Consider the following 144,179-nt stretch of genomic DNA (forward strand, 5'->3'; position numbering starts at 1 on the left):
TGTCGATGTAGAACATTATAATGCACCGATTATAACAAAATGTTCAATTATCACCATGATCAAGGACTTAAAGGACAAGACCACCCCAACGAAAAGTTCAAATGAGTAAAAAGAAAAAAAGTCAAACGAGCAGTACACTGAAAATTCCATCAAAATCGGACGTAAAATAAGAAAGTAATGACATTTCAAAGTTTCGCTTAATTTCACAAAACAGTTAGTTGCACATCCTGGTTGGTATGCAATTGAGCAGACTGATGACGTCATCCACTCCCTATTTCTTTTGTATTTTATTATATGAAATATGATATATTCTAATTTTATCCTCATCGTCAAGTGAAACAAAGAATAATTCCTCTTTGAACATGTGAAATTAGCATTATTTTAATACTATATTGTTTAGTCAGGTAGGCCCTTATTGTCAAATCTGTAAAAATGAAAATATTGGATAATTCAAACAATAAAAAACAAAAGAAAAAGTGAGTGATGGACATCATGTCTAATTTAATGTACCTGAATTGTGCATATAACTGCTTTGTGAAAAATAAGCGAAATTCTAACATGTCTTAATTTTCTTATTTTACATCCGATTATAATGAAATTTTCAGCATTATGCTAAATTTATATTTCTCTATTTTATATTGAAATCAACATTTTTTCTGGGGTGGGCTTGACCTTAAACAATTTTAAGAAGATTATGTATAGGACTTAATACTTTTTAATACGATTAAAATGTCTTTCAGTGTAGTAAAAATGGAATCCTTTAAATTAATGTTGTCACTTTCCGAGTCCCATCGGCCTATTTCATGCATGTTAGTTTCATTTTAGGCCTACGGGGAGATTTGGCAATATACTTTGACAATATCAGTCAGTCTGCAGGTCCCTATGCTATGACCAATATTAAGGAGCAAGATTTATCCAAGGCCTCTCGTAGCTGGATTCACATTCCTGCCAGGGGCGTCGATCCATTTTTCAGATTGGGGGGGGGGGGGGGCAAAATCGTGAATCAACGTTCCAAAGGCGCTCGATCACACAAAACAAACAAACTCACCCACACACACACGCACGCACATAGGCTTATGTATATATATATATATATATATATATTTATATATATATAAATGTACTTTTTTCCTGGTACAGTATATAACGGGTACATTTTTCCTGTTTTCAGGTCAGTATACTAAACAAATTTCAGCTCGCGCTTCGCGCTCGCATTAATTTGTTGGTGAGATATGTGTCCCTTTCTCATGAGTCACATATATATATATATATGCATGTGACTCATGAGAAAGGGACACATATCTCACCAACAAATTAATGCGAGCGCGAAGCGCGAGCTGAAATTTTTTAGTATACTGACCTGAAAACAGGAAAAATGTAACTGTTTAGGACTGTTTGTAGTAACTCATTTAATAATGAAAAGTATGGGTTATTGCTTAAGAAATGATGCGAGCGGGAAGCGCGAGCTGAAAATTTTTATAATCCATTCTGAAAAGCCGAAATTTTGAGCACGATTTTAAATAAAGAACGGGTTGTGTATCTCAATCTCGCTTGCCAATTTCTGTGTAACATTACAATTTTATTTCATTTTTGCACATCCGGCAATATTGGGGGGGGGGGGGCAAAACGATATGTTGCCCCCCCCCCAATATTTTCATTGATGGGGTGATCGCCCCCCCCCCCCCTGCCCTCAGGATCGACGCCTCTGAATTCCCTGCAAAAACTGATCGTGAATTGTGAGACTGTCACTCTTTTATATCAATAATTTCTTTTGAATAAAATAAATTGATTGGCTGAATAATGTTTTCAAAACAACAGACGCTGGGAATTTAAAGAGATTACAACATGGTTAATGCGACCTTGCAGTGGGGCGGCCCAGTGTGGGAACGCTGGAATTTGCGTGGGTGTGTCGTCTCTATGACCAATCAAAGCGCAATATTCTTGTGTTTAAGCTGCTAAATGCACTCTTAAAATAGTTGGGGGAAAATGGCCAACTTTTAACCAACCCAGGGCAACATACTCTCCACACAACTATTGGTTAAAATCTGCCCAACTTTGGTTATAAAAACTAATTATTGGGTAATACATTTGCTCAATTGGATAATAATTACCCAGATTTTTTTGATATTTTTTAACCAACATACATTACTCAAAACAGTGGACAGTATATTGCCGAAGATTTTTAAGTGTGTGTACTTGGCCTATGAAAAGCTGGCTGCTGACCCATCTAAAAGACCTCTTCTCATGAAACCAGGCGCGGATCCAGGGGGAGGGGCTGAAGATGTGCTAGCCCCCCCCCCCCCGTAGGATTTTAAAAAAAAAGACGAGTTGACGTGAAATATAGGTGAAAACCTTTTTTTGGCTTGTTATCTTCAGCTTTATCATAATCTAAAAATAATTTGGGGCTCAAACAGAAATTAAGTGTAAAAACAACAACTTTTGTTGCATAAAAATAATAATTTTTATATTAAGTGTAAAAACAACAACTTTTGTTGCATGAAAATAATAATTTTTATATCATATATAAATCAAAAGTTTTACCAACATTACAAAATCTTTTTAAAAATCCAGACACAAGACTTGAAAGAATGATTTTTCTTCATTATAAAAATACCAAAAACATTTTAGAGCAGCAATGGCCGATTATAAAGAGGTGTTTTCGTCCGCACCGAGTTCATTATATGCAAAAAAAAACTCTCATGTCATTAAAGGTCAAGTCCACCTCAGAAAAATGTTGATTTTAATAAATACAGAAAAATCAGACAAGCATAACGCTGAAAATTTCATCAAAATCGGATGTAAAATAAAAAAGTAATGACATTTTAAAGTTTCGCTTATTTTTCACAAAATAGTTATATGCACAATTAAGTCACATGCAAATGAGAGAATCGATGATGTCACTCACCAACTATTTATTTTGTTTTCTATTGTTTGAATTATACATGATTTCAATTATTTCAGATTTGACAATGAGGACAAACTTGACTGACCCATTTGTTTCACAGGACAATGGAGGAAAATTAGAATAGTTCATATTTCATGTAATAAAATACAAAAGATATAGTGAGTGAGTGATGTCATTAGTTCCCTCATTTGCATACCGACCGGGATGTGCATATCATTGTTTTGTGAAATTAAGCAAAACTTAAAAATGTCATAACTTTCTTATTTTTCATCCGATTTTTATGAAATTTGCAGTGTTATGCTTGTTGGAATTTTCTCTTTTTATTCACATCAATTTTTGTTGGGTGGACTTGTCCTTTAATATCATGATCACTTGGATAAAAGAAGCTACTTTTTGAGGACTTGGCAACTTTAATACTGATAGTACCAAAAGCAAATATAGCCTTTCACCCACAAACATTGATAACTGTTTATCCGTGACCCTATCCTAAATTATGTTTTGTTTGTGATAGGTCCATGGTCATAGGCAGTATTCTAACGTTGAAAATGACTCACACACAGAGCATCAAGTGTAACAAAAGATCATGCATTTGTGAAACTTCAGTGCTCTCTGCAAAATTCTATAAATAACAGAACAAAATGTCGGTGTGGACCAGCGCAGCATTGGTTGCGGTGACTGCTGTAATGGTGACTTGGTTACCCGGCTTCTTTCGACAGCAACCTCCTGTGATCGTCGACGGATTCGTTGCAAAAGGCTTTGAAGAGGTTGAGAAGGCTTTCAGGTGAGGTCATAATTTTCATCCAGATATAGTTAGTCTCATGTGTAATTATATACGATTTTGAAAACAAATACCCATACCAGTCGGCCAACATTGGCTAACAATTCGTATGCATGGTTATTTTGCGGGGGGGGGGGGATCCGTCCACCATATAGTGCCTATCCACATGATCCAGGAGGAACTTTTCCCACAGTGTATGTAAATTGCAAAATTTGGATGGTAGATTTTAAGAGGGCAGCCCTAGCTGATCTGATTTACAATCGTCTATCTGTGTACACTATCGAGTGTCCAGTTCAACAAGTTTATTATATATGTACAACATTGTGAAACGGAAATCAATAAATGAAATAAAATGAGTTATTATTAGTATTATCAGTATTATGATTATTATTATTATTATTATCAATATTATCCTTATTATTATTATTAATGATAATGATAATCTATATCGTGTTTTAATACTACAAGTATAAAAATGTATCATCATAGTAGTCTGCTAACGAATCAAATCACCGCTAATCACCTCTTCCCCTCCCTTTCCCTGTATATAGGAGAAACTATGTGACGCATGTAGACCAGCGCGAAGGGGGCTCTGCCTTCTCGGTTTATTACAAAGGAAAGAAGGTTGTGGATATATGGGGAGGGTATGCTGACTATGACAGCAGACAAGAATGGAGACAGGATACCATGTCTGTTTTCTTCTCTTCAACGAAAGGTTAGCATACTGCCGACGCCAATTTTTTTTCTAATTGATATTTTCTAATTGGTATTTTATAATGACTATTTATGTTTGGGGAGGGTGCCAATGTAAGCATTGTAAGTACGTAATTTTCTTCAGCAAGAAAATGATCCAGTGTGCTGCGCTATACCCAGGTGAGGTAAATGGGTACCAGCAGGAAGTAATTCCTCAAAAAGATGTGAGCACCGGAATCGGAAAGCAATGGTTGCATTTATCTTTATAGAAGAGGTTAAATTGCCTAAACTAAACTTCTTACAGTATGAAATATTTCAGCAAAAGTGTTTTTAACCTCGCTCTCTTCTCTAGCTCGTAGTCTCTCGAATCACACACATTATCCCAAACTTCAGCCGTCTGAACCTTTATATTGCATGCTGCTAATAGTAAGCAAAAAAGTAACAACACAATCGTATGTTTGTTTTTTATCACATTTTTATGTTTATTACAATATTTTTTGTCTGAAAGCTTATATCACAGCTCCTTTTGTTTTATTTCCTTTCACTTTATCCAAGGAATAGCATCAATCTGCATCGCCATGTTGGTTGACAGGGGTTTATTAGATTATGATAAACCTGTATCAGAATACTGGCCGGAGTTTGCACAGAAGGGAAAGGGAAAGGTCACAGTTAGACAACTCATGGAACATAAGGTCAGTTGTAGATAAATAATTTAGATTTAAACAATGTATTTCAAAAACATTTCCATGGTGTTAAAGGACGTCGAAAGATTTGTTTCGTTATACAAGCCCAGTGTATATGTATTGGAAAAAGGCTGCTATATTTTCTAACGCGAAAAAATGACTTTAGTTGATTTTGTGTTTGTAATATTAAATAAAGAAGAATTATATTTTCAACAGTCTTTCATTTAATCTATAACGAAATGATAGAAACTGATTTGTGATACATGTCGATAAAATCATTTTACTTAATGAGTAAGTGTTTTCGTGTGGAAATCACCATACTATGTACTGTACATGAACGTTTTTAATCGAAGGATAGGCTCCAATCAGAGACGTTGATCCATGTTCCGGATGTATGGGAGGGGGAAAAGGTGATGTCCCAAATTTCCGGCACGCTCTGCGAGACAAAATATAGGCCTGATACAAAATGTTGCTTGTGAATCGCCCCAAAATGTGTCTTCAATGCTTTTATGCCAAGTTTCATGCTTTTATAGTGCTTTCCAATGATTTTTGAAACAAATATTTACATTGCATGTTATAAATTGTTCAAGTTATCAATATTATCATGATCTTTGGGGGTAAATCTATGTGTTTGCCTCCCATATCTTCATGGGGACGATCGCCCCCCCCCCTGCTCCCAGGATATAAACACCTCTGTGTTCAATTATTAATGAATTGATTTAAGTAATCCAATCTGAGTTTTAAAAAAAACATGAATTCGTAAAAAAAAAGCATGAATTCATAAAAACATACTTTTGCAACATAAATAATCATGTAATACCCTTGTGATTTCTACTCCCTAATACCCTCCCTCGCCCCCCCCCCCTCTCTCTCTCTCTCTCTCTCTAGCTCTCTTTCGTTTTCCACTTTTTCCTCACTGATGACAGGCAGGCCTTCCGTTGGCTGCCCCACCAGGATTGAACTTCGAACTCCTAAGCAACGTCGCCAAGGCAGGCAAATTGATGGCATCGACCGAACCGTTGTGGGATGTCGACGGGAAAACACACGGTTATCACGGCATCACCTTTGGCCCTCTGACTAATGAGCTTCTGCGGAGAGTCGACCCGAAGCACAGAACCATGGGCCAGTTCTTCCGGGAAGAGCTAGCGGAGCCCTTCGGTAATAAATTCAAAAGACGAAACATCAACGAACATGATGTATATTAGATAATCACCTATATATAAACCACATATCTAACCTTGACTTTATCTATGCCAGATATTTATTTTGTACTGTTAATGAGTTGTACTCTCATACCCTGAAGTGGGTTGATAGAGTCGATAAAATGTAATCTAGAAGGCACACATTTTAGCAAAGTGTCGACGCCCTCTAATTTCTTTAACGAAAACTCTAACATTTACCCAAAAGGCACAACCACCACCTTCAGGAAATTGACTGCCGATTGATGCATGTATAAACATGGCACTGTATTAATATCCACGCATAATATTTCGTAAATTTGAGTATTGCTATTTGTATTTTTTATTATGAAAAGGTCCGACAAATTTGGACATTTGAAAGTAAACCGAACAGTCACCCGAGGGGGGCGTTTCATCAACATTTTTGTCTGACAAGTTGTCAGATCCGACAACTTTCCTTGATTTTGATTGGCTGAGAAGCACTGTTACTACTGTCGGATAAAACAGGACTTGTCAGACAAAACGTCTGACAAGTCCTTCACGAAACGCACTCCTGATCACACGCATTGTGTTCAAAACTTTTTTTAATGATGAATGCGAGAAACTTTGTTTGAAGCACCGTCAGTTCATGACGTTTGCGTTTCTTCAAATCTTCAAACAGAGGCAGACACAATGACAGACAATTTTAATCCATACGACTTTCTTGAAGGATGTGGGTAGGCTTATATCTCAGCCCTTTATTGGCATACATACAGTATATCAATGTGGCCTGCCTCCACATCTCGGACCCCCAATATCCAATTCCCAACAAAATGTGGATTATTGGGGGGAGGGCGGTAGTCATGCTCCATCGAGACATGTATCGAATACGTTGAAGTCCTAAAAAACGGTAACTTTGTCGTATTGATCATTACTCTCACTATGTTGATAAGAAAACTGTGAAATTAAACATTTTCATCAGTTCATGAATGATGATGCATTGTAAAACTCCTTTTAAAAACTCTGGCTACCGGCAACCGCTGTATCTTATGTTTGTCATTTACAGGTCTAGATTTTTACATTGGCCTACCCTTGGAGGAGAATTATCGTACTGCAAGAGTTCTGGGAGGTGGTACAAACGTTATAGCGTCTTTACTTCAAGGTTTGAGAAGCCCCACAAACAGACAGATCTTACTTCACATGGTGAAAAACGATCTCTTCTTGCGCATTATTGAAAACTCAGGACTTGGAGATGTAAGCTTCCCATTGCATCACCATTATACTTTCATGAATGGCGCGAAGGGTGTGCGTGTGGGGTTGGGTGTGAGGATGTGTGTTTCAAGGTGCGTGTGGGGTTGTGTGTGAGGGTAGGGTGCGTTGATTCTAGTTTCTCGGATTGTCCAACCAAACTTTTACCAAACTTTAAGATATGTTTTATGACAGGAGCCAATCTCCGAATAATCACCCTATGCGTCATTGATCATGTTGATTTCATTGATTTGTACTGTTTGGTATATTGATTATAAAATAATTGATATTTTGTGAATAATTATTTTGATGAAAGCAATTAAATTATTTGATCAAATAATTAAATAATGATTATCTTATGATGAGGAGGAGGAGGAGTGATGATGATGGTGGTCATGGCGATGGATGTGGTATGTGGTGGAGTTGATATGACGATGATCGTGGTAATAATGATCATGCCGACCATGGTGATGATTATGATAGTGGTGGTGGTGGAGATGATAATGATGGTAGTGGTAGTGATGTTGACGATAATGATGACGATGATGCCGACTGTGGTGATGAAAGCCATAATTATAAAAACGCTGCTAATCAATTTACACAAAATATCCTATCCTCTTCCCAGGTAGCAGTTTTCAACAATCCATACAACAGACGAGTAGAATTACCATCTGCTTTCGGCATAGGTACTGCAGAATCTGTTGCCAAGGTAAATAACTATGATTCGAAATAAGATTCGATCTTCGAGCAAATACAATAGACCGCTATAAAGCCCACTCATGTCAGGTACGAGTCAAGTATATATTGTGCCTTTGTTTGATGGTGGAAGAAAAGATGGGAAGTAACATGCCAAATACGAAAGGATTGCTCATAACATGTATAAAATAGATGACCAGATGGAGGAGAATATATAACACACCCTCCTCAACAATCTTCATAAGCATCACAGATATCGCGTTTATGTTGTTCTAGAGTATGTTGTAGTCGAGGCCAAAACCATACAAGAACAAGGTTAAAGCTTCTACCCCAAGGCCAAGGCTTTTACACCGCCTCCTGTCCAAGGTCAAGTTATCTTTATGAAAATACGGTAGCTGACACCTATCCAGAAGTTGTCAGTGACAACTTTACGAAAAGTACGTAATGACAAAATCGCGATGATTTTGCTACCTGAAATTAAAGAGAAAGATTATTTTACTTTTATTTTCATTGTGTTTGTGTCACCTTTTTAACTTTTTCTTTTAGTTGTTCGGTATTCTTGCCGCGGGCGGTGTGGATAGCCGGACGAACGAAACTCTTATTTCGCCGTCAACGATTGGCAAACTGTTCACTTCTGGCACACCCACCTTCGACGAAACGCTTGGCGTACCGATTGCATTTAATCTGGGTCTAATTGCAGTTGACTTGGTTGTAAGTATTCGTTGGAAAGACTTAGCGGTTGCAGTGCATTGATCGTAACATGAAGCCAATTGTAAACCAAAAGTTTTGTTACGTGATCCTCTCACTGAGCCATACCTGATCTACACCGTTTTTTATATGCAGACCCGATCGACTGCAACTCGTTTGATGATCCACATGGGTTTGGAAATTGTGTTATTACACTGCAAAAACTCCGGTGTTAATTAACACCAGCCCGGAATCTATACAAGTCCACACCAGAGAAGTATTGAAATAACACCAGTTTGGAATCAAAGCGATGCTGTTTTAATACCAATTGGTGTTCATGGTGTTGTATAAACACATATCTGGTGTTAGACCCGGGGTTAGACCAAAACCAAACTGGTGTTGTTTAACACTTCTCTGGTGTGGACATATGAAGAGCTCACTTGCAAAAGGGGTTAGGTCCATTTTTCATCAAATTTGATTTTTCGGTCTCAATGTATAGATTTTTAGTAGCTCTATAAGATGATACCAAAGAAAAGTTGAAATTCCTATTTAAAAGTGATCAAAAATGGCAAAGAAAAATCACTTTTTTTTCAAAAGGGGTTAGGTCCATTTCAGTTTAGTTGCAAAAGGGATTAGGTCCACACCGAATTTTTTTGGAAAAGAATATTTAAAAAAATATGAATAAAGGTAGATTTCTTTTATACCCAATTTTATGTTGTCATGGTAGGGAATCTTGAAAATTTAGTTTCGCATAAGAATATGCAATATAGGAGAATAAAAAAAAATGATTTTCTTGGAGTGGACCTAACCCCTTTTGCAAACAAACTCTTCTGAAGAGCTCATTTGTCAAAAGGGGTTAGGTCCATTGTTCATAAATTTTATTGTTTTCTGTCTCAAAACCTCTAAATTTTGAGTCGCTTTGATGAAAACAAAGAAAATTGGAAATTTACATGAAAACGTGAAAAAGTGGCAAAGAAAAATCACTTTTTTAATCAAAATAGATTGGATTCATTTCAGTTTACTTGCAAAAGGGCTTAGGTCCACAATGATAATTTTTAAAAGAATTTATAGAAAAAAATTGAAGACAGGTAGATTTCTTTTATACCCAATTTTATGTTCACATGATAGGGTAGCAGTACATCATGACAATTTAGTTTCTCATAAGAATATTGCAGTAAGTGAGAATAAAAAACATGGTTTTTCTCAGAATGGTCCAAAGTGGACCTAAGCCCTTTTGCAACTAAACTCTTCATATATAGATTCCGGGCTGGTGTTAAATCAACACCGGAGTTTTTGCAGTGTACCTTGACCATTTTATCAGTTATGCCGATCACGATCTTTAGGCGAATTAATTTTTATTTTCTTGAGACCTTAAATTTGTCCAGTTTTAGAGCAACGCATCACGAGCACCAATTTTGCTCTAAAGTTAATGATTTTTTTGAATATTCGTATTATAACAGCCACCTAGAATAAATAAATAAGCTCTAATTCTGAAATACTAAAGCTGTCAAAGAAATCCTTTCCCAGAATGCAACAGTATGACCATGCACTGGTTGTGTGCATACTCATTTTCTGCTATCCTCTTTACAGCATTGAAACCACGGTGTTAAGGACAACAAAATCTCTATGTACTTCCAAAGATTCCTGATTTTCAGTTGATCATGGTCTAGCTCGTAATTCTTGTAACAAATTTCACACTTCATGTTATGTTGTTCTATTCAAATGTATTACTAAGGTTAACTATCGAAACTGATATCTCCTAAAAAGACGTTATTTTTTAATGTTTAATTGGTGTTGTTCTTCACAGGGTGGAGAGATGCTGTATGGTCATAACGGTGCAGGAGGCCAGTTAGCATTTGCAGATACCAAAAACCAGCTTGGAATTGGATTTGTGAGCAGTGCTTTATCTCCTTATTTCATCCGTGACGACCCAAGAACGGATGCTCTGCTTGCTGCTCTATACAAATGCATACAATCAATAGAGAACACTTAAAGAACATTAGAGTGAAGAAAGGACTTTACTTCTTGAGAGAGTTTTCGAACTGTCACGAGGACAAAACCGGATTTAAAAATTTGGTTTACTACTATTACATAGATGCATCAACGGAAAAAACAGACCTATACATCTATGATCTTCGTCTTCGTGATAGGCTGCAGAGCCCTTTGAAGATTACAGCAGATGATGATGATGATGATGATCATTCTACTAAAATTATATAATGTTTTCTCTTTTAATTCCATATAAATGAACTGCTATTATCTGAATTCTCTTTAGGCAATAATTACATACTCCTTTGATAGAAGTTCCATGGAAATATATTGAAGATGTACGATAAAAGTGTTACGCTCATACACATCGATTGCTTTGTCTAATGTGAATTCATATTTAATCATCCTTATATTCTGAATGACTCCTAAATGATCATTTTATATCAAGTATCGTTATTAAAGAAAAATATCTGACTACAAATTCTCTTTCTGGAATCATCACCTTCTTTTATTTTAGAATTCAATTTTATAGTATACGCAACAAAAATATGATCTGCATTATACCACATTTTAAAAACAAGTTGTTATATTAAACATGTTAAACATAATACTAATAATGACCGTTTATGACCATGAGTGCAATGGAAAGAATACTTCATGAGGTGAAAGATGAATGGATCATTCATTTAATCTTTTACCGAATGAAGTATTTTGTTAATTGCACGAATGATGAGAACATTCATATGACACCTAAAAAAATATATTTTTTTATGAAATTTATGAAATTCGGTGCAAAATAAGTATGTTTATGCAGTGTGAGCTCGGTCTGTTGATTGTCGCGTAAATACAACACCCGTGCTGCAAACACGAATGGTTTTACTTGTGGTACCTGCAGTCAGGGTGCACATCTATGATCATTCTACTGAAATTATTTAATGTTTTCTCTTTTAATTCCATGTAAATGAACTGCTATTATCTGAATTCTCTTTAGGCAATAATTACATACTCATTTGATAAAGGTTCCACGGAAATATATTGAAGACGTACGATAAAAATGTTACGCTCATACACATCGATTGCTTTGTCTAATGTGAATTCATATTTTATCATCCTTATATTCTGAATGACTCATAAATTATCATTTTATATCAAGTATCGTTATTAAAGAAAAAATTCTGACTACAAGTTCTCTTTCTGGAATCATCACCTTCTTTTATTTTAGAATTCAATTTTATAGTATACGCAACAAAAATATGATCTGCATTACACCACATTTTAAAAACAAGTTGTTATATTAAACATGTTAAACATAATACTAATAATGACCGTTTATGACCATGAGTGCAATGGAAAGAATACTTCATGAGGTGAAAGATGAATGGATCATTCATTTAATCTTTTACCGAATGAAGTATTTTGTTAATTGCACGAATGATGAGAACATTCATATGACACCTAAAAAAATATATTTTTTATGAAATTTATGAAATTCGGTGCAAAATAAGTATGTTTATGCAGTGTGAGCTCGGTCTGTTGATTGCCGCGTAAATACAACACCCGTGCTGCAAACACGAATGGTTTTACTTGTGGTACCTGCAGTCAGGGTGCGCGCGTGCAGTGGAAAAATCATATGGATCCAAAATTGCACGATGAATGGATCAAAAATTGCACGGTTGATAACGTCATTGTAAAATGGGCTGAATGACCGATATCAAACAGCCAATCAAATGACAAGGATTTATCTAGTTGTCATATAAAATGAGTTATTGATTGAGGATATTGACGATACATTGAAAAATTATGCTGGATACTAGGTGGACGCAGAGTTCGTTATTACATAGAAGAGAGTTTTCGCAACTGTGACGCAGAACGATTTGGGCACATAGGGAATGTATTGTCAAATGCCCTTCAAGAAAAAGAGCAAACAAGAAAAAAAAAGTTTCGTCTGGATTCTGCATGGTCAAACGACATAATTACAATTTTCCGTTAGCTCTGAAACGGAGGACGGAACTGCTGATCCGATTCGCCAATTTTCGACAAAGACCTCACAACTATTCATTACGATTTGACTAACATTTACAATGCATTTGCTGTGTCCTAGGATTCGTTCTGTGACGCAGTGCGAAAACTTTCTACTGACGAAGTCAGATCACACAGTCAAAGCGTGGCTATTAATTGTCATGGGTATGTGATACATGCATCAAACTGTGCCTATTGTGTTTTCCACATTATTTTCACTTTGTGTTCATACAATTGACTATATTATGTCGACTACACACTGTGTTGACTATGCGTTCTTCCGGCAAGACTGACTGGGCGAAGAAGTCTGCGGATATAATAAATAAATAAATATATATATATATATATATATATATATATATATATATATATATATATATATCATTTATATACCACGTATAATGTCGATAAGTAGTCCTAAATACGATTCTGCTTGGTATTTAAATTTCCGTACACTTTTTGGTTTTTGGGTCACTTTTGGCCAAGGAAGAAGTCTCACCGCAGTGCAAAGTGTCAAACCACATCGGGAGACCGATTATCGAATTCTGCGGACAGTTCAAAGTAGTTATAGTATAGACCTCATACCTATTTGACCTTTGACCCGGTCAGCCGTTACCTTTGACCACATGACCTTTAGCCCGGTCAGCCGTGACCTTTGACCCGGTCAGCCATGCCCTTTGACCACATGAGCTTTGGCCCGGTCAGCCATGACCTTTGACCACATGACCTTTAGTCCGGTCAGCCAAGCCCTCTATAGCTAGCATGACCCGACGGCCATAACCCATACTTCCGGTCAGCCATGACGTCACAATGAAAAGGTGTTAGTTACGCAACCACCGTGATGTCATCCCAGGGAAGCACCCTTATTGCACCATCGGTATTGCACCACCGCGGTGCACCGTTGCGTCATCGCCACGTATTATCGGTCGACCTTATCACACGATGCAGCGACGTTACACGCGTATTTTTAGAATATAATACGATGCACAAAAAAGACATCTATACAGTTATCTTTCTCCGCCTACCAGCAGATATGTCAAGTGCCTCGCGGTTCACGAAGCGATCAACCCATGCTAGGCCAACGTGAGCATGCATCCGTAGATTCCGTAAGAATCCGTAAAAATTTGCAAGAATATCCGTAAGAATCCGTAAAAATTTACAAGAATATCCGCAAGACTCCGTAGATTCCGTAAGAATCCGTAAAATTTGCAAGAATATCCGTAAGACTCCGTAGATTCCGTTGAATCCGTAAAAATATGTGAGTAATCGAAGTACCTTCACGCGCGTTTCATGATTACGTATTATTATAGAAGATTCAACGTTAATTTTCTTCATTTCCGAACAAATAATCATCGAGTCAACATGAATACCTTGGATATGTCCAACCGTTACGCTTGTTCACAATGCGATAAAACCTATAGTAGGAAGTATGATATGCAGAGGCATGAACAAAATGAGCATTATACTGGAGAAGAAACGAGTGAAGATGAAGACTCCGACCCACCCTCTCAAATGCAAAGAGTTGAAGAATCCAACGATGATTCCGAAACGAGCGTATCAGAAAGCGATGGACACGAATCGTCAGAGACACATAACATGGATGAAATTGAAGACAGCCTCGCTTATCGAGGATGGTAAGAACAAGCCATGACAGCCACCAAGGACTTGAGAGACGAAAAATATCAGAAATATGTCTCAGAGGGAATGGAAGAAGAAGACGCTAAAGAAAAGGCTCACGTGAAACTACTGTGGGCCATCAAACGCATCTTTTTCGATCTTTACTCTCAGTTCTTGCGGCAGAACGTGTACCTTGAAGACGCTGACATCAATCATGAAATCGTGTCCGATCTCACGGACAGATTAGAAAATGGCATGGATTTTCGGAAAGCCGTAAAGAGAGTGTTAGCCAGGCATGGTTCACAATTCGAAGGTTTATTCCAGTATCAAGATGAAGATGACAAAGAAGAGACGAATGACGACGAGTAAGAGACGCGTGATACAGGTGGACACCGGCACAACTGAAGATGTCACATCGCCTTGACAACAAAATACTTCCAAGACAGCATTAATAACGGAACCCTAAAATTTTTATCGTGAATATCAATCTAGTTTCTGAATGGCATAACAAGATGATACTAATGTTCCTAATATTGCGCACATATCCACCTTGTTAGGTGCTCAAGGCGCTCCTATATTACTTTAAGGTATATTGCTGCAAAATGACGTTACAGATTTACGAAAAAGGGATCTGATACTTGTTTATGTAGTAGAAATGTTATGTTATTGGTGATTCGTAAAGAAAGATTGGATACCTGTTCCTATAGTATGGCAGTATTGTCTTTAATGATGTATCATTATGGTTGTGTCATGAACGTTTATGGGCAGTATGGAATCGCTACATTTCTTTGATAGAGAAAACAAAAGATTGTTTATAAACTTGATGTTATAACTTTTCGGTAAATCATTTTAACTCTAGCTAAAAACGTCTATATTTATGGTTACTCGTGCTTTGTATCAAAGTGAATAAAGTAAAATTAAGAAAGATTTGAGATTTTCGTATGACTCTTGCCTTATTTCTTGTTTATGTGCTCGTATGACAGACGTGGTTGTGCTCGGTAATAATGGAAATGATGCTGATGATTGAAATAACGGTGATAATGTTGACGATGATGATGTTTCTGATGTGAAAGATAATTCTAATAATACGGATGATGCTGGTGATTGAAATAAAGGTGATAGTGTTGACGAGGCTAACGTTTGATATAATTATACTGATAATGATAATGATGCCGGTGTTTGAAATAATGGTGATAAGGATAATGACGCCGATGTCCAAAATAATAACAGAGAGCGAAGTTGGCTCAGTCGGTTAAGCGTCTGCCTGTCGAACCAAAGGCCGTGGGTTCGAGTCCACCCCAGGCGCATGACTGAAACCTGCGTTGTGTGTAAACGCCTCTCCCCTGATCCATAGATGGGGCTATGTTACAGCGGAAATACACCGTCCCTCGGATAGGACGTTAAACGGAGGTCCCGTGTAGAGGAGAGTCACCGCCTTTACACGTTAAGAACCCACTGCACTATTCGCATAAGAGTAGGGGGAAACCCCGGTGAAGTGGTCCACCTGCACTCCCCAAATCAGTTATATCGGGAAGAGATTCAGTTCGCTTAAAATTCGCCTCCCGTGTACATGTGACGGCAAACAAATAGTAATAACATAGTAATAGCTCTATGGTAATAGTAATCACGGTGATAATGTTGACGATGGTGGTGTTTGGAATACTTGAGAAATGTTGATGATACTGATGTGAAAAATAATTGCGATAATATTGATGATGCTGATGTTCTAAATATCGCATAATGTTCAGAATACGAAGGTTTATAATAATGGCGCTAATACTGACGTTGAGGGTTGCGTTAAATATGGTAATATACTTTAAGGCTAAAGTCCATTTCATTAGAGTTAGCGAAAAGTCCATTAGAGTTAGGGTAAAATCCAGCTTATCTCGATTTTCATCCCCATCATGTCCCTCCATCGCGTCCATATCAGATCTCGCGTCCCCTTCTTCATCCTCGAGGTTCGGGCGCTTTCCAAAACGCATGAACCTTCTATAATAATACGTAATCATGAAACGCGCGTGAAGGTACTTCGATTACTCACATATTTTTACGGATTCAACGGAATCTACGGAGTCTTACGGATATTCTTGCAAATTTTTACGGATTCTTACGGATATTCTTGCAAATTTTTACGGATTCTTATGGAATCTACGGATGCTCGCGTTGGCCGTGCATGCATGGGCGGAAATCCCAGGGGGGACAGGGGGGACGTGTCCCCCCCTACTCAAAATAGTAGGGGGGACACAATATCAAATGTCCCCCCTACTATTTTTTGTCTTTTATGATGGTAAGAAATACATCATTCTAAATCGAAATAAAACATGTATTTTGAGACGAGTTGGGACGAGATGACCGAACTTTTGGGATGATGACCTTTTTTTTTCTTGTCACTTTTATGGTCTGAATAATTTTATCAACATTTGCTGCTTGCTCGCAAATTTTGATTTATCAGGTACCTATTATTTTCGGGTATTCCATAAAGTTTTCAAAAATATCCCTTTTCAGGTCTGATTGTCAAGACGTATCAGCTAGCGCTGCACGCTGGCATTTTGATTGGCGAGTTATGTATGTTTCAATATTGATTATACAACAAACTACTTAAAATCCCCTTTTCACGACAGTTTATCAAAAATTTTAGCTCGCGATTTGCGCTCGCATTAATGGTTAAAAATATATTAACTGATGCATCCTATTAATAATTACAAAGGTGAAATGTCTTGTTTTTATGCCATAATATCATCAGATTTCGCGCCCTCATTAGGCATTAATAAATATGATATTAATTTAATAATTAAATTGTCCCTTTTTTTTATCTCGCGCTTAGCAAGAGGAATTTTCATGACATGTTTCTGTTTCTGTTTCTGTTTATGGTAACTCCCGTAGGAACTCGGCAGGACAGCATTTTTTGCTGGTAAACGCCAAGCTGGTATATAACCAATTACCTTGGAAACATTTTACGTCTAGGTTAATCAGTCATAGTGGCTGACGTAATAGACGACAGATATCACTCTTGGGCCTTTGTATCAAAGTGGAGACAATGGCAGAGTTGGGATTCAAACTCACAACCTTGCGATTATGAGTCCAATGCTCTGCCTCTAACCACTGGACCACACGACCCTTACATGTCGTAAGGATGTCCCGGTCCTATGTCAAAACTCAAAGTAATAATAATGAAAATTTTAGCTCTTTTTTTAAAGTGCGATCCATATCTACCTTACAATTTTCCTCCAAAATGCTTGAAATATAAAGTTGTAATTGACTCTTTTTTTCAGATCGGAATATCAAAGTTTCATGATTAAAGATGTATTTAGAATGCCTAGATTCTAGGTCGAAATATGAAACACGCGCGCGCATGTTTATTCAAATACTCAACTTGTTCTCTATTTAAATCATTATCCAGTTTCAGATCACAATATCAAATTTTTTCTGCTCGCGCTTTGTGCTCGCATTATTAATGTAGGAAGCCCGGGGTAGGAAGACCCCCTATTACTCATCCTTTTCATGATTTACAAAACATTGATTTTGATTGATTTATTTTATTTAAACACGGTAAAATGCCCTCGATCAGCCTATGGCTGTTTACAAAACATGAACAGAGTGGCCCATTTTTAGGTCTAAATCTCGATTTTTTTTTCTGCTCGCGCTTCGCGCTCGCATCAATTGTTGAATTATATAGCTATCCTGTTCACGATTACAAAAATTGATAAAAATTTTCCATTCTTTCTTTAGAAATTTTCACAAATTTTCAGCTCGCGCTTCGCACTCGCATTTTTTTATTGTTGAAATATGTAATACCTTCATGGCTAAGTGCAAGCAGTCCTTAACATGTACCTTTTCAACAGGTACCAGTTCAAAACGTATATAAAAATTTTCTGCTCGCGCTTTGCGCTCGCATTATTAATACTCATCCTTTTCATGATTTACAAAACATGAATAGAGTGTCTCGTTCAGTAAATATTATAGGACTAAATCTCGAAATTTCCGCTCGCGCTTCGCGCTCACATCAATTGTCTACTTATATACCTATTCTGCTTGAGTTACAAAAAGTGCTTAGAATTTCCATTCTTTAGGTGAAAATGTCACCAAAAAAATAAGCTCGCGCTTCGCGCTCGCATTATTTGATTGTTAAATGCTAACTGCACGCAGTCTTTAATAGGTATCTTTTCCATCAGTTCATTTCTGCTCGCGCTTTGCGTTTGTAGTAATTATTAAGTTGCATACACATCTTTTCAGGATAACAAACATTGCCCAGAATGTTCAAATTTTACGAAAAAATACATAACATTTCCAAAAAATTAGCTCGCGTTTCGCACTCGCATCATATTAATGAGGATTATGATATTATATATGAATTTATAAAAATAAAGCTAAGAAGTGACTAATGAGGACTACCCCTTCAAAGAAACAAACACAAATCATCTTCGAGCTGCCGATCGGGGAAAATATGGCTGAAACAAATTTCCGCCCCCCCCCCCTATTGGCGAAGGCTGGATCCGCCCCTGTGTCCCCCCTACCTTTGGGGAGAGATTTCCGCCCCTGCGTGCATGGGTTGATCTCTTCGTGAACCGCGAGGCACTTGACATATCTGCTGGTAGGCAGAGAGAGTCGGCTTTCACCTTTCCAATAGGATTGACCCCGGATATCCCAAGTTCAATGACACGCGTTGGCCGTGCATGGGGTGATCGCCTCGTGAACCGCGAGGCACTTGACATATCTGCTGGTAGGCGGAGAAAGATAACTTTTTAAATAGGAAACTGTACAGATGTCTTTTTTTGTGCATCGTATTATATGCTAAAAATACGCGTGCAACGTCGCTGCATCGTGTGATAAGGTCGACCGAAAGTCATTAATACGTGGCGATGACGCAACGGTGGTACAATACCGATGGTGCAATAAGGGTAATTCTCTGGGATGACATCACGGTGGTTGCGTAACTAACACCATTTCATGGTGACGTCATGGCTGACCGGAAGTCTGGGTTATGGCCGTCGGGTCATGTTAGCTATAGAGGGCGTGGCTGACCGGACTAAAGGTCATGTGGTCAAAGGTCATGGCTGACTGGGCCAAAGGTCATGTGGTCAAAGGGCATGGCTGACCGGGCTACAGGTCATGTGGTCAAAGGGCATGGCTGACCGGGTCAAAGGTCACGGCTGACCGGGCTAAAGTTCATGTGGTCAAAGGTCATGGCTGACCGGGTCAAAGGTCATGTGGTCAAAGGTCATGGCTGACCGGGTCAAAGGTCAAATAGGTATGAGGTCTATACTATAACTACTGTTCAATGCAGACAGAAGGTAAATTCAGTTTTAAATATGTTGCAAACACAATTTAAAATGTTTTTTTAGAAACCAACCGTCTATACTGAAGGACAGAGACATTTAACTCCATCTTCTTTTACCACACACACATGGATTGAGTTCACGATGTATCATGATGGTTTGACAGTAGTCGAAAAAATAATTATGATGATCAAATTCTTGATGATTTGTCTGGATTTTCTCTTTTATTTACGAACTACAGCCCATCTCCGTCGAGCAATCAAGAATGCAAAGGTGAGGATGACGATTAAGCAGTTAATGGCGCCAAGAGTTAGAAATACTGCTGTGTAAGACCCAGTTTTGTCCTTGATCAGACCTGAGGAATGAAATAAGATTGAAAAATAGTGATGCAACATTTACACAACAATAATACACGTGTTAATTTTCAATGCGCCTGTGGAGGTGTGTGCGGGTGAGTGTTTGTGGGTGTAAGTGTATGGTTAGTGTGGATGTATGTGGGTTAGGGTGTGTGTTTCGATGCGGATACACATTCTTACCAGGGTTCTAGGGTTTGTTTCATTTAAAAAAAACAGATGGCCATGGGAATTCGCATCTTGTCATATGGTACATTAATCACTCAAAATTCAGGTTACCAATAAAATGTTTTGTTTTTGTTCTCATTGAATTTGCATTTGTAATATACGTGGGGCCAGGCTCGACTAGCACTTGTGTTATTTTCTGGTCCCATTTACCATTGTATGTTTCTTACATTTATGTGTAACTATTAAGCAATTTGTTTCATAACCTGTGAACATGTGAATATTGTTGGTAAATTAATCAATCAAATCAATGTATTTTACCATAGTAGTTACTTTAATGACCAAATTGCAGGATAAAGATCATTGTACTGCTATATTATACTCAAGCCCAAAGTTGTTTAATGTTATGAACAAACTATGGTTCTTACCCGAAAGTAGACTTCCAACACTTCCTCCGACGCCGTACATAAAACCAAAAATCCCTGATGCAACGGTGAAATTTTCATTGGACACAGACCCCTTGATAAAAGCAGCCGAAGATATTCCAAAGCTGAAGATACACATCCCCTGGATAAATGCTGTGGCACACATAGTGGGAAAGGATGTTATCAACGGATCGAATAAGAAGGTAGTTGATGACACAATGCCCACAATCAGGAAAAAAAATATGAAGTCAAATTGGAAGAAGAGAACTGTAACACATAAAATCCGTCCTAGAATGCCACCTCCACCAGCAATAGACGACAACAATACAGCTCTTGATATCGGAATCCCGTGCCATACCGCTCTTGGAACAAGGAATAGAATCCATGACTGTACTACGACTGATGCGAAAAAGAGACAGGGCAGTGAAATAAGTAAAAGTGGTTCCCGGATGATAATGGAATCCCGAAGCCACCGATATAATCGAACTGTCCAGCCCCGATCTTCGCGATTTTTCGAGGTTGCTCTTGATGATGAAACGTCATCTGACCTATATCGCTCTTCATCCATTGTAGTCATCATCAAGTCTTCTCCATCACCGTCATCATCTGGATCAATTAACGGTTCTTCCCAACTGTTTCCTTGTTTCTGTGTCTTTGTGGATTTCTGATAACCTCGCTTACCTGTTCTGGCAGACCTAAGAGCACAACTGGCTGCAATAGCATGCATGCTGATACCTCCAAGGATGAGCATGGAGCCACTAAATCCATAGGCGTCTAGCGCCCGCTCGATGATGACCGGAACCAGTAATGCACCGGCAGTGCTTCCGAGGTTGCCTATGGCGTTCATAAGTACGAACCTTCCCTGAAAGTAATCGTTGAGTAAGACCTTGGTTGGTAGATATCCCATCGACAGTCCAAATCCTAGAGAAGAGAAGAGAAAGAGGAAAGTGGAAAATGTAAGAGAATTGGCAATTTTGAACCACAGTTATTTTCTGATCGCATATTAAAGAGAAATTCCAGTAGTTGCAGTAAACACTGATTTCATGAGAAAGTCTGTAAAACCAGGCTTAATTGTCAGTATATCATCGAGGATCTAGATCTGGTACAGTTACATAAACTGAACTTTGTGAAATATTGATATCTACGCTGAAAAATGTTCAGACTGAACTTCCCCAACACAGATAAGCGCACGTGGGACTGTGTATAATTATTGCTTTGAGCGTCGGGCCCGACGCTCTACCCGAATCCTGTGCTTATTTGCTGATTTCTCAGCAATTACACAATTTCTTCCAGAATCCTTTGGCACATGCGTTTTATTTATGCAAACAGACACTTTGGTGGTCATTTCATTGGATTCTGTACGAACTCATTTTGGTATCGTTACCAAAACTAGCATTTACATTTAAGCAAACATTTTTTACTGTTGTAAGTTCAAAAAACATGTCATGGATACATTAAACTTAGTCGTCATGGCTAACTTTAATCATCTTGGCAATAAGACAACTATATCCAAAATGTGAATGTCATCAAGGTGATGTAAATCATCTAAGCAAATGAATGTTAAAAAAACAAGTTTTTAATATACGATAAGATATATTATATTCCCCAGTGAATCGGATCAACCCGAAACTGTAAATGGGGGCGACGCGTCGTGGTCTTGTGGTTAGGAATCTCGTCTTTCAGTGAGAGGGACGTGGGTTTGAATCTCAGCCACAGCGTGTTTTCCTTCAGCAAGAAATCTATCCACATTGTGTTGCACTCAACCCAGTATAGGTGAATGGGTACCCGGCAGGATTAATTCCTTGAATGCACCAAGCGCCTTTAGCAGCTGGAGCTACAGCCGGCATGGCCGGGATAATATAATACAGTAGTGTGCCAATGAAGAGAAAACTAGATGCATAGGCGCCTCATAAATGCTAGGCCTATATATTATTGTCGACAGGGTGATATAAAACATCTCACCAAGTTTATGACAAGCCTTCAACAACTACTAGTAGAGTAGGCCTAAATTGCTTTCTACTTTCATTTTTATAAAACCTTTTTGGTCAAATATGACAAATCAACTGGAGACAACAACACCACCACAAGTTGGTTGCCACGGAGGAATTTGTCTTTCCAAGCAGACTTCCCAAAAATGGTAAATCGATATTGCAAGATACATGCTTATCAAATATCAAGTCGATCCAGCAAAAAATGTCTTACTGGTCCTAGTTTCTTGCCAAGCCGACTTCTCCGAAACTTTAAGTCGACATGGCGACACAGATCTTCTAAAAAGTAAATATTTGTAAGCGACAAACTACTTCACATTTTATTTCAAAATATTTAACTGATTTCCATATTTGACCAAAGTAATTCACAATACATTTTGACGCTTTAAAGTCATGTCAGTTGTTTGACATCAATTTCATTTGATTACTATTTGACAAAATATTAGAAGGTAGCGAAGAATCCTTCATTCAAAGTTTATTCTTCATATTTGTCTGTATAAAATTACCTGTTAAAGCAAGACAGAATCCAAGAGCAGTTACCGAAGTCAGATAGCCAGCTATGATGATTCCTGACGATGCCAGGATAGCTCCAATAACCGCCATAACACGAACAGATACGCAACTACTCTTCAGTACATACGCCACGGGTAAAGCTACAAGTGGAAAGAGGATATTGGGAGGAAAACCATACGAGAATTAATTTTAAAATTTTGAGATGAACTTTAAAGGTATGGTCCGGGCTGAAAATATTTATATCTTAATACATAGAGTACTGAGTAGAATTCACTGAGCAAAATGCCGAAAATTTTATCAAAATCGGATAACAAAATGATAAAGTTATTGAAGTTTAAAGTTTAGCAATATTTTGTGAAAACAGTCGTCATGAATATTCATTAGGTGGGCTGATGATGTCACATCTCCACTTTCCGTTTTCTTATGTTATTACACAAAATCACAATTTTTTCATTATTTCATACTTGTGTGAATAATACGTCTCCCTTATGAAATAAGTTGCAGCAATAAATATCTAATGCACTAAATCAGTTATCAATCCAATTTTTCTAGTTCTTGGAGGAAAAAATTTGAATAAACCTAATTTCATATAATAAAATACAAAAGAACAAGTGGGGAAGTGACATCATCAGACCAACTAATGAATATTCATGACGACTGTTTTCACAAAATATTGCTAAACTTTAAAATTCAATAACTTTGTTATTTGTTATCCGATTTTGATGAAATTTTCGGCATTTTGCTCAGTGAATTCTACTCTATTTATTAAGCTATAAATACTGTCAGCCCGGACCATCCCTTTAATAGTGATATATTAGGTTCACTTTATTAAACGAAAGTTAATCGTTCAAATCGGATATGGCCCATAAATTACCTATGCCACAAAAGTAGGGAGGGAATGGAAGTTTACCTGATAAACATTTAAAAGAGGAAAAGCAGAGTAACAAAAAAGTAAACACGAGCAAAGAGAGGGGGAGAGATAGTGCGTGCACTGGCAGTCAGAAAAACGGCCCAGATGGATAGGGGGTAGGAGAGCAATATATATAGAGAGGGAGAGAGGGGGGCAAAGAGAGGGGGAGAGTGAGAGAAAAAAAAGTATCGAGGAAGAGGGGGTAGAAGAAAATATTTAGTACCCCCCCCCCCCACACACACACCGTGTCACCCCCCCCCCCCCAACCCATCACAAGTGCCCATTAATAGTTCGGTGAATGCGAGACAGTGATTATTTCATCCACTATAACCAAACCTTTGATATTTTTTGTTAAAAGTCATTCTCCTATTCTTTTTCTAAATATATCATTTTAATGCAATGACAAAAAAGGGATCAAATGCCAATTTCCACACTTCTATACTTACAACTTCCCTGCGTCAAAACACCATGAACAGGCGCGTATCCAGCTTCAGATGCTCCGTTTTATGGGCTCAATTGTCAGGGGACAAATACTCGATAGTGACTCTATTATGCTTCTGTGCATTAGCCCATACATTTCTTTGTCAAAGCAGATTTACAAGGATGAAAATAAATGGTGGCACAATCCCTTGGGGGGGGGGGGGGGCAAGGAGAAGGGAAAAGAAATCAGCCCTCATGCCGTAATAACCTTAACAGCGTAATATGAAATGCCGGGAAAATTAACAATTTATTATTTCAACAATCAATTAAGTCCAACAATCATATTCGGGAAATTCAGAATGAGAATTTTTGAAGAAGTGTCATGTCAGTGCACAGTGGTTCACTCCTTGCATTATAGATCATATATGATCAAATCAGTGCCAATTTACTCCTTTTGAAAATAACATATTTGTATTTCCTTGAACCGACGCGTCGGTTCAAGGAAATACAAATATGTTGTAGAATTGTCTTAATTTATTGTTTATTGTCTCTAGTATAAACCGCCGTTCTACTCACGACTTCAACACATATCAGTGCGCGACTCATAATTCTTAGATATGATGTCCCTCGCTTCTTTTCGTTTCCTCGCCTTATGAATATTAGGTTCAAAAGGAACATTAACTCAATCATCACAATCTTTGGATCCCCCTACTCATTACATCACTATGAATTTTATTATGAATTGAATTGACTCGTAATAATCCATGTGCATAACTATCTCTTGCTTTATTTTATGTTGCCCTGTATACTGTTCGTCTAGGACAGATAACCTGGGCTTCTTGTAATTGTTTCCTCTTTTATTAATAAAAAATGCTGGATACGCTAATGGTGAATGATTATTACAACCATTGGACGTTACAGCAGGATGCATGGTGGCACACAAACTCTGAAGTTAGTCGTGTACTTTTGAATATTTCTGACAATCTGTCTTGAGCAGTGATCTTGAATCATATAGGGATCCAACATCATGCAAAAATAAGAACATATATTAAGTGCTAATTACAAGGATTTAAGGTTGGATGGAATAGATTTTGATTAACATTCAAGCCACCTTTAGTTTTTCGCTTTGGAGCCCCGCTTTGTACAACAGATGGGCCTACTAAACTGCTTCCAGACACTTAAAATCAGTGATTCACATGGGTTTTTTTTACATTACAACTTTATAAGCTAATCTCGTACTCGAAAATTTGAAATTCAATATCGTTTGAACTCACATCCAAACAACATCACCGCCGTGGGCATGCTACACACTAGGCCCAAAGACGATGCGTCCGTGGAAAACACAATTAGCATCGTTGGAATCAAAACTCCTAGCGACTTCATCGTAGCTACCTCAACGAACTGGACGATGAATTTACTCAAAACGATGACGTATTTCCATTTATCTTCTGATTCTTGAATGCCCTCCATCTTAGAAAACATTCACTGTACTGTCGCTGAAAATGTTGGCATTTAGTTTTAGAATAATTGTAGACCGTATCTGGTCATACATAGGTAATCCGCCATAACTGATAATACACGATACGTTGAATTCTGTTGACACGTCTGTTTTCGCTTGACCATTGACATGGTTGACGAAATATTAACGAGAGATGTGTATATTTATTGAAGTTAGATATAGCACTATGAAACTAACGTTAGCATGAAGGACAGGCGGCCAAGTCAGGCTGCATTCACACCTACGAAATTCACAGTCATTACAATGAAATATCCATTAATATACCAGCAATACAATGGACAAAGGGGGGACCTTAAATGGCAAGACGAGATAACTCAATAGTCCTTATTTGGGTTAAGAACTCATGCATGGTATATAGAAAATGCTATTGTAATGTAAAGCTGCCACGTCCCTCGAAAATGCTATTGTAATGTAAAGCTGCCACGTCCCTTGACTCCGAGGGACGTGGCAGCTTTACATTACCATGCATGGGACGTACAGTTTGGCTATTCACAGATAACCTTGGGGTTGGCTGGTCACATTATGTCAAATAAATCTAAAAGTAAATTGTTGTACTCAAAATGTTAAAAAAATTCGTTCGCTCGCATTATTTTTTTAAAACTTAGTTGTTACATCCACCATAATTTGGCACCCTCAACCCAAAAAGGACTGGGGGCCATGAAGCCCCCCCCCCCGACGCTTCGCGCGATATTTCCGAAACGCAAAAAGATAGCGCCGCAAAATTTTATGACTTTTTTCTTTGAAGTCTCGCGCAATTTTTAAGACTAAATTCGCAAAATATGGGTATACCACCGCGACGAAATGAGAAAAAAAAAATGAAGTGAAATAGGGTGTTAAATATGCAAATAATATTTTTCATTAATAAATTTGCATATTTTATTCAAAATGATTAAAAGATTTTTTTTTCAGATTTTTTTTATACTAGCTTGTAGTTTATGTTTTAAAGAATATGCGTGCCACATTTCGGCAAGATCGCGTGAACGGCGGCCGAGATCAGAAGAGGGCCATCATGCCCCCCCCCCCCCCCCCCCAGTCCTCACATCTCAAATAGCTCAGTCCTTTTAGGGTTAAAACTGTTTTCTCGTTACGCCGGTTCTATGACATATGCTCCAGCGAGAATTGCTCCGCTTATTTCACTACCAACAAATTATCATTATTACACTTAAAATAACAAGATGTCATATTATTAATTACAATCAATAATAAATGAAGCATGACATTAAAATATCGGATTTTCGCTGATGTGCATGTTGCATGTTAGTGTTTTTTCAACCCACGATCGACACTAATTTTTCGAGTTCGGTCGTCAATTTTTCTTGCAGAATTTTGGATTTACAATGAAACCTTAGGAAACTTCTGTCAAATTAAAGGAAGTGGAAATAATAGAGGAATAAACTGAATATATGTGGAGGCAAGCACACAGTACAGCAGGGGAAGACCTGTTTCAATGTCCCTTTGTTATATTAACACTATATATATATATATATATATATATATATATATATATATATATATAGTCAAATGATCTCCTCATTATAAGTAGGTTCAAACAAAGAAAAGTATAAAAACTCCGTGGACAGTAATATTTTAATATACTACTGGGGCGGTATTCTGAAAACCGTGTTAGTGCAAAAAACGGTGTTAGCTAACACGATTGGTATTCTGAAAATCGTGTTAGCACGAAAAACACGTGGCCCAAGTGGTAACACCGCGCAGGTCATGAAAAAAGCAGTGCGCAACGCGCAAACTCCATATGCGGTGTTAAGGAGGAAGATAACACGAAATTTGGTATTCTGAAAATGGTGTTAGCTAAAATTTTGTTCAAAGATAACACGAACATTTAACACAGCGTTAAGGAGAGGTTAAGTTGAGGCTGACGATGGCTGCAATTTTTCTAGCAGACGCAAACGTCAACAAGAACATATACGGGCATATAGCTATCGCCTTTCAGAATTTACTGTAATTTTCTTTCATTTTCCAGCTTTATTTTCCATCTACCTTTCTCTGTACTGACAGTGATTAAAGTTCAACAACAATTTCTTTGGAATTGTGAAATACACTTTAAGTGCATCTTTAACTTAGGTTAATTCAAATTATTACCATATGCTCATGTGTTATTTATTTGGTTCCTTTTTGCCAAAATATAAAAAAAGACCAAATTAGAGGAAGAAAATTAAAAACGTCTTTAAAAAAGTACAAACAGAAATTAAAAAGAAAAAATATTAGCGATCGATTGGGGAACTCTTCTGCAATATTCATAATTTTTTAAACCCTTTCCAATGATTACAATTTTTTAGACTCTCAATGCTCCTAGGTTATCCTAAATTCATCTTTCCCGCCAGTCAATCTATTTGCTTCAGATGTGAGGGGAGGTACGTCGGGCAAAAGTGAAAAAAATAGGCTCCTATATTTTTTTTTGGCTGATCGCTATACATCAAATTTTGATAAAGAAAAAATATACAATTTTGTATGTTTGATATTTCTATGTCAGGTTTATTTTTTCTTAAAGTGCTTTCATACTTGTCAAAATTTGCATTGCATATTTATTTTTTCAAGTTCTCAAAATTATTGGGGGCATGTATAAATTATACTTGCCCCCATATTTTAGGGGCGATCGTCCCCTGCCCGCTCCACACTCGATCGAGGCCTGTGTCTCCTGTCATAATTTCGTATCCATGCTGTCTGAAATAATCCATTCTTAATTGTCACAATCACCCCTCCCAACGTTTCTTTCTAGCTCTAAATTTTATTTAGCTCTATGCGCTTACAAAATAATGTCACAATGCAGGCTTCGTGTAACCGAGCGCGCACTCCCCTTTCCCCTGAAAATTTTGTGCGATTTGTTTCTTTAACAGCGCATTTGATTGGATTAAATAGATGCAGAGTGGGAGGAGCCGAAGATAACACGAAATGAGATAACACGCAGATAACACGACAATACCGATTTGGGGGTATGTTAGGGGCGTGTTAAATCAGAGAGATAACACGATATTTAACACCAAAGTTAACACGATTTTCAGAATACCGCCCCTAGCCTGTCTTCTTTCGTTTCCCCTTTATGACGTATCCTTTTCGTCATCCTTTGTGCGCTTTTGCTCACTGTTTTGGATACGCGCATCTTTATTACCGTGTTTACACTTAATCGGCTTTTGAATCGGCTAGCGGTTCTGAACCGCGAGCCGATGCAGCATCGGCTTTTTCATAGCGTGTAAACGCGAGTAACTTGCATCGGTTCGCGGTTCAGAACCGGCAATTTGCACCACCAAAGTAGTAGGTTTAGAACCGCGAGCCGATGCAGAATCGGCTTTTTTACTACGTGTAAACAGAAAGCCGATTCTGCATCGGCAATTTGTGCGCATTTCATTTACTTTACCATTGTGACGTAATTGTAAGCGCACTGATCCAGCGTTGTCTTTATTATGACGTATATTGTTGGTGTGCGTATCATTTCAGGTTTTTGCATCGGCTCGCGGTTCTGAATAGTTCAGATTCTGAACAATTTTATTTAAGAGCAAAAAACTTTTTTCCTCGCCCGTACAATTCGGGATCACGCCATCTCTCGGCCTGGCAGCGGTTGGGGGATTGCTCTTAAAGGACAAGTCCACCCCAACAAAAAGCTGATTTGAATAGAAAGAGAAAAATCAAACAAGCATAACACTGAAAATTTCATCAAAATCGGATGTAAAATAAGAAAGTTATGACATTTTAAAGTTTCGCTTCATTTCACAAAACAGTTAAATGCACACCCTGTTCGGTATGCAAATGAGGGAACCGATGACATCACCCACTCACTATTTCTTTTGTATTTTATTATATGAAATATGAAATATTTTGATTTTCTCGTCACTGTCATGCACTGGCGTAAATCCGTGTTGAGGGGTGGGGGGGATGACTGAAATATTTTGGCTTTTTTTTTTTTATCATGTTTTTAGATATGCAAGGAATTGTAATTGATATGTCCACAGTGGCATACCGTGGGTCACGGCATTGTGGGGGCACCAGCAAAATTTTCGAATCACTGAGTGAGCGCGCGAAGCGCGCTCGGTTGCTAGTTATTCTGACCTAATAGAGACATTTTAAGGACAATATCATTGAACGGATATGTATCTCACCCGGGGGGGCCACTTCCATTGACGAGTGGATACCATGCGCGACCATGGGGTCTCGAAAAGCACCCTAAACACGTATTTTCCATATTCTGAAACTGATCAAATAATGCGAGCGCGAAGCGCGAGCTGAATTTTTTATATTCACACCTAAGAAGGGACATTATAATCAAATTTGTGTAATCATGATAGGTACCTGTCTCGCTAAACAATGCGAGCGCGAAGCGCGAGCTGAAATTTTCGTATATTTTGACCCCAAACAGCGAGATTTTAAGGAATATATTTTAGGAATCCATTAAGAGTATGCATATCTCACCATAGTCATCTAATGCAAGTGCCAAGCGCTTGCTGATTTTATTAGAATTACATCTGAACACATGAAACACTTTTTGTACTCATTGCAATCATGATTATCATACGCATCTCACTAATCAAATATTGCGAGCGTGAAGCGCGAGCTGAAAATTTAGATAATTTAGATAATTAAGACCTGAAGTGGGGCATTCTAAGGTTTCTTTGTAGGAATTAACTAGGACCATACGTATTTCATTAACCAAATGATGCGAGCGCGAAGCGCGAGCTGAAAATTTTTGATATTCAGATCAGAAGAAGGGACATTTCAAGGACTGATTTTAGAAATTCATGAAGAGCAGACTTATCTCACCAATCCACTAATGCGAACGTAATCACGGACAGGAAATGTTTCATATATAAGAAGACCTTAACATGGGGCAATCAATTTTTGAGTCATGAAAAAGAAGCATATGTCACTACATAAAACAATGATAACTCAAGTGCTAGGAAATATATTTTGTTTATATTGACTTGAAAACGGGATGTTTCAGTACAACAGGATTATATATCTCGTTAGCAGACAATGCGAGCACCAGGAACTATGAAGACGTAGGCCCTGGGCAAATTATGTTTCATGAAGTTATGATAAAAATATTTCTTATGTAATGTAACATAACATAATTATAATACAACATTATAATGAATAATATTTTCTTCTTTCCCACTACGTTTCTCTTCCTTTCTCCCTCTTTTCTATTTTTCCCCATTTCCCCGTTTTTGTTTTGGTCAGCCGATGGGGGGGGGGAGCATGTGCCCCCCATGCCCCCCCCCCCCCGTAGTTACGCCACTGTATGTCCATATGGCAAATACCCCTCCAATATTATTATCTTTTTACCCCATGATGGTTTAATTATTTATTAGAGATTACATTGAAAAAAAAATTGACATTCCATCTTAATCCCCTCCCAAAGACCCCAACATTGATGAATTGGAAGAAACAGGGATTTCTCTTCAATGTTATAATAAGGACATAAGTATTTCGTTTGGAAATGGTGAACTGGCTCTTTATTTGCATTTTATGATTCAATAATATTGTTTTATTTGTTAAGCGGTATTTTAGGAAGAATTTTCACCAATAAAACAATTATCTCTTGTGATTTTTTTTTTATTTCTTTCGTAAAAAGTGGGGGGGATGTTTGTACAGGCCATCCCCCCCTCCTCGAAAAGTGGGGGGGATATATCCCCCCCATCCCCCCCGGGATTTACGCCAGTGCTGTCATGTGAAACAAAGTTTAGTTCCTCCCTGAATACATGGAATTCCATTATTTTAACATTTTGTGGTTCAAGCAAGGGGGTCCTAATTGTCAAATTCATAAAAATTGAAATATTGTATAATTCAAACAATAAAAAACAAAAGAAATAGTGAGTGAGTGACATCATCGACTCTCTCATTTGGATGTAACTGGCTCGTTCATATAACTATTTTGTTAAAAATAAGCGAAACTTTAAAATGTCATAACTTGATTATTTTACATCCGATTTTGATGAAGTTTTCAGCGTTATTCATGTTTGATTTTTCTCTTTTTATTCAAATCAGCTTTTTGTTGGGGTGGACTTGTCCTTTAAATAAAATCGTTCAGAATCTGAACTAGGTTCTGAACCGCGAGCTGTAACAACGTGTAAACGCAAACCAAAAGCCGATGCAGAATCGGCTTTTGGGTCTGAACCAAAAGCCGATCAAGTGTAAACACGGTATATGATGCATTATTTTGACGCAATCCAATAAATTTGTCATAACTTGACAAAGCCCTATGGGCGAAAATTCGTTAAAATATTACTGTCCACGGAGTTTTTATACTTTTCTTTGTTTGAACCTATATATATACATATATATATTTATATTTGATTTTCTTTTTATTTTTAGTGGGGGTGCATATGAAACTCTTGCCGTATTGGGTGGGCCCAAGTTCCAATCACTATACCCTCTCATAAACCTAACATTAAAACCTATTGCAACCCTAACCCTATAGGCCTAACTTAGACGAAATAAAGCAGGGAACAAATTTAGATTCAAATTCAATTCGGTTTTATTAAAATATATTCATCAAAAGGTCCGAAGACTAACAATGTGAGTTCACAAACAAATTTCAAAAGCATAATATATATATATTATGCTTTTTAAATTTAAATATATATAATACATGTTCCATTTAAACAAATAAATATAAAACATGTTCCATAATGCAATAACCTTGTAAAAAAAAGTAAATAAAAAGTGCAGGTGTGTATAATGAAACAGACTGAATTTAAAAAAATAACCGAGGACATAAAAACCCCACTGGCGTATATATTACAAAGTCAAAGTAGAAAATGCATAATCATTTTTAAAAAGCATATTGCACATGTACATATACAGTAGTAGTGTAGTACATAACATTATAGGCTTATAAGAGAGTCATGAGGGAGAGAGAGAGAGAGAGAGAGAGAGAGAGGAGGATTCAGTAGAATAGGCAAGCAGGTGAGGAGCAAGAAAGAGGAGCAAGCAGGGCAAGAAAAAGTATGAGAAAAGAGATGGAGACGGACCAAGGATAAAAGAAAGAAGAAATGAAGGGAAAGGGGAAAAGAAATAGGTCGATATAAAAGTACATGTAGCAGATGTCGTGTCACCCGATAGGCCAATGTCCCTCACACTGTCACACACAATAGTCAATACATGTATCTGGGCTCCGTAACACAAGGTTTGCGATTAATAGTAAAAATAATAATAGTAATAATAATAATAGAGTAATAATAGCAGGGCCCGCTGGGAGAAAATTTTTCAGAACTGAAGTGGCTACCGTGGGTAAATATAGAGTTATCATTGTTATTATTATTATTACTATTATTATTATTATTATTAATATTATTATTATTGTTATTATCATTATTATTATTATTATTATTATTATTGTTATCATTATTAATATTATTATTATTATTATTATGAAAGAACACATCTGGAGGGCGTTTCATGAAAGGACTTGTCGGACGTTTTATCCGACAAGTCCCATTTTATCCGATAGTTACCAAAGTAACAGTACCTCTCAGCCAATCAACATCAGAGAAAGATGTCAGATCTGACAACTTGTCGGATGAAAATGTTGATGAAACACTCCCCTGATTGGACCCTGGTCAAACTTAATGCGCGCGTAACATTGATATTGAGCGATTGATCGCTTATCTTTGTGTTATGGAGCACCAAATGTTTCTTCACGTGATGCGCGCGTTCACTAAACAACTTGAAGACATTATTACAATAAAACATATAGAGTAATCAGTGGCAATAAAAGACAAATCATTCAACTGAACCATTTTATATGGTCTATCCCATGATCACGATGGCTGTTGTTTTAACGGAACTGGTTGTTTGTCTGGACAATAGTAATTTCAGGAACGTTTATATTTTACCAATCGACCTGAAAGAAATATCAGGCAATTTTACGGCAGCAGAAATATTCACTATTTTTATTAGTATTATTATAATCGTTATTACTATTATTATTGTTGTTGTTATTATTATCATGACTCTCATTATTTTTATCATTATCATTATTATCATTGTTATTCATTTATCTATTTTCTCTTTATTTATCTATTTATTATTTTCTTTTCATTTATTTTTTTTATGCACGGATATCGAGAAAATCCAGAGCAAAGGGCGATGTTTTCATCAATTCAATTGTCCGGACATCAACCCTATACTAAGGGTTTATTTCCTATAATTATATAATCAGTCAATATCTGTTGGAAAGCTAAGCCAAGACACCCCTCCCCTTTTGTCCACCCTCCATCGCCCCATCCGGATTGATTTACCGTGTACCTGAGGCGGGGACAGAACATTTTTTAGCTTGTCATTGTACAAACAGCTTAAGTAAATTAAAGTATGACGAATCTGACCCCGTACTGAGTGAAAAAAAAAAAATCGAGCGATGAGTCTGAAGGACCTCTGAGCCGGGCAAAGTTCACATATATCTAACCATGCTAACGGTAATTTCAGAACTGTGCGATTGCTAACTAAAATCTCCTGCTTCACACTCGAACCAAAGTTCGATTCACCGGCATCATGTCTTTGCTTCGTACTGCCATCTTGGTTGCTGTTACAGCATGTCTTATTGCCTACCTACCAGGGTACTTCAAGAAGCCACCACCGATAGTCGTCCACGGCAAGGTAGCAAAGGGGTTCGAACCAGTTCTCCAGCAGTTCAGGTATCAGCATAATCCTTTTGAACAAGTAATGATATAGTCTGATGTGTGGCCAGAAATTTTGATAAAGAATAGGATAGAGGGAGTACATGCCCCGGGTATATTTCCTACTATTACTCTCTTATACCCAACTTTAATTTACGGAACTTACCATCAAGTATGTACATTACCATAGTGCTTATTGCATAAAACATAGATTTTTCTTTTAACCGTTTAATTTCTGCATTGTAACACCTGGTAATTAAGTGACAGATTCGCATATCTTATCCACCTTTTCCATTTGTTTATTACGTTGACCATTCACGTACCGAAAGCATGGCAATGACACACTTTCAATCCTGTATCATGGAGTCAGCTTATACATATGCAGGATAAACCCTGTGCCAAACTTGACTTATAGAAACACGTGTGGGTGGACATTGGAAAATTGTCTAAAAGACATCCAATCAATTATTGTAAATATCTATTTCGTATTGCAAATTTGATGATAATACAATTTTTATGTATTGTATTATTCAATTCGTGGGTATGCTTAGCGTGGGGACAGCTGCCCCTACTCCATCATTTTTTTTTGTTACATTGTTTACAGAAAATTTTCACAAATTTCACCAAAAGTGTGCACGGAATCCTTCAATTTGACTTAAGAAAATATGAAAGCTCCCCGATGAAAAGCCCGATCGATTCGCTCCCTCGCTAACTAGTTCCTTCGGGGGGATGCGTCTTCCCCTCTTTTTTCTGGCACTTATCACGCTCATGACGGAGGAAGTGGTAATACAGGGTATAGAGAGGAAAGAACCATGAGAACGGCAGTGTCGTTTTAGTTGTGTTCTGTGTAAGAGTATGTTGTTATGTAGATCATGTTTGATTAAGGGAAGACCTCAAACTGTGCTACTGAAATGTACTGTACATTTATATCGTGATTAATATGTTGAAAATTATCGTTCCCAGCATTTCATCGTTTAATCAGAGATAAACATGAGGTGAACTAAACTAACAAAATAAATTGGATGTACAGCTTCATAATTCATAACTAAGGGATTCAGTATCCTTTTTTTTAAAACATCATTAGAAAGAACTTTGAAAGTGGCACAGATACCCGTTATGGAGGATCAGCACTGGCCGTTTATCATAAAGGCAAGAAGATCATTGATGTCTGGGGAGGATTCGCCGATGTAGAGAGTAATGTAGAATGGCGGGAAGACACGATGACTGTCGTTTTCTCTGCGACAAAAGGTTAGATACAGAAGGTTGTTTTTGTACATGTAAAACCGAAAGCAATGATCATGTGTGTTTGTTGTCTCAAATCTTTCTGTCATAAGTCCAACATTCCTTCACCCTATAGAAGCCAAAATCAAGGCTGGCATCTTCCATTAAAACTAAACAAGATATTCCAGTTAACTGTCGGTCTTGTTGCGTGGCCCTAGGAACGACTTTTTTTTTTTACTGGGGGTGCTGATGTAAATTTGAAAAGCAAAAAAAAAGGGGGGGGGGTTCACTACAAAATGGAGGTCAAATTGGTCCAGAGATATTTGAAAAGCCAAAATTAAACAAACAAAAAAGTTTCACTAAAAATGAAGGCCATTTATTTACATTTTTGCTTTTTTACACTCCTTCCAAAATACCTAGGGCTGCTTCCCAGGTCCATGTCTTGTTGGTTCTCAAACCAATGCTCTAAGTTAAAAGAACAGAGCCTCATTTTATTACATTTGTATAGCTTGTTTAGGGCCTGGGCAATATGTTGACATCTTTTTTATCCTCAGGAAAACTCTTTGCGTCCCTTTGTGTACATGAAATAAATGTAGTAGTCTTCAGACAGGAATTGGAGTTTGACCTTTGTTCCGTTTGCTCTTTACACGTGTCAATAGATCATGAAGATTGGCACAGTATAGTCCATTCAGTTCATGTGTTGTGATCGATTGAAATTGTTTTCAAAATCTACGGTGCGTGCACGTAAATCTTCTTTTATCCGTCAGCCGCCTTCAGAAATAATAAAGAAATACTATTGACCATTCAACAATGACTGGCATTTTTTCTTTGAAGCCAAACAAAGAACACACACAATAACCTTAAGTGCCTTCAATACAGCCCGTTTGAAGGACCTTTTGAACGCCATTGGTTGATTTGAAAGAAAAAAACTCAATTCGTTATTATGAAATATCTTTCGTGTTAAACATACTCATGCATAATACTATATCATATATTACAATAATATAATTAGAAGATTTGATTGAAATATCACTATGACTATGTATATGCTGCTGATGGTTGATTATAAAGATAAAGACGATGGCGATAAAGATGGTGACGATGATGATAATAATGGAGACTATGGCGATGATGATGATAACGATTAAAAATGATGTTCATGAAAATGTTGTTTATAATTGTAGGTATTGCTTCAATTTGCATCGCCATGTTGGTTGACAGGGGTTTATTAGATTATGATAAACCTGTATCAGAATACTGGCCAGAGTTTGCACAGAAGGGAAAAGGAAAGGTCACCGTCCGACAACTCATGGAACATAGGGTCAGTTCTAGATAAATAATTTTCTTCTTTCCTTTTTACCATTATCACGTATTCGACATTAACATTCAGGATAGCTCTCGGGTTTGTGACCTACTCAATCTTGCCATGCAACAAAGGCTAACAAGAGGAGTGTTTTTTATCATGCCGCAGACATTATAGACAAAAGATAGCAGTGATTCCTGATATTGGGCCACTTTTCCTCAGCGTCTCGCCAAAGACTAATCACTATAATAAGGAGCATATGAAGTTTCCTTCTAGGCAAAGTTTGATACCATGACATTCTTGTCGAGGCAGTCAGGCCCACTGGTCAGACCAAAGAGATATCACCTCTTTCCTTGGTCAGACAGACATAGACCACACAATGAAACGTCTTATAACCGTCTCGGGAACGAGACATTCCTCAAAGCACTGACACCATGAAATGTTTCTTTTTTTAATTTTCCATTTTCAACACGGTAAATAATCATCATCTAGAAGACGTTGAATTTGTTTGCTCTAATACAGTTTTGTGGTTCATTTAATCATCATCCGACCTACACAGGCTGGCCTGACTCTCATGTCGCCGCCCGGTATGAATATTGAAACCCTAAGTGATGTAGCCCGAGCAGGGGAGTTAATGGCGACGGCTGAACCTCAGTGGGAAATTGATGGAGTGAAACACGGTTACCATGCCCTTACTTTCGGTCCTCTAACCAACGAGCTTCTCCGTCGAGTCGATCCTCAACATCGCACAATGGGGCAGTTCTTTGCGGAAGAGATTGCAAAACCTTTAGGTAAATCCTACCCTTACATTACGCTATGTTACCATTGCAACCAGTATTCATTAAGCCATCCATACTGTATGAAAATCCGAATGTTTTCAATTATTGGTAGATCTATTACATGTTCGTTCATCATGCTCATCATCCATATTTAGTTGACATAAACATTTACCTGAATAATTTTTTTTCCATCGTGTTAAAAGTTATGTTCTTTTTGTATTGATTGTATTTATAATTGTATCTTTGTTTCTATAATACGCTATACTAAATTTCTACGTAGGATACATTTTCAATTCACACCTAGCCAGGCAACTATGTATTGTGTTTTTACAAGAATACTTTTTGCGTAAATATATTACGTAATTTTATACATGTCCAAGATCTAGATCTAAGACAGTGTGTCATTCTGATTTTGTTATCCTGTCAATACTTATTTTGATAAATGAAAATAAATGAAATAAATAAGTAAGTAATTCTTTTCCCACATCACACCATCATTGTGATCATTAGAGTGGGCCCCGATGTGCGTGCTTCTCAGCCAATCAAAAAAAGCTTTCAAAGTCAGATCCGACAACTTGTAAGTCGATGAAACGCCCACTCTTTATGACGTGTTCGCCATGACAGGTGGATTGGACTTTCACATCGGACTACCGTTGGATCAGAAGTACAGAGTTGCTCGATTGATTGAAGGAAAGATTGGGAGACTATGGGGTCTAGACGATCCTACTATACGACAGATGACATTGCATTTCTTGCGGACATCATATTTCAGCAACATGAAACAAAATCAAGAAAGTATCCTTTCCACAGTAAGTAATTTTCTTTTACTGCCCACACAAAAGAACCCACAAGCTCTGATATTATTTTTCAAGCATACATTTGTACAACACCAAATCAATCACTGACTAAATTTAAAGGGATATTTTTGCTTTCAAGATGTCCCACGATGATGTTCTGCATGCATCTGTCCCTTCCACCGACGCCTTCCAATGCTTATGAAGTCAATTTGAATTTGTCACTTGAATACAAATTATCAATGGAAATCTTAATGCTGATCGATTATTTGATATTGTGTATCCAGTTGTATTCACATTGTTTCATTCATTTGTGAGTTGTAAGATTAAGTTGGGCTGAATTTCACGTATGGCTTTCTTTTATTTATTTGGTTTTAGCAAAAACTGCATTATAAAGGTAAAACAAATACTTAACATAGCACATAAAGTAACGCACACACTGAGCTTGTGATTCTAGAACTTTCAACAATAATAAACATGATAAAGTTCGAGAAAAAAAATTTGTAAATGACTAAGAGAATCAAATATGATAAAGATCCGGATATAATATAACACTCCTATAACTACTGCTTTTGTTTTCTTTCTAATAGCTGGCATCTTTCAACAATCCCTATTTCCAAGCTGTTGAACTTCCCTCGGCGAATGGTATTGGGACGGCTCGGGCTGTCGCGAAGGTAAATCAGGGGTGGAGGGGTAGTCGAGGGCCGATCGCCACATCCCCTATGATTTTCATGTAGTGAAATAAAGGAAAAAAAGACGAAAAGACGAAAGAATTAAGATTATAAACCTATGATATATTATCATTTAGTAATCTTAGTATTTGACGAATTAATTTAGTCTCCCTGTTGGTGTACTCATAGCTATAGGCTACATGTATGACCAGTGGCATAACTACTGGGGGCGCCCCCCCCCCCCATCGGCTGGTCAAGAAAAACAAACTGGAAAAAGGAGAAAAGGGAAGAGAAACGTAGTGGGAAATAAAAAAATTATTGTGCATTATATTATTATATTGTGACATATATATATATATTGTATGTTATATTACATTAATATTTTTTCATAACTTTATGAAACATAATTTGCTCAGGGCCTATGTGTTCAACGTTCCTAGTGCTCGCGTTGTCTTTTTAACGAGATATATAATCCTTTTGTACTAAACATCCCGTATACACCAAATACACCAAATATATTTCCTCACACTTCGAGTTATTGTTTTATGTAGTGACATATGCTTCTTTTTCATGACTACTTACAGTGATCGCCTCCTTTTAAGGTGGATTGGTTAGATATGTCTCCTCTACATGAATTCCTAAATTCAGTCCTTAAAATATCCCTTTTTCTGATCTGAATATCAAAAATTTTCAGTTTGCGCTTCGCTCTCGCATCATTTGGTTAGTGAAATACGTATGGTTTTCATGAATTTCTACAAACAAGCCTTAGAATGCCTCTCTTTAGGTCTTAATATTTAAAAAACTCAGATCGCGCTTCGCGCTCGCAATATTTGATTAGTGAGATGTGTACATTAATCATGATTACAAGGACTACAAAAAGTACTTCATGTGTTTAGATGTAATGCTAACAAAATCAGCAAGCCTTGGCACTCGCAATAGATGACTATGGTGAGATATGTATACTAAAATGTCCGTTTGGGGTCAACATATACAAAATTTTCAGCTCGCGCTTCGCGCTCGCATTGTTTCGTTTAGCGAGACAGGTACGTATCATGATTACAAAATTATGCTTATTTATAATGTCCCTTTTTAGGTCTGAATATCAAAAATTTCAGTTTGTGCTTCGCGCGCACCCACTTAAGAGACTCAAAATTGTTGCTGTTGCCCCCCCCCCCCCCCTCCAATGCCGTGACCCAAGGTTCGCCACTGTGTATGACCCGCTTTCATGAATTATGTTTCCTATTTTTATTTCTCTTTAAATGTCATCGATATATTTCGTTGTATTATGTTATTCAAGTTGTCCTCCCCCCCCCCCCCCCCGTGTCACGTCTTTTGGATGGTTACGTTAAAGGTCGGTCCCAGACGTAAATAATCATGTCTGATTGATACACGTCTGACAAAACTTAATTGTAAATGCTTACAACCTCCACCCCCCCCCCCCCCCAAAAAAAAAGTAATAAAATAAAAATACCCATGCAGACGCCTAACGGAGGGGGTTACTTTTTATAATTGATGAAGATCGACAGCGGTCAAGCTCATCTGCAAGACAACATAAAAAATCACGGCATTTAACGGTACAGACTCCGTCTCCTATTTCTCTACCCAGATCTACGGGGTTTTAGCAGCCGGTGGTGTTGATCCAGAAACTAAGACAAAGCTGATGTCAAAGGAAAGGATTGATGCATTCATGAATGCCGTTACTGTCACACCAGATGAAGTATTGGGTCTTGACTTAGCCCACACTTTGGGAATGGTGACAACCAAGTATGTAATGGTAAGTGCTATTTAAAGGACAAGTCCACCCCAACAAAAAGTTGATTTGAAAAAGGGAGAAAAATCCAACAAGCAAAACACTGAAAATTTCATCGAAATTCAGATGTATAATAAGAAAGTTATGACATTTTAAAGTTTCGCTTAATTTCACAAAACAGTTATATGCAAATCCTGGTCGGTATGCAAATTGGCAAACTGATGATGTCACCCACTCACTATTTCTTTTGTAGTTTGTTATATGAATTATGAAATATTCTAATTTTCTCCTCCTTGTCAAGTGAAACAAAGTTTTATTTCTCCCTGAACATGTGGAATTACCATTATTTTACCAGTTTATGGTTGAGTTAAGTTGGTCTTTATTGTCAAATCTGTAAAACTTGAAATATTGTATTATTCAAACAATAAAAAACAAAAGAAACAGTGAGTGATGGACATCATCGACTCTCTCATTTGCATATCGCTGAGTTGTGCATTTAACTTTTTTTTTTAAATAAGCGAAACTTAAAAATGTCATAACTTTCTGACTTTACATCCGATTTCGATGAAATTTGCAGCGTTGTTTGTTTGATTTTTCTCTATCGATTTAAATCAACAATTTTCTGGGGTGGACTTGACCTTTAATTATTGGTAAGCCGGATAGTTCTGTAATTAATATTTGAAATTATATTCCATAGATGCACACATGTGTCATTTCTCCCTCTCAGGCATTGGTCATTTGGGGATCGAACTGTGTGTTGTTTTCCCATCTGCTCATTGACTGTGTGTTATGAACTATTATTATTACAGGTGGACTTATTACACGACTACACTGCTCATAATGTTGCACAATTTTTTGATTATTTTTGTATTTTTATTTTTTATTTCTTTTTTTTGCTTTTGTAAGGAACTATAATTATGTTATATATGTTAAATATCGAGTACTACCCCTACAGATAAAGGCGCTAACAAGATAAAACTGAAAATGAATGAGATGAAGAAATTGTGTTTACCACTTATCAAAATCATTTCATTTATCTTTTGGGGGCTGGGTTGGGGGAGACTACCTAGTTGCCATACCAATTTGGATCAAACTAGTCAGATTGATTATGTATACATTCTGTGTTGTGGTAAAAAGAATGCTTTGCCTGTGTCAGTGGATTTTATCACCTCTACCGTGAATTAGACAAACTAATCATTTTGTATTGGTGAATACTCTCTTCAATCATATCTATGTACATCTTTGTTCTCTCTCTCTCCGTCTAGAACGGATCGATAATGGGATTCGGTCATGAAGGTGCAGGCGGTCAGAAGGCGTGGGCTGATCCTAAGAACCAGATCGGATTTTCATTCGTCAGCAACGCGCTGTCTCCTTATACGTATAACGGAGATGTCAGGAGCCAAGATATAACCGAAATTTTGTATGAATGCTTAAGAAAAGAGAAGTTGATTTGAGGATCTTTTGAAATCTTGTGTAGTCTCCCCCACCCCAGCCCCCCAAAAGATAAATGAATAATATGATGACATGAAAATCATTAAACAGCAGTTGACGAAAGTGCACATTACTTCCAACAGCAGATAAATCGAAGACTGGTTCTGGGGGATGTTTCACAAAGATTTAAGCAAGACTTAAAGGACAAGTCCACCACAACAACAACAAAAAATTCTATAAAAAGAAAAAAAACCAAGCGTAACACTGGCAATTTTACCAAAAGCGGATGTAAAATAAGGAAGTTATGACATTTTCATGTTTGCTTAATTAAAAAAAAAAGTTATATGCACATCCTAGTCGGTATGCAAATGAGGGGACTGATGACATCACCAACTCACAGTTCTCTTTTGTATTTAATCAAACGAAATATGAAATATTTTAATTTTCTACTCGTTGTCGTGTGAAATAACGTTTTATTCCTCCCTGAACATGTGGAGGTGATAATGTTTAACACGTTGTGGTTTAGTTAAGTTTGTCATTATTGTCAAATCTATCAAAAATTTAATATTGAATAATTCATATACAATGAAAAAAAAATTGTGAGTGAGGGACACCATCTACTCTCTCATTTGCATATAATTGAGATTTGCATATACGATTTTGTGAAAAAATAAGCGAAACTTTAAAATGTCATAACTTTCTTATTTTACATCCGATTTTGATGAAATTTTCAGTGTTGTTCTAGTTTGATTTTATATTGATTCAAATCAACTTTGTTTCTGGGGTGGACTTGACCTTTAAAGTCGCACTTGAATACCGAGTTGCTAAAGGTATGAATGGCTTGACCGCGTCGATCAGATCGGTCAGACGCACACTACTACGTATCTATCAATAAGATCTCGCGTTGCATATCATGTACCCGTCGGCATTTAAGTGCGACTTTAATAGAGGGATGGTCCGGGCTGAAAATATTTATATCTTAATACATAGAGTAGAATTCACTGAGCAAAATGCCGAAAATTTCATCAAAATCGGATAACAAATAATAAAGTTATTGAAGTTTAAAGTTTAGCAATATTTTGTGAAAACAGTCGTCATGAATATTTATTAGGTGGGCTGATGATGTCACACACCCACTTTCCGGTTTCTTATGTTACATAAAATCATAATTATTTCATACTTGTGTGAAAAATATGTCTCCCTTATATTGAAATAAGTTGCAGCAATAAATATCTAATGCACTAAATCAGTTGTCAATCCAATGTTTCTAGTTCTTGGAGGAAAAAAATTGAATAAACCTAATTTCATATAATAAAATACAAAACAAGTGGTGATGTTACATCATTAGCCTACCTAATGAATATTCATGTCGACTGTTTTCACAAATTATTGCTAAACTTTGAAATTCAATAACTTTGTTATTTGTTATCCGATTTTGATGAAATTTTTGGCAATTTGCTCAGTGAATTCTACTCTATTTATTAAGCTATAAATACTTTCAGCCCGGACCATCCCTTTAAGTCATACTTAAATATTTATGAACCCCCCCCCCCCCTGGAATCGACTTCTCTTTGAAGCTTACGATTTCCTTGTAGTTCATCAGAGACATATTAGTTTTTTTTTATCCACTCTAACGAGAAGGAAATTGAGGAGTAGAGAGAAGGAGACAATATCTCTATGTAATAATTGCAATCCTTTTGTGATATTGACATCATTTTTTATGTGCCATATCTTTTATATTAAAGAATATTTGTTAATGAATGTACATCGATTTAATTCAAAGATAATAAAGAGCGGAAAGTGATTCTAGACGGTTGTTTATTTACATTGTCTGTGTTTTATCATGCGGGATGATTGGAAATAGAGGATAGAAAATCATAGGGCCATCGGAGGTAAGAGGAAAATAATCACATGGCATAATGGCCCGTATTCTGAAGTCGGGTTTAACTTTAACTCAGGTTTAAAGTTGTGGTTTAAGTATGGATAGCCAATTGTTACATAAATCACTAACAGTAGATATATACTATTTCACCTCACTTGGCTCTCAAATCATTCATAATTGTGTAGGAAATATAAATAGATTATTGTCTGCACCATCGATGAATCAGGAAAGAGCACAGTAAACATAAGAAACATACAACTTAATAGAAATTTTGACACTTTTTGGCTCCCCATAATTTTAGCACAGAGTTAGACCGTGGTCTAATTTAACCTGACTTCAGAATACGGGCCATAGTGATTAAAATGAGAGATCCCATTATTCATCGACATATTTTATTTCAGTAGATAATGTAGTAGTGATAAAGGATATTTTACCTGATTGCGCAAAAACACAAATTGGGGAATGGCTTACTGTCTTGTATATATAATTCAATTTTTCATCTCTATTCTACCTTACAATCTGTCAAATATATTATTTTAGAATGATTTATCCATCAACGTTTATTTTACAAAGAAACATTTACTGAAATTATGAACATCTCCCTGGTCTCATTATGATAATATCATGATTTCTTCCTACTCTTCTCGTATATAGTTAACAACGCATGAGTATATTTTTTCTTGCTCTCGACAACTTTTGTTTTAACTGTCTTTTCTTCCTCAATTTTGAATAGAGTTTTACCACTACCCCTATCATGAATTCCTGGATCTGCCAATGAACAAACTGATTTAAGAGTTAATACATCATATCATTTACTAAACTATTGGATCGTAATGGTTAAAGCAAAAACTGCACGAATTTTGTAAATCTATTATCGAGATGGTTGTTAAACTCATGCACACGTAGCTTCAAAGAGAAGAGAAGCGTTTACTTGGTGACGACTAAAAAAATCTTCATGGTAGGCAACAAAAATAGGATGTTACTTTTTTCTAAAAAAAAAAGAAAAAACATTCACAAAAAGTTGGAATCAAATTGTTTTCTTAGTATATTTCTTCATCTTTTCATTTTGATGTTCATTCACTCAAACATCAATTTTATTTACATCTTCCTCTATGTAGTCTTTTCATGGGTAATCTACCTGTCACGTCACTAAATTGTGTTCGTCTTGCACGATGAATCTATTGAAATAAATAATGAAGCACCAAGGAGATACAACAAACGATGGGGGAAAAGAAGATAATGGCGTCACTCCCTCCTGTTGTCATGGTGATTGTGTGGTCGGCCGTCGTACCGTCTATATCATAAAGAGACAGTGAACAACATAAGGGCCAAAAATAAGAATACATGGATATTCATCTCTAAAATGTTTAAACACTGATAACCTCACAAATACATCAATTGAATCAATTACAAAATATGAGAACACCACCCTACATGCACTTTCACACACACACACCCTCACACTAATAACCCATAACCTGCCTATAACCCTCTCATTCGCACGCATACACAACCCTCACACGTTCGCACACACGCTCACAAACACAACGCGCATCCAGGCACTGGCATATTCTTTCCGTATCACGCAAAACCCATTTTCTCTTCCACGCGCACACATTCTCACACTTGGTCCTCCATTGAATTTTAGAAAGAAGCCTCGCAGATTTGAGGGTACCCTTTCGTTTTAAACTTCATCAAACTCATCGGCAATATGTCTTTATGTTACACGTACCTGTTGGATTGGTTTGAAGTATTTCGTCATAAACCTCGTAGAGAGAAATAGTTCCGCTTACTGTGCTCGTAACCATCAACATGGCCACTCCCGTTACACTCTTGGATCCAGGAATGAACCTTTAGTAAAAAATAAAGAACAAGTTAGTAATAGTTCACATGAATGTGCATTTTGAAAGACAGATAATATGATGATTAAAACGAACGGGGTATTATAGGGAATCTCCGTTCCTACTAAATTGAGCATAATTTCATAAAATTACTTTCCAGTCATATAATGGGCGAATGCGATGAAGAAGAACGGTGCGATATTTGATGACATGATATTGATGATGAACAATGATCAATTTATGACAATCTATGCATATAGAACGTGGTGTTGTTACAACTTGACATTTTTCATATATCTCTGGTTTCGAAAAAAATGTAAAGTAGAATATAATTTATTTTAAATCTATTAATTTTAAATCAGTCGTGAAATGCGTTTCATTTACGCTTATATCGCCATCAGTGAAGTGAAAGCGAAATAAAAGTAGCAATCATGATCTTACTTCATATCTTCCGGATCAAGGTCACCTAGGTTGCCATTGTTAAGAAGATTCTGGAAGGTATCGTTTATGCCACCAGCTCGATACACACTTTCGAACGTCGGTACGACCTGGCCGACTTCAAGAGAGTAAATAAGGATCACCGATGTGCGATCGACACCGACGAAGAGGATACGACGTCCATCGAGTTCGCCGATCTCTACCGATTCACATTCAGGACCCTGCGCGTGTGAGTAGGAAGTGGGAAATATTAAAACACACGGACTTTGCTAATCATATTACAAACTATGCATTTGGTATGAATATTAACTCGTATCGTAGACAAATTTGTTTTGCAATTGTATCAACAACTACGCCCATACGCATTCAATTGCCGAATTTTGTAATAAATATTTATGAATTTATTTTGATATGAAAAATGGGGAGGATAAAACAGAGCAACGATTCTACGTTTATTGTAATGGATATCGAATCCAAACATTAATTCCATCCTTCCAATCTTGTAACTTTGCTATTATTATTAACTTTCTTCAAATACTTGATTGTGATTAGCTGTTGAGCCCTGTTACCATGGTAGATACCATATTACAGCAAAGATGCCGTAGTTTCGTAACTCTTTATGAAAAGTGCCCCATAAACCTGTTCGTAAGTTACGCGTGACTTTGCGCACGTCTTGTGATATTTTCATTGTAAACTAACATAGAGCTGACCTTGCACCGATGAACGGGGGTGGGGTGAGGGTCAAAACAAATTGAAGGGGACGTCATCTTTTTCTCAATTGAGGGTATCATAGAAACTTCATGTCCCAAAAATCTCCTTTTCACACTCTTTTTTTCCTTTTCATCCTTTTTTCTATCCTTTTTTCACTACTTGAAAATCATAAACCCCCCCCCCATGGCACCACCTCTGTCTAAGGATATAGTCCAGTCGTTCGTAAAGTCGTGGCTATCTTTACGACCAGCTTTATGAAACTGCATCCCGGTGCCTTAAGTCATGATTAGTATTTACAGTATACATTGCCAATCGATTCATATTAATATGATTATCGTACCTTGTTATCGGAGCGCTTGTCAAAAAAATCAATTGGTTTGTCTTCGTCGGCATCATCAGGTTTCGTGTCCGTGTTGAAGACGTCAGGGTAGAACTTGGCTATCATCTTCTCCACCTCATCGCCACTGTCGTAGACGAGTGTCATGTTGGAGGCCCTGAAGATGGAAAACCCTCGTGCTCCAAAGAAAAAAAGCTTCTCAAATTTGTCCTGGTTATCCTTACCGTCGACTTTGCTGAACATAAGCCGTCCTTTTGGTATATAATATATAATTTGTACAACAAAATAAAATAGGAAAATGAAATCTCAAACTTTAATCCAAAAAAACACGAAAGAATACGCTTGTGTCTCTGCTGTGTGCATGGTGTGTGAGAGGGGGTGTGTGCGAGGGTGTGCGTGTGTGCATGTGTATGGTATGCGTGGATGATTAATTGCCTACGGGAGTGTGTGTGTAATGTGAAGGGCGGGGACTCGTCGCTTTCTTGTTTGTCCAATGGCCCAGATGATATATACACGTAGAAATTCGACCAGAATATGGGAATGCTTGTCTACTGGTCTACTGGTGGGAGTAGAACAGGACATTGCCTTGTTTCCCTAAAAATATATGTAAAGATATAATAATACGTACTTTTTAAATGTAATGAATAGCTGGCCTATTCGATTTTCACAGGCCTAATCTATGAGTGGAGTGATGAATAGATTACAAAGGTTCGGGTCTTTAGCTCGTGTGCTTGGTTCATACGAACATAATGTAATGAAATATCCCGTACTCATTCCTTCTATTTGTTTCATCATTTCATTGATTACGGACATCTTTTTGGGGGGTGCTCTCCTGTCAGAAATTCCATCCACAAGGGATATTTGCGTGAAAGGCATAACGAAGGGAAGGTCTCATTAATCTAAAAAGGTTTTACTATTGCGGAAAATGTTTAATCGAATCTGGCACGGTGTCAACTTACCTAGAATTTCATTGTCACTCACGTTAGTTATCAGATCGCTATTGAATGTTGACGAAAAATCCCCTGCAAGTCATCAAAATAAAGCATTAACAAGTGATTAACGTTATACTCATGTTACAATATTTAACCAAAAGTGCATATTAAGGATGTTTTAAAAGCAATGAACGCATTAATTAAATTGTAGTAATGGACCGAAAATTCCATATAATCAAAATATATAAATTTATTTTAGTGTAAGCTATGCAAGCCTTACGTTCTTGCCTGTGAATATTTGGGTCTAATAATGTTAAGTTTTAATTACATTTTTCTAACACACGCAACAACCTTTGGCATAATTACAAAGCAGTAAATTGTTATTTTAGATTTATTCATTCCTTACTTTCTTTAGACGGAGTAGTCTCTTCAGTACACAAAAACTGTTTTTTCGAGAGAGCCCCGATTACCATAAAAGCATAAGCAAAAAGCTTCCTTATATCTAATATCTAAAGTTGGTTGCAATACTTACAGAGTACATTAAGTGTAATTTGATTTTAAGTCACCTTCTTTGAAATCATTCCCCCTTTGGCTTTCTGTCCACTCATCATTTCCCAGTTCATAATCCAAACTATTGCCCTCATTGGCTGTGATGATATATCCTACTCCATCGACTTCAAAATATTTGATACCATCGGGCTGGAAGAAGCTAAAGATGTCGTTTTGTTGAAAAACGATCCCTGAAAGTATGATTAAAATTAAGAGTGTGAGATGTAGCTGATTTAAATAAAAAGATCTATATTGGCAAGCTGGTAAATTTTATCAACTGGTTCCTCGTAATGAAAGCTGTTGATGAAAACTTTATCCATGTCACCGACTTATTCTTGTCTACCAAATATAGAAAATATAGGTAATTTAGAAATACAATTATAATCATAATTTCTTTTTTAAATTTTTGTCTCTTCGACGATGATTTCGGAGAAGCTTCCCAAATTGACCTAATAATAAAAACCATGCGAGTCAACCGAGTAATAAAAATCACACTTCATTATAATGCGCCGTTAGGTCCAACTTACACTTTTCTATTGATACAGTGGGGAAAAATAAATGAATGAATACTGTTCCCAGTGATCACATGGAACACTTAAATAATAACAATTCTACACATGTCATTTACCATATACCTTGTGAGTAACAAATATTGACACCTCACAAATCCCCAATTTAAGAAAATACATACGTTTCGAACGCATAATCATTGTGTATGACTGGAAAGGGTATCTTCTTCCAAATAATTTGATACCATATTTATGTGGTACGTGTTAACACTTGGATCAGTGGCGTACCTGGCATATTTCGTCAAGGGGGGGCAAGCGACAAGAATGAGAAAGGTGGGGGGAGGGGGGTAGTAGGCATGGACGTGTATAGGCACAATTTTTTTCGAGGGGGGCTGATAATAATTGCCCAAATATCAACTTTACAGTTTTTAATTTTCGAGCGAGCGAAGCGAGCGAACGTTTTTTTCAATTATTATTTAGCCTTTTTACATGATGTGAGACGTGCAGAAATTATACATTCGGTCATAAAATTACCAATACACAAGGATATTTGGGCATTTCGCAATCCTCCTTTCCCTGCATTTTGCAGCCCACCCCCCCCCCCCATACACGTTTGGATGTGTAGGTCTGGCAGTGGCACTGAAGGTGGGAAAGGTTACCCAGGGAGTGCCCAATAAAACAGTTGGGATCTTGCTTCTACTGATATTTGCTATCGGGCGATTGCACTTTATTGTCGAAATTAATTCCGTTTTTTTTTTTATATCATTCCAGAAATGAAATGTATTTGATCGCGATCGATATATTTCTAATCAAGTGGTAATTGCAATGTTTATATTAACATACTTATTTTATTCCTCTTTGAAGGTGTTTACATTATGTTCCCAATTCTGCTGATTTGGAGAGGTTATAAAAAAGGTATTTGACATTGAAATCAGTTAAAAATAATATGAAAATAATAATTGCGAGCGCGAGCTGATTTTTTTCTAAAAATTTAGACTTAAAACGATACATTTTGTGCACTTAATTATTAATACGATGGGTATCTTCCTTAATGAATTATGCGAGCGCGAAGCGCGAGCTAAAAAAATTGATATTCCTAACTGGACACTAGACATTCTAAGCAGTTTTATAGAATTGGTTTCTTAACAGTCGTGCGGTCGCGAAGCGCGAGCTAAAAACTTTTGATATTCCGACTTAGAAACTTGATATTCTAAGCACTTTTAGTAACCATGAACAAATTGGTTTCTAACTGAATAATTAATTGATGCGAGCGCGAAGAGCGAGCTGAATATTTGAGATATTCCCCCCTGAAAAGTGAACATTCTAAGCACCTTTTAAAAAAAAAACTATGAACAAGATGGTAGTTAAAAACAATTAATTGGTGTGAGCGCGAAGCGCGAATTGAAAATTTTTGATATTTCGACCTGAAAACCTTACATTCTGAGCACTAGCGTACCTACGGGGGGGGCAGGGGGGGCACTCTGCCCCCCTGACGAGTCACAACCCATGCAAAAACGTATCTTTGCCCCCCCTGAAGGGCTTGAAAAACCTTTTTTGCCCCCCCTCTGACGAGCTTGAAGACCTTTATTTATTTTTTTTATTTTTTTTTTTTTGCTTGTCAATTTTTTTCTAGTACGAAATCCTCTATTTGTTATCGAAGACCTTTTTTTTTTTTTTTTGCTTGGCAAATTTTTTTCTGGTACGAAATCCGTTATTTGAGATCGAAGACCTTTTTTTTTTTTTTTTTTTTTTTCTTTTTTTCTTTTCAAATTTTTTGGCGGACGGTTTTGCCCCCCCTGTGGAAAATCCTAGGTACGCCACTGATTCTGAGCACTTCATTTAATTCTGAACAGGATGGAATTTTATGCGTTTGCGAAGCACGAGGTAAAATTGTTGATATTCCGACCTAAGAACTTGATATTCTAAGCAAATTTTGTAACCGTGAACAAATTGGTTTCTACTGATGTATTTTTGATTTTTTATATTCCGACCTGAAAACTGGACATTCTAACCACTTCATTTAACTATGAACAGGATGGATATACCTAAACAGTTATACGTGAGCACGAAGCGCGAGCTGAAATTTTTGATATTCCGGCCTAAGAACTGGATATTATAAGCACTTTTTGTAACCGTGAACAAATTGGTTTGTAACTAATAAATTGATGCGAGCGCGAAGTGTGAGCTGAAAATTTTTGATATTTCAATCTGAAAACTAGACATTTATTTTAGGTATCCAACTAAAAAATTGATGCGAGCGCTTAGCGCGAGCGAAATTTTTATTGTTTTAATTACATTACCTAAAAGTTTTCTGTACCTTTTTCCTGTCCCTGGTCAGCCCAGTCCATATTCACTATCGGTACAGAGAGCTCCAAAAGTCGCATTGCGTAAAAATCACAATTTACCGATAAAAGTGTAAGGTTTAATTGACATTTACAGACAATGATGGTGGAACTAAAAAACCGAATCAGTTGGAACAGCCAAGTGTGCCCGAAATATTTCCAACAGTCTGCAGTCCAGTTTTTGTTTCCCTTTTCTCTTAAACTCTTTCTTCTTTTTCCCCTTCCCCTTTTTTCTTTCTTTCCTTTTTCCTCTTTTTCTTTCTCTTTTTTCGCTTCCTTTTTTTTTGCTCGTGACTCGTCAGGGGGGCAGTCTGCCCCCCCTTAGGTACGCTAGTGACTTGGATGATCAGGAGGTATTATTTACAGTGATGTATATTTCGATTTGCGCCAAAGTAATGCATGAATGCAATGAATGAACCCCAGATGCAAATGGTATCATAATCCTACATGAGTTAGTAAACGTATTTGAAAATCCTTTTTTTTTTATTGATGAGTTGAATTCAGAAATAGAGAGTATGAGCAAAATAGTTTACCACCATCTTTGTCGCTTGCATCCAGGTAGAGGCTACTCCAGCTTTTTTCACCAAGTGGATAGATGTCTTCTATCTCATCGGTTGTTAAATCTATGACAGCGATTGCGTTGTTTTTCTGAAATAACAAAAAAAACGTAGTGCTGTAAAAAGCCTATAATGTACTGATACTCAAACAGTTTATTCAAGTAAATCAAGATCACTTCACCTCCCAAATATTTTGGTTTCTAACGCCGTTATGTATATTTCTGTACGACGATGCCTCGGATTGAATGTTGTACATAAATATTTATTCATTCTATGAAAGGTTTATATAACATATGCGTATGATGATATCTTGCTTGGAAACAATTATCATTTTCAACCACTTTGAACTATTACAAATAAAGGGCCACCAGCTTGCAGCCGAGTCTCTACAATTTATTGATTGTGACACTGCCCCCCCGGTGGCGGGAGATAAAATGTAGAAAATTGTCGGGCAGAGGGTTGGTGCGTAATTTCCGGGAAAACGGGAAAAAAATAGATTACTTAAATTATTATTATTATAAACTGTCATAAAAGTATTTTTTAAGTTTTACAGAGAGAAATTGGTAATGAACAAAAATTAAAAAAAATAAAAAAAAGTTGAAGGTGCATGCTGTGGTTGGAGAATAAATGTCAGCTTCCTTTCTAGTAACAAGTGATGTGAAGCAAGGATGTACAATCGGTCCTATCTTTTTTTTTTACTTTTTTCTAGCAGCAGCATCTACAACAGTCATCAAAATCTTCACAACAATAAGGCCTCATTCTCACCATGCAATTCAGCGACGGTCCTATGTAATTAACTGCAATGTGCTCTCCTAACAAGCTTTTCGTTGCATTTGAATGTACAATAATTGTTACTTGCCGAATATTTGATGAGAATTATTGAAAGTTAGCTTCCATTACGTGACCTTGAAAGCGCCCACAATTTTTTTGTATAAGTCCTCAAGATTGTCTCAAACTAATTTCCATATAGCATACACGTACCTGTAATGCAACATATGCTTTAGTGTCATTTTTGTTATATGTAATGTATTCAGGCTCCATATTTTGTGAGAATGTATGTTCGCCATCGTCTAATTGTCCACGGTAAGAATAACGCACGCCTTTTCCCACGTATTCATCAGCTCTAAAAAAATATAAAATAAATAAATAAATAAAAATCAGAACAAAGGTTGTACGTTTGAAAATAAAAAGTTCCCAAGGAGCTCTCGCTGCCCAGACATGCTTAAAAATTAAATTTGGAAATTAAGACTTCATGAAATAAAATGTGAAAATTCTCTGCACAAAGTTGTCATTCATATTCTTATTTCGGAGTTTTAGGAGTTATATCATATTGGCACAATTCATTTAAGACACACAGATGTGTACTAAGATAATCTTGACAATTCTGCAAAGGTGTATTGATAATGATAATATCTCCATTCATATAGCGCTGTTACTATGTGCATATACTCAACTGCGCTTTGATACGTGGTATCATAATTATCATTGCCCTGACCGTAGCTGAGCCGCCATATCGGCGCTAAAGCGTCAAGGAATTAATCCTACCGGGTACCCATTCACTTCACCTGGGTCGAGTGCAGCACAAAATGGGTAAATCCCTTGCTGTAGGAAAACACACCATGGCTTGGATTCGAACCCACGTCCCTCTGCTAGAAAGACGAGAGTCGTAACCACTAGACCATGACGCCCTTACCATCATCATTATCATTATTATTGAATAACGTCAATATTATTCACCTGTCATTGAATTGAGTGAAGTTGAGCAGTGTAGAATTGTAGGTGGAGCCATCATGGGAAAGTCGAATAATGGATATCGTTCCCTCTGGATTGATCAATGCCGTCTTCTCAGCATTTTCTTTCGCTATTCCCTTATTAGCAACGAGGATGGTTAGGCAATCGTGTGAGAAATGAAGCATATCAGGTTTGCTGCCGACTTTAACCAAAGACGAAAGTAAGTAAATTAACGAACGAAAAAATAAAACCAATCAATTTTTATTTGATTTAATTTACTAATTTACTGATTTCCGTTCAGTTGTACATAATATGCTAAGCATAACACAACATGAACATAACAACAATGTTAACATAATTTTTTCAATCAACATCTGATAGTTATTGTTTCCATGAGGACTTATCATTGCGAGCTGACGTTTAATTTAATTTTTATTAGTCCTATACCAATCAAATGGTCAGCTGTACAGTACATCTCACTGGATGAGAGATATATAATCAGAATGCAAATTAGTATACATTGTGCTGTATATCTCTATGCCCACTCAGTATATTGAATACGCAGGTAAAACATGTGACCTCACAACCTGAAACGTTTGAAATGAATTACTCTGTTGTTCTGTGATCGGGGGGGGGGCGTTTTATCAACTTTGTTGGACTAACAAATTATCAGGTCTGACAACTTGCTTCATTTTGATTGGTTGAGATGGACTCTCACTTTGGACCCTGTTGTATAAAACATCCGACTACTTCTTTCATGAAACGCTCCTCACAAAGCTTTCTTAAACATAATTTCCCCATGTGTTTCACTTTTATCCAACTTTTAACCAACTTGACCTCAAGCTAGACTTTCCTTTTCAACACTTACTCGGTATTTCCAGAAGCCTGTTCCACGTCTCTGCAGTTTTGTCGTAAAGGCTGTAAATCTGTAGAGTACCCGGATCTACTTTCGTATTTCCTTCAAGAACGAAGGCAACAAAGTCGCCGCAGGTCTCGATGTCATTGCATGTAAAGTCGATAGTCATTCGATGAATAATGGTGGGCGTGGTCACATTTGACCAATCAGTGATATGGATATAATTGTCACCTGGGAAGAATAAAACGCCATACCGCTATGATATGAATTTCAAAGTGATAGTCACAAATTAAAATGATGATTAGGCATATTGTTCCATGTTGCATAGACACTTGTTTTGTGCCAAGAAATAATCTACGTTACATGCTTATGGACATATTCGAAATACAGAATTACTAATACCACAGTTCATCATACTTTTGTCTAGTCCATCTAGCGTAAATTGATTGGCCAAACTATACTTTTTTTGAGAAAAAAATAATAATCTTTGGAAAATATTGTAAAGGAATGTCCAATGTGGACAAAATAAAACTTAATTTGGAAATGTTAGATCAGGACATTTTTTAGATTTTTCACAACAGTAAATTTTAGAGGTTGACAATGACTTCTGAAAGATTGTCTGTACCATGTTCCGTGTCCATCTTACAATGAACCTCCATTAAATCAAGTTAATTGAATACGATATTTTACTAAAATAACTTGGTGGTAGACTGGATGAATGTGTCACATGGAGGAAAAATCGGTTCGAAAGGTATAGGACAAATAAAACATACAGAGAGAACTAAATAAACTGACCTCCTGTGTAGGCAATTTTGTTGGTAGCATCGTAGCCAGACTGTTCTGAAGCGCCCTCATCGATGCCATAAAGACCAACTTCTTCGTTATATTCGTATGGTATGGAGATGGTAGCAACTGGACGAAGGGTTACCATCGCAGAAGCGATTGGTAAAACAACCAGTAGCGAAGCAATAAGGCCAATCTGCTGTCGCATCTCGTTCATGATGGGTGTACGTTTAAGTTGAGTCTTTCTGGAGAATATAGAAACAAATTTCGAGGATTATCTTTCCTGGAACTATGGACAAGTGTACTGACTGTGTGTGGTTTTTTTAACTTCCCTTTTCTTGGCTGCTGATACAAATGGTATGATACGAGGAGGCACAAGATGATTATGACGAAAATGCTCATGATGATGATGATGGTGGTGGTGGTGGTGATATATCAGACTTATAGATCATTCACGACGAACAGGGCGAATTGGAGATTACTAATACAATCCTACAAACTGTATAGACCTGAATGATGGTAGCTTTGTAAGTACATGTCCAGGGCAAAAGTGTCCAACAAAGTGATGTCCTAGGGAAAATGTATATTTTTTCTGTTTTTTTTAAGGAGTTTTTTCTAATACAAATACATTGATTTAGAGAGTTTAAATGAGTTCTCTTATTTGGTGGTGATTAATAATTCTTCTTTATAATACTTTATTATTCATTTACGTATCCAAAACGATACCGACGTACATATTCGTCATTAGTCATGGTCTATTTATGTCGAATGTAGAGTTAGCCTTTAATTTGACACATAATGTATTTGATTTGTTTCTATACAGTGATATTTCATGTATTCCATGAATGTAGGCCTACAGTTTTAAGACCTGGTGCCACTATCCGACGGACACAAAACGTATTAATAAAGGACACAGCGGACGAGCAACATTTCGGGGGTGGCTCCGTCCGTTTTCATCCGCTCCAGAAAATGGACAAAATGGGCGAACAATGAGATCACAGTGGAAGGATGCTCGATGGATATAGAATGTATGAAACACGTATGTAAGGGGAGTACACAGCGGAAACATTACGTTTTCCAACGGATGGCAAGATTATTTTCCGTTTTACATCCTCTCTGCATCCGTAAGTGCAGTGGGACCAAGCCTTTAAAATTCATGTGTGATAACTGGATAATAATCCTTAGTATTTGCCTTCCATAACCATGATAACTACATATGGCTATGTAGCAGTACATGTAAGATATATGATCGTGACTGTAACTGTGTACTCTATGATATTAAGGTCAAAATACCACATAAAAGTGCACATTTCCATTTATCAAATCTGACAATGATCTTATAAACCTGTACGATAACCCAGCATATGAAAGTGCAAAGAAAACTTACCGAAATTTAACAGGTACTACTTATCTAAGACTTGAGTTGTATAGTCTCGCCGTTCAGAAATCTGGATGTGACTCAGTAGTCACATAGAAAATACATATTTGCCTTTGGAAAATGTCAGAGCTATTTTCAGTTATGAAGGCATTCAGTAAATAGCCGGGTGAATAGGTGTACATATTGACACAAAAGGGCCGGTTAATTCCTTCAAAAATTATGAAAAGCCAACAGTCACAGATATTGAAAACAGACTTTTATACGAATTCAAGACTTTTTTTATTATTATTTAAAATACTTGTGTTCTGAATGTGTATTCAATTAAAATTAGCACAATAGTTGATTTTAATCTGGGTTTATATTATTATTTTGCGGGGGGAGATAAAAGTTATGTTCAAGGGCAGAATATTGCTGTACCAGAATTAACGTGTTTTTCGGGTGTTTTTACAACAATAACCCATTAAATAAATTTTTAAGTACAGTCATATTCAAATCAACACGTTGCGTATTTGAAAACCTGAAGAACTTAAAAGGCTAATGTCGTCAAAAACATTTTTCATAAAACCCAAAACTACAACCTCTATTTACTATGATAACCGTCTTGACTGGGTAATGCCTCGCTCCCGAATCGTACGATCAGTTTCGAACGCCAAGATTGGCCTTTCGGAACTGATCGCGAAAATGTTTGGACCATTGAACTATTTCTACGATCAGTACAATTGCCACGACCGATCTGATATGAACTGATACGGTCACTACGATTACGCCACGATTCAAAGCACAGTTTTGGTCGTAGTGCGAATCGCGAAAGTGGGAACGAGGTATAAATAAAACAAGAAGCTTACGTCTACACGATTGCTAATTAATTATTTTTAAAATATTTTTACGATTAAGAGATGTTAAACATGTTAAAAGAATGTATTATCCCCGTACATCTTGGCCTTCTGGGAAAAGCGCAGTATAAGCAAAAAAGCAAAAAAAATCATTATACTTTAAAAACCATGTCGTTACAAATTTAATTCGTATCCACATTTTACGCCTGTGTGGGTCGGGGTTCGGGTGCGTGTGTTTATATCATTGTTTTAGATTTAACAAACGTGTAGCAAGCAGATATGTTTATTTATACAATCTACCGTAATAGCGCAATTGTAGTGTTTATTTTTGTTAAAAAGATGTTTTTCTTCACCCATGGCTGAATAAATGCCACACAAAATATCACCAACTGATTAAGAGTGAAAATATTTACAGGATGCATAAAAGCCGGTTATAATTTAATGTGATTTTTCGTAAGAAACCTTGTCAAAGCTCAGCGCAACGTCTTTCCCCGCAGGAATCCGGCAAGCAGCTTTTTATTACCAATCAACGCATTTCATTAAGTATGATGATGAATGTGGAAAGCCGCAAATAAAAGACGCGTATTAGCACGTGGTATCTGCTGAAACACATCGCACTGACTTTAGACAAGATAACTAGAAGAGTTCAACTCTAAACACTTTTTAAATCAATTAATAGAGTGGAAATGAACATTTCATATTCAAAATATTTCACCATCCTCTCATTATTCTCTCCCCCTCATGCCCCTAGAAACGATTTTTACACCGGGGTGCTGATGTGAATTTGAAAAGCAAAAAAAAATAAAACTGAGGGGTTTTGAAGCTGATTTTGGTCAAGAAAATTTGTCAAGAAAAAAACAGGCTTCAATTTAATTGGGTCCAGATAATTTTGACAAGCAAAAAAAGGATGTTCTACCACAACAAGTACGTCATTTTGGGTTACAGTTTTCAATTTTCCACATCTACCAGAATTACAGTGGGGTGCCGCCTATGGAGAATAATACACGCAGCACCCCCAAGGAAAATCTTAGGGGTGCAGCACCCTCGCTTCCCAGGGCCATGTCCCCTCCTCCTTCATATCTCTCTCTCTCTATCATTCTATCGTCCAATCTTTCCTTTCCTCGGTATTCCTCTATTTTTGTTTTCTCTTAATGAATGCTATTCCCTGAATATATTGGCTCGAATTTGAAAAACCACCACACCCACAGTCAATTGTTCATGTACATTAGCCGTAATTAACACAAATTAAAGTAATGTGGAAAAGCTGCAAAGAAAAGCCGCGTAGCGCTGGATTCCTGCTAAAGATAAAAAGGCGCAGACAAGTTCCCTAGGAGTTCAAGGGAAAAAATATTTGCCGTTATTAACAAAAATAATGTCAAAATTGTCATTTTCGTTTATTATCAGAATGTTTATATTTTTGGTGGAACTTATCGAAAAAAAAATTTTGTTCTCAAACCCGGGAAAATTTGCCTCTAAATATTTTTCTATCAAAGTCAGCAAAGATAGACCGAGTCACATCATTGGTAAGGCTGAAGTTGATTTTTTTTTTTAAGTCCTGATAAAATTATACAGTGTGGTAAAAACAAATATTGAATTTCCCAATATTTTTTTATCATCATTAAACCCTTTCAATCACATATCCCGTCGAACGGATACATCGAGATTAATTCTTAAATAAATCAAATCCATCATTTAAATGGATTGAGTTCAGTAGAGCTTGATTAGGTTCCACTAGTTTTGCTCTTTCTAACGAGATTAAGAGACTTCCATTACATTCAAAGTTGAAAAGGAAAGAGACAAACAGAGTCACCCTCATACATGAATTAACAACTCATTATTTTATTAAACACGAAAATGTAAATTTTGTACACATTTCTCTAGACAAGTATGTTCTTTTAAATATATATTCTTTATTTCTTTCAAAACGTACAGGGATTAAAATTCATAGAAATTAAGTATAAAGTAATGTTTGTATACTCTTTATAAAAAAAACACTTAAATATAGCAGCTATTGGATTATTTACATATACGCACCGTACTAGTTTATAACCTCATTATGTTTAATTTTGAGAGTTTGAAAGGGAATTGTTATGGCATTCATTATTTTCATGCAGGTTTAAACAAAAGATGTAACAAAAAAATCAATGAACATACATTATATGAACATGTAGCAAAATATCAGAAAATAATATGATCAATTACTCGAGATAAATGCAAAAGTATAAGTATTAAAAAAGACTAAATATGAGAGCACTGGTACCAAGCATTAGGATAGAGATAGTTCAAGGAAAAAAATTTGGTGTAAGCTTAAAAGAGGATGAAAATTGGTGCCTAGAGTAAATTAGTACACTTTTACAATGGGAGGTTATTCATGTAGGAAATTTCGACTACATTAATGGAAAACATTAGTCCCAACATATAAGGCTCTGGCTGCCTCTAAGAGGTGTTCCTAAAATCTTGGAAAGTCATGCAAATCAAGAAAATGTTAAGACTCTTTCATATTGCAAGACGCAAGTAGATTCTAGATCAGCTATATTTGTGTATTTAAAATAAGGATCTGTCACTAATCGAGCGATATTACGAATGACTGGTGATCCTTTCTTGAGGTAATTTATGCGCACAAAATTTCATTGGTGTGGATTTAACGCCTAGGAAAGGGTAACCAGTCGTTAGGAATAGCTTCATGAAACGCCTATCAGGGCCCCGTCTTACAAAGAGTTACGATTGATCCGATCAATCACAAGTATACGGAAATACATCAATGTCATAATTTTTCTTTAGGAAATTTGTTCTATGTCCTTTGAAAACAAAGAGAAGAATACTGAATCGTCAAGAAAACAGTGAATGTATTGAATATACATCATTTCTAGAAAATATTTTGAACAAACATGTAATTTTTCGATGTTGGCGTTGCTTACTTTCCATAGTTGCAATCGGTTGAATCAATTGGATTAGATTGATTGGATCAATCGCAACTCTTTGTAAGACGGGGCCCATGTCTTATTTCTGATGTTGAGAGTTTAAAAAAATCAAAATCATACCGACAACAAACAACACTGTTTTTAAATAAAAAGATATAACGTTACTACTTTTCCAGCCAGGGTATAACACAGCTATTCAATATAAACCTACCATTGGAGAATCAGAAAACCAAAGATTATAGAGAGAAAATACAGAACTTTGGAGGAAATCAGAATGATGCCGTTGCCTGTTGTCATGGTTGGGTTTGGTGGTTCTGAGAAAATATGAAGAATATTTAAAACTTCTGATTATTACAGACGGTAGTGAAAGTTGTTAAGAGTTCGATGCACTATGCAATTCACTTCATTCATATTGCCAAATTTACCTCGAAGGGATTTTTTTTCTTAGTGCTTGCACAAGAGGACAAAACTGGTTAATATATATAATTTCATATTTCAGGTTAAAGTTCGTAAGAAAGCGAGGACAAATGGGTCGAAAACCAAAAGAAGAAGAAGAAAGAAAGAAAAATAAGGAGAAGAAGAAGAAAAGTAGAAGCAGAAAAAAGAAGATGAAGAAGACTTATAAGAAGAAATAGAGATAAAGAAGAAGAAGAAAAAGAAGAGGCAAAAAAGAGGAAGAATAAAGGAGAATAAACAGAAAAAGACGAAGACGAAGAAAAATAAGATAAGAAGGACATTTGAATACAACCTATTGATATGGACAATCGCATTCCAGTGTTCTCACTACGTTCCTAAAACTAGTTTACTGGAAACTAGTTTAGTGGAAACTAGTTTAACGCGTAGTGAGAACGGTCGAAGCGGTCTTTGAAGCGATCTTCCAAACCAGTTTGGAAAACCACCTCGCGATGTAGTTTTCAAGATCGCTTTGCCTCGTTAAACTGGTTTTAGCGTAAGTGAGGACACAACCGTTCTTCGGGAAGCGATCTTCGCACATTTTGAGCGCGCTACTCCACACGACAGGTGTAGAATGCCTATGCTGCGGTTTCGAATTTCGCGCGAAACGTGTCACCCCACTGAGAGCGTTTCCATAGCAACAAGAGCGCTTTATGTGAAGTGATTTTGAAAACCACTTTCGTGTGATCATGTAGGTCCATGGTGTGATCAAGTGGGAACGCTAGCAAAGCGATCTTCCAAAGTGGTTTCCTGAATCGGTTTCCAGTAAACTAGTTTTAGAAAGCGTAATGAGAACGGCCTCATATGTGTGAGTGACCTGGGTCCCGTAACACAAAGGTTTGCGATGAATCGCGAATATGAAAGAACCGCACTGATTGGTTCCCGGTCAGATCTTGATTGGTCATTGGTATTTAGCGATTGATTGCAAACCTTTGTTTACGGAGCCCAGGAGAGCGTTTCGTCTACATGTATATTTCGTCCGACAAGTTGTCAGATCTGACAACTTTACTTGATTTTGATTGGCTGAGAATCACGGTTACTATGGTAACTGTCGGATAAAACAGACTTTGTCATTTCGGAGCCTTTAAAGTGCCATCGACTTGACGACTTGGCGAGATCCTTTATCTTGCCATGTCGACATAATAACCTGATTATGTCGACATGGCGAGATACGTTATCTCGCCAAGTCGACTTGTAAAAAGTTATGTGTCGACATGGCGAGATATTTTATCTTGACAAGTTGACTTATAAAAAGGTATATGTCAACTTGGCGAGATATTTGGACTCTCGCCGGGCCTCGGACATTTCATATCTCGCCATGTTTTATAAGTCGACTTGGCAAGATCTCCCCATGTCGACATAATAAGGTTATTATGTCGACATGGCAAGATAAAGTATCTCGCCAAGTCGTCAAGTCGATGGCAGTTTAAAGGCTTCGTATGTCATATATGTCGTCCGACAAGTCCTTACATGAAACACTCACCAGGTTTGTATTAATTTTTGTTTACAAGCAGATGTCTAAATCTCAAAACGTCTAACACCATCATGGCTAAACCCACTTGATCTACTTTTCGCATTTTGCCAAGTGAAAATTTAGTAAATAAACGGCGTATCTAATAGAATAATAATGATTCTTAGTTACCCAGGATAGCCAATTCAGGTTATATGAACTGTTCTCTCAGCATACAACGCAATAATATTATACCCCTTCTCTATTTTAATATGTCGAGAGCCTACAAGAAGGCAAAATACAAAGGGGATCGAACACACGACCTCCTGTTCATGAGGCGGACGCTCTACCACTGAGTCACTGTGTCCGGTGGTATGTGGTGTGCAGACATAGCGATATGGCACGAAGTGGTTTTGCCTATCTTGAAATTGAACAAAATTGTGAATGGGCCAATGGAAATTAGAACGAATGGTATCTCGGGATAATAATAGTATAGGTAAATTTACCCAGGGTAGCCACTTCAGTTTCGAAAAATGTTCTACCAGCGGGCCCTGCTATTATTAGACCATGATTTGGGATAAGACCAAACGCAAAGTAGAAACTGGGTGTTTAGACCGAATGGCAATTTACCATTAAGACGTGGTGGGGGTGCGGTGGATGGAGAGGGGGGGGGGGAACATACCTGTCGTGGACATGGTGGACGAGTCATTATAAACCTCGTAGAGGGAAATAGTTCCGCTTACTGTACTCGTAACCATCAACATAGGCACTCCTGTTACGCTCTCAGATACAGGAATAAACCTTTAGAAACAGAGATGAATGAAAAATAACTCCTCCTCAATATTTTATTTACCTTTTAAGGAATTGAACAGTCTTGTCTTAATTTATATAATGTTTACTATGAAATATCAACCTCTTTTATTTAAATTGTAGCAAAGTACTAAAAAGGTTCAAGACTCTTTGGCTTCAGCAAAGGCCCACAGGTCCATGTCAGTTTCATTGATGTCGTGCACCCTTTTCCTCAGAAAATTTATTGAAATAATCAGGAAAGTTTCAATACTTCGTATTTCCAATTTGTCAAAGCATTGCATTTCAAAACAACATAATAACAAGGAAACTGCTTTCAGATGGTAATTTCCCAAAATTTTCTTCAGAAATATTGCAGCATTTACTTGAGATCTTCAGGATCGAGGTCGCCCAGGTTGCGATTGTCAAGAAGGTTTTGGAACGTATCATCACGACCACCCGCACGATACACGCTTTCAAATGTCGGTACGACCTCACCGGATTCGAGAGAGTAGATGAGGATCGCTGCTGTACGATCCACGCCGACGAAAAGTATACGACGTCCACCGAGTTCACCGATCTCCACCGATTCACATTCGGGACCCTTTAAGGATAATAATTTTTTTCAGAAAACCAATGAAATTGGGATAGATGACAAAAGATGACAAAAGATGACAAAAACCTATATTATGCAATTGGTTTATAAACAGGGGTGGGGTCGGAGTATACAGTAGTTTTTTTTATTCTTCCGAGTCAAATACAGTTGCTTTTCTGGATTACAATTTTAATAATAGAGCCTACATGTATTTTATATAGTGTAGGTCCACATATAAGAAATGTATGGGTCTTTCCGAATAATAGTACATATTAGGCCTCCGAGTCCGTTATATCAAAGATACTTCCACGGAATCCTTGATTTTGATTGGCTGTTGAGCATTGTTACCATGGTAGTTGCCAATTAATTACAAAGTTACTATAATAACATTTTTTATCAATCATGGCCCAGGCATTTGCAATAATATATGTACAGTACATTCCGACGGCAATTGAAAGTTTGGATGAGTAAAATAAAACTAATGTCAATTAGAATATACCAGATTATCGGAGCGCTTGTCAAAAAAATCAATTGGTTTGTCTTCGTCGGCATCATCTGGTTTCGTGTTCGTGTTGAAGACGTCAGGGTAGAACTTGGCTATCATCTTCTCCACCTCGTCGCCACTGTCGTAGACGAGTGTCATGTTGGAGGCCCTGAAGATGGAAAACCCTCGTGCTCCAAAGAAATAAAGCTTCTCAATTTTTCCCGAACTGTCCAGACCATCGACGGTGCTGAAATGCAGACGTCCTGTCAATATAAAAAGGAATCATCATGCCAATGACATTTTTTTGTTTTCCCCGGGCGTGCTTGGGACTGTTTCATTAGGAAGCAGTTCTTAAAGTTATATATGAATTAAATAAGGACGGAACTAAGAAGCGAGTCAGATATCCAAGCTTTTCCCTGTTTCAACAACGAATTGAGAACGTGTTTGAATTTTCATTCAAACCCTATCGATTGAGACGTCTTGAAAATATACCCTCATGTTAATTCAAATATCTAAATGAATGTATTACACATTAAGCATTGAGGTAAACAAATTTATTTTTTAAAAAAGAAAGAAAAGCTGCCTGATCGGAAATTGAAAAGAGCAGAAGCCGTGATACCACTCTAGAACTGCCTTTTGCACCAAGTTGATATTGTATTTTGGGATTATGTGTTATTGTTTCGCAAAATTTACATGAGGTTCCCTTATGATTAGGAGTACTATTTAGAGAATCTGATCGAAGTAATCAATCCGAAATAATATCATTTGTACATTGCACGGCAATAGACAGGAACAAAAAGACAATTAAACAGAAAATAAATTAATACAATAAACAAAATGAAAGAATACATAATGTTTGCTCACCAAGGATGTTATTGTCATCTAGTTTAGCTATCAGCTCGTCATCAAATGTGTCTGCAAAATCATCTAATAAGAAACACACCAAACGGAAGTGGATATGAAATTCATAATGAACATAATTTTCTTTCGTATTGTCAATCCAACTAAATCATGCAAAATCAATTGATGAATCAAGAACATAAATATCAGAAAATTGTCAGTCTGTTTAATAGGTTATTCATTATTCTACCATAGTAATCAGCTGTACAAAGGTGCGTTCGCAGGCAGGGCACTGGGGACGATTTTTTTCTACTGGGGGTGCTGATGGAAATTTGACAAGAAAAAAAAACTATTTAAAAAAAGGTGCACTGAAAAATGGAGGTCATTTTGCTCCTGAGAAATTTGACAAGCAAAAAAAAAGAAGGGTTTCAATTGAAAAATGAAGATCATTTTTGTTACATTTATCAAATTTTTCACACCTACCTGAATTCCAGGGGTGCTGCCTGTGCAGCCTATGGAGAATAATACACGCAGCACCCCTAGCATGCACCCCTCTTCACAGGGCCATGTCATCCTCGGTGGTTATATATTTCTTTTCAAATGCTGTGTAACCATTATGCTGTAAACACTTGACACCGATTATATATATTTATCAAAGGGGTACTCTGGGCTGAAAATAGTTAAATCTATGTTAACAAAAAGTAATAAATAAAATTTCACTTTGCAAAACGCAGTGTCATAAGAATGGCATAATCTGATAATAACAAAGTTATTGATATTTTAGTTTAGCATTGTGAAAACAGTCATACGTAAGCAGTCATAATACATAGGTGGGCTCATGGGGTCATGTTCCAACCTTCTTTTTATGTTACATGGAATTGAAATTATTTGATGTTTCCATACAATCGCCAATAGGGAGGGGAGGAAAACAAACTTTTTTTCCATTTCATTCCGTAATCATGATAAAGGATAAGTATCTTCCTAGATAAATTATGCGAGCGCGAGCTGAGAAAATTAATATTCCGATCTGAAAACGGGGCAATTTAACAGGAAATAGATCACACCATTTCAATTGATTGATTGATGGCCAATAAATGACATAAACAAGGAAATAAATTAAATATTTTGAATACATGATCTCATCTTATAATCAGAGGGGATGAATGAACAGGTCATCCCCAAGTCCTGAAATAAAAGGGAATTCCTTGCAGATTTACGCCCATGACTGAACGTGAATAAATATAATTTGCACCACTTAACATGAGTAAATAGATAGCAATCTTGTTAGCTGAACCTGACTACATGCTACTTAATACAAAAATTAGGATGGAGAGGTTTCCTGATGTGCTCATTATCTTTGTTATATCAAGAAGATTCTATGACTGGAGTTTCCTGTTTCCTGAAATGCTCATTATCTTTGTTATATCAAGAAGATTCTATGACTGGAGTTCCAACAGGCAACACATTTATTCAAGCAGCTGTTCATTTCTAAAGAAGCACACAAGATAGAATGGCAGTAAAGACCTTTTTGATGTCCGCCTTCGAAGCCGCCAGTTTCAGCGAAGAAATCAGAGGAGTGAAATTTTACGAATATCCATTTGTATAAATTTTCCATCTTTGATATTAATAAACAAACTGAAAGTTAAACGCATGACAAGACATCAGTAGCGAAGCACTATTACCAGGATTACACTGAGATATAGGCCCAGATTATATCAATTAACCTTTAATTAGTGAAAAAAGTAAGAATTTGACCTTTTACTGAAACCAGCTTTTAACACTTTTCCGATCGTTTGCGGCAAATGAAAATTTCAAATGTGGTCGGTAGAATATTGCTATTCATTATTGTATATGCCAGACGAGTGCCCGCACATGCCCAGTTGAGTAAATTTGAGTCATATTTCAGGACATATTGCATAGTTTATTTTCGCATGCCTCCGAATTATGTACTTCACATATAACCAGACCAGATGCGGCGAAAAGTAATTATCATCACAATAGCATATTTCCCTTTTTATATGACCTATAGCTGCGGGAATCATTTGTCTACACAATTGCAAGAGATGTTGAGCAAAGTGCATGCCTGACATATACTTTCTGCTGGCGGTTTTTAACCTTGTTCAAAGGGATTCTTTTTGTTGTTACTCCATCTCAATTGAAACCTCCTTGGTTATATGATTGAATCATATCACATAAAACTTAATCAAGTTGTAGGAAATGCATTGTAGTTTACGGACGTAAAGAATATAAACAATACAATCTTGTAATTCTAGTACCCAACTGGGCGTTGTGGCGTGCGCCTGTAATCCAAGCTATGTGGGGAAGTTACAAATTGATGCAGAGATTCGAGGTTCGATCCCTGGTCACGTCTTTCGGATGGTGACGTTAAAGGTAGGTCCCAGACGTAAATAATCATATCTGATTGATACACGTCTGACAAAACTCAAATACACACACACACACACCATCTAGAGTGCCATTAACATTTTTCGTGGGACACGCTGTAGTATAAAGTTCATGGTGTTAGGTCAACACCACTGGCGTATTATAACTCTTTCCATTTGACATTTTAGCACTATAGGCTTGCCTTATTTAGTGTCACGTTCAAAATCCACGGTGCATACTAAACCGATTGATTCTACAAGCACTATAGAGTGGCCTGTCTACATGGGGGTATAGCAAGGAGATGCTACCCCCCCCCCCCCCACCCCCATCGAAAAATAAAAACATACAAAACGTGAATGTGGAAAGATTGTGAAAGTAGATTAAACCAGTGACAAACACGGAGAAGAAAATGGGCAGACCACATGGGCGTGGCCCTTACCTCACACACCAACCTCGCTCCTTCCTTCCAAATTGATACAAATAAAAATACATCTAAAGAAATAACATTGTCATTACAAAGCCTTTCGCATACAAAAATTTAGCAGTTGAACCTGAAAATGTTTTCCCTTCAAAGAGAAGTCAGACCGCCAATTTAAGAAAAACCATTGGTTTAACAATGATCTAAAGAAGATGTGTAGGAAGAAAAATATCTTGTATCGAAAATATATAAAAAATCCAACTGAATATAGAAAAATAACTTATAATAAATATATAAATAAAGTAACTAGTGCAATACGGCAGTGCAAACAATTGTATTATAAAACTCGTTTTTATAATGTACAGAATAATATCAGAAGAACATGGAACGTAATCAATGATCTGTTGAATAAAAAAGGCAACAGTACAACATATGACTATCAATCATTTTGGCAGAAACGTATCTGATTGCAAGGAAATTGCAAATTTATTTAATAAATATTTTACAACTATCGGACTAGACATAACTAATACCTTGCCACAATCTTGCTGTACTTATGATCATTTCTTGCCACCCCAAAATTTGTTGAATTCATTTTTCCTTAGCCGCATACAACCTAGTGAAATAATTAAAATTGTGTCTGAACTTCAGCCAAACAAAAGTCCTGGTTATGATGGCATTGATTGTAATGTTTTTAAAAAAGCAATTCATCTTTTAGTCACACCTTTGTGTAGTATTTTTAATTTGTCAATAGAAAAGGGAGTTTTCCCTAGTTCCCTAAAATTAGCCAAATGTGTATCCATATATAAAAAAGGGGATAGATCTGTATTATCTAACTATAGACCAATTTCTATCCTATCTGTGATTTCTAAGTTATTGGAGAAACTTATACACAAACGGTTATTGTCATATTTATTTTACAATAATATTATATCTAAGAAACAGTTTGGTTTTAGACCCAATTATTCTACCTATATGGCATTAATTGATTTTTGTGATAAAATAGCGAATGCATTTGAAAATAAGCAATTTTTCATTGGGATCTTCTTAGACTTATCAAAAGCTTTTGATTGTATAAATCATGACATTCTTACAGAGAAAATGAAATATTATGGTATCAGAGGTCTTGCTTTAGATTGGTTTAAAAGTTATCTTTACAATCGCAGACAGTATGTACATTTCAATAATTATTCATCCCCTATACAAAACATTAATATTGGTGTTCCTCAGGGATCTGTTTTAGGTCCTCTACTTTTTATTATGTAAATAAATGACTTACATTTTATTAGTAATATATTAGATTCTGTATTATATGCAGATGATAGTAATTTTTTTATAACTGGAAATGATATACAGAATGTCTGTGCAATACTAAATGGGGAGTTGTGTAAGATAGGCCAGTGGTTTTTAGCTAACAAGCTGAAACTAAATACTGACAAAACATCGTGCGTGGTATTCCACACAATGTATATGCGACAGAACAATAATTTGTATGTACCAAATTACAAATATAATTTTTCTCGATCAACCGTTAAATATTCTGGACCGAGTATATGGAATAGCCTTCCTAGTAGCCTGAAATCTTGCCAAAGTCTTTCGACTTTTAAACGAACATTCAAAAATTTTCTTCTGAACTTATATTGATTTGCCTTATCCGTTCCTCCCCCCCCCCCCTTGGTTTTCGTTTTGGTAAATCTTTTGTGTTATAGGGATTGACCTTTGAAAGGTCTTGAGGCCTATTGTTAATCCCACCACTTTCTGTTAATATTTACTATATTTATAATGTACCCTTTTGTATTCACGTTTGAATGTATTTTTTAATGTTTTTTTTTATGTGTTTTTTTATGCTATTGTACCTGTATTTTTACCAGATTGTGGAAATAAATAAATCTAAATCTAAAATCTAAAATAAGGGAATTTAAATTGAGGACAAGTGGTCCTGTAAAATAAGTTCCCTTATACGCAATACAATGGAGTATTAATTTATAGATAGATAATAAGTTACCAATACTGGAAAACATAAAACATTGAAAAAACAAAGACAAAAATAAAGAAAAACTTGATTAAACCAATTAGAAGCACGGTTAGTGACTTGCGTTTGATTGTTAGTTGTTTTTTAACGCAACTCTTTCTGCAACAGGCCCCTGGACTAACATTATGCCATCGAGAAAATTCTTTGAAAATATTTGATCCAAATAAAGAAATATCTATTTAGTCACTGGTTCTTGAGCTCCGAATCATGAGCTGAAGGTGCCTATGGCAAGGTTGTGCCCTCTCCATGTATAGGATTAGAGATCAGGGGTAAAAATACACATGCAGGGGTTCACAAGAATGGCCCCTGACAGCCTGGAATGCTCCCGAAGTGTAGATCATAGGGGAGCCGAATCGGCAGCTCACCCCCCCCCCCCCCCCCCATATGAAGGTGCAAAAGGGGGGAAAGAAAAAGAAGAAGATATAAATAAAAGGGAATGAAAGGATACATAATAAATTCCGTAGCATACTAGCATATTTCCGTGATCCTCACGGCTGAATGGGTCAAATTCTTTAGTTCGATCACAATAGAGACCTACAAATATATGGTTCGATTGACAGAATACACTAGCCTAAACGTTTACATTGTTTACTCACCTTCTCATCGGAACTCATGTGTTGGATTTCGTTTCCTTCAAAATGTGAAATTTCTCAACTTTGTTTGTTTGTATTTATGTTGTTCGAGATAGTATTTGCTGTTTTAACATTTTTTTTTTATTTGCAAACGCATGAACCTCTAGTTCTCTGAGTATAGGCCATTCGATTTGGATGCTGATTTTTATGGTGATTTCTAACTGGGGACTTCAAATTTACCTAGCAAAAAATGGTTATGCACGGACATAGGGACGCGCCTGGCTCCTTGCATAACCCTTAATTTGAGAGTGCTTTTAATTCTTTCTTTGGAAGCCTCCAGTTATGGCCGCCAAATATTGCTGATCAATACATTGATGATCGCTCTGAACATAGCATGGGGAAATTGTATGAAATGGTGTCATCCCCATGTTTACCTATCGTGTTGTGCACCTTCATGTGGTCTTGCTATCACGTCGGCATAATGAAGGTGATTGGGGTCTATCTTGAAGACATCAGCAATGATCTTGGAACAACAGCCACAGATCTCGGCTTGGCGCTTGGACTCCTCACTTTATTTTGCAATTTTCCAAGTAAGAATACCCTACACGCTCTTAACCTTCCCTATTAACTACACCCCTTTTCATCTCAGATCATTTCGTTTTGTTTATTTCCATTTCCAACGCATACATTTCGTTTCGTGCAATTTGATATAGCAGATTATAAACAATGAAATATATAACAAATTTCTACGTACCCTACACTCCCCCAAACCTTCCCGATTAACTAAATTCTCATTTCATTGATGTATTTGCCTTTATACAGTTTTCAATGACATCCCTTAGTGTTTTATTTTTGTAATAATTAGTCGAAAGCTCGTGAGTATTTCAATTTATTTTACGTATGGACTTATTCGGGTAACATATTTCAATTGACTTCAAACAAATCAAGGTATTTTATTTCACAAATATGATACGAAGCTGGATCAATACACACCCTAATTTCTTTAAGCGAGATAATGTTTAAAGATAACTACATGTATATATATCTATATGCATGATAGACTAACATTGTGGTGTTTAATCCAGTCCCTTGTTCTTTTTTCCTTAATGACAATAGCATATTTAGGTTATATAATTATGTTTTTTCCCAGGCTTATAGAACATTAATGCGTGTGAATATATATTGTTAGAAATCATGAATTCAAAATGATGTTAATCACAATATTAATCTGCTCTTTGAATTACAACCACCATTCACAAAGGGGACAGAAGACACATCCCCCAAACAAAGATGTTAATGAAATAAACAAATAAATAAACAAGGATTAGGAAGAAATAGCATGTCTTCCATACCTTTTGGAAATTTAATGAATTGGCTCGCAAAATAATTTGCAAAAGTAGATAACAATTGTTCTCTACTTCTTTCATGCGCGCTATTCTATCTCATGAAATCTTAGCCCAAAATTGCACCAAATAGCACCAAACAAACGTTTTGGAGAAAATACGATATTTTTCAGTTGGTCGCTCCACAAGCTAGTAAGAGCAAAAATGTTCTGACATCTACGTTACAAAGTGTTTGAAGACAGTGGCAGTGAACAGCGATATTAATTTTTTAAAATCATATCTAAACATGCGTAAATAGTTTCGGAGGCAATTTGCGTCCCCCGCATAACAAAACAAATTCAAAAAGCTGTATATAAAAGCGTATATAAAAATAGGTTTTCAGTTTCTCTATAGGCCTATACTGCGTGAACGTAGACCTTCACAATCTTACTCAGGCGTTACACAGATACACATATTACAATGTCAATCCACCCCTTCGAATTCTCAAAGAAAGACCAATTGAAAAAAGGAGGTCAGATTTTCTTTTTTGTTTACATGTAGGTATGTCATCGCACTTTACTGAAATGAGCAAATCAACGTAGGCCTATATATGAAGGTCACATCTGCTCATGATGGCCAATCCCTCTAGCTTCATCAGAATATATTCAAATAGTTTTTTATACAATTAAATACAAAAGAACAAGTGGGGATATGACATCATCAGCCCACTTAAGGAATATTCATGAAGACATGCCTGAATAATGCAAATATTCAAAATTCAATAGCTTTGTTTTGTTATCCGATTTTGATCAACTTTTCAGCATTTTGCTCGATGAATATCATTATGGTTCGATCCCCAGCTTGCTATTTATGCCCTTTTTATTTATATCAATAAAAAATATGCAATATGCTTTCCTCCATAATAACAACTTTATGAAATTCCGTGGAAAATCGGCGGGGGAAGTGGGGCGTGGCGGATCTAGCCACTATGGACCCAATATCAGGGGTTATATTGATTTTGCACAATAGGCAGTAGACAGCCCCTCAAAACTACTGTCTCATCCAATTGGACCCTTGCGGGGGCAGCTTTTGTTTGTCATCGTCATTCTTGTTTCTGTTAATATGATAACATCTACAACAACATTTTTGTTATCCGATTTCGCTGATTGTGTTGATTTGTGGTTCTTTCCAGCTGTCATAATAGCTGCCCTCTATCGACGTCGTTCTATCCGTCGGAAGCTTCTGATATGTGGGGCGTGCCTTCCTCCACTTGGGATGGCTTTGATTTCCATGGCAACCAGTAATCTTCATATCGCCATCAGTCTATCGATAGCCGGTAAATTATTCATAATACAAATATTGATGGTCCTAATAAACCCAGTGTAGCCACTTTAGCTCTTATGAACCATTTCCCATCGGCCCCTACATAACATACCTTGTTTCAAATTCATACGTAGGATGTCGAACAATCTAACAAGAAAGAAGGTCCCATTTCCTAATCCGTTGGAATGGCTCGACCACGACCTCGTTCAAGAGGCGGGCGCTCTACCACTGAGCCATCACATCCGACTTTCGTGTTGAATTGTAATTCTATAAGAATTTTTTTTATAGAGAGTTGGGACCGAGATTAAAATCAAATCTCAAACTAATCTTGCCTAGTTAGTTTTAAGTTGGGTAAAAGCATCAGGTCCTCTTGAGAGAACGCTTTGCCTCACCTTTAAACTCTTTTTCACGATACTGTCCCAGCCAGATATATAAAATCCTTTCGATGCATTGGAGAGTCTCCCACTAGTCAAAACTACTGCAGAGACCATTTTTGCCCGCGTGATTCTCAACGTGTCCTCTGGGAAACGTTTCATTATTTTAATATGTTTCTTTGTCCGCCAAGATATTAGATCGGACAACTTTCGCTAGTTTTGATTGGCTGAGAAGCATTGAAACTTAGGGAAATATCGGATAAAACGTCCGATAAGTCTTTCCGTTCTATTAAGTTCTATTCGACAAGTTCTATTATTTTTATCCTGCAGTGACCAGAATAAAAGTTCTTCTCAGCCAATCAAAATGAAGGAAAGTTGTCAAATCTGACAACTTGTCGAACAAAAAATATTGATGATTAACCCCCCCCCCCCCCCCCCCCAGGTGTCAATTCAACATTAAGTGAGCTTATAAGTGCCAACCTGTGTATGGTGTTCCAGGATAATCAGCAATAATGCTCATTTGATGCTTTTAGTCGAAGCTAAATAAGTGTGTACATTTCTTCCAACTCATCTTCATTAGGTCTTGGCATCTGCATTCAAATGTTAAATTGCATCATGGCGTTGCATCTGGTGGCCAAAGAGAATTACAACGTGTTGTACGGCCTTGGTGTCACTGGCTACGGGGTAGGAATGGTTTTATTTCCCCTCATAGCTGAATTCCTACGTGGAACTTACGGTTGGAGAGGCGGACTGCTCATTCTAAGTGCCCTGATGGCACACATCATTCCCTGTGCTGCTAAAATTAATTTAGACGTATACAAAACGAACAAACAACTCAATGGATCCGATAGCAATTATCTAGCCCTACCCGATAGCGAGGAAGTGTGCCCGGAAGGATGTGAAAGGAAGACCAATAGAGAGGGGAGGGCCAGGGACCAATCAGGTGAGTTCGTGGAACATAATGTAGGGATATAAATTACTCATTTAAAAATAAAATATTGAGGCCTTTTACGTATATCTAGGAAATAATCGTTACATAATATCTTCAATTCAAAATCGTGTGATCAGATTTCCACCAACTGTCACAAGTAAAACACGAACTTGATTCGGGTTTGCTAGTTTCTACGCATTGACAATTCTATCAGAAAGTTAACAAATGGTATGCCTTACGATTAATCTCTCCACCTCGGAAATAAAATATCAAATCCGTTTTCACACAGTTTAAGTGTTATGGCGAGTAATTCAACTCTGTCCAAATCAAGTAATAACACAATTCTAGATACTAACACTGATTCTCTTCTTTCTCATTGATTCTCCTGTAAAGGAATCAACACTACGCAAGTTGGTGTCTGGCGTAGGATCACCACAATTATCCGCCAATCGGACTTCTTCGTAGATCCTTATTTCAACGCAGCACATGTTGTTAATATTTCGTTCTCTATGGTATATGCCTGCTGGCATTCCTTTATTGTACCTCATGCTTTGGAGAGGGGTCTTTCTATCCGTTACACTATCATCCTGACATTCATAGCATCGATTGGGAATATCATCAGCAGAACTGCTGTCGGGATCTTAACCAAAAACATCTTTCATCCAACTGATGTATATATCTTCGCCACATTGGTGAGCATCGTTTCTCTCCTATGCGATGTGTATTTCGTCAACTGCGTCGCCATGATAATGACGTCATGCTTTTCCGCGATGTCTATTGGAGGGAGGGCGGCGTTGGAAATACTTTACATGAGGGACAGGGCGTCTCCTGAGAAGTTTGACGTCGCGTTGGCAGTGGACAAATTTTGTTTCGGGATTGGGGCGGTACTTGGTGGCTACCTCGGAGGTGAGAAAAGCAGTGGAGCTGGTACGTTCTCATCAGACTAATGAATGGAGGGGCTGATTATTGCCAGTGCACCACTGCTCGCCCCTCCAATCATGAGTCTGATCCGAACGTACAACAACACCTGCTAACTGTAATGATAATGAATAAACTCAAACTGGCTTGCAACGTTTACTCACGTAATCACGTCGCGGCGCGCTATCACGTTTTGCGTACTACATTCGTAAAAAAATGACCCCCCCCCCCCCAATCTACAAAGTGTTGGGTTAATATGACTTAACACTTTGGTGAAATGCTACCAGCAAAATACGAATCATCCTGTAGGCCTAATAACAAAATTGACATGAATACAGGATGGTCTAGGGTGAGAGTTTTGGACTTTGTTGCACACAAACATTGTGGGCTAGTCGATCATGTCGGTTGGATATCATTTGGTGTGTGACGTCATGATTAGTCCTACTAGCAAGCTCTTGCAATTTTAAAAATCTTGATAAACTGTTGGGTAACGAGCGCAAAGCCACATGTCACGTATGTGCAAAACTGTGACTTTTCGTGATATCTCGGCGTGCTAAGTAACGAAGTGTAGACCTATACATGTATACACTTTGTCGATTAGAGGACGCGCTTTTACGAAATTGCTCAAAACGTGATAGCGCGCTGAGACGTGATTACGTGAGCATCTGCGTAGGGATTGCGAAAACACGCTAATAATACATCAGAAACAAAAACTTAAAAAGGTTTAAATTTTGTATTCATCGTTGTTTTCTATATGAACTCTACAGTATAGTTATTTCAAAGGTTAATCAAACGTGTAAACTCTTTAACAGTAAAGTTTATTTTTAATATTGAAAATAAAAAAACTTATAAATAACTACTGTAGAGTTCATAGTAGACATCGTTGCATAATATTTTAAATAGGGACATAGCCAGTCCTTTCTAACTTTGCCTTATCTTCTTTACAGGCATGATTGCAGACCGCTTCTCATCCTTCGAGGCTACATTTAGAATGTTACCCGTGATTGAAACCATCGTTCTCATACCCATGCTAATACTCAGGTGCAATCCGAAAGAAATTCCCCATAGTTCTTGAAGTTCATTGTGTCTGAGAAATGACTTCGAAAGGGAATTTGTCTCAGAGGTACATGACTGTAATCTCTTATGATGATTCAATTCGACTTGCAATCATGATGGCATTGCACGACCCATATGCGACATTGCATGTCTGTCTACCTTCCCCGTTTCTTATTACTATATTGTTAAGGATATGATTATAGTAACACTATGTTTGTTAAAGGTATAAAATACCAGTATACAATTCTCGCTACCCCAAATAGCGATTTCGCCAAGATCCGGGAAAATCCCTGTAACGTGCATTGCATTATGGGATAGCTTTTTCGGTATTACAACTTCCTGTTCGGAAGTCCAACGCACTGTTTTGCCATTTAGATCAACAGTGCCGTCATGCACAACAACACAACGTAGCTTTCGCTCGGAAAGTTCGTGATCACAACCCTCTCTTTCACTAACAGTTTTACAGCCTTTTCTGCTAAAGTCACTAATTCTGCCTGACGCTTTCCATTGCACGGTATTCATCTGTCAGTTAAGATTTTTTTAAGTTCCGAAACTGATTTTTATCCATTTTGTGGTCGACGAAAAATTGAACGAAATGAATGCTGAATATATTTAGTGTCTAGTTGAATACGATCGTGATGTCAGGCCGGTCGCTAAATGCAAAATTTTAAGATATTCATTATTTGTTTGATTTTTTTATAACCAAATAAAAACATGAATAAAAATTATTCTCACGTGAAATGCATTTTTTATTTTTATTTATAATTCAAATGGAATCAAAACTGACCAAATGTAATAAAAAGTATTATACTTTGTACATATTACGCTGATTGGCATCGATTTCAGCGTGGTGGAAAACTCAGTATCGCGAACCTCGCGCAAGCATGACTCTAAACCGGAAGTGGTGATGACGACCCGACGGAGTGAAAATTATCTCGTCTCGCGCATTATGAGATTTTTGTTCCTATTTGGGGTAGCGAGAATTGTGAATAAATCTTGCTATAAGCATGTTTGACATGGTTTAACCCACGGGCCAATTAGGTGCACTCATTTCCACCAACCAAAGAAAAAAAACTTATTCATCAACTGCCTTATAGAGTGAGGAGTTATATTCTTTTTGTTTAAAGGACAAGTCCAACCCAACCATTAGTCATGTTATTTGATTTGAATAAAAACAGAAAAATCCAACAGGCATATAACACTGAAAATTTCATCAAAATCGGATGTAAAATAAGAAAGTTATGGCATTTTAAAGTTTCGCCTAATTTCACAAAACAGTTATATGCACATTATGGTCGGTATGCAAATGAGAAGACCGATGGCGTCACCCACTCACTATTTATTTTGTATTTCATTATATGAAATATTCTAATTTCCTATTCATTGTCAAGTGAAACAAAGATTAATTCAGGGGGGGCAAGCTGCCCCCCCCCTGGCGGAGCTCACCGGGAAAATAAAAAAAAAACGGGAAAAAGAAAAAAAAGGGGGGAAGAAAGGGAAAGGGAAAGGAAAGAAAAAAGGGGAAAGGGAAAGGAAAAGGGAAAAGAAAACTAAGAAAAAACATAAAAAAGGGAAAACGGAAAGATAACGGGAAAAGGAAGGAAAAAGAACAAGTGACAAAGAACAATTCGCCCCGATATACAAATACATTAGCATGATTAGTAAGACAGGGAAATAAATTAAAGATGACAAAAAGGCAAACAAAAGCGGGAAATAAAGGCAGAATGGAATTAGCCAAAATCTAAATTGGAAAATAAAGAATAGGGACAAGATAACGTACACTACCGGGCTGCCGAGGATTGAGATAACGAGCGGGAAGAAAATTGGATGGTATATAGCATAATGTCGTATGAAAGTCTATCATAAACTTGCTAAATCTCCAAAGGCTCTGTCCAAGAGTCAAGACCCCGTGCAGTGGGGGCTCTTCATCTGTAACCTCCAATGGGTTCTATAACGGGCCCCTATATGGACCTTTCCTGCATTAAGCTTTACGTTGAAGCACTGGCGTACCGGGGGGTGGTTCCACAGCCAAGGGGAAATAAAAGAAAATAAAGGAGGCAGCGAAATGAGATGAATGAAAAAAAATATATGACATGATATTTGCTATAATGATGTAAAAATCTATCACATAATTAGAATTTCATTTTAACAGGCCATTTTTTTCTGGCTCGCTTCGCTCGCTGGCGACTTTTTACAAATTTTCCCACATTTGCTATGGTGTGCCCCTCACAATATTTGGATGATTACGATACACAACTGCATTGAATTTATGTGTTGTGTTAAAGCTATATAAATATACACGCAATTTGATTAAAATAAGTGGCCATCTGTAAGGTTTAAAATGGCTTTGATATCAAGAGGTTCCGGGGCTCTGCCCTGGACCCTACCCATAAAGCACTGTTATATGGATGAGTTTGGACCATGGCCCCCAAAAGTTCTACAACCAAACAAACAAAATGAGGAAAGAAAGGAAAGTGTATTATATTTTTCTGAATATCACGTTAAAATCTATCTTCATGTTAGATTCTCATGAAAAGGTAATTTTTTATCTCGCTCGCTTCGCTCGCTCGGGACCTATATCAAGCTACTTCTTGCCAAAAGCGCCATACTCGGCCCCCTCAAGCATATAGAGCTTCGCCCTGATGCTCACAATCATAAGTTCATAACAAAAATCCTGTTCACCGTGGCGTACAAAAAAAGAGAGAAAAAAGGAAAGAGAGGAGGGTGAATATATGATATCATCTTTTTAACATTATGTCAAAATCTATCACAAAATTGGATTTTTTGCAATAAAGATGTCAAATTTTTTTTGCTCGCTCGCTTCGCTCGCTCGCTTATATATATATACATTTTCCCGATACGCCATATCGCCCCCTCAAAATGTTTGCCTTATGACGCCATTGCCTGTTCAATGATATGACCGGGAAATTTTTGGCTCTTGCCCCCCCTGGCCACCGACCCCTGTTACGCCGAATTAGCATTGTTTTAATGCTATATGGTTAGGTCAAGTTGGTCCTTATTGTCAAATCTGTAAAAACTGAAATATTGTATAGTTCAAACAATAAAAAAACGAAAGAAATAGTGAGTGATGGACATCATCGACTGTCTCATTTGCGTGTCACTGAGATGTGTATATCACTGTTTTGTGAAAAATAAGCGAAACTTTAAAATGTCATAACTTTCTTATTTTACATCCGATTTTGATGATTTTTTGCGTTTTGCTAGTTTGATTTTTCTCTATTCATTCAAATCATCATTTTTCTGGGGTGGACTTGACCTTTAAGTTTAGTGATATCAGCTGCATGATATTTGTCATGCGTCCGTTAAAATACCCCCCCCCCCCCTCCCCATCAAAATATACAGGGAGCGTTTCATCATCATTTCCATCCGGCAAGTTGTCAGATCTGACAACTTTCCTTGATTTTGATTGGCTGAGAAGCACCGTTACTATGGTAACTGTCGGATAAATAGTGTTTTTGGTATAAAGCGTCCGACAAGTCATTCCATGAAACTCTCCCCTAATGCCGCCTTTCTTACATTCATATTGCGTCGAGTTGTGTTAACCTACGATCAGTAATCTGTTTGTGAAATATATCCTATACACTTTACCTGCTTTGAAGTCGTTTCCCCTCTGGTCCTCCGTCCATTCATCAGTACCCAGCGTGTACTCAAAAGTATCGCCCTCATTGGCCGTTACGATGTAGCCGACTCCATCCACTTCGAAATACTTGATCCCGTCAGGTTGGTAGAAACTGGATATATTGTTTCTCCTAAACATGATAGCTGATGCAAATAATTGTAAGAGCTCAGTCAATAATTATTCTAATGATAATCATAATAAGAAAAATACGAAGAGGAGGAGGAAGAAGAAGAAGGTGAAGGAGAAGAAGATGGTGAAGGAGAAGAAGATGATGAAGAAGAAGGTGAAGGAGAAGAAGATGATGAAGAAAAGAAGAAGATGATAGAAGAAGGTGAAGGAGAAGAAGAAGAAGAAGATGATGAAGGAGAAGAAGAAGTAGTAGTGGTAGAAGAAGAAGAAAAAAAAATAGGAAGAACATTTCTATAGCGCATTTTCACTATAAAAGATACAAAGCTCAATGTATCAAGAGGAAAAAGGTAGTCACAATGAAACCATATCTAAACAAAATATGAAAATTGGAGAAGGTATTGTTAGGGTTTGCTTGAATTGTCTAAATCACATATTGGACCATTGTCTGGGGGGAAAACCCGCGGGTTATGTTAATAAGTTAACTTTTTCTATAACCCCCCCCCCCCCTCCCAGCCTCTTCAAAGATCACGTAAGGTGTGTTGCTCTAAATGTTCTCATTGTTTTGTTTATAATTATGATGTACCTTAGTATCATCTATCTTTTAAAATGCTGAATAAACATGATAAAATACAAATAATAAAATAAAACATTGACTTTGATTCTTTTTTTCTCCTTACCGTCATCTTTGTCACTTGCATCTAGATCAAAGTCAATCCAGTTCTTTTCACCAAGGGGATAAATGTCCTCTATCTCATCAGCAACCAGATCCACCACGGCAATGGCATTGTTTTCCTACAAGGTGGAATTTAACGTCAAGGGAACATATCGGACATGAGATTTATAGGATCATCTGATCGTTAGTTGTTCTGAATTGTTTTGATATTAATTCATCTAAGAAGAGAATGCTGAAGTTGTCCATGAAAAATGATTATGGAGATAAACCCCATGTGAAGTCTTCATCATAAGGATGTCAATGGCGTCAATAATCATGATAATGAAGACAATGAAATACAAATTATTTCGATTAAGATTAATCATGATTACATTGGTGGTGATTTTTTTACCTGATTGCTAAGAAAGCATGAATGCTTGTAAGCAAGCAACCAGAGGACCGACGGCTTAAGGTCCCCTCCGAAGGACATTACACTTATACATATGTATTGAACATAAGGTGAAATTAATGTGTCATTTGAAACGTCTTTAAACGGAATTTGAAATGTTCTAGCAATTTACAGTTACTTTACTTTGTTTTGCGAGATTGTTCCGCGATTTGGGAGCTGCAGACATGGAAGAAGGAAAATACACGACCGCTCCAAGATTGTCACGTCCCCAATATCCCCAATAAAACCAGTAAATAGAATTGACATTCACATTGCTAATATTTCGAAGCGAAAATAAGGTGGTAAATCTTTATAAGCTATTGTGTATGCCATTGTGTCATTTACTATTTATCTTGTTATATAACACCCAGACTGCTTAACCACACTGGCTTCCTGAATAATTTGGTGGTAAATGCCAATATTCTGCTTTAACTTGGTTCCCAAAAGTTAAGTATCTACATATGACATATAAGATTCACTTCCATTAATCGGATTCCGTTTTTTCATGGTCATTTTATTTCCTGTGGGCTATTTTTCCTCAGGAGAATAAATAGGAGTGATATGATCCCTCTGTAGTTTTCAAAATGACAAAGAAAAGAAAGGTAAGGGGGTAAAGAGGAGAAAGGAAGAAAATAGAAAAGACTCATAGGTGAAAAAGTAGTGGGTGTTTCATAAAGCCGTTCGAATGTTCTGAAAAGCTTTACTATTGACTAGTGAACCTTTCTTGTGGTCAATTATATACACTAGATTTTCATTGGTGTTTATTTTTTTCATACGAAAGGGTCACCAGTCCTTCGTATAGTCGTTAATAAAGCCGCTCGCATAACTAACGAACAGAACAAGTTTATGAAACACAACTGCGTCATGCAACATCAAGAGCGAACAGGGGTGAGCAATGACATACGTACCTGTAAGGCAACGAATGCTTTCGTATCATCATGATTATATGTGATGTATTCAGGCTCCATGTTTTGGGCGAACGTATCACTAGCACCATCTAACTCCCCGCGGTATGGGTAACGCACTCCTCTTGCGACGTATTCATCCGCCCTAATAAAAAAAAATCAGACACCTGAACGCCACATTTTATCGTCAATATTATTCATTGTCATCATACATTCTATAATATCCTCCTACATCATGTCTATTGTGTCCATATTCATCCTAATCCTCATCATCACCATAATCCCAATCTTAATACTCGTCGTTATCATCATCATCATTAGTCATTACATGTACGTTTAATATGATACGCATGCACCCATCATTAACAAGATCAACATGCATCTTCATCATCATTACTACATTATCATTAAAGGAGAATGAAACTCTTGGAGCAAGTTAGCTTTTGTGAAAGCAGAAAAATCAAAGAATAAGATCAACAAAAGTTTGAGTAAAATAGGACTAGCAATAGAAGAGTTATGAGCATTTGAATGTCGAGATCACTAATGCTATGGAGATCCTCCCATTGGCAATGCGACCAAGATCTATGATGTCACAGATGAACAACTCTCCCCTTTTGGACACTGAAAATATACCCCAAAACATCTCTTTTTGCTCATTCTAATCATATGACAAACGATTCATCAATGATATAATGTTGTGAAACCTCTGCACTTGTCCTCTCATAAAGAGAACACCTCACCCTGTGATAGACTCTATAAAAGTGAGAATATAAGTGAAATAAGTACTAAAGTAATGAGGGAGTTGTACGTGTGTGACATCACAGATCTTGGTTGCATTGCCAATGGGAGGATCTACATGGCATTAGTGATCTTGACATTCAAATGCTCATAACTTTCTGATTATTCATTCAATCTTCCTCAAACTTTCAACAATATGTTTCTTTGATTTGTCTCTTTGATATGGATTCAGCTGGTTTCAAGGGTTTCATTCTCCTTTAAAAGCACCCAACCACCATGTCTATCGGCAATTGCCACCACTAAAATCCAACAAGATTTGAATACGGAAATCGCCGAGGAAAATAGTACCATCACATTTTTTCATCATGGACTGCTTATGACCTTATGCTTTATATTCTAGTTTTTTGTATGAATTATAATGAAGCAAAATGTTCAATTTCATAAGTAAAACCAAATCAATATTGTTCTGTTGTCATAATGCGCGCAATTTTAGATGATTGTATTGATATCGCATGAAATACAGATATTCAAAGTATGGGTTTTATTTTTTGGACAAGGCAATTGGAAAGTGCTGCTCATGAACGACACAGAAAACAAATAAGACGATAGTGTCGATTTCATACCTCCACACCTCTCGCGTAGAGTCAATGATCAGCAGCGCAGCGCTGAGGCGTGACGTCATGAGCTAGCAACAACGCGATTGGTATCGATCTTCTGAACCAAGCTCTTAAAAACGAAAACAAAAAAAACTCGGCGGAAGAGCCCAGTTCAGCAGCTTTTATACTCTCTCAACACCAACAACCGAACTTGAAATCACCCATGATCACTTCAGGATATCAAATTTTATTATAATTTCACAAAATGCATGTGATTGCAGTAATGTACCCGGTTTTGCATTCTTGAGATTTATCTATCTTTATTATGATATAGCCTTTCACATTGTCTTACCTGTCATTAAACTGCGTGAAGTTGAGCAAAGATGAACTAAACGTGGAGCCATCGGCGGATAATCGGATGATGGAGATGGACCCTTCACGGTTGATGAATTCTGTCATGTCGGCATTTTGGTCAGCTTCTCCTTCGTTTGCGACGACAATCGTACGACAATCGTGGGAGAAATGGAGCATATCAGGTTTGCTACCGACTGCGTATAGAGAAGATGGCACACTCACAAATAGGGGTGCAGCAAGGATGCAGGTTTTCGGAAAAGGTGCAGAGCTATTCCCTACACGGTTATCGAGCACAGTTGCACCTATCACTCGACCTTCTGGAAAGGTGCAATTTTGCACCTCTCTTGAAGGTACAAATAAGCACTTTTGTGGTTATAACCTAATGGTGTTGATTTGCACTTTTCAGAGAGGTGTAAATGTGCTCTCAATGTGATATTTGGTCATCTTTCTTTCCTCGAATTTTTCACAAGCGATAGTCTTTTAAATGAATTTCATCAATTTAACTCACTTCAAGGGTACCAGGGTGCAGTGGAAGACCCCCCCCCCCCCCCCCATGAAATGATGACAGAATTTAAAAGGGAGATTAGGAGGAATGGACGTAAGAAAAACACTCTTTGCAAAGATAGTACCGGGTATAGGAGAAATAAATAACTTCGGTACATATTTTTTTTCAAGCGGGTCAAAATTATTAATAATACTTAATGAAGATTAGGCGTTTATAAAAGTGAGGCAATGAAATGACCGAACTGAATATCTTGTTATAATTTTTTTGTTTAGATTCTAGATTTACATTATGTTTGGAGTAGGAGAGGTGAAGTCAACTGTAAACCAATGACAGATAAATAATGAAAAAAATAAGATTGAATGATTGATTGATTGATTGATTGTATTCTTTTTTTTTCTTTTTTGCATTTTTCCTTAAACAAAGTCTACAATACATTAAAGGGATGGTCCGGGCTGAAAATATTTGTATCTTAATACATAGAGTAGAATTCACTGAGCAAAATGCCGAAAATTTCATCAAAATCGGATAACAAATAATAAAGTAATTGAAGTTTAAAGTTTAGCAATATTTGGTGAAAACAGTCGTCATGAATATTCATTAGGTGGGCTGATGATGTCACATCTCCACTTTCCGTTTTCTTTAATATGTTATTACATAAAATCATAATTTTTTCATTATTTCTTACTTGTGTGAATAATATGTCTCCCTTATAATGAAATAAGTTGCAGAAATAAATATCTAATGCACTAAATCAGTTGTCATTCCAATTTTTCTACTTCTTGGAGGAAAAAATTTGAATAAACCTCATTTCATATAATAAAATACATAAGAACAAGTGGAGATGTGACATCATCAGCCCACCTAATGAATATTCATGACGACTGTTTTCCCCAAATATTGCTAAACTTTAAAATTCAATAACTTTGTTATTTGTTATCCGATTTTGATGAAATTTGTGGCATTTTGATCAGTGAATTCTACTCTATTTATTAAGATATAAATACTTTCAGCCCGGACCATCCCTTTTATATGGATGTATTGAAATAACAAATCTTACATCAAAATAAATGTAATGTGTTTGGACATTTAAAGAGGGTCCTTTATGTTTCTAATTTGATATACATTACATTTTTAGTAGGCCTACATGTATTCTTACGTGAGATTTCATGAAGTTGCGTCCAGTTTCCATGAGTTTTGTCGTAGAGGGGGTAAATATGCAGAGTTCCGTTGTCTGTCTCCTGGGTTCCCTGGAGAACAAACGCCACATAATCACCACATGTCTCGATATCGTTGCAAGTCGTCTGCACAGCAATACGCTCTAGTATAGTGGGCGTGGTCACATTCGACCAATCAGTGATGTGGATATAGCTATCACCTATCATGTTCGAGTGAAAATTGTATAAACGCAATATTTGAAACAAAATTCGAGGTAAGGACAAACGGTCTGACTCGCAAGATTATTCTAATCATAAATATTATATACATGTTTTGAAATGATTATAATCTATGATATATAAAATCAATCTATATATTAAAATATTTTTCATTTGAAAAGATGTTAAAGGTGTTCTTTTTTATTTAGATATATATGTATGTATATATATATATATATACATGTGTGTGTGTGTGGGGGGGAGTGTGTGTGTGTGTGTTGGTGGGGGTGAGGGTGTGTATATACACCGACACATATATAATATATGTATAATATATGTATGTCCGGATAGTGCACCATATCTTCTAATTAGTCATATTCGAATTCCATAATTCACACTCAATAAAGTCCGAATGAAATACAGGAACACTAAATGATGTCACCAAAGCAAAGTGAAACTTGTTGACCTAAACTACATGTAATGACATCAGGGTTATAAATGAGTAGGGATGGGGAATGCGTGACTGTAAAAACAAATTATTTATTTTGTTAAAACGTCTAATATATATATGGTATATCAGAATAGTATGGATATTCGTGGTATCCCTTAGATCAGATGATTTGCGTATACAGGGGATCGAGTGAGACAGCCGACATTGTGGAAAAAATATCAAAATCGTCCTAGATAATAGAGTTAAGGCAAGTTATGCAGTATTTGCAAAACAGTGACATTAACTTCCCATGTTAAACTAAACTCCGTTGGATTTTTCTGAGCCTGAACATAATTTACTCTTTTTTTATTTATTTGATGTAAACAAGTGGGGGAATTACTTCAAATTAAATATGTTCTTATTCTTTAAATACGAATTTTGATATGAAATTTGGCAAATCAATAGAGTGAATCACGGGCTTTCAGAATATGCAAAAAATAAAAATAAATTTCGAAATTTGACCGAAAATTAGGTTTGGGCTAGGATGGATCTTTCCTTGAACACTGACCTAAATACGCAATAATTACCGTAATTTAAATCGGAAGTCATCTGCCCTTGATCTTGTGGAGTCATTCCCAAACCGGAAGAATGACCATGAACATACATGTGAAGAAAAGTGATTGTTTTGTTTGTTTTGTTTTGACGACTAATGATTAGGGTTTATTTCCCTTTAAAGCTATGTCTAGGAATGACTATAATGCCTGAAAACAGGGTGTGATGTGGGGGCGGGGGTGAATAAAGATGACATATCTGCATTATACACAGTCAATAGTCAAACGCTTAAAACTGCAATAAAATATATTAATCCTCTGTTTACATCATATACATCGGTGAGATTTCCAGTCGTCATTTAGACAACTGTTCTAAAGTTATGGACAGCTAATTGTGACACAAATATTTATCAGTACAGGTTCCGTTGATAAGCTCATCTCTTACTCATTCGTGACTGTCTGAAAATAATATAAAAATCAATTTCCTTCGCCACACAATGACAAAGCACAGTGAACAAGAGAAACATGGAATGTAATCACAATTTTGATATTTTGGAATTCCCATGATTTTAGTACAGATTTAGACCATGGTCTAAATCTAACCCAACTTTGGAATGCGGGCCAATCCTGCCAATGTAAATGACTTAAGAATTGAACTTTAAGTATGACATTAATTATAGAAGGCAATGTCTATAGTTGAAGTATTAAACTGGCGAGGGTGACTTGGTTAAATATACAGACACAATGTCAATGAAACTTAGACGCCCGTAGCTAAACAAGGCCCCATAAATCCCTGCTTATTTCTGTAAAATATTTATGTACATAAATATCTGGAACAGTCATAGGTCAATTGATCTTTCTTTCATTATTTCTGGCTAGCTAAACGCATTGATCAATGATAGTTTATCAATTTTTTCCATATAAAGAAAAAAAACAGTTCGAAAATTATTATGAAAATGGAATCCAAAGAACGATTATTTGTATAAGCGTAATAGCCAGTGGCGTAACTACGGGGGGGCACGTGCCCCCCCCCCCCCCCCCCCAATCGGCTGGCCAAAAAAAAAACGGGGAAAAGGAGAAAAAGAGGGAGAAAGGAAGAGGAACGTAGTGGCAAGAAGAAATTATTATTCATTATAATTGTATATTGTATTATAATCATGTTATGTTATATTACATAGGAAACATTTTTATCATAACTTTATGAAACATAATTTGCTCAGGGTCCATGTCTTCATTGTTCCTGGTGCTCGCATTGTCTGTTTAAAGAGATATAAACCTGTTGTTCGAAAACCTCCCGTTTTCAAGTCAATATATATACACCAAATATATTATTGTTTTATGTAGTGACATTATGCTTCTTTTTCATGACTACTTAAAGTGATTGCCCCATGTTAAGGTCTTAATATAAAACATTTCCTGTCCGTGATTACGATCGCTTCAGTGGATTGGTGAGATATGTCTGCTCTCCATGAATTCCTAAAATCAGTCCTTGAAATGTCCCCTTTTCTGATCTGAATATCCAAAATTTTCAGCTCGCGCTTCGCGCTCGCATCATTTGGTTAGTGAAATACGTATGGTCTTAGTGAATTCCTACAAACAAGCCTTAGACTGCCCCGCTTCAGGTCTGAATTATCTAAATTTTCAGCTCGCGCTTCGCGCTCGCAATATTTTATTAGTGAGATGCGTATGATAATCATGATAACATTGACTACAAAAATTGCTTCATGTGTTCAGATGTAATTCTAACAAAATCAGTAAGCGCTTGGCACTCGCATTACATGACTATGGTGAGATATGTATACTATTAAGAGATTCCTAAAGTATAGTCCTTAAGATCTCCCTATTTGGGATCAATATATACAAAAATTTCGGCTCGCGCTTCGCGCTCGCATTGTTTAGCAAGACAGGTACGTATCATGATTACAAAAATTTGATTATAAAGTCTTTTTTTAGGTCTGAATATCAAAAATTTTCAGCTCGCGCTTCGCGCTCGCAGTATTTGATTGCTGAGATGCGTATGTTATTCATGATTACAATGACTACAAGTGCTTCCTTAAAATGTCTCTAGTAGGTCAGTATACCTGATAACTTAGCGCGCTTCGCGCGATCACTATATAAGTGACTCAAAAATTTTGCTGGTGCCCCCCCCCCCCCCAATGCCGTGACCCACGGTACGCCACTGGTAATAGCAATATCAAATATCAACTCACCGAAAGGTGCAAAAACTCGAACCCTTCAATACTCACGTGTATCTACCGGGATGCGCAAATATAACCGTTTTGTGAATTAGCGAAAATATGAAACGTTTAAATTCTCATAACTTTCTTATTATTCGTCCAAATTAGATGAAATTTTCAGCGTTATTCTAGACCGATTTTCTCTCTCTCTCTCTCTCTCTCTCTCTTCAGTCAAACCAACTTTGTGCTGAGGCGGCCTTTCCGTTAAATTATTAACGGAGCCGGAAGAAACATTCGAATGAAATACTATGGGGAAGAAGAATATAATTGTGAAAATATTTTACCTGCTGAATAAGCAATTTTGTTGTTAGTATCATACCCAGTCTGCTCCACTGCAGCAACATCAATACCAAAGAGGCCTTGATCGCCATTGTAACTGTATGGCAAGTAGATGGTGGAGATTGGTCGAATGGTCACCACAGCAAAGACGACTGGAAGGAAGACTATCAAAGCGGCGACACGTGTACATTCTCTTGGCAACATTTTGGTGATTGTAGTTTCTAAATGTTGTTATTCTAAACGATGAACAATAAAGAAGAACAATTCATTGCTTACTTTTTATTTTATTTTGGCTGAATATAACGATTGATATATTTCAGTAAGAGCATGGACGTACAACTAGGGCCGGCATTTTTAAGTTCAGTGCACATTAATTGCTGACGCCAAGTAAAAAAAAGTTATGTTCCCTCGAAACAATGCTTGATTTCCATAATTTCATTAAATAACAGTGTTTTCACCGGTTTCCCACAGAAGCTATCGCACGGTTAACAAAAGACTGAAAGCATGGCTGATCGTCAACAAAACGGAGTGTCAAGTCTGAACGCTAGCCTATAAAACCTCTTCATTCTATGAAATTATTGAAATTCAAGCTTTATTTCAAATAACCAGAACTTTATTTATTTCTTGACCATTTTCTGTAATTGAGGTATCAAATTAGAGAACAGATACTGAACTTTTTAAAAATGTGGTTTCTATTTGAAACCCATATACAGCCCGCCAAGTGACTTTTTGGTATCCCCTCTTCAAATTGTTTTTCTCACTCATGCGTGAATAAGAAATAATCTAAGTAATTTCATATGAAAGAAAAGTTTCTAAGCTTTAAAATGGTAGGTCATTTGTCTATTGTATTTGTGATTAAGTGATGATAAATCTCGATTTTGTTTTTTTGTGGGACGCACTGTATAACTTGTCAAAAGTGATCAACGATGGCCTACTTTGACAATCTTGATTGAATGGAGAAGAAATTCAGTGAGAGCTGCAAAATAAGGAGAGAACTTGGTTTGAAGTTTGGGTTCACCCAAGCATGAGATGTGCACACTGCACAATCTCAATGAAACCCTCAAGTAGTCCAATTAAAAATATGGTTAAAACAACTCCTGTTTCATGTTTGTTTTATGATTATACAACTTCAAATTTTGACAGTACAGTATGCAGAAAAAGAGTTATACCATTTATTTATATACGCTTTTACTATTTTCTTTTACTATTTTGAGACCGAATTATTGTTTTACCTATTACCGATTAACTTCCCTGGCGACTCATTGTTGGTTTGGCTGGTCACTTAACAAATTATCGTGCAAGGTTTCAGAGGAAGACATGTAATGCAATTCACGGTTGAAGAATTTGGTTGATTCCATTGGCGGTTTGTTTGTCTGGCATGTCTGGTTTATGTGAAAGATATTATTTTTTTTTTGGCAGGATTGAAATATGGGAAGAGTGTTTAGATGCGATATTAGGTCCTTTATATTCACGTTATATACAAGAAGAATTGTAAGAGAAATTACATGTATATTCATCCATTTAGTTATTTTCTTTCTCTAAGTAATAGACTAGACACATTCTGGAAAAAGAGGCCTATATAAATTTTAAGAAGCATTTTGGGGTAAAAGTTGGGAACTGGACTATTTCACACAATTCATATATGCTGAATCTGATAAGATCGGTTCCCAAGCTAATTTCTCATGTTTTGACCACCAAATTTGCATAAACAAAATGGCTGCCAAATTGACAATTCAGAATATTATTTCGACAATGTTCTTTAATCATATTCGCTTTCACAGACATGAATACTGCAAAATCCTGCATACGCACGTGTACCTTTCGGGAAAACTTGTTATTTTTGTTTGCGGCTAATTAATTATGCAAATTTATGCATATTTTGGATCATTATGCTATAATTTGATAATTTCAGCTCAAATGTTTATATTTTTGGTACAAATAGCATTTAAATCATTATAAATAATTGTACGGCCCTTAGAATATGATATCACAGTGAATAATAATGTATTTTATTGTTTTTGAATTTCTTATGTATTTCTTTGTATTTTGTACCTTTTGTTTTGTACATGTTTTGTTATGGGATCTGTCAAATTATTGATTATCAATGGCAGAAAATAATAATCTTCAATGATTTAATTATGTAATCACTTTTTTAAATTTTTTATTCGCATATATCCATGGGCATAAACAGATGCACCCACTCCCACACCCACATCTGCATACAAAGGTAAACTCCTGCACGGAGGGCTTTCCCATTTAAAAGCACACTGGTGGAGATCCAACGAATTTCATGAACCTATCTGTATTCAAGCGAATGTCACTATTAATTGCTAAAATTTTTATTATAACATGGTATCTTGAATTATGATATCAATCAGTTTATTCATATTCACAATTTTAGATGATGAATTATTAAATTTGAATCATAATAGTACTGTAATTCTCAACTCCTAATAGTCAATCAGTTGCATTTAATATCCTTTGGAGTAGTTATGTTCCTGACCAACAGAATCTGATCACTCATACATGTATATATATTTAGTGTTTTTCTTCAGCAAAATGAAGTGAAAACAGTCTGCTGAAAATGAGATGTCCTGTGTTTCTCTCCATTACGCTTGTCAAATTGTCCAAATTTTGAAAAAAAAATCAGAAATGAACCCACATATAATTCATCTAATTTTTTATTTTGCCTACCAATTAGACCGTTTTCCGTGTTTTAAAAGCCAGACTGTGATGCTCTAAAGTTCCACAACGAATAAGTCACTGGATATCCTTTTAATAACAATTTTTGTCTCACCTGCATAGCAGAGTGAGACTATAGGCGCCGCTTTTCCGACGGCGGCGGCGGCGACGGCGGCGGCGGCGTCAACACCAAATCTTAACCTGAGGTTAAGTTTTTGAAATGACAGCATAACTTAGAAAGTATATGGACCTAGTTCATGAAACTTGGCCATAAGGTTAATCAAGTATTACTGAACATCCTGCCTGAGTTTCATGTCACATGACCAAGGTCAAAGGTCATTTAGGGTCAATGAACTTAGACCATGTTGGGGGAATCAACATCAAAATCTTAACCTAAGGTTAAGTTTTTGAAATGTCATCATAACTTAGAAAATATATGGACCTAGTTCATGAAACTTATACATAAGGTTAATCAAGTATCACTGAACATCCTGCATGAGTTTCACGTCACATGACCAAGGTCAAAGGTCATTTAGGGTCAATGAACTTTGGCCAAATTGGGGGTATCTGTTGAATTACCATCATAACTTTGAAAGTTTATGGATCTGATTCATGAAACTTGGACATAATAGTAATCAAGTATTACTGAACATCCTGTGCAAGTTTCAGGTCACATGATTAAGGTCAAAGGTCATTTAGGGTCAATGAACTTTGGCCAAATTGGGGTATTTGTTGAATTACAGCCATAAATTTGAAAGTGTGTTGGTCTAGTTCATAAAACTTGGACATAAGAGTAATCAAGTATCACTGAACATCCTGTGCGAGTTTCAGGTCACATGATCAAGGTCAAAGGTCATGTAAGGTCAAAGAACTTTGGCCACGTTGGGGGTATTTGTTGAATTGCCATCATATCTCTATAAGTGTATTGGTCTAGTTCATAAAACGTGGAAATAAGAGTAACCAAGTATCACTGAACATCTTGTGCGAGTTATAGTAGTTTTCAAAATCAGCACTGCTGCTATATTGAATCGCGTGATGCAGGTGAGACGGCCAGAGGCATTCCACTTGTTTTATCATTGGACTTCATTAACGGATTACATGTGTATCTCCATAATATATTTTTTCCAATGCAGTACTGCACCTAACCTATCTAGGATTGCCGCTTCATCTAACTTAGAGGCATCCAGCTTCCCCCAGCTTGATATACACCTTTACCTTCGGCGGCGGGTGTTGAATGATCAATGTCAGTTATCATCGATTCGGTGTTCCATTGGATGGCTTGATTGATAGGGCAGCATCATATTATAAAAGTCATCTCTAATTGTTGAAATCAAACCAATTTAGTACAAGTATTCTGCGAAGGCAGTTCGTATCGAAGTCATCGTGTTTGTGTTCATGAGATATGTCCGATTCTCATGTCACAAATCCATAAACAAAACCTAAATTTTTGTCTTGAGAGAGAATCTGCTGTCTAACCAGATGTTGTTCCAGGTGTTGAAATGCTCGAAGTGCACCTTTTCAATACCACAATGAATTGCCTAATGTCTTCTAGGCCGTTTATCGAACTTCTAATATTCACACATCTTCATATCTTCATAAGATAGACTATTTCAAATTGATAACGAAGATATATTTCAGAGGATGGTGGGTTCCTGGCATGTTTGGCGTTCCTGCAGGTGATTATTAATCCACTTCTTTTGATCGGTATTAAACCCAACAGCATCCAATAGCTTACCCAGCTCTGATAGGCTGCATGCGAGTCTGAGATATCACCATCAAAGTCTAGGTCGAGAATTTCTTCGATTGTAGAGCCAGGATTTCTCTTTCTATGAGGAAAGCAGTTGCCTAAGTTATGTTTGACTTGTTAACCGGTTTTGATACCTGAACATGTCATTCTTCTTGGGAGACTGACAGTCTGTTTTGGAATTGATGATTCTGCACTCCAATGGCAGGTTTCCTCTTACCTTGCCAATAGAGCTGTATGAAGCTGTATTCATCACTGGCATGCAGTCTCCTGTGACTACCCTTTGATATGGAGTTCCTTGGGAGTCTGTCCTTGTCCCTTGTTCTTCAAACTGTACATCACTCCTCTTGGCTCTATAATGTGGCAACATGGTCTTGGTATACACTTCTATGCTGATGACATCCAGCTTTATACCTCACTTTTGATCTAAAAGTTAAAGATACAGAGGTTCGTGCAGCTGCTGCTGTTGTTGGTGCTGCCATTGAGGATTCGATGTTGGATGAAGGTCAACTTCCTGGAGCTTACCAGTAAAAAGCGAAGTATCTTGTTTTGTCATCTCCATATATGCGTAATTATTATGACTACAACTCCAGTATTAATAGGTGAGGAAGCTACATATCTTAGTATGCAAGGCTAGATATCTTGGCTTAGTCTTTGATATAACAATGAGCATGAAGAAACACACATCACATGTCTGCCAATCTACATATTTACCTCCTCCACAGAATTGCTGAGATCAGACATTGTCTTACATGCGGTGGTGCGGAAAATATCATCCATGACCGGATAACCTCTAGACCAGACTTCTGCAACTGTCTCCATGTTGGTTTACCTTCAACAGGCATTTCTAGCACTTTTTAACCATAGGACACACTGTGAAAATTAGTTCTGCATTGGGCAGGGACTGGGCTGGAAACCTTGTTTTCCCCATGTTTTTACCATGGAGTTAATCTATGTTTAGCCGCATGTTTTTTTAATCATTTCCTCTTCTGTATTCAGTATCGTTCGTCAAAGAATCTTCCTAGGCAAGGACTGGATAGAAGCTGTGGTTTTCAGTTATCACTTTGATGGTTGACTTGGGGAAAATGTATCGTTGCCAAATAAATAAATAAATAAATCAGTAATGACCAAAAAAATTAGTAAGCGATCCAGTAATACAGACCCTTTGCATTTATTACAAATTGTTCTTTGGTTAACTGCCATGGTTGCAGTTCTGATGGAGCTGAATCAAAGATATAATTTTGCTACAAGGATGTACTGCTACTTATATCCGATTAATAAATTGCACTGCGTAAATCATACGTTAAATTGATTATTAGATCTGTTATAAAAAACTAAATAACTTAAATTTCAAGAAATTTAAGTTCAGCATGATTACAGGTTTTCCAACTTCTAACTCTTCTTTTCTTACGGGTTCATTGAATTTGGTAATTGATTATAGGATCAGCATCAATGTTTTCATATTGGGCATGTCTAATATACCTTGCAAGTATATTACTTTCTATATACAGGTGTGGGTGTGTGAGCATGTGTGTGTATTTGTTCCTGAGTACAATTAACAGTTGTGGCAAAGAAGTTTATCAAATGATTCTATCATTGAAGCTTAAAATTTGTCTGCCATTGATATTATTTTTTAAAGATCTCATATCAAACATATACAAAGCAAATGGCAGAAAATACAAGAACACAAAAGAAATATCAAAGAACAATAAAATACATATAAAATTGACCGAGTATTATATATTTAAGGGCCAAACAATTATCACAATGATACAAATGCTATTTGTACCCAAAATAATAAACATTTTAAGTGTAATTATCAAATTATAGCATAATATTGCAAAATATGCATAAATTTGCATAAATAATTAGCTGGAAACAGAAATAACAAATTTTCCCGAATGGTGCATGTTCAGTATGCAGGATTTTGCAGTATCCATATCGGTGAAAGTGATTCTTATAAAAGAATAGTGTAGAAATAAGATTATAAATTATCAATTTGGCAGCCATTTTTTTAATGCAAATTAGGTGGTCAAAACATGAAAAATTGGCTTGGGAACCGGTCTTATCAGATTCAGCACATTCAAATTAGGTGAAATAGACCGGTTCCCAACTTTTACCCCAAAATGCTCCTTGAACTCAAGTTCTCCCCATATTGGTCTTGTCTATAAGTTCATTGCATGATAAGAATATTCCAGAATGCCTCAATTAAGCTTTGTTAAATGAGGCTGAGTAATGTAGGGTATTTTTTTTAATGTACAATGACAGACAACAGAGACTGCAAGAAGAGGAAAAGGGCAATAGGATTAGCTATATTTTTTACATTGTTAATTTCACTGAGGTCATTCAAAGAGTCTTCTAGAGTTGGACTATTTAAGAAAGAGGGAGAATAAGACAATACTAGAAGCTTCCGGAATAGTGGAAATTTACATAAGCTGGCAGTTTCTTCAAGGATAATAACAGATCAGAACTCAGAGTTTCACGCTAGTCTTCATGTCAGAGCATCGTTCACTTCTGTATGAAATACAAGATTAACTTCTGTGGAATTATTAGCACACCATAAATTGACTGTTTACAGTAATTTTCATAAAGGAATTCTCAATACTCATCAAGATCATCAACCTGTTCTAAAGCACATTTTACGAACCATGGATTTCTGAAAATAACTGTGTTTCATCATCAACTTCGTCTTCATGAACATTTCAACTCACTGCAGTGACTGTAATTATTCATTGCGTTTCAATATCAATTTCATCATTGCCAGAATTGTGAACTTTAATCTAAGGAATCGTTGCCAGCCAATTTGGAATTTTGGACATTATATTTGTACGGACATTATATTTGTAAGGAGTGGTATATGGTCTAGATTGTCTTACTTTACTTTTAATTACATACGATTAAGATTACTACAAATTTATCCTAAGGGGCTTACAATTACAAGCTTCGCTTTTTAATAAGTCCCTCATTTTCATTTTCACATGCTAACTGTAATCTATAATTTGTCTAATCATCAAAATGTATCTTGAACAAAAAATTGTATACATTTCATCTATTTCCTACGAATTTGTTAATTGATTATTGAAGTATACTTATAACACTTATTTTGTTTTGTACATTTATACATATGTATATATATGTTTGTTATGTTTATTATCAGAAAATGGAAATGAAATAAACTAAACTGAAACTGAAACTGAAGGAGTGTCGTCTGCTATTTAAAACTACTGTTCGAGCTAACCCCCTAAACCATACTTCCCCCAGCCTAAAAAAAATGGGTGAACTATTTTCTATATAATAATCTGTAAAGCGCTTAGAGACGTCGTTCCGATGTGTTAAGCGCTAAATAAATGCGGAATGTTATTATTATTATATATGTATACGGATTTAATACAGGACATAATTTGGAAATACTCAGAACCGACTCTTCAAGATATGGAAGATAATTTTTTTTATAGTGTATGATCAGTTTACCTTTAAATAAAAAAAGCAAAAAAAAATAACTCAACAAAATTTTCTCTGTTATTTGTTCGGTATTCAATATTGTAACATTCATTATTTGCCTGAAGTGCATGTCACGGTTAGGAATTTCATCATATTATCATTATTTCTTCATCGGCCTAATAAGGATTTCAAAGGAAAAATAAAAAAACGGGAAAAAGAAACATGAATAATGCTTTTTACGAATTCGGTGGAGATGTACCGTGCATGGGGGAAGTTAAAAAGAAGTCTAAGAACAGATTTTATTTTTCATTCAATTTATCAGAAGCGAAATTAAACTGCACCGTTCTCATTCATTAACATTCCTTTCTGTCTGGCTGGTTCTTTTGAGCCAAAGCTTTGCTAGGTTTACCGATATAATCCAGTGGACAGCCACATAGCCCAAATGTGACCCAGAAAACTTATAAGGGCAAAGCATTTTGGTTGATTTGTGTTCTAGATGGTTTTGAAGTAAATTTAGCTGGGTTGCCACTTTGGGAACCGTGGGCAATTGTTTTATTAGCATAATTAGCATAATCATGTAATTAGCATACTTATTTTATGTAATATGCTACTAAATCTTAAACCTAAAAGATTGAAAACATGATACAATTTTTATAAGGGTTCCATTGACGAGGAATTCATTCATTACCTTAATTGTTATTTCTATAAAGTAAAGCGGTCATTGTAATCAGCGTAATTAGCATAATGACCTAATTATCATAAGTGTAATATATAGACCCTTTAGTGAATGTATATACAGAAAAAAGTCATAACACTAAATCATAGATAATACATCTCTTCTAATATTTTTCTAATACGAGGAATTTATTTATGACACTGATTTTTTTATGCAGTGAAATTTACGTAATTAGCATAATTCACCATCGGTTGTTATCTATAAAACATACAACTCTTCTATGGTTTTCTATGACGACAAGTCATTTATGACAAAGATTTTCCTTTTTTATGCAGTGAAATTTACGTAATTAGCATAATTCACCATCGGTTGTTATCTATAAAACATACAACTCTTCTATGGTTTTCTATGACGACAAGTCATTTATGACAAAGATTTTCCTTTTTTATGCAGTGAAGTTTATATAATCAGAGGGGGTTTGGGGGTGGGGAAAAACATAGAGTATAGAGAGGTTAAAGCTTAACATCTAAGCCTTAGACGTTAAAATTGTCACAAACGATTGTGGATAAGTATTTTGTCCTTATTTGTATGTCGTCATTATTATTCTTTTTAAATATTTGAATCACAATAAGCATGCATTCCCGGTCTCGGCACTGAAATTTGTAACTTATGAAAATCAACAATAATCGTGTTTTACCTTGTAAACCAATTTGGGGTCGATCGAGAGTCTGGTTCAGATTATTTAAATAAAAGAAGACCCTGGACCTTTACCACTGCATCGAATATGATATTGAATATAAACGCCTTGATGATCATAATATCCCATGGAAGCGGGGGTGCTGTTGGGTATTTTTTACACCATATAAGCAGCACCCCTGGAGATTAGGTTATTATGCTAAAATGTATAGATTCGACACAAATCTCCATTATATATTTTACCTCTACCATTTTTACCTCTGCCAATTTTACCTTTGCCTTTATTACCTCTGCCATTTTTACCTCTGCCATTATTATCTTTGCCATTTTTTACCTCTGTCATTATCATCTCTGGCACCATTTTACCTCTGCCATTTTTACCTGGCACCGCATATTTCTAGCATCATTTTTCTACATGTGTCTACATGACGAATTAGCAATGTCACATCGTAGCGCAGTATTAGTTTTAATGAATAATGTTATTAAGTTTTAAGATATAGGCCTATATGACACGACGTCTAGGCCCAGTAGCGGACCGTGACCCGGAGGAGACAAAGCATTGGAGGGGCACTGTATTGTTTGTGAACAATGCTGTGCCCCCCCCCCCCCCCCCCCCAATGCTTTGTCTCCTCCGGGTCACGGTCCGCCACTGTCTAGGCCCCAATGGAGAATTCCATTTGGGTTCAAACAAAGGACAAAGACGATCTGTAAGATTATTAATAATGTTTCTTTTGTTTGTTATATTCGGGTGATAAATCATTTTTAAACTGTTTACCATCCATTATTCTTTCTTTGAGACAGTTTTGCAGTTAACAAATAAATCACGATCATAATAAATGGGCCTCAAAGTGCAAATCGTTCAAACAATGAAATTTCGAAGATAGTGGCAATTACCAGTTTATCATAAACCTGTTGATATAAATTGCACATTCGATGCCTAAATATAATCGAATAAAAAGACTACATGATAAGTGCTATTTTTGTAAAACTTTACTTCTTCTCTCCCATCTAACGTAACCTACAAAATAAAAATTTCACAAGTGATTGAGCAAGAACGATTTTACTTCAGGGTACAATAAATAGTTATTACGATCATGCAGAGTTTAAAGGGTTCAAAATTACAAAGTCCATTGATGCCCTCTATTATGACTCCGTAATTCATGAAACGAATTCGTTTTCACTGGTTGCATGTCGTATATGGCAGAAGCCTAATAGATCTAAAAGGGCTGTATGTGGAGGGGTCCCAGCAACGGATATGGAAAACAGAAAACTGAAAATAAAAACATTACAGAGTGTTGAAACAAAATGAAAGTTATGAGGCAAGCTCTCCTGCCCTGAAAGCGTCTTGGATTATTAAGCATTGCTTGAAACAAACAGTTTCGTCTTTCCTCGGTCATTTAAGCAGATTGGATCGATAGGTTGATAAGTATAATTTCAAACAATGATTTTTTTTTTAATATGTGTGGGTTGCATAAGCAGAAGTTAATAGCAAATCAGGTTTAACCCTTCCCCCATCAAGCTTAATTTGGCGTTGCAAGAAAGTTAAATTGTAATTGAACTCAAATCAACTTTAAACTTACATCTAATCAAATGATTTATGTTAGAATTTCGTACTTATTTTAGAATTGGAAGTAGGTCTCTACTCTCTAGCAATGCCCATAAGACGCAATCTTGTGTTCATTAATTTAAGGGACAGAATGTGAAAAGTATGAAAATCTGATGGTGCAGCAGGTAAATTGTACATTAATTGCACACCGCATAAAATGAGAGAGGTATCATTGGAGGTCTCTTTATTTATCCTTTATCCAAAATTTTCAGAGGGCGAAATGGTCACCATTTTGAATTTTTTTTTTTTTTTTTGCCGGTCAAAATTTTCAGATTTGTGCCCCATAGAAATCAGTCCTACTCTGGACATGCTGGATTCGCGCATGTCTTATTATATAAGCTTTGGTCCATAAGGCTTTCCCGAGGTGTCCCTGACTTGATAACTTATCATAGAGTGTTTGCATTGTCATACATGCATTACATAATCCAGGTAACATGTCGTAAGAACAGGTTGACCTGCATACGTGCGTGTAAGCGGATTTGTATGCTTTGTCATGTTTGAATATGATCAGTATGTATCGGTCACATCAACGTAACCGACTCCAAACCGACTGATGGTATGTGATCGGATATAACGTAATAGCTTTGATCGGTCTGGAGCCGGTTTGCCGGTGTGACGTGACATCAATGCCATGCCAAAAAAGAGGCGGGAAAATGAAGGGAGGGGGAGAAACAAGACAGAATAAACAGGATCAACCAATTGATTAAGGAGATATTCTAAGAAATATCCCGAGGAGATGATTCCGTACCTTCTTTCTATTTCAAGTGTTCAAAACCTGATTAATAGCAATGCAAGTAAAATCATCCCTCAGCGCCGGATATTTGAGCGACTCTTACCAAAAAAATATGGACACATGGAGAGATCGTTTTTTCTTTGATACAACTTTGTACATCTGGGGCCGTTTAATAAAGCTGTCCGTAAGTTAATAGTAGCTTTATTCACCATAAAATGTCCATTTGGTGATTATTTAGCGAGTAAGAAAGGTTCACCAGTCGTTCTTTAAAGTTGCTCTTAACTATTTACAGAAAATATTCGGACACTAACGATTAAAAGTGTTGGTTGTATAGTTCAAAACTTTATATAATTTGTAAGGATGAATAAGCTTTAGGGATATTAAAATCGATGAGACACATTCAAGTTGAAGAAATATGGGCAATTTTTAAATTGTTATTTCGAAACCCTTTTAAAATGTTAAAAATCCTTTACTTTTCCGGATAATACTTTTCAAAAAGGTCTTACTAGTTTTAATTCAACAGGGTAGCATTATCCGTTGACAAACTTGCTATCACTGAATTTCTATTAAAAAAAATGTCTTGGTAAGTAGAAAACAAGATGTAGCAATAAGACAATCCCGTTCCAGTCCTCTAATTATTAACCACGGTGTACCTGAAGGATCGATGCTAGGGCCAATGTTATCTTTGATAAACAGCAATTGCATGGTGAAAGTGGTAAAAGAAGCTAGGAGTCATATAATGTACACTGCTACAACTTTATATTGTTAAGTGCAATGAATAATTATAAGTTCATAAGTTATAAGTAAGTTCATAAGTTCCTTTTATTTGTCTTCCAACTTTGAGTTTGAATACATGACAAACATACAAGTGTGTATGAAACAATAAGGAGAGTACATGATAAAACATACAGGTATACATAAAACAGAGTATGCAGAAAACGTTGTTTTTAAATACATTATACAACTTAAGACAGAAAAGAAATAATTGTAAAGGAAGACGAGGAGACCTAAGTGAAACAATGCTTGTAAATTAAGGTTCCTCATTACGAATTCAAAGAACATTGGATGAACAGCACAGAAATGGCAATATAATATAATATGATAACTAAAGAGAGAGGCGGGGAGAGAAGAGGGACACATTTATGTACAAAAGGGACAAAAAAGGGGGCATGAGGACAGAGACCAGCCAGGCCCGGGAAACGCGGGGGGATGAAACGTATTGATGATTTAGCATTAACTGATAAATAACACACAAAAATAGGCTTTACGAATCACTTCCATAGTTACTCAGTAAATAAGATTTCAATTTTCGTTTAAACACTGTAGAACTGACAGCATGTGTAATGTCAGGGTTAAGTGCATTCCAAAACCTGGGTCCAGTGCAAACTAGAGTGCCCAAAGTGAACTTTGTTCTTGCACGAGATATATGGAGAGTGGAAGATTGTCTAGTATTGTAATTGTGTACTTGACTATTTTTCTTAAATATCAGTGCCAGGGCTGAAGGGAGACTTCCTGAATCAAAATCATACATAAGATATCCTAGCTGCATAAAGTAAATATCTTCCACTTTCAATAAGTGATTGTCATGAAATAAAACATTTGTATGGGCACGATAACTGACATTACATATACTTCTACTAGCTCTCTTCTGAACAATGAATAATTTTTGCAATTGCGTTTTTAAATGAGTTGCCCCAGGCAAGCACACCGTAGTTTAAGTAAGGAACAATTAATGAGGAATATAATATAAATAAAATTTCTTTAGGGAAAACTGATCTCAACTTGTATATAACACCAGTATTTTTTGACAACAGTTTGCAGAGATGATTTACATGAAGTTTCCAGTTCAATTTCTCATCAATAAATAACCCAAGAAATTTAGTTGAGGTCACTCTTTCAAGACAGACATTATTAAACATTACATTGCCAGGCAACATTTTTAAGGAATTGCTAAAAAGAATATAATTTGTCTTTTGAAAATTAAGTGATAATTTATTGGCTTGAACCCACAAGATAACATTCTTCAATTCACAATTCACTGTTTCTATCAGGGTTAGAGGATTCCTATGTGAAAAAAATACACTAGAATCATCAGCAAAGAAAATAAAGGATAATTTGTTTGATGAATTTTGAAAATCATTTATATACAGTCTGAATAAGAGAGGTCCTAGAAGTGACCCCTGAGGTACACCACATGTAACAGTTTGCAAGCTGGAATTAATTCTATTCAAAGATACAAATTGTCTCCTGTCAGTGAGATAACTCCTAAACCACTCAATGGCAACACCTCTCACTCCATAATGGGATAACTTATGTAGCAAAATTTTATGATCAACTGTATCAAAAGCCTTGGAAAAATCCAAGAATATACCAATTGTGCTCAAGTAATTATCCAAGGCAGTGGCAACCTTATCAACAAAGTGCAAAATGGCATGTGTAGTTGTATGCTTCTCACGAAACCCAAATTGAAAATTCAAAAAGATATTTGACTTTTTAAAGAAATTTATGACCCATGCATATATAAGTTTTTCAAGGATTTTTGAAAAAGATGTCAACAAAGAAATTGGACGATAATTGGTCAACAATTCAGGGTTGCCTTTCTTAAAAATTGGCACAACTTTTGCCATTTTCATGCTTCTAGGCACAATGCCATTTGACATTGAAAGATTAAAGATGCAAGAGGTGTCAAGATTCCTACAATAACATGTTTAATAAGTTCATTTTTAATATTATCACAGCCTGGGCTCTTTTTACTTTTGAGAGATCTAACCACATCAGTCAACTCTTCCTCACTTGTAGGCAAAAAAATAGACTTTCCAAAGTAGGCTCAGACAAGAAGTCAGCACAGGTTTTTTGACAGGGTGGAATAGCCGCCTGTAAATTTTGACCAATATTACAAAAATAATTGTTGAAGTCTTCTACAATAACACTGTTATCATCCACAACTTGATCATTTATGATTACCTGTTTTTATCTTTGAAACCTTAAGTGGTGCTTTAAAAACATTTCTGATCACTTTCCAGGTATCCTTAATATTATTAAAAGTCGCTTGGAATTGAGCACAGTAATATTGCTTTTCTGCATTACGCAATGTAGCAGTTAAAGTATTTCTATAAGCTGAATATTTCCTATACAAAAATGCTGACTTAGTTTTTTTATATTGGTAATACATCTTATTTTTCTTATTAATTGAGTTTAACAAAGATTTGGTAATCCACGGCATACATGTACGCGGAACTCTAAATCAACTCTTATTTGTACAATTAATCACAGGTACGTTCTCGTCATATAGAACCATTAATTTTTTCATGAAATTATCAAAGGCACTCTCAACACTTTGGTCTGAGAGTATCACTGGCGTAAATCCCGGGGTGGATGGGGGATATATCCCCCCACTTTTCGAGGAGGGGGGGTGGCCTGTACAAACATCCCCCCCCCCCACTTTTTACGAAAGAAATGAAAAAAAAAACATCACAAGAGATAATTGTTTTATTGGTGAAAATTCTTCCTGAAATACCGCTTAACAAATAAAACAATATTATTGAATCATAACATGCAAATAAAGAGCCAGTTCACCATTTCCAAACGAAATACTTCTGTCCTTATCATAACATTGAAGAGAAACTCCCGTTTCTTCCAATTCATCAATGTTGGTGTCTTTGGGAAGGGATTAAGATGGAATGTAATCTCTAATAAAACCATTAAACCATCATGGGGTAAAAAAGATGATAATATTGGAGGGGTATTTGCCATATGGACATACAGTGGCGTAACTACGGGGGGGCCATGGGGGGCACGTGCCCTCCCAATCGGCTGACCAAAAAAAAACCGGGGAAAAGGAGAAAAGAGGGAGAAAGGAAGAGAAGCGTATGGTGGGAAAGAAGAAAATATTATTCATTATAATGTTATACTATAATTATGTTATGTTGCATTACATAAGAAATTTTTTTATCATAACTTCATGAAACATAATTTGCCCAGGGCCTACGTCTTCATTGTTCCTGGTGCTTGTATTGTCTGCTAACGAGATATATAATCCTGTTGTACTGAAACATCCCGTTTTCAAGTCAATATAAACAAAATATATTTCCTAGCACTTGAGTTATCATTGTTTTATGTAGTGACATATGCTTCTTTTTCATGACTCAAAAATTGATTGCCCCATGTTAAGGTCTTCTTATATATGAAACATTTCCTGTCCGTGATTACGTTCGCATTAGTGGATTGGTGAAATATGTCTGCTCTTCATGAATTCCTAAAATCAGTCCTTAAAATGTCCCTTCTGATCTGAATATCAACAATTTTCAGCTCGCGCTTCGCGCTCGCATCATTTGGATATTGAATTACGGATGGTCCTAGTTAATTCCTACAAAGAAACCTTAGAATGCCCCACTTCAGGTCTGAATTATCTAAATTTTCAGCTCGCGCTTCGCGCTCGCAATATTTGATTAGTGAGATGCGTATGATAATCATGATTGCAATGACTACAAAAAGTGTTTCATGTGTTCAGATGTAATTCTTATAAACCAGCAAGCGCTTGGCACTCGCATTAGATGACTATGGTGAGATATGCATACTCTTAATGGATTCCTAAAATATATTCCTCAAAATCTCGCTGTTTGGGGTAAAAATATACGAAAACTTCAGCTCGCGCTTCGCGCTCGTATTGTTTAGCGAGACAGGTACCTATCATGATTACACAAATTTGATTATAATGTCTCTTTTTAGGTGTGAATATAAAAAAAATTCAGCTCGCGCTTCGCGCTCGCATTATTTGATCAGTGAGATGCATATCCGTTTAATGACATTGTCCAGAAAATGTCTCTATTAGGTCAGAATAACTGGCAACTGAGCGAGCTCACTCAGTGATTCAAACATTTTGCTGGTGCCCCCTCCCCAATGCCGTGACCCACGGTACATATCAAGACAATTCCTTGCATATCTAAAAACATGACTGCAAAAAAAAAAGCCAAATTTTTCAGTCATCCCCCCAACCCATCAACACGGATTTACGCCAGTGGAGAGTATGTCACTCCAATCAACCGAAGTTAACGCTTCTCTGAGCCGAGCGATATTTTCAGAATTGCTTTGGCGAGTATGGGTTTTGTAAATATTTGGATCCTTATATTGTCCTAAAGCTAGTTGAGTAAAAACATGAAGGTGTTCAGATAAGTCAGAAATTACTTCTCCAGAAGACGGAGCTGGTTGCGAATTACTAAAAATATTGTCAATAAGTGTGGAAGATGTATCAGTCACTCTGGTAGACTTTGTGATTAAGGGTAACAATGAAAAAGACATTAACAGATTCAAGAAGTCATCAACGTGAACATTATCATTGCAGTGTAATATATATATGTTAAAATCCCCCATCAAAAATAATGATTTATGAGAAAGCAAAGCTTTTTCCAATGTATTTTGCATGTCATCTATAAAACTTGTGAAATTACCATGGGGAGGTCTGTAGATTTCTCCAAGAACAACATTTCTATTACCAGGAAGCAAAATTTCTATAAATACAGCTTCCAAATGATCGGTCATTAAATTAAGATCATGACAAACCTGATAATCTAACTGAGAAGGGACATATATTGCAACACCGCCACCTCTTATATTTTTCCTATTATTACAAATTATATCATAACCTGGAATAGAAAAGAGATTCATATCATTTTCTCGTGTATAGTCATGAAAGAATCCACACACTTTTCCGAAACTTCCGAAACATGATTAAAACGTTTACAAAGACCCCATTCAAAGTTTATAAGGACTTTTTTTTACACTGCTTTAAACGCACATATGAAATCGGTTGAAATGATTTGTAGTAGGGTCTACATCCAACATGTACTGTATTTCTTGTTAACTTACAACTTATAAGAATTACTGAAAATTAGCATAATCTGTCTATAAACATGATAAATAAAATTATGTAGTTACATCTATTATTTGATTATGGCAATTTTATGAACTTACCTATTATCACTTGACTGATGGCTTTATGTCATGTATGTCCTCACACTACAGTTGAACTATTTGCATGCATGTCCAGATGGTAGAATGGAAGGACCGGAAGTTCGGCTGTAAGTAATCGGTACCAATCGACATCATTATCGAAACTCTGTCCACGCATGCGCCGCTAATGTATTCGTGTCGGACTGATGTTTATTCGAAATTTTAGGAACATTTTACGGAGGAAGAGGGATTCGACACAAATGAATTTGAATAAAATGGCAAATAGAAGAAACTGGGCGAATAAGTAGCAAAGACTGTAGACGAAAACTCAAAGTGAAAGTGGAATATGCATATGAGGGCAGACGGGTAAGGTACACAGTCCATCAGTGGCGTACCGTGGGTCACGGCATTGGGGGGGCACCAGCAAAAATTTCGAGTCACATAGGGAGCGCGCAAAGCGCGCTCAGTTGTCAGGTATACTGACCTTATATAGGTATTTTAAGGACATGCAGTGCCATTAAACGGATATGTATCTCACTGATTAAATAATGCGAGCGCGAAGCGCGAGCTGAACATTTTTGATATTCAGAGCTAAAAAAGGGACATTATAAGCAAATTTTTTGTAATCATGATACGTAACTGCCTTGCTAAACAAACAATGCGAGAGCGAAGCGCGAGCTAAAATTTTTGTATATATTGACCCCAAACAGGGAAATTTGAGGATTATATTTTAGAATCCATTAAGAGTATAAATATCTCACCATAGTCATCTAATGCTAGTGCCATCCTTTGCTGATTTTGTTAGAATGACATCTAAGCCCAGTCATATGAAGCACCTTTTGTAGTTATTGTAATCATGATTGTCATACGCATCTTACTAATCAAATACTGCGAGCGCGAAGCGCGAGCTGAAAATTTAGGAAATTCAGACCTGAAGAGGGGCATTCTAAGGCTTGTTTGTAGGAATTCCCTAAGACCGTACGTATTTCACTAACCAAATGATGCGGGCGCGAAGCGCGAGTTGAAATTTTTGTATATATTGACCCCAAACATGGATATTTTAAGGACTATGTTTTTTTAGGAATCCATTAAGAGTATACATATCTCACCATATTCATCTAATGCGAGTGCCAAGCGCTTGCTGATTTTGTTAGAATTACATCTGAACACATGAAGCAAGTTTGAAGTCATTGTAATCATGATTATCATACGCATCTCACTAATCAAATGCTGCGAGCGCGCAGCGCGAGCTAAAAAAATTAGGAAATTCAGACCTGAAGAGGGGCATTCTAAGGCTTGTTTGTAGGAATTCACTAAGACCCTACGTATTTCACTAACCAAATGATGCGAGCGCGAAGCGCGAGCTGAAAGTTTTTGATATTCAGATCAGAAAAATTGACATTTTAGGGACCGATTTTAGGAGTTCATGAAGAGCAGAAATCCCACCAATCCACTAATGCGAACGTTAGCACGGACAGGAAATGTTTTATATTAAGACCTTCAAATAGGGCAATCACTTTAAGTAGTCATGAAAAATAATTATGTCAGTTGTCACTACATAAAACAATAATAACTCGAATTGCAAGGAAATATATTTGTTGAATATTGATTTGAAAACGGGAGGTTTTAGTACAACATGATTATATATCTCGTTAAACAGTCTATGCGAGCACCAGGAACAATGAAGACACAATGAAGCAAATAATGTTTCATAAAGTTATGAAAAAATGCTTCTTATGTAATATAACATAATATAATATAACATAACATAACATAACATTATTTCTTTCAATAATTTCTTCTTTCCCCACTACGTTTCTCTTCCTTTTTCCCTCTTTTTCTCCGTTTTTTTTTTTTTTTTTTGTTTTTTGGCCAGCCGATTGGGGGGGCACGTGCCCCCCCATGCCCCCCCCCCCGTAGTTACGCCACTGAGTCCATTATCAGTAGTGGAAGCGAAATTGAGAAAGAAAGAATAAAGAGAACTGAAGAGAAAAATAGAGGACATAAACACATAATACCATTTAATGCAGGCTATATACAAACATGATTTAAGGGGTTTAATTCCAAATTATGTCTACGATTCTTTCACTTCTTTCGCTCCTTAATTCCTCCAGTGTTCATTTCCTTTTAGCATCTCAGGATTTCAGTCCTTATAGACCTATATAATCTTCTTGAAATAAGTCTTTTAAAGGAATATTTTTTTTTTAATAAAGATGTCATTTTCATTGTGATAATTGCTGTTCTCCAGTTTTGCCAAGTCAGGGCGCGTACCAGGGTAAGTGAGTAAGACTTTTCGATCTTTTTCTGTTTGTGAGGTGATTATTTTCAGTATTTTGTTAGATGAATATTTTTGATGAAATTAATGAAATACATTAATTGGAAAATAACATTTTGTAAGCCCAAATGATATGATTTTTATAACCATAACCATTGCATCGTAAAAAAGGTATTTAACGATTTTGAATCATGGTGATTATCATAATCATGGGGGCTGGGGTTACAGTGAAGCGTGCCATGCTAACGTTACGCCACACTCTTAAAAAATGGGTTCTGAGGGGGTTATATGCTTGCCCCGTATTTGGAACCTTCAATAATCCCTAAAAGGTTATAAATTACCTCAAACAACTCTTGAGCACGTAAAGAACCTTTTAGGGGACCCTTTTTATCGAGGGTTCCAAATTTCGGACAAAAAGGGTTTCAATTCGCGCCATAGTTTTTTTCTGAGAGTGCATAAATAATAGACCCTTCTTATAATTCTAGAAGTTTTCTGTCATTCAATTTCTTTTTTTTTTTTCTGGAAACATAGCATGAATATGTGGTCTTCAATAATGTAGTTGAATGTATCTTATGTTACCGTAGAGAGCGAATAAAAGGTTTTTACTCGGTTGATCAGAGAAAACCCTGTCACATAATGCCGTTTTGCCAGCGTGTCGTGCACAACGTAAAGGAAAGTTTTGGAAAACCGTATTGATGACATACAGAAAAAAAGTTTTCTAAGCCCCGTATAAACCTCTTATTCGTTTAGAAGACTCTGAAATAAAGAAACTTTGACAATACCGTTATGACAACAGTAATACCAAGTTATTTTTATGTCAGATACTAAAATGCTCAATACATCGAGTTTATTAACATAGTAAATTTGATAAAGTATGTCTGTTTCAAATTACCCAGACGATATGATAACATGAATCCATTCCAGGGGCGGCGGAAACAGTGGCAGGCCCCCCCCCCCCCCCAACAAAAAAAACTTTTAGAAGAAAATGCCCTTTTTCAATAATGGAAAACATCCTTGCTTCAAAATGAAATGTGCCCTTTTCCCAAATGAAATACCCTTTTTATGTAAAACAATACATTTCAGGTAAAAAAATCACAACATTTTTAGTTCACGCTTTGCGCTCGCATCAATTATCGTTTACTAAGGTACTCATCTTGTTCATGTTAATAAAAAATACTTAGAATGTCCAGTTTTCAGCTTGGAATGTCACAATTTTGTATCGCTTTCGCCATCGCATCAATTATTGTTTAGTAAAGTACTCATTCTGTTCCTGGTTACAATAAATGCAAGAAAGTTCCAGTCTGCTTTAAAGAGTTCATAACAGCATGGACCTGAAAACAGGGAGCTATCGATTTCACAACGGATGTGCAATCTTCCCTCCCTTAGCGCTGCGCTCTCCCCCTTATTCATGCGCAGTAAGGCTAATTTCCCGAAATCAGAATACTCCACGTCCATGACTTCATGGATGAGAAATCAGGGAGCGTTTCATCATCATTTTCGTCTGACAAGTTGTCAAGGGCCCGTTGCAGAAAGAGTTGCAATCAATCGTAACTCGAAAAATCACGCACAACTTGATTTTCAACCAATCAACAGCGCGCATTTGGGACTTGCGATTGATTTTTGTTTGGCTTGCGTTTAAACGCAACTCTTTCTGCAACGGGCCCCTGATCTGACAAATTTCCTTGATTTTGATTGGCTGATAAACATAGTTCCTATAATACTGTCATGGCTGTCGGATTAAACAAGACTTGTCGGATAAAGGGTCTGACAAGTCATTTGATAAAACGCTCCCGTGAATTCAGAAACAAAAATACTCACCTCGCAAATCATTACGTCACTAAAAATTATACATGAACCATAGAGATATATACTAATAACGCTAGAGGGCGTACTTCATCAAATCGCTGTGATTACGCGGAGACCGGCCGCCATTACTCGATAGGTCTTTGCAGCCTGCCATGCGCGTACTGTACCTATGGGGCATGTATACGGATGAGCACAGAACAGGACAAAAAAGATGACATATGAGCGCGAAAGCAAATGGAAAGCAAAATTGTAAATCGCACTGGATTAAAGTTCAAATTAACAAAGAATCTATCAAAACTGAGGACAAAACTGCCTATATAGACCTATCTACATGATCTATAGGGCATAATAATACAGTCCAACAATATACAACCCCAATCGTTTTTGCTTTGGTCATAACATTTCGATGTATTATATTATATGACTTCTATTTTCTAATGATTTGGAAGGGATGAATATTAAAAATAACATGCAGGCCTAGGTATATCGTTCTAGGTCCTGCAAATTTAACATGATCTGGTGTTCAAGTTGACCTCAGAAATTTCATAGGCCCTTTCACAATGTGTGATGCATCCGAGACACAAGGTATCGAAAAAAACACGACTGCCTTTTTTTCAAGTATAGTTTCCTATTTACTATGATGCTGATTTCTTATAATTATTTCTTTACTTTTGACAATTGTTATAATTTATTTTCCAGATAGATCTACACATAGAAATCATATATAGAAAAGGGCCTAACGTACTCCTTTCCCCATGGTTTTAAATGTCGATGTAACCAACATCACAATAACCCGTGAGTCATAAAATGACTTTTATTGATAATATTTGAAAATGATTTATGCATTGGTCCAGTTAATTGATAAGTTTATGATTTAATTTTCCAATGCTGTCAACCATCCGATCATATTGATTACTTTATACGTGCGAGCAATGTAGAAAAGTTTGTTGACAGCAACATTTGCATATTATATCAAATACGCGCATGCATGCAGGACTCGTACAATTTTGCAATGTACAGGAGGCCTAGCAATGGGGTAAAGTGTAGAATGTTTACAGTGTATTATTGACTTGCAAACATTTCAATATTTCGGAGAGTAAACAAATTACAATGCGTGTTTTACGCAACATAAAACAATTTGACTTTGATTTTCTGGAAAGTCTAAACTTGATTCACTTTGGCTGAATACTATGCAGATCGGCAAACCGGCTGAAATATTCTGTTGATATAATTATGGCCGGCGTTTGTTTCCTATAATGATTGGACCAATATTATGTGAACAAATCAAGGATAGAATAATAAGAAGGAGATGAATAAGGAGGAGGAGAAGAGAAGAAAAAAGGGCGGGAAGACTGAGGATTATTACTAACACTGAGTGTATAAAACCAATTGATTACAATATCATGAAAGAGATTCATATCAAATGCAAACTTAATAAACTTATCATATAAAAACGGTTGCCAAATTGTGAGTACTAAAACCAAACATAATTAATATTATTTGAATATTGCAAAACTGAAAATACTTGGAATAAGATGTTACAAATTGTCAGCTGTTGAGTGATCATCCTTGTCTTGAAATTGTGTTAATTAATTGTGTATGTGTTAACTTTATGGCAAAGATTTCCAAACACTATAGTTTTTATAGTTTCTCCCCGGGAGTTTCTCATAAGCATCTTACGTGAAGATAGGCCTACCGAAGATTGTTGATGGGATGGGAATATCTTTGATGGGGGAGCTCGTGGAGAACGTAAAAAAAAAACACACACACACAAACACGACGGTGGATGGTGAAGTTTCCATGCCAGGGGAGGGGGAGAGGTCACTGCCTTTATTCCGAGTTCCTACCCAGCTATGTCCTAGTCTGCTATGCAGACTCTGAATGGCTCGTGAGGTGGGATCTGCTGGTTTGCGAAGCAAACCAGCCTGAAAGGGCGAGCGAAGCGAGCCTTTTCAGATCTGCAGCCTCAGTAGACCTAGTCTGCTATGCAGACTCGTTGAATCAGCTGTGATACACACACTGCAGATGTGGGTCTACATTTGTAGACTAGCTATGTCCAGTGCACATGATACACGAAGGCCTTCACCACTGTGACTATGTGGACGTATCATGACCAGGGTGGAGTTCGGATACATATTGCAGCTCCATGATATTACATTAATGGAGCTATATTGCATTCGCCTCTCGAACCAGTCGACGGACTTTTGCTATATCGTGACCAGGTAAAAGAGAATTATCAACAACCACTAGGACGTATTGTAGTGCATACAAAGGTAAAGAAAAGAACAGAAGGGTATTTTTTTTTTGGGGGGGCACAATATAGCTTCTGGAAAATCACGCTCCATCCCCCATGATCCATTAACAAAAAAATAACCTCTACTACTCTACACTGTTCGTAGCTCTTGGATTGTATTTGTAGCCCCAGTTTGTAGCGTTCTTTTCTGTTGTTGTCGTTTTATTTGCTACTAATTTATGTCGCCAAAATATAAATTCATCAAAATCCCATGGTCTATAAGTCTGCGAAGTTTATTGTGAGGCATACATGTGGCTTGACCCAGGCTAGCATATACACATTTATACCCTTTTTACACAGGATTTTCTTAACCCCGGACTATCGCTAACCCCGTACTATCCCTAACCCCGTACTATTTTTTTTCCTTTTCACACATGCCAAATTGTTATCGCTAACCCCGGATAAGGAATGCTTGCTTTTCACACACGAAACTCGCTAACCCCGGACTAGTGGTTTTTGTCGATCATTCGTAGTACAAGTACTTCACTCGTACCTTTTTACACACGCTAAAATTTCCTTAACCCCGTACTATAGGTGGGGCTAAATTGCCATTTAGCCCCACCTATAGTACGGGGTTAAGCTTAGCCCACTTTCGTTTTACACTAGCGATCTTAACCCCGTACTATCGCTCTTAGCACCGCAATTGCTGGGATAACCCTGCTTTTTTGCAGGGCCAAATAATCCCGTACTAAAGGTGGGGTTAGCCCACTTTGCAAAAATGCTGTGTAAAAAGAAAGTGGGCTAAGCTTAACCCCGTACTATAGGTGGGGCTAAATGGCAATTTAGCCGTACTATAGGTGGGGCTAAATGGCAATTTAGCCCCACCTATAGTACGGGGTTAAGGAAATTTTAGCGTGTGTAAAAAGGGTATTACAGACCAAAGACGGAATGGACACTCACGAAATCGACACCTGTTCGACAGTATGAGATTCCCCAATGTTATGCACACAGCTACACCTTTCACACAGGTGGTAAGCTCCGCCTACTTTCGTGCATACATCGCAAGGTGGCGCTATATAATATCGATCTAAATTGGAAACGGAATCATGAATCAACCGCCGCGAAGTGCATTTTTCTCTTCAAACATTGCCTCAGATTTTCAGTTTTTAAAAACACTTCCCGAATATGTTATGATCCCAAACTTTCACATGGGTATTTTTGAGCTGTTAGTCAAATGTTCATACCATTTTCAAAGAGCAATATGATTTTTTTTTTTATTGCTCACAAAGTGAAATAATCCCTTTAAGCGGCTTGCAATGTTTACTCATGTAATCAAGTCGAAGCGCGCTATCACTTTCGTAAAAACGCGTCCCATCTACGAAGTGTAGGGTCTACACTTTGTTGCTTACCACGCCGAGAAATCACGAAAAGTCAGTTTTGCACATACGTGACATGTGGCTTTGCGCTCTTTACCCAACAGTTTATCAAGATTTTTAAAATTGCAAGAGCTTGCTAGTAGGACTAATCATGACGTCACACACCAAATGATATCCAACCGACATGATCGACTAGCCCACAATGTTTGTGTGCAACAAAGTAAAAAACTCTCACCCTAGACTTTCCTGTATTCATGTCAATTTAGTTATTAGGCTTACATGATGATTCGTATTTTGCTGGTAGCATTTCACCAAACTGTTAAGTCACATTAACCCAATACTTTGTAGATGGGGGGGGGTCATTTTTTTACGAATGTAGTACGCAAAACGTGATAGCGCACCGCGATTACGTTAGTAAACGTTGCAAGCCAGCTTGGGTTTATTCATTATCATTACAGTTAGCAGGTGTTGTTGTACGTTCGGATCAAACTCATGATTGGAGGGGCGAGCAGTGGTGCACTGGCAATGATCAGCCCCTCCATACATTAGTCTGATGAGAACGTACCAGCTCCACTGCTTTTCTCACCTCCGAGGTAGCCACCAAGTACAGCCCCATCCCGAAACAAAATTTGTCCACTGCCAACGCGACGTCAAACTTCTCAGGAGACGCCCTGTCCCTCATGTAAAGTATTTCCAACGCCGCCCTCCCTCCAATAGACATCGCGGAAAAGCATGACGTCATTATCATGGCGACGCAGTTGACGAAATACACATCGCATAGGAGAGAAACGATGCTCACCAATGTGGCGAAGATATATACATCAGTTGGATGAAAGATGTTTTTGGTTAAGATCCCGACAGCAGCTCTGCTGATGATATTTCCAATCGATGCTATGAATGTCAGGATGATAGTGTAACGGATAGAAAGACCCCTTTCCAAAGCATGAGGTACAATAAAGGAATGCCAACAGGCATACACCATAGAGAACGAAATATTAACAACATGTGCTGCGTTGAAATAAGGATCTACGAAGAAGTCCGATTGGCGGAGAATTGTGGTAATCCTACGACAGACGCCATCTTGCGTAGTGTTGATTCCTTTTACAGGAGAATTAATGAGAAAGAAGAGAATCAGTGTTAGTATCTAGAATTGTGTTATTACTTGATTTGGACAGAGTGAAATTACTCGCCATAACACTTAAACTGTGTGAAAACGGATTTGATATTTTATTTCCGAAATGGAGAGATTAATCGTAAGGCATACCATTTGTTAGCTTTCTGATAGAATTGTCAATGCGTGGAAACTAGCAAACCCGAATCAAGTTCGTGTTTTACTTGTGACAGTTGGTGGAAATCTGATCACACGATTTTGAATCGAAGATATTATGTAACGATTATTTCTTAGATATACATAAAAGGCCTCAATATTTTATTTTTAAATGAGTAATTTATATCCCTACATTATGTTCCACGAACTCACCTGATTGGTCTCTGGCCATCCCCTGTCTATTGGTTTTATTTTCACATCCTTCCGGGCACACTTCCTCGCTATCGGGTATGGCTAAATAATTGCTATGTTTTGTCTACGTCTAAATTAATTTTAGCAGCACAGGGAATGATGTGTGCCATCAGGGCACCGAGAATGAGCAGTCCGCCTCTCCAACCGTAAGTTCCACGTAGGAATTCAGCTATGAGGGGAAATAAACCCATTCCTACCCCGTAGCCAGTGACACCGAGGCCGTACAACACGTTGTAATTATCTTTGGCCACCAGATGCAACGCCATGATGCAATTTAACATTTGAATGCAGATGCCAAGACCTAATGAAGATGAGTTGAAAGAAATGTACACACTTATTTAGCTTCGACTAAAAGCATCAAATGAGCATTATTGCTGATTATCCTGGAACACCATACACAGGCTGGTACTTATAAGCTCACATAATGTTGAATTGACACCGGGGGGGGGGGGTTAATCATCAATATTTTTTGTTCGACAAGTTGTAAGATTTGACAACTTTCCTTCATTTTGATTGGCTGAGAAGAACTTTTATTCTGGTCACTGCAGGATAAAAATAATAGAACTTGTCGGATAAAACGTCCGACAAGTTCTTCCATGAAACGCTCCACTGGGGAGCAGTTCACGGAAAGGCTTATCGGACGTTTCATCCGACATTTCCCTAAGTTACAATGCTTCTCAGCCAATCAAAACCAACGAAAGTTGTTCGATCTAACATCTTGGCGGACAAAATATAATAAAGTAATGAAACGTTTCCAAGATGACACGGTAAGAATCACGCGCACAAAGTTGGTCTCTGTAGTAGTTTTGACTAGTTGGAGACTCTCCAGCAGTGGCGGACCGTGACCCGGAGGAGACAAAGCATTGGAGGGGCACATCATTGTTCACAAACAATACAGTGCCCCTCCAATCATTGTCTCCTCCGGGTCACGGTCCACCACTGCTCTCCAGTGCATTCCAGTGACATCGACGGTATTCTATTTTATCTATTTATTCATTAAAAAATATTTATACAGGATAAAAAGATGAGTTGAATTGCTTTTTTACTTCAATGTCCTAATTAAACAAGATTAAAAAACATATCAAGTTACAATATCATGATGCAAACTACATATGAATATTTAAAACAGCAGTATCCACACTCTGATGACAAAGTGAAAATTCAACACTGTAGAAACCTAAACAGCGACGGCACCTTGATTCAAGTTAAAATTTCATTTAGAAAAAAAAGAGCTCTCCAAAAGGGCAGCCACTCCACAAGCACCTAAAGCGCCAAAGCAGCTACCCATCCTCCAGAGTGTATGACAGTAGATATTTATACACAAAGTTTGCAGGTCTATCAATTACTTAGCTACTAAAATATGACAATGAAATACTGTAAATAATTATATTAAGACACTAATAAAAGTGAAATTCAGTTCAAATTAGTTAAGTGACCACGGGAAGACAATCTGCTACCACCAGCCCCACCTTTCGCAAGCAACCGAGAATTCATAACTCGGACCAGTCCCTGCCCCACATATCGCAGATGTGGGAGAGAAAAGACACAATATTTAACAACGTCATTCATTTCACGGTAGGTCGAACAAGAACCATTCACCACAACAATCATTCGGAAAAAACCTATGAAACATAATGCGGCGAAATGCAGTCAAGCCAAACATCATGAAAATCAGTAAGTTCGATCATCAAAGAAAATGTCATGCACGACATTTTACAACACACGTACTCTGAAACAGAGCTCACATACCAAAATCATACTTATCAGGAAATTAAAACATCCACTACATCGCAGAAAGAAAGAAAACAGAGCGAAATGAAGATAAAAAAAGGATGTACAGATAAAAAAGAGAAAAAAAACAGAAGATAATAAAAACTTACTACAAAATAAAGAAAGACGAAAAAAGATGGAAATCAAGAAAGGATACAAGAAATGAGACAAAGAAAGAGTAAAGATAAAAAAGATAGAAATAAAGAAGAGGGTAGTAATGAAGAAAAATAAGAAACAGAGTGAAAGAAAGAGGAGTAGAAAGAGAAAATAAGAAAGTGAGAAAGAAAAAAAAGAGAACAACCGTGAAAAAACTTATTGATTATCATTTCTAATGCCAACACGAAAACTAATCGAGATGTAAAAATGAGAGACATCATTAACTTCGACAACTCCATTGAAAAAATAATGTTTTGATCTGTCTGCATTTTGTGGGCTATTGCTGTAACCTTGCATCAAAATGAAAAGAAATTCTAATAACCTGTTATCAAGACATCTGATTGCGATTCAGAAATATTCTGTAATCTTGAAATAGGTGTTAAAAATCTTCGTCCTTAAAAATGATTTGAGTAACGATTACAAAGTTGCTTTAATGGGAAAATACACAAATATATTTTAATCATGATCATAATCAAAATCTTAAGTTTGATTTACAGACATTCGTGGAAATATAAATATATTAAAAGGATAGCCAGTTGCTGTATATATGAGTCGATGAAATGACACTTATTTACGTACAGTCTTACAAATCACACCTGAATTGTTATCCCTACATCGTGATCCGATGTGCTGCTCTTAAAACTGAGGCGATGTCAGGATATTTTGAAAGCCTGGTGCATGGTGGTTGTGGTGATGGGGGGGGGGGGAGGGCGATGACCCAGAAGAGTGTGTTCTTAATATAGAAAAATATGAGTATTGCATGGTGGTATTGAAAAGTCAAAGAAGGAAACCCTTATCTTATCTTCCTTTTCTCACCTGTCCTTTCCCCCACTCTTTTCCCACTCCTTAGAAAATGGGGGGGGGGTGTTGGTAGCAGTCCGGCCCCTCTGTGAATGATCATCTCTAAGATTAGTACAACGGTTGCTTTTATCCTAACATTTAAAATACATACACAACCGTTAATCGTTCATGTACACAGCGCCTATTTGAACAAGCATTTCTTTTAAAAGAGGGGGGGTTGGGGGGAGGGGTACGTTAAATAGCATTTTTGTAATAGCTAAGGTTGCAATCATTAGGAAAACTCTTTCTGAGTCCTTTTTTGAAGGGGGGGTGGTGGTTGGCATCAGTTGCATGAACGAAACTCCTGTCATTTTATCATGTTATAAACTGAGAATAATACATGCTCTTTGATTCCAATCAAGAACATTAATCAATCTTTAAAAAACCCAGACGTGTGCACAAAGTAACTCATGTTTCGCTGATAAGCCTATACTCAACGTATATATTATGTTTATTCAGTTTCAATTGTCACTCAGATTTTTGAATGATTCTCGCTGGGGGCAAACATTTCTTATCAATGAGCCAGGGGCGGCGGTACGTGATTTCGTTGGGGGGGCAAAGCCAAAAAAGGCCACTATGTCAAAATTGACATTTTGGTGCACAAGGATATTTTCACCATGACATTATCATTTCTGTGAAGAAGCTGTGTGTTTTGTAGTAATTAAGTTGAGCAAAGTTTTTTTAGGTGATTTTTTATTGATAAGATACTGTAAATATTTCCGCGAGCGAGCGGTTTGGAAAAACTTTCAAAGCTGAAGTTGTAAAATCCGCTTTTTGTTTGGTCAGTTATGGCGCTGATTACTGATAAAAGGGCATCCTTGTAAGATTTTATGAGCGAGAATCAGGAGCTTAAACTTTTGAACATTCCATGTCATAAGCCATTAAAAGTAAACATTCCGAGCAGTTTTTGTAATCATGAAAAAGATGTGTATATATCTAAAGAATTAACGCAAGATGAAATTGTTATTACACTGACCAGAAAAGGAACATGTGAAAGACTGCACTTAAGCCCCTTTCACAATTGACGTACGACCATTGCGACCTTTTGGTCGCGCGACAGGCTGCAACAGGCATCAATCGCTAGTCATCTCATAAGATCGCACAGAGGCTTTCACAGTTGCAACAGCTGTCGTACAACAAAAGCAACCAGTAAACCCCTTGCACGGATAAGTCCCATTGTGTTCGTGCGAGTGGTCGTGCGATCACATGCGAGTGTTGCACGAGGGATTGCGAGTGGTTTCATATCAGTCTCAATAGCTGCACGACTGATTGCATAGTCGTGAGCGTCGATGTGAGACAATGCGATTGCTCGTACGTTTGAATGAAACCAATGCGAGTGTTCGTGTAATTGATGTGGGGTATAGACCAATTCGATCTCAGAGCAATGTAAAGCCCCTTTCACAATTGACGTACGACCATTTTCAACCTTTTGGTCGTGCGACAGGCTGCAACAGGGATCAATCGCTAGTCATCTCATAAGGTCGCACAGAGGCTTTCACAAATGCAACAGCTGTCGTACAACAAAAACAACCAGTAAACCCCGTTGCATGAGTAAGTCGCATATGCTCTTATTGTGCTCGTGCGATCACCTGCGAGTGTTGAACGAGGGATTGTGAGTGGAACGGTCACATATATGCGAATGCAACGGTAGTGCAATGATGTAAGCCGTTGCGATCGGTATTGCAGCAGTCTTATGGCCTATGTATTATCGCACCCAGTCGCAAGACTGGTCTCTGTACATGTAGGTCGCTAGCACATGTGCAAGTGTTGTACGACCTCCAGTCGACTAAATGCGACTACTAATATTGTGCCACCTCTCGCATCAAGCCGTACAACATTGAACAACACTCACATGATGATCTCCAGAACGATGGTACGATCTGATGCGAGTGAATCGATCGTATTTGATCGCGTTTGGATTTTGAAATCTTCAAAGTTCAGATGCGACCAGTCACAATCACCTCGAGTTCATGCGATCGTCTACAACGACTGCGAGTGCTCGCAAGACACCAAGAGATCGATCGTGCAACAACATAAAAAAATTGTTGCAGGCGGTCGTAAACAGGTCGTACGTCAATTGTGAAAGGGGCTTTTAATTAGTGACTCACGAATAGGAGAAATATCTCACCAATCGAATAATACAAGGGCAAAGCACGAGCTGAAAATTTGTGATATTCGAACCTGAAAACTGGACAATTTAAGCACATTTTGTAACCATGAACAGTATGAGTACCTTAATAAACAATAATTGATGCAAGCGCGAAACACCTGCCAAAAGAGTGTGATATTCCAACCTGAAAACTGGACATTTTATGCATTTTTGTAACCATGAACAGGACGAGTATACCTTACTAAACAATAATTGATGCGAGCACAAAGCGCCAACCGAAAAATCTGTGATTTTCTAACCTAAAATGTATTATGTTTTACTTCAAAAAGGGTAGTTCTTTTTTTAAAAAGGGCACATTTGATTTTGAGTTAAGGGCATTTTTTATTTTGAAAAAAGGGCATTCCCCCAAGGGAATAGGGGGGCAAGTGCCCCTGCCCCCGGTTCCCGCCGCCCCTGAATGAAACGGTACATGATCATGTCATGCTTCTGTAATTTGATCGACTATGATCATGACTATTCGCGTATAACGAGTCTCCTGATTTTTAATGTACACGTCGTGGATTGTTTTCGCAATTACATCAATTCCGATTGTAATGGTTCGGTCAAAAATAGCATTGAGAACTGCTACGAACGCCATACGATCGATTTTGAGACTATTTCGTATGTTTTTCTCAAGAACGCCATACAAAACCAGCGTTCGCAGACCGTTCGTATGTTCGAAGCTTGGTCGCTGGTCATGTCGAAGATTTTTTTAAAACGTCGTACGAAACCCTCTCACACGAACGTCGTTTGAACATCGCAAGAACTACGCAATATTCTATAGGGACGAGAGAAAATTCTAGAAGCCTAATTAAAGCCCCTTTCACAATTGATGTACGACCACTTGCCACCTTTTGGTCGTGCGACAGGCTGCAACAGGCATCAATTGCCAGTCATCTCATAATATCGCACAGAGGCTTTCACAGTTGCAACAGCTGTCGTACAACAAAAACAACCAGTAAAACCCGTTGCACGAGTAAGTCGCTTATGATCCTATTGTGCTCGTGCGATCACATGCGAGTGCTGCACGAGGGATTGCGAGGGGAACGGTCGCACACAACGGTAGTGCAATGTTGTAAGCCGTTGCGATCGGTCTTGCAACAGTGTTATGGCCCATCATATTATCGCACCCAGTCAAGTGTTGTACGACCTCCAGTCGAGTAAATGCGACTACTTAGTTGTGCCACCTCTCGCACCAAGTCGTGCAACGTTGAACAACACTCCCACGATGATCGCCCGACCGATGGTACGACCCCGGATACGAGCTGATGCGAGTGAATCGGTCGTATTTGATCGCGTTCGGATTTTGAACATGTTCAAAGTTCAGATGTGACCAGTCACGACCACCTCGAGTTCGTGCGACCGTCTACAACGACTGCGAGTGATCGCAAGTCACCAAGAGATCGATCGTGCAACAGCAGGAAAAAACTGTTGCAGGCGGTCGTACACTGGTCGGATGTCAATTGTGAAAGGGGCTGTACGGTCGCATACATGCGAATGCAACGGTAGTGGAATGTTGTAAGCCGTAATTTCGATCGGTCTTGCAACAGTCTTATATTATCTCACCCAGTCGCAAGACTGGTCTCTGTAGGTATCTAGCGCATGTGCAAGTGTTGTACAACCTCCAGTCGACTAAATGCGACTATACGTAGTTGTGTCACCTCTCGCACCAAGTCGTACAACGTTGAACAACACTCACACGATGATCGCCCGACCGATGGTACGACCTGATGCGAGTAAATCAATCGTATTTGATCGCGTTTGGATTTTGAACATGTTCAAATTCAGATGCGACCAGTCACGACCACCTCCGACCACCTCAAATTCGTGCGTTCGTCTACAACCACTGCGAGTGCTCGCAAGACACCAAGAGATCGATCGTGCAACAACAAGAAAAAACTGTTGCAGGTGGTCGTAAACAGGTCGTACGTCAATTGTGATAGGGGCTTAAGGTGTGCGGTGGCCTTAAGCCCCTTTCACAATTGACGTCCGACCAGTTTACGACCGCCTGCAACAGTTTTTTCTTGGTGTCTTGCGAGCACTCGCAGTCGTTGTAGACGGTCGCACGAACTCGAGGTGGTCGTGACTGGTCACATCTTAACTTTGAACATGTTCAAAATCCGAACGCGATCAAATACGATCGATTCACTCGCATCAGGCCGTACCCGGGGTCGTACCATCGGTCGGGCGATCATCGTGCGAGTGTTGTTCAACGTTGTACGACTTGGTGCGAGAGGTGGCACAACTAAGTAGTCGCATTTACTTGACTGGAGGTCGTACAACACTTGCACATGTGCAAGCGACCTACATGTACAGAGACCTGTCTTGCGACTGATTGCGATGATAATATGGGCCATAAGACTGTTGCAAGACCGATCGTAACGGCTTACAACATTGCACTACCGATTCATTCGCATGTATGCGACCGTTCCACTCGCAATCCCTCGTGCAACACTCGCATGTGATCGCACGAGCACAATAAGAGTATATGCGACTTACTCGTGCAACGGGGTTTACTGGTTGTTTTGTTGTACGACAGCTGTTGCAACTGTGAAAGCCTCTGTTCGATCTTATGAGATGACTAGCGATTGATGCCTGTTGCAGCCTGTCGCACGACCAAAAGGTCGCAAATGGTCGTACGTCAATTGTGAAAGGGGCTTTACGACTGTTCGCGATCCGATTTTGGAACAAATCGCATTCTACTCATTTTCTGAAAATGTTAATGGAACATATCATTTTATTTGAGGTTAAAATTAATTGAAAGAATACTAATATAACCATTTTGAAAGATTGCAAGCTTTTATTTTGGAGTAAAAGCCAAATTAGTTTCAAATCGTAGCCAATCGTACGACTGCTATGACGTCATTACGACTAGATATTTTATTCGCTTTTATTCTAAGAAGGATGATAGCATAGTCAAAGATTTGAACATAGGTATTCGTACGATGATTTAGAACATTACACAGTAAGATATTCCAAGTCTCAATTTTAGCATAAAATTCTACTACATTTTATTCTAAAATCGGGTCGCAGACCAATCGTAAGGTGTGCGATCGCCCTTAGATTCTTATGATGATCGTAAGAACGATTTGAGTTGTTCATAGTAGGCTCTTATGGCGTTCGTTAGAACGTCTTACAAGTACGGCGCTCTTACGAACGACTCTTGACGTACGTTTGTAAGGCGTTGACAATGGACTTTTAATGCGATATACAATTTATGCAGCTTCTGAGTAAAATATTCTTACGAATGACTTTTTACGAGTGTTGTGAGTTGCACGTACGTCCATCTTGCGAAAACAGAAAAGGTAAGATGGCCGTAAGTTAGCCAAAAAAAATACAATTACACCCGTTGCATGACGTGAGTATAATCATGGACCGTAGCTTCCATGAGTGTATCGACCCGGTGTACACTGCAACAATTCCGGTGTTGATTTAACACCAGCCCGGAATCTATATATGTCCACACCAGATAAGTGTTAAACAACACCAGTTTCGTTTTGGTATAACACCAGAAAGGTGTTTATACAACACCAACTAGTATTGAAACAGCATCGGTTTGATTCCGAACTGGTGTTGTTTCAAAACTTCTCTGGTGTGGACATATATAGATTCCGGGCTGGTGTTAAATCAACACCGGACTTTTTGCAGTGTGCTAGGTGAGTTCATGTTCAAGATAAAAATTGTCCATTGACAACAAGCTGTGCTGAGGGGCGGCGTCACCAAGGGGGGATGGGCAGTTGCCCCTGCCCCTTGTGTTTTTTAAAGTAGTGAATAAATGGGAAATATAAAGGAAGAAAGACGGGAGAAGAGCACGCATGCTTTACTTTGATACAAATTGAATTGTACATTCAATCAAAGAATATCTCCTGATTATCTAAGCGTTATTATACACCGCATAAAAAAGATAGCGAATACTTAATGATTAATTATACAGGTGTTGTGTTCATGGCGTGTTCTCATATTAAATTGACGATCTTTAAGGTGTAAAGGTTTTTCTGACTAAAGCCAGGGTTACACCAAAACCGAATTCTCCCGAATAAATTCGGACCGACTCTAGCCGAATTGGGCATGATTCGGATGGTTTCGGTGGATTCTAATGTTCCCGAATCCTTCCTGAATTTTCTCGCATGAATTCGCGGAGGGAGACCCCACCCGAATTTTATTTATTTATTTATTAGAATATATTTATGCAGGTACAAAAGATCTGCATAAAACTGTTTTTCATCAATGACCTGATGAAAACGTGTATTCGGATGAATTCGCAGCTAATTCGGTTCCGGTGTAGCCCTAACTGTACTCGGCTTGTTCAAGTTCTTATAGTGAATATCATAACAATGTGCATGCCACCATCACAGGGGCGGATCCAGTGTATTTTGGAACCAGATATGAATAACATATGTTGCGTTTGGTGAACTGAAAGGGGGCTATTATAGTATGTGTAGGGTGTAGAATTTGTGGCGCACATGGGGTGGGGGTGATGGTTTTGAACATGTCCAAATCCTTTATGCGTGGATATCTTATCAATCATAAAAGAGGTCAATGGATACACAGGCTTTTTGGTTTTGTTTTGTGTTCAAATTGTGCTTATTTCATGGATTGTATTGTGGTTGATAATGGGCGTTTTTTTAGAGAGAGGTCGTGGTTTGAAGCTATGTTAGGATGCTGAGGATAAGATCAGGTTTCACTGCCCATGTTCATCATTGATTAAAGAGCAGAGAACGTTTGGCTGGAAAAAGGACAGTTGTTGATCAGAAAATTTGGGTGGTGATAGGATGAATTGCCCATACAAGGAATACATCTTTCCACCTTGTGTTTTTTTAGATTGGAAGTGAATGTTGGGGTAGTGTACTCACTTTAGTTGGAGATGTTTATATGTGGATGTGTCCGAAGTCCCACCTTGCCTGCTAAGTGCTAAGTTAGTGGTGGGCGCATGGGCGAGGATCGGCCGAGGCAGGTGCGCGCGCCTGCCCAATCGCCTAGCCCTAGCTTAAACAAATTCCAATCTTATCAACTAGAAACTTTCACTACAGGATAATTTTTGACCGCTTTTTCTGGTAGTGATATCAGATTTTCACGATATTAAGTACTTTCTGAGATATACGACCGTCCACGAAATTTGGTCACGCGCGAAGTAAGGTCACACGACCATACTTTTTACTTACCCATCACCCTGAATAATACGGCGAACAATGTCAATGATGACCCACCACATTTGCGATATGCAGTGTGACGTGCACATATGTGATCGATGTACTCAATATAGCTGTGTATTATTTTCCGTATATTTCCGAATAAAAAACGTGTACGATGATCAAAACGAACAAGATAATTCTCAAATCGGAAAGTACCCGAGAGCAACAAAACCTCTGTACCCGGGGGACATTGTTTACACTATGAGAAAACCTACTAAAAACAACAACGCCTGAGTATTCATTGAAAATAAAGAATAATGAATTAGTTGCTATTGATACCCATAATTTTGTACGCACAGATACGGAGCCCGCCAGGTGACATGAAGGAGAAAAAATTTTCCGTACATTATTTCGTTCCCACGAAATACTATTTCGTGGCCACGCAATATTATTTCGTTCCCACGCAATACTATTTCGTTCTCACGAAATACTATTTCGTGGCCACGCAATATTATTTCGTTCCCTCGAAATACTATTTCGTGGCCACGCAATATTATTTCGTTCCCTCGAAATACTATTTCGTTCCCACGAAATAATATTTCGTGGCCACGAAATAGTATTTCGAGGGAACGAAATAATATTGCGTGGCCACGAAATAGTATTTCGAGGGAACGAAATAATATTGCGTGGCCACGAAATAGTTTCGTGGGAACGAAATAACATTGCGTGGGAACGAAATGATATTGCGTGGGAACGAAATAGTATTTCGTGGGAACGAAATAATATTGCGTGGGAACGAAATATTATTTCGTGGGAACGAAATAACATTGCGTGGGAACGAAATAATATTGCGTGGCCACGAAATAGTATTGCGTGGGAACGAAATAATATTGCGTGGCCACGAAAAATAGTATTTCGTGGGAACGAAATAATATTGCGTGGCCACGAAATAGTATTGCGTGGGAACGAAATAATATTGCGTGGCCACGAAAAATAGTATTTCGTGGGAACGAAATAATATTGCGTGGCCTCGAAATAGTATTGCGTGGGAACGAAATAATATTGCGTGGCCACGAAATAGTATTTCGAGGGAACGAAATAATATTGCGTGGCCACGAAAAATTGTATTTCGTGGGAACGAAATAATATTGCGTGGCCACGAAATAGTATTGCGTGGGAACGAAATAATATTGCGTGGCCACGAAATAGTATTGCGTGGGAACGAAATAATATTGCGTGGCCACGAAATAGTATTTCGAGGGAACGAAATAATATTGCGTGGCCACGAAATAGTATTTCGAGGGAACGAAATAATGTACGGAGAATTTTTTCTCCTCATGTCACCTGGCGGGCTCCGTACACAGATATCGCCCGACGATGAAACTTAAACCGGCTTTACGAGTTTTATTGGACAATCATGTTGTGCATCTTTGAAAGGAAGTGGCTACCCCCGAACGTATTATGGTACAGGGGTAAAAAAACGTCATCAATCACGTGACATAATACAAAACCGTATTTTATTTGTAATCAGTTTCAACTTTTTTAATTTCAAATCAGTGATATGTAAGTTAAACCATTAAGTGTTGTATCCATGTATTTCCCCCAAAAAATGAAAAATGCCAACGTAAAAAACGAGCGTTATTTAGTGACGACAAAGATTCTGTTAACGAAAGTATATGAAATGTTCCGAAAAAGCTTAAGATGTGAAGAGCACCGCACACGGCGTTCAAGGAACAGGGCGTCCAGGATTTTCCAAGGGGGGGGCATTTTGTTCAGAAAAGGTCTTCAATCCCCATTTATTTGCGGGAAAATTTGACAAGCAAAAAAAAAAGGTCTACAGTTTCGTATTTAGGAAATTTTCCGCTAAGAAATATATTTTTATGGCTTTCAAGGGGGGGGGGCGAACTGGCCGGTGCGTGTGCTCCTATCCGGATCCGCCAATGCATTGTCGTTTTCGTTTTATAACTGATGATCATCATCTCAACGACAGGATGTTCATTGAAAATTTCCTCTCGAATATACCTTCTGTTCCCCAGCACCCGCACTTCCTCACTATTCTGTCGGATGAAGCTATTTCTTAAAATATTCTCGTCTTTTTCAACTGCGGGGATTTGCGAAGACAATGCAGACAAAAAATATTGAATTTCCCGTTTTCATAACCGCTAGAATTTCTATCAGGAAATAAATAAGATAAAGATAATATCAAGAGTATTCCATGGTGTGAAGATCGTCGCGATATATTTGAAAAGCAGTAAAAGTGATAGTGATAAGAAAGACTCCCTCCTAAGAAGGCATTTGAATAGATAAGATTCTTTTCAAAAATGTCTCAAATATACTTAATATTTTGCCTTCATTTAACATAGAATAGATCACACGCGAGTCAGAAAAGTGCAATTGCTTTTAAGCGGAGGGTTTAAGTATACATCACCCTATATCATTCTTGTTCTGTTGAAACAAGTTTGAAGAAACCATTTCTTAAAAAAAAAAAAAAAAAAACGCTATCGTATTCTTATTAATAACTGGAAATCAAAAAGAAAACCCACATATAGCTGTAAAATAACAACAAATAAATTACTTTCACTTCAGCAGTTTCTGTGATTTTTTTCACTAATTACTAATTCCACAGTAACAACAGTGAAACCGACTCCAAACGCGACCAATCCTGCGGCATTGGAAATAACGTATTATATACCTTTAAACAATCTGGAGTCGGTTTCACCGGTAAGATTAGGGCATTTTAGCAATCACTTCACAAGCGCTCTCTATAACGCAGATAATATTTTGTCAAACGCCCTTCATAACAAAGCAGCCTTTGTCGAAAATCGGTGAATCAAAACAGCAGTTTCGCCGTCCTGGGCTTTGGACAAGCGACATATTTGCATTTCTTGTCCGGTCCAAATATTAAGACGATGTGTTGTCCCTGACCATTAACTTTCAAAAATGACCTCTAATCTGTCCATTGGGATTTGACTTGCATTTTCAAAGTAAGTGGTGCGTTGTAGAAAGAGTCTGCGAAGTTGATGATATAGGCATTTTCTTGGGACGACGCTTGCAACCGGTTTAGGGCACATGAGAGTAATTCAAACGCGCGCAAAGCATGCCGGACAGGCGTAAGTAAAGATCACATGACTTTATTGATTAAAATAATTCGTTAAAAATAGGCAAAATATTTGTATATCAAAATATAAATTATAGAAACAATGTCATGTTCATACTCTTTCATAATTAAGGCCTTTGGGGAGGCTAGACTGCATTTTTGTATATCATTTTAATTATTATTACCCACAATGCAGTTCGAGTTTTTCTGGCAATGAACTGGCCGAAATTATGGTTAGTCTTATTTTAGGCCATTTAATTTTTGATTGAGCTGGACAAGTACCCGATTGACATATCAAGCCTTAATGTACTGTTAAGTGTGACTAATGTCAGTGAATTAAAGCAAAATCTATCGAAGGGTTGATTTTTGATGATTTTTTAAGGGGTTTGATTTAACACGTGAGTGAATGGGGGTCTGTAATACTCATGTGTGCCCTATAGAGCGACTACACTTCTACACTGTCGTTGCTATGGCTGAGCGTCGTCTGCTAGAAATCAGTGGTGAGAATGCTTCAAACAGTTTTAAACAAAGTGATGGGTTATGTTTAACAACAGTTGATAAGTATATAACTCGGTATTTAGTGCAGTTATCGCTTACTATGCTGAAATGACGCTTTCAAATGCATGTTCAATGCTTTATCATTTATCATGCAGAAGTCTACTGCCAATAGTAGATCAGATCTGGTTGGTTTTAAGAGCGCGGAATGAAATAAGTTGGGATTTCAAAATGATAAATAACTACTAATTATCATCAAGGATTCCTATTTTCAATGTTTAGACCACCCCCAGAAAGAAAGAAGAAACATTAAGATACATAAACTTGTCTCAGTCAGATGTTATACATCATAGATTGCGCGCTTGAATACAATTCACTTCTTTGAAAGCTACGGGGGGCTGAGTTGGAGTACATATCCCATCCTCCTTGCTTGTAAGCAGGGCGGGGTTGATGGTATATATCTATAGCAGCCCCCCCCCCCTCCTTCTCCAACTTGTGAGTTATAATGAGGAAGAGAGGCGATATGAGCACAAGAAATGCTTACACTCTTTGTTATCAATTTTCCATTTTCTTTTATTTACTTTGTTTATTTTTATGCAAACACAAATGTAATAAATCACTTTGAACAAAATTAAACATGTTAACAAGAAGTTGTAACGCCACACATTATATATTTTAACCCATTGATGGACGTCAAACAAGTAGAACTAGTAGCTGCAATACCATGGGAAGCGCACAAAATATGTGAATGGAACACTGTATTTTTACATAAAATGAAGGGCGTCTAATGAGACGTTTTCTTTTCCTTTAAGACGTTTAGTCAGATTAGGTATTGAATGCAAGGTATCAATCTCTTCAAGAGAGCCCACTCTTTCTTTTGAGACCAACATTTTCAACTTTTCTTCCTTTGACCCTCAGTTTAGAGGACGAGGAGTGCAGAGACCGCCATTTTGAACTTTTGAACAAATCACGGTGAGGTCACCCGCACTCCGACCACCACCGCTCCGTGAACGCGGACTGTCATCACAAACCGACAGTAGCAACTGCACTGCAAAAACTCCGGTGTTGATTTAACACCAGCCCGGAATCTATATATGTCCACACCAGAAAATGTTAAACAACACCGGTTTTGGTATTAGTCTATAACACCAGATAGGTGTTTATACAACACCAACTAGTTTTAAAACAGCATCGGTTTGATTCCAAACTGGTGTTGCTTCAATACTTCTCTGATGTGGACATATATACTGTAGATTCCGAGCTGGTGTTAAATCAACACCGGAGGTTTTGCAGTGGGTCATTATTATTATCATTATTTTGATAAAGACTAAAGATCACATTATTGTCAATTCTGCAAAAAATGATAAAACATTGTATTATTCATACCATAAAATACGTGAGAAACATGACCTCTCTCATTTTTGTTGAGCATATGTAACTCATTTATTAAGAATAAGCGATTTATTTATAAATTCATTGTTATAAAAGCTATCATTATTGGATGTACTTTTATAAAAATTGCCTCCCTCCTACGAAAAGGTGAATGAGCGTAATTATTGTTTGATTGTAATAATTCGAGGTTGAAAACAAATTATTCTTATTGTTAAAGGTACACGTAACGACATTTCAAAAAAGATAATGGACTAATGTCCATGCCATTTAATTTCGGCCTTGAGAAATAGTTGGATGAACCAAAGAAACACAATGTTTGAACTCTGCTCATGCGCATACAAGCCTACATGATATAACATACTCAAGGTCGTGTCATATTACAGACACAGTCATATGAACAGTTAGATGACAATAATGATGAATAATATCATTAAAGGTTCAAGTCAGGAACTTAGACACTTTCGTCATAATTTCATAACCAATCATTCTAGTCTGATACATGTTATAAGGAAATGCTTCTCAAACGAGACTCACAAAGTCATTCTAATTCAGAAAAAGTACTGTGAATAACATGCAATATGCCCTTTAGAGCTCATAATTATGCCTCATTTCGTCAGAAACGTATCCTTATTAGAATATTTGCCTTTGTGTTTTACTATGATATGTATTTTTCTCGATATAATTGCAAAGCGCATATATTATAGAGAAACATTCTGTTTATTATGCGCTATATAAGTGATGTATTATTATTATTATCATTATTACCATTGAAGTCAGTAACCAGTACCGCTTAAAACTATTTCAATATCGATTTACTAGTATCAGGTAGATATGAATAGTACAACTAAAATAAATTTATAGGAAATAATTATTTGCATTCATGTATTACTAGAAAGTCAGACTGTCACTTACCTAAGTGCGGAATAGCATAATTTTCTAGCAAAATTGTCCTTTTCACGGGACTACAAATTTGGAATTCTCTGGACAGACTAATACAAGAGGAATATTTAAATTACTTAACAAAAAAAAACACTATTCTTAATTTCACTCAAATATCCCTTGAACTTTGTTACTTATCCATTGTCGTAGTTTTAATTATCTTAAAGTCAATACTTATACGTATACAAGTACTACAGCGTTTATTTCAAGATAAATTTATATAATTTTGCTGATTGACTCGTTTTATTAATCCTTATATCATCATCTATCTTCGATAGAGTTTCTATATTTTACAATCTTTCCTTTTCAGTAGATCCCTTCACTCTTTTGATTTTATTAATAGTGTCAAAATCTGCATATTCCATACAGATGATGTACTTTTTCAATTGAAATAATTTATTATGAAATGCTATTTAATGCTTTTTAATATGAATATGAATAATTGGATGAATGAATCTGACCTTAAGAATGAGGTTGTGGAACTCTAATAAACACGATGTTTAAACCCTGCGCATGCGCAATACATTACATAACATGTACACAAAGGTGTGTCATATCATAGACACAATGGCCCGTATTCTGAAGTCGGGTTTAACTTAAACTCAGGTTTAAAGTTTTGGTTTAAGTATGGAGAGCCAATTGTTACATAAATCACTAACAGTAGAGATATCATACTTCAGCTCATTTGGCTCTCAAATCATTCATAATTGTCTAGGAAGTATAAAAAGATTATTGTCTTCATCATCGATGAATCAGGAAAGAGCACAGTAAACATAAGAAACATACAACTTAATAAAAAAAATGATACTTTTGGCTTCCCATACTTAAACCCCAACTTTAAACCTGAGTTTAAGTTAAACCCGACTTCAGAATACGGGCCAATGTTTTAAAAATAGTTAGCAATGATGACAGCCAGTCAGTAGACCAGTTGGCTCTCATCTGATGGGGAAGAGTCTGTCTTGAAGAGAGAGTAGTATAAGAGCTATATCAACATTTTACAAATTGCACATGGTCCGTTAGATCAACATCTGCTATCTCATCGACTTCCACAGTCGTCTTAACGAAACAAAGAACTATCACACAACATCATCTTCGTCACCGTCACCGCCGTCATCGTCATCGTCGTCACAGCTGTCATCGTCGTCGTCGTCATCATAATCGCATATTTGCCGTTTGTATTCGTCATCGCATTTTTTGGAAACGATATTTTTATCACCAAGAGAGGTAGGTTATTATCTGTGTGATTTTTTCCCTCATTTCATTTCTCAATAGTTATTTATTTCCACCGCCCCTTCTCTATTCCTCTAATTTCCAACAAGATCAATCCCTTTTATTTTTATGTCTTAACCCACTTTTGTTTGTTCAAATATACTTTTAATGGGGAAGTTCACCCTGACAAAATGCTTATTGTAAAACTTGCAGGAAATATGATTACAAAATTTTGCCGAAGGTTTGAGAAAAATCCATAAAAGAATAAAAAATTATTATAATTTCAATCATTTGATTTGTGACGTCATAGGCAAGCAGTTTCCTACATGTCGTATGGTAACAAAAATCAAAATGTCATTTTCACAGAAAATTGAAATATTTTTTTATTGTACCTTCACTGTAATGATAGACAAATAATTTCACACCCGTTTCAAAGCATAAAACAAAAATAGGTTATCACAAACGATTGAAAAATTAAAATTTGTGCATTTTATATTACAAAACATATGGGACAGCTGCTCGTTTATGACGTTAAAATAGAAAACTTAAAAATCTTATAACTTTTTTTAGTCTATAATGGATTTACCTAAAACCTTCACCAATATTTTAAAATCATTTTCTGATATTTTTACAACAAACTTTTCTTCAGTTTGAACTTTCTCTTTAAATGATTTAATGGTTTTCGATTTTTAACTTGTATTAGTTTATTGTCGCACATATTTCATAATTTTGATGATCCTTTGTTTTTTTGTACTTAGTACAGTACTTAAGAACTGTTTCGTGAAAGTATACGTATAGTTATTCACAACCTGACGAATAACTTTAATGTGGCAAGGTATTGAATCATGATTGTGCATACCAAACTTTTCTGCATGGACATAGGCGAAAAACTATCAATTTTTTAGTTTTCCTCCGATCTTGAAGAAAATTTCAGAGTTTTACTTGCCTTATTTTTTCTCTATCAATTTGCTGTTTGGGTAGACAAGGTCTGTAAAGTGGTCAGGTTGAAATTTCGGATCGTCCTGTACTTGTTTCTGTGGTATGTCGTGCGTAGCTTAATACGAAATGATTTGCTTTATTAAACTTCCAAGAAGAAATTGTACTATAGGTTTCCCGGCCAATTTCGACAGGATATCATTCCATTAAATTATTTAGCATCCAAATTCCAGCAGATTGTGCTATATGGTTTTTTCGTGCTTCCATTTAACAATTTTTTTTTTTTAATCTTTGGAATAAAATTGTCATTCAAATTTACTTTCATTTGATTCGGTTTGGCAATATGACTACCATCATTCAGTTTCGCACAGTTTGAGTCGGAGAAGGAATTCTGTGTTGAATCACGGTTTCATTTTCACCTATAGGCAATCAACTTCGCTCTTACGCCGGTCAAATAAAACAACGTATAAAGCAGCTTGTAAACACGGTAATAATTAAGTACCAACTTCGACGCTGGAGAAAGGGGGGGTGAAACAGATCGAAAAGCACTGTTCATTACATTTCAGCTCACATGAATACATGAACTTGAATACCGAAATCAATGCATGTTCCTTGGATCACTTCGTATTTCCCATATTTGGACACCCCTCTCCAGTTAAAAGAAATTTATAATGCTAAAGGAAAAATGGTATCATATTTACCCAGTTTAGCCACATCACCTGTAATAAACTTGGAAAATAGAAAACACAAGCACATTGCATAGAAGGTGAAAAACTTCTTAAAAATTATGAAAGCGAATTTCAATTCGTGAAATTGAATGCATAGCTTCCTCCCACGACACATTTTAATTAGACTGATGTTTCGATGAATTTGAATGCGAGGGTAATTAAATAAAAAAAATCGTATTGTTATTTTGTATTTCAATTATAGTTAATCGCATGCTAAATAAATCAAAATGAACAGAAACATTTGCTTTTTAATTGTTGATCCACATAGTCAATCGATTTCAGTTCAGTTCAGTTCAATTTATTCATTTTCTCTCATAAAAAATGATACATATATACAATATGTACAGGAATGACAAATAGTATCAGAGAAATTGGAAACTACAGAAAAGTTTATAAAACTTGTGAGTAGTAGTTCCCAGTACATTGAATGACATTAATATTGAATGTAAAAAAATGCACACACAGCATCAACAAACATACAGGGAGGGTGGGGCGGTAAATGTATGAGATTTCAGCAAGGGGAAAAGAAACAAATTATTTTGCATATTAATTTATATACATTCTTTTTAACTTAGATTTAAATGACGTAATTGTTGTTGAGTACTTAATTCCATCGGGGAGATTATTCCAAATGCGTTGGCCATAATGCCTTAATGAATTTAGGAGAATTTGTGTTTTTACCTTGGGATAATGAAATTTATTACTTGAGCGAGTATTGTGACAATGAACGGAATTGTTTATTAAAAACATACATGATATATTAAAAGGAATTATGTTATGAATATTACGAAACATCACATATGCTATCTGAAATTTATGAATATCATATATATTAAGGGTATTGAGATTAAAAAACAAAGGTCGTGAGGGAGCTCTAAAAGGGGAGTTGGTACATATTCTTAAAATGTTCTTTTTATTCAATTTATGAAGGGGTTCCAATTTTATTATTCCAGCATTCGCCCAAATAATATTACAATATTGAAGATAGGGTAGGGAAAGACAGTTATATATCATAAATAACTCCTGTGGCAAAAAATTGCGAAGTTTAAAAAGAATACCAATATTTTTTTAGATCTTGTTAGCTAAAACAGAACGGTGGCTGTTGTAGGAAAGTGTATCCTCTAAAGTGATTCCGAGAAACTTGGTTGTTTTTTAACAATTCAAGAGGAATTGATTCATAAATATGTTCTTTACTAATATACATAACAGTTGTCTTTTCATAATTGATCTCTAATTCATTAGCATGGAACAGTTTATAATCTTAATTAATTCTTCATTTGTATTCTTAATAAGTATGTTAAAATCACAATTGGACGCAACTAAAATTGTATCATCGGCAAAAAGGACAAAATGAAAAAATTATAGATAGATATATAGATATAGGCCTACACAGTAAAAAAAGATTATACAACGCTGTTCACTATATGAACCTTACAGTAATTGTTTAAACAGTTTAAACAAGTGTTTAAGCAACAAAGTTTAATTTTCAATATCTAATTTTCAATAAATTAAACATGATTGTTTAAACGGTTAAACAAATACTGTAAGGTTCATATAGTAAACAACATTGCATAAAATCTTAAACAGCGTTTTTACTGTGTATAGATGCACAGTAATGCTGTTTAAAATTTTATACAACGCTATTTACTATATGAACTTTACAGTAGTTGTTTAACGTATTGAGAATTCATTATTAAAATTATTTTTTTAAAGATTGTAAGCACTTGCTTAATAAACTGTTTAAACAACTATTGTAGGGTTCATAATCAGTAAAAATCGTTGTATAAAGATTTTAAACAACATTTCTACTGTGAAGATAAATAGACAGATATATAAAAGATAAATAGATAGACAGAAAACAAACAAACAAATAGATGGATAGATAGGTAGATAGACAGATAGATAACCAGACACAGACAGATACATAGACAGATAGATACATGTACATAGATAAACAGATACAAAGATATATAGAAAGAAATATAGATTGATAGATAGATATTAAAAGATAGGTAACCACGTCACAAATTGGAAGGAGTGAAGGCGAATGAAGGCGAGTGAAAGGGGGTGATTTCAATACCCCTCCGAACAATATCTAAATAACATAGAGTATTTCTAAAGCGCCAACTCCACATCGCTCAAGGCATGTTTATATTATATAATATTTTATTATATTTTATAGTTCATATTATGTTCACAAACTTGTTATCGAAACATGATGGTAGCGTTTCACGAAAAGGTTTTGATAACGATTTTCACTGATAGATGTTATAAGCTACTACAAACCATTGCACGTGATTGCCCGAGGGTCAATCTTTTCATGAGATGCTTCCAATGTGCATACGGTAACACCTCCATCACTTCCATTACTTAAAGGTCAAGACCACCCCTAAAAAATACTGATTTGAATAAATAGAGAAAAATAAATTAAGCACAACGCTGAAAATTTCAGCAAAATCGGATGCTAAATAAGAAAGTTATGACATTTTAAAGTTTCGCGTATTTTTCACAAAACAGTTATATGCACAACTCAGTGACATGCAAAATAATGATAGAGTCGATGACATCCATCACTTTCTATTTATTTTGTTTTTATTGTTTGAATTATACAAGTTTTCAGTTTTTACAGATTTGACAACAATGTTTTGATGATGATATTTGTACTGATTAAGAAACAAAAGATGTGGATAAAAAAAAGATAATTTCAACGAAAAAGGAATGATAAAGATAACGGCTTCTAGCCAAAGGCTCGGGAATAAAGGTGATGCATACAGTAACATCCTGCTCGGTGTATCTTAACCCTAAAAAGACTGGGGGGCTGATTCAGCCCCCCCCCCCTCCACATTTTTCACGGTAAATCTGTAACGCAAAAAGCTGGCGCCGCGCCATTCCATGACTTTTTTTTTTTCAAGTCTTGCGCAACTTTTTAGACCAAATTTGCGACGCCCTGGTACGTGGTTCCGAAATTACGCAACATTTTGTAAGTGCATGTCGACCCGAAATTGCTCAAAAACGTGAATTTGTGTACAAATCCAATGCAAATTGTGTCTTTAACCAAAATTCATAAATGTATCATTATTTTCAATTTTACTAATCAAACTCAATTAATTTCATCTTGTTTATGGTCAGAATAAAGTAGCGGACGATTTCCATCGAAAAAACAATAAAAAACAAAAAGTCAAAAAACAGGGAAATACATAAGAAATTTTAAAAACAATAAAATACATAAGAAAAGAATTGTGATATTGAATTTTTTAAAGGTACATTTGATCAGAATCCTACAAAGAGTCTGTGAATAAAAAAAATTGCAGTTTAGAGGCCTTATTTAGTTAATTAGAGCAAATCTTTGATTTTACGCATAAATTAGCATAATTAATGAATTATGAGATTTTTCGGAAAATTTGATTCACAGTCTTGGAGATTATGCCATGGGTAACGCACGTGCCAACTTTCGTCGCGATCGCGCGGTCGACGGCCGAGATCATAGGGGGGGCTGAATCAGCCCCCCAGTCTTCTTAGGCATTAAATAGCCCAGTCTATTTAGGGTTAAAGGGATGGTCCGGGCTGAAAGTATTTATAGCTTAATAAATAGAATAGAATTCGCTGAACAAAATGCCGAAAATTTCATCAAAATCGGATAACAAATAACAAATTTATTGAATTTCAAAGTCTAGCAATATTTTGTGAAAACAGTCGTCATGAATATTCATTAGGTGGGCTGATGATGTCACATCCCCACTTGTTCTTTTGTATTTTATTATATGAAATTAGGTTTATTCGAAATTTTTCCTCCAAGAACTAGAAAAATTGGATTTACAACTGATTTAGTGTATTAGATATTTATTGCTGCAACTTATTTCATTATAAGGGAGACATATTATTCACACATGTATGAAATAATGAAAAAAAGTATGATTTTATGTAATAACATAAGAAAACGGAAAGTGGAGATGTGACATCATCAGCCACCTAATGAATATTCATGACGACTGTTGTCACAAAATATTGCTAAACTTTAAACTTCTATAACTTTATCATTTGTTATCCGATTTTGATGAAATTTTCGGCATTTTGCTCAGTGAATTCTACTCTATGTATTAAGATATAAATATTTTCAGCTTGGACCATCCCTTTAATTCATTTAAATCACCTAATCACAAGATATCACTTTACGGTCTATCCTTGATAAACATGCCCCTATGTGCTTAAAGAGTGTTAATAGTCGTCCTAGAGTTCCATTGTTTACCGATGGCATAAGGATGGAAAAGAAGAAGAGAAGAAAGGCTGAAAGGAAATTGAGAAAATCTGTCTCTGACCTTAATGCTTTTAAGACAGCTAGAAATAGGACATTATACTAATGAATAAGGCCCGTTCTAAGTATTACACTGACTGTATCACTGATAATAGCTCAAACCAAAAGAAACTCTTTGGCATAACAAAGTCCTTACTGAATATGACAAAGAGTGATCTTGTCATACCTCCTAGTGTTGACAACTATGATTTTGTTAATGGACTAGGAGACTTTTTTAAACAAAAAGTAGTAAAAATTCACTGTGATATTGAATCATTGTTACATGAAGAGCAGATTGGTGTTGATGGTTCGCAGGGATGCTTTTTCTGCTTCTAACCAGCACGTACTCTCGAGCTTCAAGTTACTATCACTAAGTGATGTTAGGAAAATTGTTATGAACCTCAGCAAAAAATCATGTTCCCTCGATCCAATGCCAACAACATTGGTTGTTGAATGTCTAGATACCTTATTACCTGTGCTTACAAAAATCATAAATCTGTCATTACATGATGCCAAGTGTTATTCGGGTTGGAAGCTAGCGTTAGTTAGGCCTGTGCCAAAGAAACCTAATTCAGAAGTAAACTTCAATAACTTCAGGCCAATAAGTAACCTGCAATATGTGTCAAAGTTGGTTGAAGGGGCAGTTACTGCTCAAATTCAGGAACACCTCGATCGTAACAACCTCTTCCCCTTAACACAGTCAGCTTACAGGAAGTTTCACAGTACAGAAACAGCCCTACTAAAAGTTAAGAATGATTTACTAATGGCTATGAACCAACAGAAAGTTACCTTGTTAGTACTCTTAGACCTTAGTGCTGCGTTCGACACTATTGACCATAGTATACTTGCTGAAATATTAGAAACTGATTTTGGGATAACAGACTCTGCTTTGTCTTGGTTGCAGTCTTACCTTTCCGATAGGCAGCAACAAATATCAATTGGTGACATTACCTCAAAGAAATTTGACGTTAGATGGGGCATTCCCCAAGGGTCCAGGCTCGGACCTCTCCTTTTTTCCCTCTATTCTAGTAGACTTTTTTCGATTATCAAAGCACACTCTGAAAAAATATTTTGTCACTGCTATGCAGATGACACTCAATTATACATTTCCTTCAGCCCAGTCAGGGAACAAGAACATTCCTGTGTTTTGGCTCTTGAACACTGTCTACAGGAACTTCGTTGATGGATGTTGAGCAGTAAGTTGAAACTCAATGATAGCGAAACTGAGTTTCTTATCATTGGAACACCTAGACAAGTGTCTAAACTAAATATAGATTACATAACAGTTGGAAATACTGTAGTCAAGCAGACCATGGTTGCAAAACACCTTGGTGTCTGGTTTGACTCGCAGCTAAACATGGAAACCCACATATCCAAAACATGCAAAACTGCCTTCTATCATCTCTACAACTTACGTCATATCCGAAAATATTTAAGCAGCACATGTATTAATACACTGGTCCATGTATTTGTAACAAGCAAATTGGATTATTGTAATGGACTACTTTTTGGCTTACCAGATTCTCAGATAAACAAATTACAGCGTGTTCAAAATGCATGTGCCAGACTCATTTGTAATTCCCCAAAATTTTCCCATGTAAGGCCCCTACTCTACGATCTACATTGGCTTCCAGTACGTCAGCGAATCAAATTCAAAATAATGCTCCTAACATATAAGATACTACATGACATGGCCCCCACCTATCTCAGTGAACTCCTTAAATTAAAATCACCCACCCAGTCTTACGGGCTTCGTAGTTCCCATGACACAGTGCTCCTCAGTCTCCCACCATGTAAAACAAAGATTACACTAGGTGACCGTGCCTTTATCAGTGCTGCACCCAAACTCTGGAATAGTCTCCCTTTCTCAATAAGAAATGCATCCTCTGTCAACTTATTTAAAACTGAACTGAAATCCCACCTCTTTCAAGAGAGTTTTTAATAAATAAGTCACTTTTTTGTTATGTATTTTGTAGAAATAATTAATCTTTACTTATTTTTCTTCGATTAATTTAGCAAACTTAAATTTACTTCTAAAATTTATGCGTATCCTGTTAATAATTGTTTTTCTGCTTATCTGTTATGTATTGTAGTGCGCAGTTGAGTATATCCAAATAGAAATTGCGCAATATAAATTCACAATTATTATCATTATAATTATAAGATGGCCTATATCATGTTCATGTGTTGGGCACTTTTGACATCTAAATGTGTTACACCTTATATAAATATTATCAAAATCAACGTTATGAAAAATGTTCAGGTGACTATTCCATTATGCCAGGAGACTCAGGAATTCAGTTACACTTTAATTTTTTTTTTTTTACATTAATTTGCAGGCTAGCATCCGATGTGAAGGGGATACGTCAAAATGAGGCACATCATGTGGATACCCGGGCTCATCCTTCTGAGCGGAATTAGTTCATTTGAGGCCAGAGGAAGAAACACCTTCACAGCATTCAACGATTCTACACAAGGTGCAACAATGTTTCCTTCAACTGATGGCAACGTCTACCAATATGATCATATTATAACCTCAGATTCTACCTTTTCGGATGGAACACTGACCTTAACAACAGAGATGATGACTACCATGGAAGCAGAATCTGCATTGATCGATACCATGGGCGATCGGTCCATTGGTTGGTCCTGGTACCCTGTCACGTGGTCATGGTGGACCATAATGCAGCTGGTTTCCGCCATTGTCGGTATCCTCGGTAACGGCCTTGTGATACTGGTCCTCTTCCAGCGGAGAAAGAAGAGTCGTTCAACGGATACCTTGGTGAGTGCACTGGCCGTAGCTGACTTCCTGACGTCTGTTGTGATTATTCCGGTTCCTCAAGCGGCCACATTTCCCTCTACATTCCTTGGCGAGTTCTACTGCAGGATTATATCTAACGACTTGATGTGGTTCTTCATCCTTGGTTCGATCAACACGTTAGTGGCCATTTCCATCGAACGATACATAGCTATTATCTATCCTATATATTTCAAACGTGCCGTCACTCGCCGCAGGGTTTCTGTAGCCATTGTTCTCATCTGGGTCATCACAATTCTCTGCAGCATATTTGTAGTTTTCATCTTCAAGGTGGACGACACTTCCGGTCGTTGCGTCCTGAACCATCCCTTCCCTGAGGGCTTCTACATATTGGGTGTGTTCTTGTTTCTAATCCACCTGGTCTTTCCGGCAACCACCATGTTGGTGACCCAGGTCATTATTGCCAGAAGGCTTTACCACCAATCGCTTCTCTTTAGGAAAGATAATGAATCGACGTTCCACATCACAGCCAGACGTCGCGTCGTCAAAACCATGGCAATTGTCGTTACGATCTACATCATCTGTTGGGGTCCAAGTCAAATAGCGTTTATTTTATTCAGTTTTGGCGTGTTACCACGTTCATTTCTAGGTACCAGTTGGTACTACATCACCAATACCATGGGGTTCTTTAACTCCTGTTTGAATCCTATTATCTATGCGGCACGCTTTAAAGAGTTTCGCGTGGCTGTGAAGGATATGATAACCTGCCAGTCGGCCAACAGAGCCCCGATATTTGATCAGGAAACTGCAAGCATGCCTGCAAACTCTAAACCGGCTCAACAAGCTTAAAGAAGTGAAGTGAAAGAATACGCATCCGGACGATTTAGGCAGCGTATGTTGATATACGTATGGCAAACCGTTTAATTATCTCATCCTATACCTTGATTTCGAGAATTGACATTTTTTTTACAAAGTATTTCGTAATATAGGGACAAAATACTGACATTAAGAATTCTTTTCTGATTGTCAATAATTCGAATCATCGGTATCAAGAATTTATTTTGTTATCAAGAATTATAAAATAAGTTAAAAAACCACTTGTCATCAGTATGTCGGCAAAAGACTCGGGCTGATTCGTTTAGGTGTAACAGCCCTTCAACATGATCCTGTAGTATCGATAGTCAGTTTCGAGAGCAGTAATTTAGTCACATCATTCACATTCTTTGGTCCTCGTTAATATTATATTCACAGTTTATCTTAGTGAAAATGTGTCAAATTAAAATGATCATAATCGTTATTCTGTAAGAAACATTGACGGCTTTTGTAGGGTTAGGGCGACACCTACCCTTTTCCTACAATATTTTGGCCCCGTCAAAGTCCTCAAGTAGGCCCTATATCAATTAACATGAATCGTGAACATGATAAATGTATAGAATAATTTGCAACATCTCCGACAGTTCGTCAGCATGTCGCAATGGGATGATCCCTGTGCTTTCAACATGTTTAATAAAAAATGTGCACGTTCGAACCCCATTATGAGCAAAACCTTACGTTTTGT

At 36.9% G+C, this 144,179-nt stretch overlaps 8 protein-coding genes and 1 pseudogene across 10 annotated transcripts in view; 4 read left to right on the forward strand and 5 right to left on the reverse strand.

Annotated features, from left to right (window-relative positions):
* The first annotated feature begins 3,356 nt into the window (after positions 1-3,356).
* Positions 3,357-11,317, forward strand: LOC129276287 (beta-lactamase domain-containing protein 2-like). Its single transcript, XM_054912686.2, has 8 exons — positions 3,357-3,686; positions 4,235-4,398; positions 4,932-5,068; positions 5,986-6,217; positions 7,283-7,470; positions 8,090-8,173; positions 8,707-8,871; positions 10,655-11,317. The coding sequence occupies exons 1-8, from the start codon at positions 3,544-3,546 to the stop codon at positions 10,838-10,840; spliced, it is 1,299 nt and encodes a 432-aa protein (XP_054768661.2). The 5' UTR covers positions 3,357-3,543; the 3' UTR covers positions 10,841-11,317.
* A 712-nt stretch (positions 11,318-12,029) lies between these two features.
* LOC129276284 (monocarboxylate transporter 2-like) lies at positions 12,030-26,501 on the reverse strand. Of its 3 annotated transcripts, none has more exons than XM_054912683.2 (5): positions 25,797-26,357; positions 23,186-23,332; positions 20,695-21,612; positions 19,621-20,103; positions 12,030-13,047 (listed from the first exon to the last, which is right to left on the reverse strand). In XM_054912683.2, exons 1-4 carry the CDS (start codon positions 26,002-26,004, stop codon positions 19,973-19,975), a joined length of 1,404 nt encoding a protein of 467 aa, XP_054768658.2. In that variant the 5' UTR covers positions 26,005-26,357; the 3' UTR covers positions 12,030-13,047; positions 19,621-19,972. The 3 variants fall into 3 exon arrangements, with proteins under 3 accessions (XP_054768658.2, XP_063965504.1, XP_063965505.1); XM_064109434.1 differs by having other exon boundaries at positions 12,031-13,073; positions 19,577-20,103; positions 25,797-26,501; XM_064109435.1 differs by lacking the exon at positions 19,621-20,103 and adding an exon at positions 13,494-13,530 and having other exon boundaries at positions 12,031-13,047; positions 20,784-21,612; positions 25,797-26,275.
* Positions 26,502-34,282: 7,781 nt separating this feature from the next.
* On the forward strand, positions 34,283-44,426 carry LOC129276283 (beta-lactamase domain-containing protein 2-like). The gene is made up of 8 exons (XM_054912682.2): positions 34,283-34,686; positions 35,753-35,916; positions 37,074-37,210; positions 37,752-37,983; positions 38,596-38,780; positions 39,356-39,439; positions 41,043-41,210; positions 42,452-44,426. The coding sequence occupies exons 1-8, from the start codon at positions 34,544-34,546 to the stop codon at positions 42,638-42,640; spliced, it is 1,302 nt and encodes a 433-aa protein (XP_054768657.2). The 5' UTR covers positions 34,283-34,543; the 3' UTR covers positions 42,641-44,426.
* Positions 44,427-45,493: 1,067 nt separating this feature from the next.
* Positions 45,494-57,661, reverse strand: LOC129276282 (mesenchyme-specific cell surface glycoprotein-like). The gene is made up of 12 exons (XM_054912681.2): positions 57,473-57,661; positions 56,098-56,330; positions 55,315-55,533; positions 54,453-54,648; positions 53,697-53,838; positions 52,692-52,806; positions 49,325-49,498; positions 48,786-48,848; positions 47,830-48,077; positions 46,782-46,999; positions 46,232-46,350; positions 45,494-45,793 (listed from the first exon to the last, which is right to left on the reverse strand). Exons 2-12 carry the CDS (start codon positions 56,300-56,302, stop codon positions 45,678-45,680), a joined length of 1,815 nt encoding a protein of 604 aa, XP_054768656.2. The 5' UTR covers positions 56,303-56,330; positions 57,473-57,661; the 3' UTR covers positions 45,494-45,677.
* Positions 57,662-60,186: 2,525 nt separating this feature from the next.
* LOC129275946 (gigasin-3a-like) lies at positions 60,187-71,264 on the reverse strand. The gene is made up of 7 exons (XM_064109733.1): positions 71,257-71,264; positions 70,634-70,638; positions 65,850-65,912; positions 65,001-65,248; positions 64,293-64,510; positions 63,803-63,921; positions 60,187-61,531 (listed from the first exon to the last, which is right to left on the reverse strand). The coding sequence occupies exons 1-7, from the start codon at positions 71,262-71,264 to the stop codon at positions 61,425-61,427; spliced, it is 768 nt and encodes a 255-aa protein (XP_063965803.1). The 3' UTR covers positions 60,187-61,424.
* Positions 71,265-71,497: 233 nt separating this feature from the next.
* Positions 71,498-78,335, forward strand: LOC129275942 (monocarboxylate transporter 6-like). The gene is made up of 5 exons (XM_054912401.2): positions 71,498-71,822; positions 73,747-73,890; positions 74,832-75,194; positions 75,576-76,088; positions 77,048-78,335. The coding sequence occupies exons 1-5, from the start codon at positions 71,627-71,629 to the stop codon at positions 77,173-77,175; spliced, it is 1,344 nt and encodes a 447-aa protein (XP_054768376.2). The 5' UTR covers positions 71,498-71,626; the 3' UTR covers positions 77,176-78,335.
* A 2,380-nt stretch (positions 78,336-80,715) lies between these two features.
* Positions 80,716-90,248, reverse strand: LOC129275943 (mesenchyme-specific cell surface glycoprotein-like). Its single transcript, XM_064109734.1, has 6 exons — positions 89,999-90,248; positions 86,280-86,498; positions 84,617-84,812; positions 82,934-83,075; positions 81,603-81,717; positions 80,716-80,939 (listed from the first exon to the last, which is right to left on the reverse strand). Exons 1-6 carry the CDS (start codon positions 90,195-90,197, stop codon positions 80,716-80,718), a joined length of 1,095 nt encoding a protein of 364 aa, XP_063965804.1. The 5' UTR covers positions 90,198-90,248.
* A 25,507-nt stretch (positions 90,249-115,755) lies between these two features.
* Positions 115,756-116,995, reverse strand: LOC129275941 (uncharacterized; annotated as a pseudogene).
* A 16,391-nt stretch (positions 116,996-133,386) lies between these two features.
* LOC129275935 (allatostatin-A receptor-like) overlaps positions 133,387-144,179 on the forward strand; it is an 11,250-nt gene continuing 457 nt past the window's right edge. Inside the window, exons 1-2 of the mRNA XM_064109574.1 lie at positions 133,387-133,923; positions 142,203-144,179. The exon at positions 142,203-144,179 is cut by the window's right edge and continues 457 nt beyond it. Of these exons, the coding sequence (XP_063965644.1) occupies positions 142,235-143,470 (1,236 nt within the window). The 5' untranslated portion in view covers positions 133,387-133,923; positions 142,203-142,234 and the 3' untranslated portion in view covers positions 143,471-144,179. The remainder of the gene's footprint in view (positions 133,924-142,202) is intronic.

This window comes from Lytechinus pictus, chromosome 14 (assembly GCF_037042905.1).
Source record: "Lytechinus pictus isolate F3 Inbred chromosome 14, Lp3.0, whole genome shotgun sequence".
NCBI lineage: Eukaryota > Metazoa > Echinodermata > Echinoidea > Temnopleuroida > Toxopneustidae > Lytechinus > Lytechinus pictus.

Bases quoted from the DNA above. Each gene is read 5' to 3' on its own strand.
- LOC129276287 (XM_054912686.2), top strand. From the start codon at position 3,544: ATGTCGGTGTGGACCAGCGCAGCATTGGTTGCGGTGACTGCTGTAATG. The intron at 4,399-4,931 runs GTTAGCATACTG...ACTTTATCCAAG, and splicing joins TTTCTTCTCTTCAACGAAAG to GAATAGCATCAATCTGCATC. The intron at 8,174-8,706 runs GTAAATAACTAT...TTTTTCTTTTAG, and splicing joins CTGCAGAATCTGTTGCCAAG to TTGTTCGGTATTCTTGCCGC.
- LOC129276284 (XM_054912683.2), bottom strand. From the start codon at position 26,004: ATGTTTTCTAAGATGGAGGGCATTCAAGAATCAGAAGATAAATGGAAA. The intron at 23,333-25,796 runs GTGAGTTCAAAC...TTCCACTTGTAG, and splicing joins GGCGGTGATGTTGTTTGGAT to CTTTACCCGTGGCGTATGTA. The intron at 21,613-23,185 runs GTAATTTTATAC...TCTCTTCTCTAG, and splicing joins ATTCTGTCTTGCTTTAACAG to GATTTGGACTGTCGATGGGA.
- LOC129276283 (XM_054912682.2), top strand. From the start codon at position 34,544: ATGTCTTTGCTTCGTACTGCCATCTTGGTTGCTGTTACAGCATGTCTT. The intron at 34,687-35,752 runs GTATCAGCATAA...AAACATCATTAG, and splicing joins CCAGTTCTCCAGCAGTTCAG to AAAGAACTTTGAAAGTGGCA. The intron at 35,917-37,073 runs GTTAGATACAGA...TTATAATTGTAG, and splicing joins CGTTTTCTCTGCGACAAAAG to GTATTGCTTCAATTTGCATC.
- LOC129276282 (XM_054912681.2), bottom strand. From the start codon at position 56,302: ATGAACGAGATGCGACAGCAGATTGGCCTTATTGCTTCGCTACTGGTT. The intron at 47,000-47,829 runs GTACGATAATCA...TCACACGCGCAG, and splicing joins ACAAGCGCTCCGATAACAAG to GGTCCTGAATGTGAATCGGT. The intron at 45,794-46,231 runs GTACGTGTAACA...TTTATGATATAG, and splicing joins ACTTCAAACCAATCCAACAG to ACGGTACGACGGCCGACCAC.
- LOC129275946 (XM_064109733.1), bottom strand. The intron at 65,249-65,849 runs GTGAGCAAACAT...TTATATTGACAG, and splicing joins AGATGACAATAACATCCTTG to GACGTCTGCATTTCAGCACC. The intron at 63,922-64,292 runs GTAAATGCTGCA...CTGTTTCTAAAG, and splicing joins CTCGATCCTGAAGATCTCAA to GTTTATTCCTGTATCTGAGA.
- LOC129275942 (XM_054912401.2), top strand. From the start codon at position 71,627: ATGGGGAAATTGTATGAAATGGTGTCATCCCCATGTTTACCTATCGTG. The intron at 71,823-73,746 runs GTAAGAATACCC...GGTTCTTTCCAG, and splicing joins TTTATTTTGCAATTTTCCAA to CTGTCATAATAGCTGCCCTC. The intron at 75,195-75,575 runs GTGAGTTCGTGG...TCTCCTGTAAAG, and splicing joins GAGGGCCAGGGACCAATCAG to GAATCAACACTACGCAAGTT.
- LOC129275943 (XM_064109734.1), bottom strand. From the start codon at position 90,197: ATGTTGCCAAGAGAATGTACACGTGTCGCCGCTTTGATAGTCTTCCTT. The intron at 84,813-86,279 runs GTAAGAATACAT...CTCTATACGCAG, and splicing joins GCAACTTCATGAAATCTCAC to TCGGTAGCAAACCTGATATG. The intron at 80,940-81,602 runs GTAAGGAGAAAA...TATTTGCATCAG, and splicing joins TGCAAGTGACAAAGATGACG to CTATCATGTTTAGGAGAAAC.